This window comes from Micromys minutus (assembly GCF_963924665.1).
Source record: "Micromys minutus genome assembly, chromosome: 24".
Classification (NCBI taxonomy): Eukaryota; Metazoa; Chordata; class Mammalia; order Rodentia; family Muridae; genus Micromys; species Micromys minutus.
In genome coordinates this window covers 11,657,262-11,801,440 of record NC_137959.1, presented here as the reverse complement: position 1 = coordinate 11,801,440, position 144,179 = coordinate 11,657,262, and the positions used below count along the sequence as shown (strand labels likewise).

The 144,179-nt window shown below is 43.4% G+C and overlaps 1 pseudogene across 1 annotated transcript; it reads left to right on the top strand.

The window, feature by feature from the left end:
• Window positions 1-32,068: 32,068 nt before the first annotated feature.
• On the top strand, window positions 32,069-138,126 carry LOC308435909 (dehydrodolichyl diphosphate synthase complex subunit Nus1-like; annotated as a pseudogene). Its single transcript has 3 exons — window positions 32,069-32,403; window positions 32,950-33,043; window positions 137,268-138,126. The product of its transcript is annotated as a dehydrodolichyl diphosphate synthase complex subunit Nus1-like (transcript).
• Window positions 138,127-144,179: the final 6,053 nt, after the last annotated feature.

Sequence of the window (144,179 nt, the reverse complement as noted above, 5' to 3'; positions counted from 1 at the left end):
GAAGTAGAAGCCGGCCATGAACAAAATAGAGAGAAGGCAAGAGCAAGAGAGCAAGAGCAAAAAGTCTTTATAAACCCGAGTCTGTCACCTCACATAATGTTTGGGAAGCTCAGCCTTACAACTTTGTAGCATCCATGAGTTTATTAATCAAACCTTAACTGTCTTAGGCATTAGTATTGAGCTGACAACATTGACCTATTTTTTAAAAATCCATTGTATCTAAGCAATGGAAGATACCAAGACCAATGGAAATAAAATTAGTTGTTAAATTGAAGGAAAGTGTTAATAAAGTTTAGAGGCTTATATGTCTGAAAGCTTAGTCCCCAACTAATGGCATTGCTTTGAGGGGTTGTAGAATCTTTGAAAAATGGAGTTTACCTAGAAAAAAATGGATTGCTAGGAGACATGAGTTAATAGTGCTATTTATTATTTTTGTAATCTATGATAAGATACCATGACTATTTGGAATTTGGGGCTTTATAGTTCCAAAAGGTTAAGGTTCATGGTTATCATGACACTGAGCTGGAAGCAGGCAGCCAGGCATGGTGCTGGAACCGTAGCTGGGAATTTATATCTGATCCACAGACATGAAGCAACAAAAGCTATCTGGAGATGACATAAACTTTTGAAAGCCCAAAACTGGCTTCCAGTGACACACCTCTTCCAACACAGCTCCACCTCCTAATCCTTCCCAAATAGTTCCACCAACTGGGGACCAAGCATTCAAACTATGAGCCTAAGGGGTTCATTCTCATTTAAACCATTTCAAGCCTGACCTTTTCCCCTCTGCCTGTTCTTTGCTTCCTGATCTGCTGAAATATGAGGAGATGAAAAGCCCAAATTACCTTCTCCTCCCACTGCCATGGAACTCTGCCTGCTGCCATGGAACCACTTACCATGAAGGATTCTCTGTCATGATGATTACTTACCCTCAGATTGTGAACTTGGGTAAGCCCTTGCAACAAGAAAAGTTATTAACTCCACAGGTTATTAAGGCCAAATAAGTGAAGGTAGAAAAAGAGGGGTATATCTGTGTTCTATTGTGAAAAAACTCCATGACCATGGCAACTCTTATAAAAGGAAGCATTTAATTGGGGCTGCCGTACAGTTTCAGAGAGTTAGACAGTTATCATCATGACAGGAAGCATAGTGACATGCAGGCAGACATGTGCTGGAGAAGTAGCTGAGAGTTCTGTATCTAGATACACAGGCAGAAGGAAGAAAAAAACACTGAGACTGACCTGGGCTTTTCAAACCTCAAATCCCACCCCAGTGATATACTTCTTCCAACAAGACCACACCTCTTAATCCTTTTCAAGCAGTGCCACTCCCTGATGACTAAGCATTCAAATATACGAGCCTATGAGAACCAATTTTATTCACACCATTACAGGGGAGAAAGTCCAGTGCTTGGATATGACCACCAACAAGGATACTCAAGATGCCAAAATCGTGGCTAGCTTTGTCTAGCAAGGTTAATATTGTGTGCTAAACCACTTGCAATCATTCAGTTTCCCATGAAACGGCATCCCAGAAGCAGATAACCACACAGTGGTGAGACAGATTTATTATGCATGCTAAGGAAGGGGTTTGGGCTGTTTCAGTCTAGTGAATTTGGTGTGAATTCAATTCCTAAACATAAAGACAAACATTTAAGTTACATTACATTGAAGAGGTAAAATGAGCTGCCATCCTGCTGAGCCTGCACACCTGTTGCTTCCCTGATAGTCTGAGCTTCTTCCTGTCTATAAACTGATTGCACATCTGTATCATTCATCAAGTTGCCCATAAGGAGACTGACTTGAACGATAGTTGACTCTTTTCTTCTGAGGTAACATCTTTAAAGTTGTGGCCGGTGTTCTCACTGTGAGTAAAAAACAAGATATTAGTTACTCAAGGCTGTTATAGCAAATTATCCCAGACTGCGTGTTCTGAGTTAGCAGACATTTGTTTTCTTATAGTTCAGAATAAAAGTCCACACTGAGCTCAAATCAAGATACTAGAAGGTCCATACTCCCTTGGGAGTCTTCCCTACCTCTTGCAGCTGTTAGCCTTCCTTGGCTTGTGGCCACATGGCTTCAGTCACTGCCTTTGTAGTCGTGTTATCTTTTCCTCTAGGTACCGAGCCTCTGTCTGTCTCTTTTATAAAGATGTTCATGTTTAGAGTTACGACCCATCTAAAATATGCAAGATAACCTCCCTATGGCAAAAATCTTAATTTCATTTGTAAAACCCCTTTTCTTTTAGATCATATTTACAACTTCTGGGAGAGTCGGGCTCTACTATTTTCTGGTTGGCTGTTTTTCAGGCTTTCACATTTAGAATCAATTTTAAAATGTTGATCAGGATAAAATTAGCATCAGGACCTTATGTGTACTACAATCTTTCTGGGATTATCCTTTCTGGGATAATCACCCTCCAGTCAATATCCTGGGAGAGCTAGTGTTTGTCTATCCCCCAAATGCTGACTAGGAAATCATTATAAGACCATGTCAACTGCTGTTCAGTTACGAATGTTCATGAAAGAGAGACAACCCAGAGCCACATGTGGTAAAAGAACGTGTTTAAGTGGCCCACAAGATGTTGTCATATTTGTTCTGATGTTATATTTTTTATGAGGACTATAAGTTTGGGGTTCTATTGGAATAGGGACAAGCAGGCATGTAGGATGGAGGTGGGAGTCTTCTAGAGGCAGACTCAGAAGTGGGGTTTGGCCTGTGTTTTTTTAAGCCTTTGGGAACCAACACAAGGAGAAGGAAAGGAGGAAGCAGGCAAGACAGAGGAAAGATCTGGATGGTGTCAGTAACTGTTAACAGCAGTGCTGGCCAAGACCAGAGGAGCTCTGGGGCTGGCACTGGCCAAGGTAATCACTAGTGTGGTCCACCCAGAAAAAGGTATGACAATAGGCAGTTCAGTTCTCTGAGGTGAGACAGTTCCTGATGAGGCCAGGAGTACAGTTTAATTAATGATAAACATCCCAGAGCTAGACAAAATAAATTCTTCCCTGAAGAGGAATCCTGGCCATGCATCACAGTCTCCTCCTTTTTCAGAAAATGTGTTCTATGACATGCCTGAATGTCATGGTTTGAAAAAGAATGGCCCCGATGGGCTCCTGTAGTTAAATGCTTAGTCACTAGGAAGCAAATTTCCTTGATAGAATTATAGACTAGAAGGATTAGGAGGTGTGACTCTTTGGAGGAAGAGTATCACTGGGGAGGGGTTTTGAGATTGCAAAAGCCCACACACCAGGCCCAGTGTCTCCCTGTCTGCCTGCTGACCAAGGTGTAGTTCTCAGCTGCTTCTCCAGTGCCAAGTGTGTCTCCATGCTCCACCATAATGATAATGGACTAAACCTCTGAAACTGTAAGCCAACCTCCAGTCTAATTGTTTGTTTTGTTTTGTTTTGTGTTTTTAAATAAGAGCTACCTTGATCACAGTGTATGTTCATAGCAATAGAACAGTGACTAAGGCACTGAATACTCACACACCATAATGGAGAGACCTTGGGACAGAAGCATCTTCCAGATTAGAGTGAACATGTTAGGTTTGGTTATTATTTAATTATTGTTAATTATTGAGTTTTGTTTATTTCTGTATTTAAGATATCTTTAAGAAACCTGTCACCAACAATTTATTTTCCTCAACAAAACATTTGTTACAAGTGAAACAAACAATAGAGCTCTTACAATTTCTATTCAGTGTTATACTAAAGGTTAAAGTCTGAGAAGGTAGGCAATAAAAATGGAATAGAGGCATCTAAATTATAAAGAAAGAAACATAATGACCTCTGTCTGTGCACAATATTGCATAAAGAAAACCTTAAGGAACCCATTAAAACCTATTAGAACCAATGAAGAGGTCACCCAGGTCACAGAACAAATGATCAACACACAAAAGCTGTGTACTTACGATGAGCAATCTGAATAAGTTAAAGCAAGAACTTCACTTATAATAAAACTAAAAAAAAAAAAAACTCTTTGGAATAAATTTAATAAAAAAAGTTTAAAATTTATATTCCATCCACCACAAAATGCTGAGGGTAAATCAAAACCTAAGTAAATAGAAAAAGACCCTAAACTTATGTCTCAGGAAACCACAGTAGTAAAAGAAATATTGTCATTCCCTGTGGGATGAATGCAGTGAAATCCTGTCACAGTTCCAAAGGGCCTTTTTAGAGAATTTAGAAAAATTATTCCTCAGATTTGCAAGGAATTACAAGAGGCTCCAATTAGCTACATTGGTCTTTAAAAATAAAAAGAAACAGAGTTGGAGGACTCATCCTCTCTGACTTTAACTTTACAACAAAATCTGGTAAACCAAACAGCCTTTTTGAACCATATCATTTAAGTGTAAAAAAGATATACATTTTATTATCTAATGGAATACACACAAGTATACATGCACATATATACATAGTAAGAGACAGAATTGAAGCTCCAGAAATAAGCCCACACTGGGTAGCAAAACTATTCAGTGATACAAGCATTGGCTTCAGCAGGGTTGGGATCACTGGATGGTCACACACAAAAGAATGAGATAAATTCCCTATGTCATAGCACATAGAAACATACTCAAAAGCTTAAATATAAAACCTCAAAGTGCAAAATACCTAGAAATGAGTTGGTGGCCTTGGATGAGCCAGTCAGTTTTTAGATGTGAGAACAGAAGCATAGACAACTTGGGCTCCATCAAAATTAAAAAGGTACATAGCTGATAAAATATCCCAGTTTATATATCTGATAAAGAGCTTATATCTACAGTATCTATAGAACTGCTATAGGGCTGGAGTGTAGCTCATGGCAGAACACATGCTTAGAATATGCAAGACCCTGAGTTGAGTACCTGCTCATGGGGAACTGCACATGAGCTAATTAAATATTAGAATTGTAGATTTCAACACCCTACTCTCATCAATGGACAGATCATGGGAGCAGAAACTAAAAAAGAGACACAGTAAAACTAACAGAAGTTATGAACCAAATGGATTTAACAGACATCTATAGAATATTTCACCCTAAAACAAAAGAATACACCTTTTCTCAGCACCTCCTGGTACCTTCTCCAAAACTGACCATGAGCCACATGGTTAAAATTGACCATGAGTCCCAAAACAGGTCTCAACAGACATAAGAAGATTGAAATACTCCCATGCATCCTATCAGATCACCATGAACTAAGGCTGGTCTTCAATAACAATAAAAGGCCCACATACACATGGAAGCTGAACAATGCTCTACTCAATGATAACATGGTCAAGAAAAAAAAAAGGAATTTTAAGAATTTAACGAAAATGAAGGCACAACATACCCAAACTTGTGGGATACAATAAAAGCAGTATTAAGAGGAAAACTCATTGCTCTGAGTGCCTCCAAAAAGAAACTGGAGAGAGCATACACTAACAGCTTGACAGCATGGCTGAAAGCTCTAGAACAAAAAGAAGCAGATACACCAAAGAGAATTAGACGGCAGGAAATAATCAAACTCAGAGCTGAAATTAACCAAGTAGAAACAAAAAGAACTATACAAAGAATAAAAAAAAAAAAAAGGAGCTGGTTCTTTGAGAAAATCAACAAGATTGATAAACCCTTAGCCAGACTAACTAGAGAGCACAGAGAGAGTATCCAAATTGGCAAGATCTAAAGTGAAAGGGGAGCCGACAATAGTAGAATCGTATATTGTATAGAAATGATACTCAAGTAAATCTAGGTTGTTGTTTCTCTAAGAACTGGTAATCCATGAAACTAATTATTACACAGACAAGAGAGCTTTTGAAGTTTTTGGTCCCGTGGTGGGTTGGAACATCTACATACAAATCTAAAGTCCATCTTGACCCCTCTCCCTCCTATGTTATAGACAGTCAAGCAAATACTTGTCCATTTTGACCACCTTTCTCCACAACCAAACCTCACTCCTTATACCTGCTTCCCTCTCAACTCTAAGAATGGCTTCCTAAGCACTCCTGCTAGTGCCCCACTAATGGTGCCATTTCCTAATTTTTTTAAGAACTTCCTGCTGCCCCTAAGACAAGCCCTATGTCCCCCTGGACCTACTTGATGATGTCATCTCACTCCCTTCTTCCTGCTTCTCTCTATCTTCTCCCTTCTCTCTCCCTCCAGCCAGGCTGCCCTTTTCAGTTTCCCCCTTTACAGGCCCTTCTCAATGGTTGGTCCTCACTCCTCTAGGCACGTGGTGTACTCTATCCTCTGCTGCTGACCCCAGCTTTTTTATGTTATTTTTATTTTTATTCTCAACTGGAAAATTGCACCAGAAGAAAGTGACTTCTGCAAAAGTAGTCAAGCCACCCGTGCCTGGTGTGTAAGTCTCCTCCCAATGCATTTGTCCCTAGATTGTTACCTCAGTAAACCCATGAAAAAGGTGTTATACCCATCAAATTCACCTTTTTGTTTACTTGCTTGCAGTTTTGAAGCTGGGTATTGCTGTGTGGACTAAGCAAATCTCCATCAGCCCCCACCTCCTAAGTTGATCTGGGATCTGGTATCACACAGGTGAACCACCATGACCGACTCTTGTCTTTTTATGCACAAAATCTAACATTGTACATCACAGAGAATGTACTGGATAAATATTTTCCAAGCAGAAATAAATAAATCAAGTAAACGCATGCTGAATACGCAAGGAAGGCACATGGGAGATCCCTCAGGCAGACAGATGAGAAGCCTGTCTTTGCAGCTCTGCCAATGGAAAAGCTCTTCCACTCGTTCCGGGGACTCTGAAAACAATCTGGGAACCTGAGGAAGCATGGGACCTTCCACATCATCTCGCTGGGAGCTGTGCAATCAATATTCAAATGGAAGCTAAAGCCAAATAACCCAAAGTAGAATGAGGATTACTAGAAACTTGGGAGTGTTGAGAAAGGTGTGTGCTGCACTCACACATGAACACACAATGGTCTATCACACCAAAACTAACAACACGTGCATTTGATGGGCAAGTAAAGAAACTCTAATTAAAATCATCTTGTCCACATTTCTTGAGCTGAACTTATATAGCTCGTACTTTGCTCCAGAATAAGATTTGTGAGATAAAGCTCAGTCTCCTGGGTAGAGCGTATGATAGTAGGTAATCACGACACATCACTGCAGCCCACAGAAAATGGCATGGCATTTCCCAGATAACGCCAGGTTATTGTTATCTCACGCTATGCTGTGCAGTGTTCCCACTGCCTGGGATGACTCTACCCTGTATTAAAATTACTAATAACTACTACTAATTATAAAACCTCATAGTAAATCTGAGCAAAGGTCTCAAGAATCAGGTAGCACCTAGCACCAGGACAGCCCCACCCAGCCTTAGTACTCACAGATGGGAAAATAAATGGCCTATAAGCATGGTGGTGAGTTAGCATCTGTGACTGCCCAAACTCTGCTGTGTGAGAGTGAAAAACACTCTCGTCAGGCTCCAGTTTGTTCATGCACGATTAGGTTGTGGTTCACTGTGTAAGGTCCGGCTGTGTGAAAACAGCTTAGGTCAAACTTCAGTTGATTTCACCCCTCCATAATCAGCTCCTTCCTTGGCTTCTCAGAAGCTTCTACTGACTGTCTTAGAAGGGTCTCTGCAAACCAGAAACCACGGGATGTAAGAAGGAAATCCAGTTCAGCACAACTTAGCATCTGATGTTGGTTCAAACTGCTAGAGTCTGACACCAGTTTATTTTAGATGTATTTGAGTACAGTACCACTTGGAAAAAAAGTTTCCTGGTAACAGTCAACTCAATCCTGTGTTCACAATGAAGTTTAAGGCATAGTTACATTGAAACTCTTCTATAAGCACATGTAACCTCTTCTATGAAGCACTCTATAGGTTAGGAGCAAAGAGGAGGATCTGGTATGGTCTGGTACAGTCTTGCTCAGGTCACCAAGATATAAACCACATGGGACATCTCCTATAAAGACTGGTTCTTTTCACTGAGAAACTGTGCTCAAAATAAAGGTCTTAGAGCTGAGAAGTATGGAATAAATACAATAGTCTGGAAGATTCCAGTGTGGGCTTGCCCTCCAGACAACACAGATCACCAGGCTGTCAACTCCATCCATTCCCATCCTTCTGGGAGAAAAATGGGTTATACATATCTTCTGTTGATGATACAGCACTGCATGTTTAACATTCCTGGTTTCTGTGAGCACAAGAGCCTTGTGCCCTCTACAGTGTCTCTAGGAGATCAGTTTCTCTTGAGTCTTCCTCAACTCTATAGAGCTCAGTACTCCCTCAATCCTGTCCCACCATTTTTCTTAGCATTTTCTAGCATCGCACAGCACAACATGGGTTAACAGCAATGCTAGCATCAAAGCAAAACTTTCCCAGGGTAAAAGTCACCCTTGAAAAGTGCCTCAGAAGGTACTATGGAGAAGGCTTGGTTGGGAAAATGTCTACTGTGCAGACATGAGGACCGGACTTCTGCTTCCAGCACCTGCATAAGAGGCCAGGAACTGCAGAACATGTCTGTAATCCCACCACTAAGAAAGTAGAGATTGGAGGATCCCTGGGGTGCTGCTCAGCCAGGTCAAGCCAATGAGTGAGCTCTGAGTTCAGTAAAAGATTCTGCTTCAATACCATAAAGTAGAAAACAACCTCATCCATCAACCTCTGGCCTCCTGCCTCCCCCCTCCCACCTAAACCTATACCCTTGTACCTTTCACTCATATGAACAGGCATGCATGCATGTGGTGCCTCAGAAGGGTATAGTTATAGTGTGTTTCTTATTTCATTCAATAATTATGTTTTCCTCAAGTTTTAGAGCAGATCACTTTTTATTTGGGTGCTAGATAAAAACAGCTGGCCCATGTTCAGGATCTCTATCACATAATCTACAGTCTATCTGAAACTGCATCCACTGCAGAGAGGCATCAGAGAGCTGAGACAGACAACTGGGCAAAAATTCAGCCCCTTATCTTATGTTCCCCTAGAGCTACAGGGTAGAAAGGCTAGCAAAATCATCCTTACCAACTAAATCAATCTCCAAGGCCCACCAACTTCATCAAGCATGAGAGTGAATCTGTAGAAATAACTCCTGATACATCATGCATGTTACTTCAACCTAAATATAAACTAGGATTCTTTGTAACCTAAGCTTGTCAGAATTTACATTAAAGCAAAACCAAACAGGCTGGATAGACAGCTCACAGGTAAAGGTGCTTGATTCCAAGCCTGATGACCTAATGTTAGTCCCGAGGACCCACACATTAGAAAGAAATAACTTCACAGGTTGACCTCACCATGGCGGCCACACCCACACCATGGCGGCCACACCCACACATACATACACTAACTTGATAAATATTATTTAAAATCTTAAAACAACCAAAGGCTGTAGCCAAATAGAAATTCCCTCAGAATAATGACATTTCCTGGTATATCATCTTAGTTAGCTTTCTATTGCTATATGTCTTAGTTAGGGTTTTACTGCTGTGAACAGACGCCATGACCAAGATAACTCTTATAAGAACAGCATTTAATTGGGGCTGGCTCACAGGTTCAGAGGTTCAGTCCAGTGTCATCAAGGTGGGAGCATGGCAGCGTCTAGACAGGCATGGTGCAGGAGCTGAGAGTTCTACGTCTTGTTCCAAAAGCAAATAGGAGAAAACTGCCATCCTCAGGCATCTAGGAGGAAGCTCTCAAAGCCCACTTTCACAGTGACACACTTTCTCCAACAAGGCTACACCTCTTCCAACAAGACCACACCTCCAAATATTGCCACTCCCTGATCCAAGACACCATGACTAAGACAACTTATAAGAGTTTTTTTTTTTTTTTTTTTTTTTTTTGCCCAGGGGCTTCTGGGAAGATGGTGGCTTGGGTTCCTTGTTTGAGGTGGAGCTGGGAAGCTGTGCCCCCCAGCCAACATTAAGACCTAAGCACAACAGTAGCAAAAAAGCCCCCATGAGCATGGCAGCTCCTAGCTTGGAGACAAAAGATAACTCTTCTTTCCTTAGCTGACCAGACCTTCCAAGCCTGGCTTCTAAAAGACTGAAAAGCAAAAGCCCAAGAATTATCTTCATCCCTGGCTATCTTTCTAATATAAATGATAAAGAAGGGAGGGGACTCTGACAGTTGAGGAGTTTTGCAAATCTCTAAGTCATAAGGTTTAGCTACTCAGTTAGAAATGCAGACAGTAAGTTAGCAGAATGACCAGTGAGGAAATGGAGAAAGGATGTACTTTCCAGACTTGAGGACCAGAGATACTGGTTGGATCAGGCCTTGGTGGATAGCTCATATGCATGTTGTAACTGCATGACCATAAATGGCCATATTCTTATTGATATGCCTACTGTTGCAGAGGGCGTGGTGACAGTTTCATTTACTTCTTGTGAAGCACAAAGGAAAATAGAAATGAAAGATGGGTGGTCCTTGCCATGTAAATGCAGCAAGGAAGGATTTTACCACACTCTGTAGAGTTTCATTAAAGAAACAGAGTCTCACTGCTTATTACACAACCCCATTCCTTTGAACAACCCCTCTGTGGTTGCTTTATGGCATGAAGGGCAATATAGTTCCTGGGCATATGTCCCTGCAGGCTGTAGACTGAGTGGTCAGCCCAGATGTAGGCACTTTTCTCCAGAAACCCCAGCAACTACAGGATGAAGGACAAAGCAGATACTCAGCTGCTTGTTTGCACTATTGGTGGCTTGGCTGACAAGCCTTCCATCTATGGTTACTTAGAATGCACTGTAATGCATCCAGAAGTTTGAAAGAGTGGTAAGAAAAACAAGGAACCAGTATTTTAGCATTTCGCTTATTACTTTTATTTTGTAAATATCTAATAAGTGTTTATTTAATGATGTCTTCACACAAATATGCAAATTGTAATGAAGAAGAGGAAGGAGAAGAGGAGGAGAAATAACAGGAAGAAGAAGAAGAAGAAGAAGAAGAAGAAGAAGAAGAAGAAGAAGAAGAAGAAGAAGAAGAAGAAGAAGAAGAAGAAGAAGAAGAAGAAAAGAGGAGAAAGGAAGGAAGGAAGAGGAGGAGGAGAAAGAGGAAGAAGGAAGAGGAGGAGGAAGAGATCATCTTTTGGGCTAACAGTTTCAGAGGGCTAGAGTCATGACCATCATCATGGAGAGCATGGTACAAAGCAGGTAGGCATGGCTCTAGAGTAGTAGCTGAGAGCTTATATCTTAAACCATAATCATAAGGCAGAGAACTAACTATGAATGCTGTAAATGTTTGAAATCTCCAATTCTACTCCTAGTGATACACCTCTCCTAAGCCTTCCCAAACAGTTTCACCAGCTGAAAAGTGAGCACATCCATTCCCTGGACTCCACAGACCCCTGACCATATCATAATATAAAATGCATTGAGTTAAGCTTCAACAGACTCTATGGTCTTTTACTACCTCAAAAATTTTAAAAGTTCTGCAGCAGACTATCAGAGTGAACATGAGGACCCCAATGAAGGAGATAGAGAAAGGACTGGAGGAGCTGAAAGGGTCTGCAACCCAATGGGAAGAACAACATTATCAACTAACCAAGCCCACCACAGCTCCCAGGAACTAAAACACCAACCAGCCAATGAGTTTGCATGGAAAGACCAATGGCCCAAGGTACATATGCAGCAGAGAATAGCATTTTCTGACACCAACGAGAGGAGAGGCCCTTGGTCCAGTGAAGGCTCATTTTCCCAGGGTAGGGGAATTCCAGGGTGCTAAGGTGGGGTGGGTGGATGGGAGAGGGAGCCCCTTCATGGAGGCAATGGGGGGTGTGATTGTAGGAAAGGGATAACATCTGAAATGTAAATACAGAGAATTTTCAATAAAAAATTGGGGGGCAGTTTAAAATTTCAATGTCTCTCTAAGACTGAAGGCAATGCCTTAATTGTAACCTCCTATAAAATAAAAATGCATATTATATACTTCCAACATTCAATGGCACAGAATATACTATTCTAAAAGAGTGGGGAAAGAGCATTATAGAAAATACTAGGCAAAAGCAAGACCAAATCACAGCAGAGCAAACTCTAAATCCTTTAGCTCCCCTTCTGATGTCAAAGAGCTAAGACAGTGTCACCCTTCTGGCTTTGCTGCTACAACACATTTCTGTCTCTTGGGCTGGTTCCACACCCTGTTAGCATCTCTCCTTGGCAGGCATCCCATGACTCTGACACCTCCAGGCTTCACATTCAGAGCCTCTTGCAATGGCCTCTCAGGACCTCTGTGCAGGACTCTCCTGCCACAAGCCTAGCCTCAGAAGTGTACTTTCCTGCAGAGGAAGAGTCTACAACCCCCTTTCTTGTTTATCCTTCATGACTCTAAAGCCAGAACTACATAGCTAATGCTGCCAAGTTCAGCTGCCCACTTGGGATGCCTTTGCCTCTTCTTAAATCACATTTGCCACAACTTTGATTTGATGTTGCTTTTTAGGAGCAGAAAATTTCTTAGGCCTTTTCCTTTTACAAGTTGCAAGATTTGCCTGATGGTGCCTTGCCCTGAGGGCACCCCTCCATTTTTCTGTTTCTCCTTATCGTTTTTTAGCACAAGCCTTGGCTCCGACATTAAATTTTCTGGTGCCCCTTTTCTCCCCAAACTGTACATTTTTTATTTCTTTTTGCCATGGTTGTCCTTTTGCCTTTCAGAATTGTATAAGAGTGATTACTAATAACCATATGACAAAGTCAATATTAGATCATCTTGAAATCTCTTCTGCCAACAAAATTAGTCCAAAACTTTCAATTTAGCCTCAGGCAGACTTTTAGGACAAGGGCAGAAAGCAGTCACATTTTTTGCCAAAATATCACATTGTCTTGCCTCTAGCCTCTTTGCTAAAATTGTTTCCCCCTTGAAACTACTTGAGCTAGGCCTGAGTAGTCAAGACCACTCTCAGCACTAGTACCATGCATATATTAGAAGTAATGGAGTTTATAACATCAAGCTAAGATTGACCAGAATCCCTTTGCCTCCTGTAATAGTTTGTATGAGAACAGCCCCATAGGCTCATATGCTGAAAACCTAGTTCTTAGTTGGTAGAACTGTTTGGGAAGGATTAGGAGGTATGGTAATCTTGGGAAAGGCATGTTACTGGGGGTATATTTTGAGGTTTCAGAAGCCATGACATTCCTAGTCATCACTCTGCCCCTTGTTTGTGGATCAGTATGTAAGTTCCCAACTGCTCCGACAATCTCATGCTTGTCTGCCTGCCTACCACCTCACTCCCCACCATGATGTCATGGATTCTGAAACTATGAGCCCCCATGAACTCTTTTACAACTTGCTTCATTCATGGTGTTTTCTGACAGCAATAGGAAAGTAACTAAGACACCTCCATTTCAAACATCGATTGTGCCTAACTCTTGTTGCAAGATGTCTTCTTATAAGCCACCATGTCTTCCTCTGCAGAGCTGACAGGCTGTTTCCTCTCTACAGCTCTGGCATTGTTGGACCTTTGCTTTGTTGACCAAGCTGCATTTCTAAACCCTCTCTTTTGCACCAAATCTCCCCTACTCAAGAGACGGCCAGGCTACTTCAGTGCAAATGTCACCTGTATGTCTCCCTTCCCTGTGCTTCTCAAATACTCATTTGAATCAACTGTGGACTGCTTAAGAGATTTATGTGTTTTGAAAATCCAGGTTTCTAGCTTTCCCTGAAAAATCAAAAGATCTGTCAATCTGAGGTCTCTTCCTCCATGATATCAGGTAAGAGCTAAGCATTGGCGTCCTCTTTGGGATGGATTTCGTTTGCTGCTCTCCACAGTTCTGCTTGGCATGCCTCACCACACAGCTTCCCTGCTTGAACTTTGTGAACATCTGTGCTGGTGTGTCTTCTGCCCATGGCTCCTGTTTTGTGTCTGAGATCTTAAACCCAGGTTTCAGCAAGCCAATAATAATAATAATAATAATAATAATAATAATCAGCTCAGTCAAGGTTACACCCCAGACGTGGCTTCTTCTTTCACTCTGAATCCCTGAACTGCGCAATGTGCATGAGCCATTCCGGTAACCACGATGCTGGGGAAAACAAAACAAAACCAAAAAGAACACCAGGAATTTCTCTCATGTGACTGAAAACTTGTTTTCAGTTCTTTTTATCTGTGCAGTGTTACCCCCAGCAACGTGTTCCACCCTGCTCCCTTCTATAGATAGATTCACTGACTCTTTTCAGGCCTGGCCGTGGCTCAGGCCTAAACTGGAAAGTGAGTCAGGTAGCTATTAAACAGATGTGGCAAGGGCTAGCAAGAATGCTCTGCAGGTTAAAGCTTATTGCGCTCCCATCTAAAGGTGGAAAGAAGTAATCAACCCTGCAAAGTTATCCTCTGACCTCCACACAATGTGCACATGTGTCCCCTTGACACACGCCATGTACATACACAACAGCAAAATAAATAAATGAATAGACAAATAAAGGACAATGACTTCAGAAATGGTTCAACAATATGCCCTGCCCTTGCAGAGGACCAAGATGAATTCCCAGTACCCATGTTGAGGAGCTCATAAGCCCCTGTAATTCTAGCTCCAGGGATATCCAAATTCTGGCTTCCAAGGGCACCTGCACTCACATGAACATAAGCACACGTGAAAATATGCACACATGCACACATACACATGCACACATGAGCAGTTAAAGATCTCTCTAAAGTCTGTAAAATAAATAAAAGGAAGTGGTGAGTGGGTGGACAAACCCAGGCACAAGTCGTAGCCTGAGCCCCACTGTCAAGGACCCCAGCCAAGTGCTGTGTCCTCCCCCACCAGCGTGGCTCAGCAGCCAGATGGCAAAGATTCTTCCTTCCCCACAGCCCAGGCAGGCTGTGAACAGGAAGCGTCAAGTGTGGTCCTCATCGGCCAAGCCCTAGGGCCCAAAGCTGCCTTGTTCCGGCAAATGATGACTTTTTAATTTTGAGCCTTTGGTCCCTGATGAGAGAGGTGGAGAGAATTAAAGATGGCATCTGGATCCTGGAAATCAGAGAGACCTTGGGCAGAGAATGACCTTGAGAGGTCCTGTGTCCCTCCCTGCCTTTTCTCTTCTTTGTCCAAGGCCCATTCTGGGTATCTCCTTCAAAATTTTCTAAACTGCCTGTACCACTGCTCTCTCTGTCCCTATGTCTCTGTGTCTCTGTCTTAACCTCTCTCAATATCCCTCCTTGCCTCCCCTCTCCCTCCCTCTCCCTCCCTCTCTCTTCCTCTCCCTTCCTCTCCCTCCCTCCTTCCATACATCCCTCTCTTTCTCCTTCCAGCACTTCTAGAATACTCCAATGCAAAAATTGATTCTTAGAGTCAGGCCCTGGGCGAACTTGGAAATCGACAAATACATTCAAACACATTAAAGTGGCTGTCACCTTGCAGAAGTCACCTGGTCTTGCCAGGCTGCTGTAACCTAAAATGGGGAGAAATTTCATCCCTGTTTGCTCACAGTGTTGTTAGGAGGGTTTAATGCAGGAATGGAATCAAATGCATTGTGTAAAGCTGACAGAGGAAAGATAGAGGATGCTATCCTGGTTGCTGCCGTTGGTCTTTTATGTTGCAAAATTAGTGAAGGAGAGACAACACCGCACTCCTGATGTCCCAAGAGCTATTGCAGAACCTCAGCACACATCCTCATATAATTTGGTCTGCACACAAGGCAATAAGAACGTCAGGACCCATTACACAGATTCAGGAACTGAGGCCCAAAGAGTCTCCCATCCTAGCATATGTCCCAAGCTTTGGGAAGAAGCCAGATCTCATTATAACTGCTAGCAGAATGCCTCATATAACTAACGTAACAAACATAGTCAAATGGTGTTAGGTTCAAATCCCAGCTCAGCCACTTACTAAACTACAGACCCTGAGACAAATCACAGACCATTTCTGACCCTCATGTGAAAGTGAAGACCATAGACGCCACCTAACAGGGCTGTCTGTGGGCTGTGACTCTGGCCATTATGGCTGTGGCTCGGTGGTAGGACCTGGCTGGCATCTGCAAGGCCTGGCAAGAATAGTTATGAGATTATCTAGCACATTTTTATAGGTGTGTAGAATCTGGGGGTGTTCGGTGACCCATTTTCCCCCCAAAGCAAATGTGAGGCAGACTGTGGAGATTAGCAGCATATCCCAAGTCCCCAAAAGACAAGGACAGAAGTGAGTGGAAGAAGGTGCCACTGATTCTGTTCCCTCTGCTCTGGTCTTATTAAATTGTCATAATTTAAAGCAAAGAAGAAAAAAACCACACAAAATGAAAAGCAGTGTGCACAAGCAATTAAAGAGGCCAGGGGAAAGGCAGGACTGGCAGCCGTGAGACAGAAAGCATGTTTGAAGGTAGAAGCCAGCTTGAAGTCCTCCCTGGCAAGTGGAAGAGTTCTCACTGTCCAGTAACAAGCAACAAGGCCTCCTGCTCACAGTGTCTGCAGGCTACAAGCTGCAAGGACCCTTACATAAGCCAGGTCACAGAGTGAACTGTGAGTTAGCAAAATGCAGAAACATTGTCCAGGAAGTTTTCTCATTACAAGGGTCACTCAGGGCTTTCACTGCGTGTCCCCAGGGCACAATGACCAACAGAGTGAGCCCTGATCTACCCAGGAGCACAGACCAATGACAGCTCACACCAGTACCCCTGACAGACCACTCCCTTTGCCATCATGGGGTCTGTAGAGTCCCTGTGGGTTTTGGAGCCTCCGGGAGAGTTGAGCCCCTTTACAACCCTCTTCTCTACTGTCCCTTCCTTAGCATATCTTCTTCACTAATGATGACATTTTTACCAAGTGGCAATGACAAGAGAAATTAGTTCACAGCCCTTGGCAACCGAGCATTGAGCATTTCGATTAAACTTTCAAGGGGAAAATGCAATCCATGCATGCAGGAAATAACTTGGTATTTGGAAAAGACTTCAGGGGAGAAGACCCATCCAGGGGGCAAACGGAGGATGCAGGGACCAGAAACAGGCAGTCCTATACGCTTAGAGGCACAAGGCTATCCACACATGGAAAGCAAAGAGAGCTTGTCAGAGATCACGGAGGCTTAAGGAGCTCCTCAATCTGGGGCACTGACTACCATGTTTCTGCTGACTGACTGAGCACAGCTCCTCCACAGCCCCTTCCGGCTCCTCCCCACACCACCCTTTTCCACTGACTGGAAATCATTAAGAAAGCTTGGCATTAAACAGAACAAGCAAAGCTCACTTCGTGTGCCCCTGGCTCTACCCTTGGCACCTTTAAAGGCAGGAAACTCAGCCTTCTGACGGTAGCACCTGCAAATGGACCACAGAGGCATGGACATGAGACAGAGAAAACTTCCCTGGGGGGCTCAGGCAGTCTCTGTGTCTGTCTTCTGCACTACTAAGCAAGCATATAGCCAGATTTCGGGGTCAGAAGAAACTTGGCCTGAGCCCTTGGATCCGTGTACTGTCCTATGCTGAATAACTGGGGTGCCATTCACACCAGTGTCTGTGGATCCTCCCTGAGTTGAGCAGTAAGCAGCCTTAACAGCTTTCAGTTTTCAGCAGCCTGTGATCCCTTAAATATGAGTCTATTTTATCTTATTACTGCACTCACATTGCTAGGGCACAGCCCATACTTGGCCTTTAACATATGGCTGTCACGTGTGTATAAAAGAAGAGGCGTATGAAGGGGGTGTCCCAGCTCTTCTAGAGGCTCCAAAAGCCACAGGGACTCCAGACCCTAGTACAACAAGGAAGTGGTCTGTCAGGGGTACCAATGTGGGTATCACTGAAGAAGTACAGCTGGGGAACTGTCATTGGTCTGTGCTCCTGGGTGGAGCAGGGCTTACTCCATCAGTGTAATGGGAAAAAAACGTTTGATGAATTTAATGTAATTAATATCTGAATATCAGGTATCATGCCAGTCAGCCTGAGACTCAGAGCAGCTCTGGCTGTTTCTAAAGTTCCTGGTCTCTGGGCCTTTGACTTCTTCATCAATAAAATGAGGCTGCCGTACTTTGACCTCTAAAATCTCTGCCAGCCAAGTCATTCAAGCTAAGTAGACAAGCCCCTCAGACTGAGACCCATGCAGTACTCAGAGAAAGATGCCAGAGACTGCTTCCTCTCTGTCTCCTTTGCTGCTGGACCCATTCTCAGCCAGAGTGTTCACTTCCAGGTGGCAGGATGCTTCCTAGAGCTTGACAGAAAGTCAAGCACTGGATGCAGTCTCCACGTGCATATTTAGTCATGTGCTTAGGGAATCAGTGTTCTGATTGGCCAGCAAGAGAAAGACCCGTAACACAACTCCATAGGCTGAAAGTTGGAAAGCAGTGGTTCTCCAAGGTAGGTTTGAGCAAATGTTGTAGCAGTATGTTATTGTGAAAATACCTTACATTCTGAAAGACTGGAACTTTTGCTGGGCCTTACCGCCAGAGTTAATAGTACTCGAGATCATCTTAATTAAGACTGCTGTCCTACTGTATACCCAGCCTGTTTCTTTAACCTGCCTTTAAGAGAACAACATAACAGTCAACTTTACTAGCATTGGATTTCCCATGTAATCAGCTTTTACAGCCTACGCTAATACATAGCTGTAATCTTGAGGTATGGGTTCTTTCCTTCCTCTGACCCATGAGTAACAGTAATGCATGCATGCGTATAGTTTTGTGTGTGTGGTTGTGTGTGTGAGTGTATATGCACATTCACGTGCATTGTGGTAATAGGTTGAAAATAAACCTTACAAAACAAATACCCACTGTAAGTGTTGGAGGTGACATCATGGATCAGATTGCTAAGTCTGTGTGCTGGAATGCTTGCAGTAACTGTTATTGTTGAGGTCAGTTGGAGTCGGGAAAATTCAATACTTTGTAAAACAATAACTAAACCTGTTAAACATTTCTATCCCTTATCCCTTCCCCAAATGATAGCCCTTTGTTAGGTACAGACAGAGGAGACAGACAGTATTTAGCAAGACAAAGGACCACAGAATCAGACTCATACAACAGACAAATTATGGACAGACCAGAAGCCTTAAGCTACAGAGAAGGAGAGAATTCACATCTGGATTTACTCCTGGTCAAGAGGAAATGCACTGTTTTCTTTCCTTAATGTGGCACCAACACATTTTGGGTGTGCTGGCCTTATCACTGATACATTTGAATCAACACATTTTGAGAGAAAATGTAGTCACATGCTAAGTGAAAATCAACATTCAGATTGTCCAGTCACTTCAAGACCCACCCATACCACAGCCTCATAGGCTGAAAGTTGGACAGCAAATGGTTCTCCAGGGTAGGTGTGATGGTTCATGTCTGTAACCCTGGCACTCGGGGGGGCTAAGACAAGAAAATTGCCAGAAGTCTGAGACTAGCCTTGGCTATATCTCAAGACTCCATATCAAGCAGGAATGAAAACATAAAAACACATATAATTCCAGTGTTCAAAGGCTGGGGCAAGAGTATTTTCAGTTTAAGGCAAGCCTTGGCTACAGAGTACAACTTTGTCTCAACCACACAGCCCCAAAAGAAAGACAATATGAAGGGGAGAAAGGAAGTTCTCTGGTACAGATCTGGAATGGATGGATCCTGGAGCTCCTGAGACTAAGCAATAAATCCCAGGATCTGAGAGTTAGAGGTATCAGGTAAAGTGGTGCTGTGGAGTTCCATTGCATTAAACACATAGACAATGCCAGAAGATAGCTACACGAGGTATGAGGGCCTGTTGTTGCTTTCTTTCACATTTGGCTTTTTGGCATAGTCTCACTCTGTCACCAGGGAGGTCTCTAGGCTAGCCTCAGACTTAAGCAGTTCTATCTCAGCCTTCTGAGTACTGCGACTGTAGGCACAGACCACTATAGCGATAACATATCTCTTTTCCATTTATAAATTACTCTAAATTTGTCTTCACTGGGTACGTTCATTGTACCTACTATTGTGGGAAAACGTTTTCATACAGGTATATATTTTATATTGAGTACCCTCATATTCCTCCAGCTTCCCCTCCCCCATCCCATTTGTTTCCTTCTTTTTCTCCTGACAGTTTAGCTATTGTGTTCGTGTCAAATGTACACACATGATTTTGTGTAACTATAAAACTAGGATCCACAAATGAATAGAAGCACATGTTTCTCAGAGGCGAGTTTACTTTACATGATTATCTCCAGCTATAGCCATTTTCCTGCAAACAATATAGCTCCATTCTTCTTCCTAGCAAAAACCCTGTGTGTGTATGTGTTTATGTATGTATGTATGCATGTGTAAATGTGTGTATGTGAATATGGTTATGTGTGTGAATGCATTTGTATGTATGTACATATATGTGTGTATACATAAATGTGTATATGTGTATGTGTGTATGTATGTATGTGTGTGAATGTGTGTGTATGTGCATATGTGTGTATATATATGTGTGTGTGAATGTGTGTATGTGTATATGTGTATTATGTGTTTGTATGTGTGTGTATGTGTCTGTGTGGTGTGTGTTCTTTTTCCCTCTGTCATTAGACTCTTCAGTTGACCTTACAAATAAAAAATTATTCAGTAAATACTGAGGTATTCTTGATGGAAACTCTCAATGAAGTGATGATTTCCAACCCAGTGTAATGTTGCTAACCACACAGTAGGTGAAGAATTGGCCAGAAACATGAATTCACACAGTTCTACAAACCACATTTACACTTGAGGGAGGAGCATATTTCCTCAAGGTGTGGATAAATCCCTCCCTGCAGCCAAGCTGAGGGGCAATGTTATCCAAAGCTTTTGTGGGGACATCTGGGTGACAATTTTCTTCCTTTGTTTTTAAAACAGGGTCTCACACGGTAGCCTTGGTTAGCCTGGCTAACCTATGCTACCATGGCTAGCTATGTAACCTAGGCTAGCACTGAAGTTGCTGCTACCCTCCTGGCTTAGCCTCTTGAGTGTGTTGGGATTACAAACAGGAACCACACCACACACTGACAACTTTCCAACTGTTGGATGTAAACTGTCGTGCGAAAGAGAAGACATTGATCCATCCTCAGCACCCATTTGGTGGCTCACAATCATAAGTAAGTCTACTCCTAGAGGATCCTGTGCCCTCTTCTGGCCTCCAAAGGCTCTGCACATACTTGGCACACAGACATACACTACTGCAAAACACCAATATACCAATAAAATAACCTTTAAAAAATTAGGTACGATGTCAGAGTAGTACTACCTGTAATCTAAGCACTTTGGGGGTGAAGGCAGAAGGTTCAAGAGGTCCAGGCTAGTGTCTCAAAAGATGGATGGGGGTAGGGCACAGAATCCCTTTCCCCTCTCCCTACTATGTGTAATTTTGTCTTCTTCTTTCTTTTGCTTAAAAACAAAACAAAATAAAAAGGCAAACAAAAACAAAAACCAGGATTTCACTATGTAATCCACATTGGTCAGGAAGCTGTGGTCCTGCCTCAGCCCTCAGAATATGGAGGATACAGATAAACACCACCATACACAGATTTGAGGCTCTCTTGTAAAAGACACAGAGATGGCAGAAACCTCAGCTGGTAATTGTTGTGCTGGTACTCAGTGGTCTTATTGGTCAAGTGTTATCTTAGCCACTAATGATGTGGTCTTTTGTTTTTCTTGTACTTCTTTTCTTTAAATCAAGGTCAGAAATAAGCTAGGGCAAGATGAGATGAGGAAGAAGCTGGTAATGTCTGGCAGAACACAGTGGTGACCCTGAGGGTTCACAGAGCCAGCCTTCCTAGCTAGTGAAGCCACAAGGTTTGCAGATAATGAAACAGATTGATCTAACACTGGGAGAGCTCAAGGCTGCTCCAACTCCAAGAAGAAGAGACAGCAACTTCAAGGATGTGCTTTAAGGTTCCTAATGGGGACCCATTAGGAAGTGGAGAACTGAGCCTCCTGCATTAATTGCCAGGAGAAACACTTGGTAACAGACCTCTTTCCCCTGAAGAGATTAGATAAAGACTTTGAGCTCTGGGCTCTAAGGGTGGGGTCCTGGGAAGAAGGGGGTTCTCAGGTGGAGTCTGCCAGGAGCTGGCTGTTCTGAACAGCCCTGTGTTTTGCACAAGAATATAAAGGGGGGGATTTAGGGGTGGGGTGGGATTTGCTGAAGGATTTTGGAATCTAAACAATATAAGGACTCCTCACCCATGTCCTTTGAATTCTCTGTGACAGACCTATTGAGCATACATGGAATGGAAACATGAATTGCGGGTTTGGGGGAGTGCCGGAGTGGACTGCGGGAGGGGCGTGTTCTGACAGTCTCAAGCTGCTGCCTTACTCTGGTTCTCTGAGAAAAGGATGGGGAGGTTTGCCATCTTCCAACAAACCCCCAACCTGGCAGCGGCAGGTCTCAGAACCAGGCCCCTGGGAAGGAAAGGGTCTTCGGAGCACACGGGAGTCTTGAAATCTAAGCGGTTTGGAGAATGGCTGTCAGTGAGGGAAGAGGAACCTGGAGAGGTGAGGATGGGAAGGAAGGCCGCGAAAGAGCCGTGGAAGAAGAGGAAGATAACCGACTCCCGAGGGAAGAAAAATAAGCAACTGGGGGGACCGAGTTCAGGTTACCCATCTCCAGGGTCATCCGATCATCCCATCATTCAGGTCATCCAGGGTCCCGGGAGTGTGACGACCTGACAGACATGTGTCCCTTGGCTCCCGGAGCCTGGAGACGCATCGACCGCGTCCCGTGGGGCTGCGGTCTCCGCGGTCTCTTCGATCCCTGGCGTCAGATCGATGGCCTGCGCCGCTGTGTGCTTCCCCACAGGGCCGGCGAAGCCCGATAAGTGAGAACAATTGGGCCTGGCGACAGCGAGGCACATCCTCTCGGCGCGGGTGCCGGGGCTCAGCTCGGCGCAATTAGAGCTGAGTGTCTAAATCGGCCGGGCCCGCGGCGGAGCATGTCCCGGCTTCATGCCCGCCAGCCCCACAGCCACCCGCCGGCCCCGGGAGGCCACGCACCGCGCCTGGCTTCGGCCTCTCCCTGCCTAGGCTGTCGCACCCCCATCCTGTTCCCTGCTTCCGCCCTTTCCCTTCCTAGGCCAAAGGATCCCGCCTCTGTGCCACTGGCTGGACACTGTGCCTTCTGAGTTTATTCGGTCCCAGAAATTTCAGGGCAGTAAATTCTGCCGGTTCCTAAAAGCACGGGGACCTCTGTCTGTTGTAGCAGGGAGTATTGTGCTCTAGCCAAGACCCCTGAAGTCCAATGCTGTCCTCCGTCCTCACACAAGTGAATAGGAGCCAATAGCGATGCTAACTCGTTTTTGTTTGTGGACATGCGCAGAGCCCACCTCACGCTGGTGGTGTTAGGCTTATTCTGCAGTGGGGGAAGCACTTTTGCACACTAATAGTGAGAAGCCAGGGCTTGCGCCTGACCTCTGACATCAGCATTTCCACCTCCTGACACCAGTTTCTCACCAGACCGAGAGGAGAGCGAGGTCTTCTGTCTATTGAGTACCTAAGCTACAGAATGGCCTCCGCAGGGAAACTCAGACTTCCGGCTGCACAAATCTTTCCTCGACTATCTCTATGATCCTTTGAGGGAAGCCTGTAAATTTGCCCCCCCGCCCCCCCCACCGTGAACATCCTCAGTTGATGGAACTCTTCCTACTGTGCCAAGCAGATAGCGGGAGGTGAGCACAGCAGGGGGCGGGACCTTGATAAGAGCAGAGGAGACAGACAAAAAGCCACCAGCTTTGAACAGCTTGGGTGCCAAATCTGGGATAGGTTAACAGGGAGACAAAAAGCAGATTGTAGCTGCAATGGAGTTAGTTACCTGGCTATAGCCGTGGTAAATTGAAAACACAATCTTAACCTACACCCAAGCAAAGTCAAGCAAGGCAAAGCAGGCTAACAGCTTTGGTCTCATTTGCACTCAGATGGGTGTTTCACAGACAGGCGATACAAGAAGGAAACCGCATCCGAAACCCACTGACAGACTGCAGAGCGCACTGTGGAGTATTGGGTATTTACTTCCACGATCTCATTCTCTCTGCCTTGGCCTAAAAAAGGCCAGACTTGGAATTTCCGGGGAATTTCTTCTGAATGTGAATCACTGCTCTGACATCATAAATCTGGGCAAGTTTTAAGTCGCATCACAGTAGGTCAAGGGTTGTCTCTAAACTAATCATCTCATTTCTCAGATGGGAAAACTGAGGCCTGGAAAGCTGTGGTTGTATGACGGGAACAGAATGGCAGGTTAGCCATACTTGTTTTGTATGCATGGCCACTGAATGCTGTCCTCTGAAGAAAGAGAAGACTAGGACACTGGAGCCTCCTTTTTTCTTTCCTTCTCACCATGTTCTCCTGGAGAGAGACATCGACTAAGAGGAAATATTTTTTTTATTATCTTCTGGAATTGCTTAATTCAGTTACAGATTCAATATAAATTCACTTCCTAGCTTAAGGACATAGACATTTTCAAGTATTCTGGTTTGGCCTCTCTTTTTCCCCTTCCTTTATCTTTTTCCTCTGAAGTGGGTTTTCTTGTTTTTAGAGCAGTTTTTAATTTGAGATATTGAGCAAAACACACAGATTTCTCCCATATCCTCTGCTTGCGAATCCTCATAGCCGCCCCCATCCCCCAATACCTACCACAGTAGTTTATGTCTACGGTTTCCATGGTCTTAATGTTTGAGCCCCCCTCTTAGATTCATATGCTGGAAACTAATCTATAATATAATAGAATTAAGCAGAGACCTTGAAAGATCAAGGTCATGAGGGCTCTGCACCATGGCTTTGGTGGTGCTCTCATAAAAGAGATACGAGGGATCTGTGTTTGCCTCCTCTGCCGCACGGCTGTACACAGAAGATGCCAGTCGTGAGGAATGTGCACTTGTAGACAATGGATCTTCTGGGGCGTCGGTCTTGGACTTTCCAGGCTGCGGAACAATATATTTCTATCGCCGGCTCAGCAAGCAGTAGCCCGGATACTCTCAGGAGCAGAAGCTGCGTTGGAACTGCACTTGTCACTCAGAGTCTGTCGACAGCGGATGTCGGCTTTACTCTGCATTTCCTGGGCCTGGATCAATGTACAGTGTGTACCCATCACAGCCGTGTCTCGAAGAGTAGATTCTCTGCCCTCCACATCCTCCATGTCCCTCTAAATCACACGTACCACCACTATTTGCACTGTTAGCTTTGCCTTGCCTTTTCTAGAATGTCTTTTAATGGCTGTAATATGGTGATACACTCTCAGATTGCCTTCTTTTATTCTGGGATATGTGGAAATTCCTTTATAACCTCTCATTGCTCAGTAGCTCACTTCTCTCTTTTGCTAAGAAATATTCCAGCATCTGGGTGCACCACAGTTGATTCGCCCATCCACCTACTGGAGGGCACACTGATTCCATCTGAATATTGGCAATTACAAATAAACTTTTTTTGGAGGAACACCAACACTGATTACTGAGTTATATTATATACCTTAGTTGGTGTGCAAAGAACAAAAAATAAATAAAAATTAAAAAATGCTGTATCAAGGGCAACATAAGGAAAGAAGGCTTTGTTTGGCTCACAGCCCATCACAGGGAGGAAGCTGGGACAGTAGGAGCTTAAAACAGCTAATCACGTTTCCTCTGTACTCAGAAAGAACAAGCCAGTGAGCCCTAGTGATCAGCCCACTTTCTCCACTCTAAGCAGTCCTGAGTCCTGCACAAGGAATGGTCCGGACCTCAGTTAAGATGGGCTCTCAGGGGCTGGAAAGGTGGTTCCATTGTTAAGAGGACTCATTGCTCCTCTCAGAAGACTTAAGTTCAGTTCTAAGTACCATTTAGGTGGCTCACACCTAGTTCCCAGAGTTCAGGCACTGTATGTACATAGATACACCAAGATGCACACATGCACACAAAATAGTCTTTCCACATCAACTAACCTGATCAACATAACCCCTTCACTGACTTTAACCTATATATATATATGTATATATATACATATATGTGTGTGTATGTATATATATATATATATATATATATATATATATATATACATATATACATACATACAGTAAACACATGCTTGCTCCTCACAGAAGCTATTCAATGAACAAGCTAGAATTCCTGTTGGCTGTGTTCTCATCAACATCTGATATGGTCTCCGTTCTAGACCTGGTGCTCCAATGGTTGTCTATTAGTGTCTCACTAATTCACATTGCCCCAGGGACATGTGACATTGGATATCTCTTTGTATTTATTGCTATCTGTGTATCTCCTTAACTGGCCTTAACAGAGTTGTTTCTATTCTAGTTGATTAGCTTTTTAAGAATTATTTCTATATTTTGGATAACAATCCTTCATTAGATACATCTCATGAATATTCTTTCTTCCAGATTGTGACTTCTCTTTTCCTTCTCTTCTGTCCATGGAGCCGAAATTTTTAACTGTAATGAAGACCTGTTCATCAGTTCTTCGATTCATAAATCATGCCTTTGGTATTACCTTTCAAAAGTCTTTGCTAGCCATGGCTGAGCATGGTGACACATGCTTTTTATCCCAGTACTTGAGAGTCTGAGGTAAGAGGATCAGGGGTTCAAGGCCAGTCTTGGTTAATAGTAACTCTAAGGCCAGCTGGAGCTATATGAGAGTGTGCATTTTATAAAAGGCTATTGCCAAACTACTCAACATCATGTGAATAATCTCCTAAATCATATCCTACAAATCTTGTGGTTTTACATTTATGTTCATGACCCACTGGATTTAACTTAGACGACAGATGTAAGATCTGTGTCCAGATGTGTATTTCACATATGGATACTCAATTGTTGGGTGCTATTAGTTGAAAATAAGAATATTTTTCCACAGACAAAAACCTTTGCTCTTTGACAAAAATGAAGCTTCTATCTCCGTGTAGCTATTAAAAGCTCTCCGCTCTGTTCTATTTGTCTGTCTCTTTATTCGCCAATGCCTTGCTGTCTTATGACCAGCGTTGTTTAATAATTCATTTTGAAATCACATAATGCCAGTCCTCTGACCTTTTTTTGCCTTTGATATTGAGTTGATTTTGCTAAGCCTTTTTCCAGTTCATATAATATTTTTGAGATGGGGTCTCATGATAACCAAGACATGCCTGAAATTCACTATGTAGACCAGTCTGGGCTCAAATCCACAGAGGTCTGAAAGCTCAATTTTTTTTTTGCCAGATTTATGCATACGGATTTCATTTCTGTATTAATGTTTTTAAACATTCATTTAAAATGCATTTGTTTGTTGGTAATGCATAGTATTTAATAATTGATTTAACACATTAAGTTTATACCCCAAAGCCTTGTTGTAGGTCATTGCTGCTTTCTTGGAAGACTTTGCTCTATTCTTTTAAACTTTTGATAAATAATCTAGTAATCTGCGAATGATGACAGTTTAATTTCTTCTCAACAAGTATATATTTGATTTTACCTTCTTGTTATATTGAGTTAAGTCTATCAGGATAATTTTGAGAAGGAGTTAGCCAAGACTAGAAATTCTTGTTTTGTCCTGTTGTCAACAGGAGAGTTAGTTTGTTGGCATTACTGGGGCTAGCTAGAGGCATTGTCACTATTCCTTGTGAGTGGGTGACATGCTCAGCTCTATAGTTCATAAAATCACAAATGAGTGTTGGATCTGGTCAAGTAACTTTTCTTGATATACACTAATATGTTGTTTCTACTTAGCTTGCACGTGGTGTCAATTACATTGGCTAATATTAAAATGTTAGATCAATCTTGCATGTCTGGAATAAATTCCTCTTGTTTTCGATGTAGAGATCTTTGTAAACAACATTGTATTCAATTTGTCAGTATTTTGCTGCCGGTTTTTGTATGGACTTCATGAGAAACATTTCTTGCTCATTGTATCTGTCTGTCTTTGGCATTGGGTAATGCTGGTCTCAGGATGAATTAGAGAATATTTCTTCTGTTTATGTCTTCTGAAAAATTTTGTAGAGAATTTATTTCTTTTTCCCAATTATGCTTTGTGTCTTTTCATTTAGCTCAAAATATTTTTAAATTTCTTTTGATATATGCTTTCTAACTCGCATGTTATTTAAATGTGTGTTATTAAATCTCCAACCACATGGGAAATCCCCAGCTATCTTTCTGTAACTGATATCATTCTAGGTAACTAACTCAGTTATGACATCACATGACTTCTGTCTTTTAGATGTGTGAATATGGCTGGGATTGTGTATGATCTGTGTGAGTCGGACAAGAATAGCTGTTCTGCTTTTTGTGAATTAATTGCTCTATGGGTTGACCATTGTGTCCACTTGGCTGATGCTGATGTCAACTCCAGGATGTCCTTATTGGTCTTTGCCCGCTAGGTTGGTGCATTCCTGACAGAGATGAGGAAGTTGCCAATTGCCTGAGCATATTTCTTCCTTTCTCCTTGAAACTCACCCAGTGTTTGCCTCATATACTTTGATGCTCTTCGGTTATGTGCGTATACATGCAGAATTACATTTTGTTGGGAAAGTGTCCCTTTAATGTTACATCATAACCTTCTTTGTCCTTGTAACTTTCTTTGTTCTGAAATTCTGAATTAAATTGACCTATTTGGGCATATTTTTTTAAATGGGGTCTCATGTAGCCCAGGCTACTTCAAACTATGTAGCTGAGGATTACTTTTATTGTTGGTCCTCCGGTATCTGCCTCTGAGTTCTGGGTTACAAAGTGTGCACCCTCACATGTGGTTCTATGAAATACTGAGGACTGAGCCCAAGGGCTCTGGCTACACGGTAGGCAAGCACTCCACCAACTACATCCCTAGCTCCACTGTCTGCTGATTAGTGTTAGTGTCACTTCGTTAATTCATTTACTTTGGATCTATGGTCAAATGCTTGTACAGATGTTAGGCACATTTAGGTTTTCTTGTGTTCAACTCATAGCTGAGTCTTAGATTCTGGTTTGATTACTAAGTCTGTCTGTCAGTGGCCATATTTGCATCAATCTTGAGAGTGATTTAAGCATAGCTGGCTCTATCCAGCATGTGTGTCCTGTTTTCTACTACAGCCCTACCTGTCTCTTATTTCTGGCTTCTGCTACTTTTCTGCATCCGTGTAGTTTAATTTTCTCCTTTCCTAGCAAATACATACTATGCTTATGTGTGTATTATTTTATACTTTTGGTTTGTTGCACGGTTGTTCTACAGTTTTCAGGGTGCACAGCAGCTTTGAGACAACCCTACACCACCTCCTGGGTCGTGTAAGGACATGGGGTAGTGACAAAGTAACTGTAACTCCTTCTCTCACCCCTAAATCCGCTGATCACTTATGTGACGTGAAGAGCAGTATAAATAATTACATATGCACACACAAACAGGAAGACATGCCAAAACACACATAACTGTGAGTCACTGTCAGTGATTCAAAAAAATTACTACATCAATTAAGAGTAAGAAAATCAAGTGAGGACTGACAAGACAGTAATCTCTGTCGATGAAGACACTCGCCACCAAGTCTGATGACCTGAGCTGGATCCCTAGAACCACATGGTAGAAAACTTTCAACTTCCACCCTCCTCCACACACACACACACACACACACACACACACACACACACACACACAAGCGAGCAAATGTAATACAAACTTTTAAAAGAAAATGAAATTGTCTAATTTACTTTCCTCTGTCCTCCCCCGACCTAACCTTTGCTTACCTGCCTTTCCTCATGGGAGCTCGGTTCATGACCTATGTCATATCTCTTCCCTTTTCTCTGAAGAACTTTTTCTGACATTTCTTGCAAGGAAGATCTACAGGCCACACAGTTCCTGAAACGTTTTTTTTTTTTTTTTTTTTTTTTTTTTCTGGAAATAAAAATACTGTTCATTTCCACTCTGCGTCTAAAAGGTAATTGTACCAAGTGCAGATTTTTTTTTTTTTTTTTTTTTTGCACCCATGGTTTCTGAGAAGGAGGATATGACTTTCTTTGTTTTTAACAGAAAATGTAACATTTTTCATATGTCTTTTTTGGAAATGTTTTTAACACAATATATATACACACACACATATATAACATGATGCCTTGATATGCACACATGAAGAGAAATGATAAGTACACCAATTATCCCTACACACATGTCACCTTACAACTACCTTTTGGGGTTGTGGAGTCAGAATACATATCTGTCCTCAGTGTGTTTCAAGTGCAAAGTATGCAATGCATTGTTCCTAACTTCTTTGTTTTAGTCAGTTTTTCACTGCTGTGATGATACATGGAATAGATCATTATAAAGATGTTTTATCACATGAACCTTCCACCTCTTACTTTTAGGCCTGTGATAAATCTAAGCACGGCAGGGAGTACAGACCAGAAATATGCTCACTTCATGTCATTGAGAAAGCCAAGAAAGAGACAGGGCTGGGGTCCCAGGACACATCTAACTAGATACCACCCCTTAAAGACCTCCCCGGGGCCACTGTGAACCTTCAGAAGTCCTTCAGGTCAACAGCATCTAGGCCCCATGCCATACAGGAAAATGTCAGAGTTTCCTCATCCTACAAAGCAGAGCCTGCACAGTCTGACCGTAAGATCCCACCTCTCCCCATGCCCAGCGCTAGCAGCTGCCACCCCACTCTCTGCTTATATTCTGTTGACTGCTTCAGATACTACACATCAGTAAGTGAAATCATGTGATGTTTGTCCTCTGGTTCTAGTGCTGTCTACTTAGCATAGTGTTCTCCATGATCGTATCTGTCTCTGCATTCTCTGTCATTCTCTGAGCCTCATGACAGACTGAAAGACAAGAGGCAGGAGACCAAGAACAGGAACTTCTGGGGCCATGAGCTTCTCTCTTTATAACTCATTCTTGGTGTTTCCACAGAGTTGGAAAGCTGACTAGAATAGAATGCTATCCTTGGTTTTAAGGGCTGGATAATATTCTACTGAACACATGACACACTTCTTACCTGTTAGTGGGAATTTAGGTTATTCCTATTTGACTACTGTCACCAATGCTGAGCTGCACACGGGCATTCTATCCCTCTTTGGAATACTGATTACATTTCTTTGGGGAACATATGCAGTGTGAGATTTGCTGATCATATAGTAATTTTTTTATAATCTTTGTGTGTATGAATAGTGTGCATATAGTGTGTGTGTGTGTGTGTGTGTGTGTGTGTGTGTGTGTGTGTGTGTGTGTAGAGGTGCATTCACGTGTGTGAAGGAGGGCAGGCATAAGCCACAGCATATATACATGTGGAAGTCAAAGGATATACTCAGGTTTCTTTCTCCTTTGTGTGAGATAAAGTCTCTTAATGTTGTCCAGTGTCTGTGCCAGGCTGACTTACAGGAATTCTCCTGTCTCCACTACTCCTCATAGAAGTGCAAGAATATTAAACATATGGAGATTCAAACTCAGGTCTTAACACTTGCATGGCAAGTACTTTATCTACTGTGTGGTCTCCCTTGTCTTCGTCTGGTGTGATACTATTTATAACTTTCTGTAGAAATTCCATAGTGTTTGCCTTAATGGCTGTACCAATTTATACTTTCAATGGTAATGTTGAAAATTAGCTTTTGTCTGCACTCACACAAACACTTGTTAAGTTGGTCTTTATGTGACTACCTGCCACGTTGAGTGTCACACTGCTGTGAGGCAGCGATACTCTGACCTTTGCCCATGTGATCTCCACATGCCTTCATGTTGCAGTTCTCAGAAAGTTCCCTGAAGCGTTTCTCAGAAGGCGGGTCTCATGGTGGACAACCTCAGCTGTTCTCTGGGACAGAAGTCTTTTTTAGAAAGCAGATCTTTGCCCATCACAAAATGCCTATTTGGCTGAATTTGGTGGTGGAGGGGGGAGCATTGATTGTGAGACAAGGTCTCTTTCCGTGGTCCACAGTGGCCTCCAACTCACTCTCCTCCTGCCTCAGACTCCTGGGTGCTGTATTACAGGTGTGTACCACCATATCCAGTTCCTTTCAGCACTTTAAATATACCATCTACCATGTCTGGGCATGAGTGAGCCACTGATAGTCTCGTGTAGGCTGCCCCTTCCATGTCACTTTCTCTTGCTGCTTTCAGATTGTCTTGTGTTCTTGACTTCTGTCAGTTTAATGGCAACATGGTTTTCTATGGTGATCCTACTGGTCCTACTGTGGTCTTGCTGGTCCTATGGTAGTTCTACTGTTCCTCTGGTGGTTCTACTGGTTTTATACTTGTCATGCTGACCCTATGGTGGTCATGCTGATCCTATGGTGTTCATGATGGCCCTATGGTGGTCATACTGTTCTATGGTGGTCATGTTGGTCCTATAGTGGTCATGCTGACCCTATGGTGGTCATGTTGTCCTATGGTGGTAATGCTGACCCTATGGTGGTCATGCTGTCCTGTGGTGGTCATGCTGACCCTATGGTGGTCATGCTGTCCTATGGTGGTCATGCGGGCCCTATGGTGGTCATGCTGTCCTGTGGTGGTCATGCGGGCCCTATGGTGGTCATGCTGTCCTGTGGTGGTCATGCGGGCCCTATGGTGGTCATGCTGTCCTGTGGTGGTCATGCAGGCCCTATGGTGGTCATGCTGTCCTGTGGTGGTCATGCGGGCCCTATGGTGGTCATGCTGTCCTGTGGTGGTCATGCGGGCCCTATGGTGGTTATGCTGGTTCAATGGTGGTCTTACTTTATATTGTGTTCCTACTAGAGATATTGAGCTTTGTGGTTCTGGGTGCTGAGTTCCAACCAAAACTGAAGGCTTCTCAGTCATCGTTTCTGTCCTTTGCCCTCTTCTTAAATTCCTACAATGCATACCGTATCACTCTATCTTCGTTACTTTTCTGTTTCTTTTTTATCTGTATTATTTGACCCATTTGGTCCTTGAATTCGTGTTCTTCTGCCATATTGACTCTGTTGACATTCTCTGGGCTTTTTCTTGTCTGTTTGCTGTTTTAAATTTCAATCATTATGGTATGCAGTTCCAGAATTTCTGCTTGTTGGGTATTTTGTCTTATTTCTTTGTTAGTAGTTCAGTTTTACTGTCACATTTTTCTATGTAGTTAGCTTGCCTGTCTGTGTTCTCTCCTACCTCATTGAGCTTCTCTGAAACAATCATGTTTAGTTTATTGTTTGTAGTCTGTAAACCCTTGTTTCTCTCTGCTCAGTTACTGCAGAACCTATGTTCCCTGGTACTGTGTTTCTCTGGTTTTCTGTTTCTCGCAGCTATGCCTTGTTTTCTTCAGTATCTGCCTCCAAACTTCACAGGCTTGCCAAGGCAGAAAAGGCCCTTTTCTCAGGACTCAAAAGTACCATCAGAGTGAGAAACATGGGCCTTCAAATCCAAACCCAAGTTAGTACATGCAGCGTTGTTTATGCCAGATAGCATGGGGGCCATTTTAGAAGTGCATATAAAGGTCATGTCTCCTGACACACAGACACACACAGGACAAAAGGTTCCTGGTCAGGAGCTAGCTATGGTAAATCTGTCAGGCATGGCTGTAGTGGGTATTCTGTCCCATGGGCAAGCATATGACACTGCAGTGGGCACCAATCCCACAGGCTTACACACAGCAGTGACCAGAGCATCCCTGTGGCACACATACAGTGGCATCTGCACATATTAGGTGGGACACCTGAGTGCTCTTCTGGAGCATAGATGTTCAAACCAGCTGGAGTTGATGGGAGAGCAGTGATTCCTACACCAGTTTGGGAAGGTATGCATAGTAGCTGCAAGAGCCGTGGTTCCAGCCCCAGACAAGCCTGGGTTAGTGAAGACTAGAAAGTCTCCTCTGGTGGTTACTAGAGCTGCAAAGGTCTTCTGAGTGAAGGCTGCTGAGGTCTGCACTTTCCTCTGGCACCTCAGGGAATGTGCAAATGAGGGACCTCAGTCCTAGGCTGCCCTGGACAGGAAACTGGGCAACAACACGGGCATATTGCTTTGTGTATTTCCTGCAGGAGACAGAGCTAATTTCATCCCTGGACACTGACTTCACTGTGATGTGTATGAGAATGAGGGTTGGGACTTAAACTTGTTAACACTCAAATCAAAGATTTTTAAAGTTATGTTCCTTCTACGGTTTGAAAGCGATATGCCACAAAGTAGCATTTGTGAAAGTTCATCTGGCTTGATGTTCTCTGGGCATCCTGGAGTCATTAACAGAGACGTTAATTTGCGAAAATTACATCAGCATGTTTCTTTTGTTCATTTCTGTCCCCTCCTGCATTCCTGTTGGGCATGTTTACACCTTTTGTAACCATCCCCCAAGTTGCCCCCTCTAGTTTAGAACATGTTCTGATGAGAGCAGCAGCAGTTAAATATTTGGGACCTACTGATTGGTGGCCCTGTATCTATCACTGCTGCATGCTCCCCTATTACTTCTATTTAACAGAAGACAGAAGTGAGGCTCTAACAGACGTCATGTTGCCCATGGTCACAGAAGTATTAGTTGGCTAATGAGAAGTCAAACCAGGGTGGGTCTGACTTCTGACCATAATCTTCACCACTAACCTGTTTGCAGAGCTCCTGACAGCAAGCTCAGCAGGGATGACAGAGAAGAAGTGTAGACGTGTGAATACCTAGGCCTCTTAGTCCATACAGATTCATTGCAGGCTTCATTACTGTGTCCACCAGTGACAAGTCAGGATGGCTCACTCAGCCACTCATGCCTACTTCTGGCAAAGGCAGACCAATAGTAGGTCAGCAGCCGGAGTCACATTCATCTGTGTGCTGAAGCCCACATAACCTTGATACACAGTGAAATCTCGTCCTTCCATTACTGTATACTGTAGGTCATATCCATCTGCATTGCTTTGCTACTGGTGGCTTCCAGGTACAAAATCCAGGCAGCCTTGACATTGCCAGAGGAGGGAACTTAAAATAGACTTGGATTCTAACTCCCAAAGGCACGTGGCTTTCATCTCCAAAGAGGTCAAGTGGACCAGGCATCAACTATAGGGAAGAAGAGAAATGAAGTCTCTTCTCGTCTTTGGGGGCTTCAGGTCCAGTGATGATACCAGAATCCCTAAAATCCTCATGCTGCCTGTTTATCCTTCAAGCTGGAGTTGAGAACATGGGAGCAAAGGCCAGTTTCCTTTTCTCTCCCTCTGTGACTTCCGAGTCTCTTGTGGACTCCGACTCATTTTCTTCAGTCTCAGGATAATCAAGCAGGTACTTCGGATGGCTTATATTTTCCAGTCACATAATAAAAGCCACAACCCAGCACACCTTTCATATTTGCTAGATAATATTTCTAGTTCTTCTGAAGCTATGTCAAAAAGTAGAGAAAATAAAGGAAAATGAGTATTGTTTATGTGTGGTCACATAACTGATACACTCCAAATAGACCAACAACCAAGTGCTTTCTAACCAATCTGCTGCCCACTTTTTGGAGGAATGGTACATATTTCTTTCCTTTGGTCTAAACAGTACCTCCACATAGTCTTACACTCCAGATTTAGTCTGGCCTCCAGCAGTCCCCCTGTAGTCCACTATAAATATGTTTCCCTCCCAACATCCTACACCATCAGTGTGTTTTCGTACAGTGCAAGAGGAACTCAGTTGATATGATGAAGGATACAGAGATGATGAACCTGGATTGTCTTGTGGGGCCCAAAGTTGCCAGTAGAGGCAAAGAGAAAATATTATTCTTGAAGAAAAGTTGGGAAATGCTGAATACCTGGCTTGGAAGGAGGTCAAAACCCTGTGCCCAAAAGGCAGGGAGCTTTTAGGACCCAAAAGAAAGAAAGGCATGAATTCTCCTTTAAAACTTCCAGAAGTCACCCAGCCCTAGGGACCCATTTCAGATAAAATCCATGCCACAAAGCAACTTGGAGAGAAAAGGTTTATTTGGCTTGGACATCTCAGTCCCAGCCCACTATTGAGGGAAGTCAAGGCAGCAACTCCAGCAGAAGCCACAGAGGAACGCTGCTTACTGACCTGTTCCTCATGATGTATACAGCCCAGGAGTGGCACCACCCATAATGTTCTGGGCTCTCCCATATCAGTCATCAGTCAAGAAATGCACCACAGACCTGTCTACAAGCCAATCTGACAGACATTTTCTCAACTAAAGTTACCTATTCCCAGATGTCCCAGGCCAAAAACAAACAAACAAACAAACAAAACCTAACCAGCACTCTCTCCGTGGTGGTGCTATTTGTGACAGCAGCTATTGAACATGACTATCTATCCCTGAGTTTTAGAACGGTATCAGGCTACCTGTCTAAGTCACATTTGGTTCCCAGAAAATCCACCTACTGGGCACATCCTTCTGAAAATGCAGCTCATCAAGTACAGCCTACTCTCAACTCTTGAGGAAGGGCCGCACCTTGTCCCCTTTACCAATCAGACACAACGATAACACCAGAGCCTCCCTTCCTGTCTCTGGAAGACCAGCCTCCCTGCTACCTCAGGGTCTTTGAGGTTCATTCTAGCTGGCTTGGAGTGATGAGAAGAAAGCACACCTGTCTACTGAGGTACCTTTTCCAAGCATCCCCTCCTCCACCTTCCTTGTCACAGCTCTTGCTGGTGACTGTAGGTGTCTGTGACACTATGGTGGCACCAACAAGTCCCCAGTCATTCCATCTAAAACAAGGAGTTACCCCCTCGCTTTAGATCATACATGCCCAGATACCGGCCTTGCCATTCTCAGCCTGTGAAGGCTGCAGAGGCAGAGAGAACTGGGGGGTCTTAAGGCAATGACAAAGCCCTGTGAGGGCTGATGTCTTTGAGGGTTTTTTTTTTTTAATGAGAAAAGCACTGTTCTCATCACCTTACAGGAACAGCTGGCTTTAATCTTCAAACAAGGTGCTGCCTTCCTCAGGAGGAGACCAAGAGAGGGTGATTTGTTCATGGTCACATAGCAAATAGGGTTAGAATTCAAATGAGCAGCACACTCGGCAGTCAGTCCCTGAGGATGGGGTTGTGACCCCAGGCTGAGTGACTGACAAAGACAGAGACATCTGAAAAGTGTAGTGGGATTGAGCTGGAGACTGGGAAAGTGACCAAGGACCTTTGCATCACTACAGTCAAAATCTTTTGACAGGGTTAGTTCAAGGGAGGAGGAGTTATTGTGGCCATGGTTCCCTTAATATTCGGTCCATGACTGCTCTGCCTCAGTACCCTAATACCATCGTGGTAGAGCATGTGCTGGGGAGAGCCATTCACTTTATAGCTGACTAGGAAGATGTGAAAAAGAATTCAGTAAGGAACCAGAGCAAGAAATACCCTCTAGGACAGACTCGTTACCTACTTTCTTCAATGAGGCCTGTGGTGGTTTGAATATGCTTGACCCTGGGAATGGCACTGTTTGAAGGTGTGGCCTTGTTGGAGTAGGTGTGACCTTGTTGGAGGAGGAGTATCACTGTGGGTGTGGGCTTTAAGACCTTTGACCTAGCTACCTGGAAGTCAGTCTTCTCCTGGTGGCCTTCAGATGAAGGTGTAGAACTCTCAGAACCTCCTGCCTGGACACTGTCATGCTCCAACCTTGATGATACTGGACCCAACCTCTGGATCTGTAAGCCAGCCCCAATAAATGTTGTCCTTATAAGAGTTGCCTTGGTCATAGTGTCTGTTCACAGCAGTAAAACCCTAAGACAAGGTCCCACCTTTAACTTTCACCAACTCAATTACTGACATCTAAGGATTAGTTCAGATGCAATAACCTCATTGTCTCTGGTCATACCCTCAGAGACAGCCTGGAAATATGTTCCACTAAGCCCCTAACCATTTCTTAATGAAACCAAATGTAGAGTCAAGCTTACCTATCATGACAGGCTTCTGAGAAGGCTGTTTTAGCTTGTTTTCCAAATCACAGCTTAATCTACTCCTCCTTAGATGACACTGTGACTGGTGGTCAGGATCTGGGATAGGAATTTTTGACCTCTTAACCTTTTAGTCAATAATTGGAATAAAGGTTCATACTTATTTCTAAGGAAAATTTATTCAAAGCAAAGTGATAGAACCAGTCAAATATACTGTTGAGAGTAATAGTAATCCAATGAATGAGGGTACTCAAGGACCCGGGTGTTTGAGGGGGGCTTCCTTTATGAAGTTCAAGGGAAAGAAGGATTTTGATTTCTAAGAGACATACCATGTAGTTCTTTATTTTGATTGATAAGCTTTGATTATGAAGGTCTTTGCTCACTGTGCATGTCCCTTCCCATAATGCATCTGATTTAAATCGTGTGCATACCCAATTATATATAGGCATAAGATGATAGAGAGGGATTTTTCCCTAAAATTTTACTCAGAAGACATGCTTTGCCTTACTCGCTCCCAAACTCCCAAAAGTTTAGGCTGGGATGGCCCTCCTCGCCTTCTATGCAGATGTATTAGGAATAGAATCTGCCTTAGTTTGATAGTCTTTAAGGAGAAAAAAATATTTTGCAATTCCGAGAGGGCTGTGAATGCACCTTAATACAGATGGGGTCCTAATTTGCTAACAGGCCACTGTTGTTCAGAGAGAGGTGCATGCATACAGTGTGCACAGATAAAAATCCTAATAATACACCTCCAAATGTATTATTAGAAGAGAGATGTCAATGCAGCCCAAAGTACATTCCCTATGAGTGCCTACCACGATATCAACCTAGAAACTTAAAATGTGGGAGTGTTTGAAAGTAGGCTTTCCATGGGTATAATTAGTTAAAATAGGGTCATGGTAGATTGAGTGGACCATAGGTTCAATTAATTGTATCATTATAAAAAAAAAAAAAAAAAAAAAAAAACATGAAAGAGACAGGTATGGTGGCTGCATACTTGCTAATCCCAGCACTCAACGATCTGGTGATTTTAGGCTAACCTTTTCTACATTGAAAGTTCAATAATAACCTTATAACAAGGGTGACCCTGGAGGGCAAGAGAGCTGTGGAAAGTCACAGAAGCATAGTGGGAAGGCTATGTGACAAAGGAGAGATTGTAGGGGAGCATCTACAAGCCCAGGGATACCAATAACTATGGTATAGAGGAGAGCCAGGGGCTGGGTTATTCTCTAGGGCCTTCAAAAGGAAAAGCACTGCCCATGCACTGGACTTTAGCCTCAAAAAGTCCAGAAAGAAGAGAATCTGTTGTCTATATAGCTCAGTTTATGATTTTTATGGAAGCTTTAGGAAACAAATACAAATGTTAATAAATTTTGGTTCCTAAACAAGATTTGAAAAAAAAAAAATGGAACGGGAATGGCCTCTATATGTTTCTACTGAGTGACTTTTTAAACAAATAAGGCACGATAATCAAATAAGTCTATAAACAAATAGGCAAGACCAGGTGAGGTGAAGGGAGTCTTCCACCTTGGTGGAAGGCTGGACTGCAGAGAGACTGTCCACTTCCCCCACTTCAACAGAAAGGGAACAGCTGCAACTGCAATCTTCTTTATGCTCTGTCCAGTCTGTGTGTAAAGACAGTGCTCAAGATCTTCCCCACCTCTTGTCTTTCCCCTAAATAAGTACCTCTGGAAGGATCTAGCTCAACCAGACCATAGGCCAGAAAAAGTCAATGATACTGCAAACATCTCCATATGAACCCAGATGTGAGGGCACACCCTACCATCCCAGAACTCGGGAGGCAGAGACAGAAGGGTCATAAATTTTAGAGAAGCCTGAAGTACTTACTGAGATTCTCTAACCTCCCCCCAAACAATGCCAAACCCACTCCCAGGAATAACATCTAAATGTCAAGGGGGTTGAAGAGATGGCTCAGTGGTTAAGAGCACTTGCTGCTCTTCTGAAGCTGGGAGTTCAATTCTCAGCATCCACATTCAGCTCACACCTGTCTGATGCCACCTTTTGGTATACAGATGTACATTCAGGCAAAGTACTCACATACATAAACTGCATAAATAATTTTTTAAAGAACATGCACATTCTGTCTCTTTAGGGACAGAAGAAGGATGTGGTGGTTTGAATGGAAATGACTCCCACAGCCTAATGTTTTATTACTTGGTCCCAGGGGTGTGTGTGGAACTGTTTGGAAAGGATTAGGAGGTGTGGCTTTATTGCAAGAGATGTGTCACTAAGGGCAGGACTTGAGGTTTCAAACGCCCATGACATTCCAGTTAGTTCTCTGAGTCATGGTTATACCTCAAGATGTAACCTCACAGCTCCTTCTCCAGTGTCATGTCCACCTGCCTGATGGCTGCCATGCTTCATGCCCTGAGTGTCATGGATTCTAATCCTCCCAAACTTTAAATCTCAAAGAAAACCTCTTTTTCTGTATGTTACTTTAGCCATAGTGTCTTATCATAGCAATATAAAGGTAATTAAGAAAAGAAGATTGTATACATCCATGAGAAACTGACTGAATTGTGTCACTTTATACTCTGTGACATTAGATAAATTACTGAACATTGTTGTGCCTCAGTTTACTGGTCTGTGTCCTGTGATCAATGCCATTTCCTGTTGCTGTAAATTCTAATAAAAATATGTGCAGCACTAAGTGTGAGGTCTGCCATAAACATAAAAATGGTGGCTATTGTGTGCAGAGCACCTTCTATACCCAGTAAGTAGGTCTCTCCTTCCTCCTGAATTCTGTGTTGAATGCCTGCTAGTCTGTGAATGCACTGGGAGAGCTGAGCTGAGCGCACCAACCGTACCCTGCTCATCCAGGTACTTATGAGGAACACAGTGCTACAAAAGGACTCACACAGATATAAGAGGAAAAGTGGATAACAAGGAACAAATACAAACACTGTCACTAAGAGCTCTTCTTATGATGGAAATGCATGTGAAGAGAGAACAGAATTTAAAACCCATCTGAATTAGGACAAACCTGTGAAGAGCACAGAGTAGGCAGGGATGACAGTGCCCTGCCAGCACAGAACAGGAGGAAGGCAGGCAGGTGTGGGAGCCTGGTCTAGTCTAACCTCTCTCCTTAGAGCACAGAGAACAAGCACTATTGGAGGGAAGTGAGACCTAAATGGTCATAGGAAAGATGAGTGAGTACCAGTCCCACAGACATCTGGAATAACAAAAAAAATTAGTCCTGGCTGCCAAACCAACCAATAAATGGAGGATTCATAAAGGTTTGGAGAGCCAAGACAGAAGCACAGAAGTATCTTAACCACTAACAAAAGGTAAGTGTGAGAAAAGGCTCTCAAGTTGGGGCAACTGAATGGCAAGGACTTGAGCATTGTAGAGTATACACAGTCCATCCTCCAGCCAGCATAAGTGGACTTTGAATCAACTGTGCCTTCAACACTGGAATCCCTTTGGTTAAACCCACATTAACCTCCATATCTCTGTAACTCTGCAATCTGGGAGATATTAACACAGGCTATCTCATTATCCACTGGCAGGAAAGATCGAATAATGATCCCATGATGGCCACAGCATTATCCCTGGGATTTGAAAAATGTGTTACACATTGAGGAGAGATGAAAGGGATGGAAGTTAGATTATTAATCAACCATGAGATGACTTTGGTGCAGAAAGACGGTCAGATATCATTTGAGTAGCAATCACAAGGGGGGGGGGAGGGACTTCAGAGTGATGGAATGAAAGAAGCAAACTTGGAATGATATAGCTTGAAAATCGAAAGGGTCACAGGCCAGGGAATGTACCCATCCTATAGAAGCCAGAAAAGATAGGGAGGCAGATTTCTTCCAAATGATACAGGCTATCACCTTCATTGTTAGTTGCTTACCAGAACTCGACGGTGAGACCCTTTATTGCTAAAGATGTCACCTTGGTGACAGTACATGAAGACATAAAAATGGTACTGACCAGGAAGCTTCTTTCCTGGAGGTTCTCGTAGTACCAGGTGCGGTTTAAGTGGGGAAAGTCGTCAACAGTCTCACACAGCTGCAAGCCCTGTAAACTTTAGCAACGACTGGAATGGCCAAACATGCTTATGAGTGCTCTAGTGTGGCACCGCTATTGTGGGAGTAAGCAGCTGATTTCTGATTGAGTTTAAAGTAAAACCCCAGAAGTTGTCCTCTGATTGCCTTAACACATGACAAGATGCTCCCTTGCAAAAAATTACTGGAAGGGCTTTTTTTTTTTTTTATTCTCACCCTCTCTTGTTTGGCATATGCTCTTATATATACATACATATACATACATATACCATAATAAATAAATAAAACAAACAAAACTCATTATGGCAAATTCAATGATCGGGCTGAACAGAATCAAAGGATGGCCTTAACTAATCCATTGATTTCAGAATGCTGACGACATGAGGAAGTGCTCTTGTGGACACCCCACTGCTCCATAGACAGAGGTTATCCTCTGTGTGAAAGTTTACCTGGCCCAGGAGGAAACTCAAGCATGGTGCAGAGTTATGTATCAATGAGGTGCTCACCTACAAATGAGACATATGTATCTCCACCCTTCCTCAAAGGTCAAAGATCATCCAGGAAGGAGGTAGAAAGATTGTAAAATCCAAAGATGGGAAAGCAAGAGAAAAGACAGTGCTCTTAAATCACTACTTCCTCTTAATTTGTCATGACAACAATAGGCAAGTAATACAACTGTCCTCTGCATCTCCTCACATCTATTCCATCAGTGAACTGGACTGTCACTGCTCATGATCCACCAGCCTGTTTGCCTAGCTTAACCTCTGCATGGCTTTCTCTAACCGCCAGCAACGAAAGCATGGAACTCTCATCTCCCCAGCTTTGCAGTCAAGGAAAGAGGAGTTTGTGACGTGAAAATTTCTAGTTTCTTTAGAAATTCAGTTATGTCGTGTGATGTTTTATGAGAGGAGTTTTGCTGAAGCAGATATGCGAGAGGATGTTTTGTTCAATTCATGATGTTTAATAAGAGTATACATGTAACCCAAGAGACAGTGAACAATGCTCTTATATTGGTTCGCCTTGCAACACTTTGCTGGTCTTCACTGATCTTCACTTGTTGTGACTTCATAGAGAGAAAAGCACCAAAAAATTTCGCATGGTATTCCAGCTGCTTCTTGCCACATCCACAGACTCATGCTGTTTTGGGGGAGCTTCACTGTTTCTTCTGGATCGACCCACTGCTGCTGATTCATGTTTGGTGTTTGCCAATTGGACTGAACCACTACTACTGAATCTTGTTTGGTTGTGAGCCTATCCTTTAATGGCTGAGCCATCTCTCCAGCCCCCGATTCTTGTTTGGAATTGGCTTTAAAAACTACTTCTAAACAGATCTATATCCCCCATTTCTTAATAACTTTTCTTCTCCCCTACCTTTGGTTGGTGGCCTAAAAAGGAAGGAAATGTTTAAGAACCCTAATTAAAGTAGCTTTTGAAAAAAATCTAAGTCTACAAGTTTATCTCACTTCCATTTAAGCTTTCCCATCAAAGCATCTTAGCTGGGCTGCTTATGTGGAAACATCTGCAAAGCATGGCCCTATTGTGATGACTTGGCTAAAAATTAGGGACAAAAAAGAGAAGCAGATGCCCAATAAATTGGAAATCTTAGTAAATATTACTTCCACAAACAGAGAGGTTTATTAATAGACATTTTCAGGAGGAGGTGGGTTTCATGCTCCCTTACACACAGTTATTTGAAAAACCTTTCTTTTGAGACAGTGTCTCACTCTATAGTCCTGGCTGGCCTGGAGCTCACTGTGTAGAGCAGGTTGGCCTCAAAATCACAGAGATCCACATACTTCTATTGACAAGTGCTAGGATCAAAGGTGTGCACAACCACATCTGGGTGAAATACCTTCTTGTCCACCTGGTTCAGGACCCAGTGGTAGAGCCACTTCTCAGTGAATGTTCAGCTAAAGTTCTTCAGCAGCAGGCTCATGTCTTCTGTGGTTTTGCCAGTGGAGAAAGTAAGCATTTGTGTGGACAAAAAAACACTGCCTATGAACAATAGCACCTCACTGGTACAGCAAAGTACAAATTTATTCCTAGATATCACATCATTCAACACTTAAACATCAAAAAAATAGTGAGGGTCATCCTTTGACTCTGTTCAGCCTGGTTGTTGAATTTTCCATATTGGGTTTTATGACTAAGACAATGTGCAACTTCCTCAAACAAATAAATGATAAAAATCTACTACAAAACTGTGCCTCAGCTGTCCATAGTGGCCTACTCCCAGCTGTGGAGCTCAGTGCAGTCCGATGGGTTTACTAGGCAGCAACACTTACACAGGAAGAAATGAGCCTAGAGCAGAAACTGGGCCTCCTGGCCAAGCAATTGTGAACCAGTCATAAAACCCAAGGCTCTGCCTCACAGTAGTCACAAGCATGGAGTCCAAGTCAGTAAAGGTCCAGATGGGCCACTAGCAACAAAAGACCATGGTAGGAACCCAAACCAATGGTGCACCCTTTCAAAAAAAGATGCGGTATACACATCTGTCAGGAGGAAGGACTAGGCCAGTTAGAGGGAACATTCTCAGGCCCCCAGGCTTTTGCCATTTTGTTGTGGCTTTTCTGTAAAACAACCAGATACTGTAAACAGCTTCTACTGTGTTAGCCCTTTTTCTCTCTTCTCCTTTCTCACATGTCTCTGTGTCTCCTTTACCTCTCATTTCTCCTTCCCTCTCTCCCCCCTCCCTCCATCCATCCTTTTCTACTCTTACCTGTGTTTCAAGAAAGAGATCATAGTGCCAAGAACTGAGATTTCTCCTTGAGCAGATGCCCAGAAGTGCCAGTTGCTTAGCATTCAATACCTGCACACAGCTTGTGAGCACACCATATTTTAGTGTCTGTGTGTGTTTTGCCAAATACTGAGAACATATGTCTCTTCATAAACCTCCTTGGAGGACTGCTAAGAGTAATTCAGAAAACAGTCTTAAATGTTCCAGAGTCCACCTTTGCCCTCTAGTGGAAAGGATTCATTCCAAAGAGCACTAATTCTCCCTGGACCTGCCCTAACTTAATGCTCCCTATCAGTAGCCCCTGACCTCTAAGAAATTTCTAAGCAAAGTGCACAGATGTGGTACGCCAGATGCTAGTGCCCAACACTATTCATCTTCAGCATTTAATGACGATGCTTCCAAGAATGAAGTAAAACGTGCCACCCGGCACTGTAGAAAACCAAAGACACTAAAATTTAAGAGTGGTGTAAAACTTGTTTATGGACCTTACTGAAAAAAAGTCGCTGACTGCTGCACCTAGAGACCCATCCCGATGTTCCTCAGGAGTTGTCGGCAGGATCGGGAGGCCACCAAGGCTCTTTGTCTAGGTTGAGCAGTTACTTGTTGCTATCAGGTGCATGAGACTGTTTTAGTCAGGGTTTATTTTCGGGTGGGGAGCAGATCATTTAACAACCCAAAAAAGCCTAAGAGTGCAAAACTAATTCGGTAAAACATTCTGAAAGTTTTGGGCATGGTTTTCACAGAATTCCACAGGCAGACTTCTGGAACAGATTTCTGCTTATCAATACTGCTCAAATGTCAGTACAGAGTGGCTGCTGTCTTTAAGAAGTTTTCATATCTTGTTTCGTTTATGACTTCTAACAATCCTCACAGTAGCTATCAATTTCTCCTGCTTTCCAGATAAAGAAGTTGGGATTTGGAAATAAGAAATTACTTCTTCCAGAGACTCAAGATGGCTCAGTGGTTAAAGGTGCTTGCTGTCAAGCCCAAATACCTAAGTTCAATTCCCAGGTTCTATACGATGGAAAGAGAGGCCACTTCTCTAAGTTGTCCTCCAATTTCCTCCTGTGCACTGTGATATGTGATAGATAAATAAATAAATAAATGTAATTTTTAAAAGTAATTTCTCAATGGTACTATCATGACAAGTGGTGAGCGGGGACTCGGATGCAAGTCTATGTAACTCAAAACCTGCATTCTTTCTCTGAGCTTTCTGCTTTCTTAGCTGCATTAGCAGAGCTTTCTGCAATGTTTCAGAGGTCAATGAGGGAGGACCCAAATACTCTGAGGCAGAATAGCATAGAGAATGGCTTATACAAAGAATCTGGACCAACTTCAAGGGTTTTTTTTTTCACATCAGATACACAGAATTGCCAACTGTTGACCATAGAGATACTGGTTCCTCTCTGCAATTTTCCCAGTCTCCTCATACAACAAGGAATCAGCTACAGATAGCCAACTTAGGCAATTTGGAACAAAGTATTTTCTAATTCAGTTTCAGGATTCACCTAACTCACACCTTTTAGTCTCTCTGGAAAACTAATTAATAGTTATTGGATAAGATATGCTTCAAGTTTTGAAAAGTATTTCTTTTATTGCTCATTTCTCTCATCCAACTATCATGGAGTGCATATTTGTATATTCACAGGATAATGAGTAAGTTTTGTCTGTGCACCGATTCATTCTTCAAAGAGTATTTATTCACAGATCAACTACACATGAGAAAGTGCTTAGGGCTCTGTCCTAACCTCTGGGTATGAAATAGTAGACAAAGCAGATATGTGTCTTTATTGCCTTTTAGTATCATTATGGCTTCTGAAAAACAATTCTTTCCTCTCTCTAAAATTTATCAGCTTGATGGATAATATTTAAATAGTATTTGGAAGTAGAAATGTGTTCAAAGATTGGGAAACTCAAATTCATTACTAAGTCAGTTTCCTGGAAGATTGTGTATCCCAGTCAAGGACAACCCCAGTTGATCTTCCTCTAGACAGTGGTGGACCGGGTCTAAAATTTGCACAGAAAAGCAAGAGCAATGTTGCAGGATTCACATGACCTGATGGTCAGACTGAATGTGGAGCTGCAAAGATGGCTCAATGGTTAGAAACATCAGCTATTCTTAACAAGGACCCAGGTTGCGTTTCCAGTACCCAAGTGTGGGCTCACAGTCATCTGTAACTCCAGGTTCAGACAGTGCAATAACCTCTTCCAGCCTCCAAGGACACGAGGCATGCACATACATGGAGTGTGCTGGCAGAACAACCACATACCTAAAATGTCTTAAAAAATAAAAAGACTGAATTACAGCTGCCAGTTCTGGGTTGCTAGTGTGAGGATGGACACACATACACATCATCTGGTGGAACAGAGCTCCATGGAGATCTTTATATGGTTAATTGACAAAGATGTTAAATTAAGTCATCGGAGAACGAGTTGTCTTAACAAGGGATACCTAACACCAGGAGATATAAATGAACCTCACCAATCCACATCTTTCACTGTATTTGAAATTTTCAAAATCGATCACAGATAAAAACATAACACCTAAACTTCCAAAAGAAAATACTAGCATCTCTAGGTTGTTGGGCTAGGTAGATATTTTATAGTATAGCACCATGATTTGTGAATAATATGACAAACTGGTCTACAATGAAGTATAAATCTCTGATCCTCAAAAGACGCTGATTAAGAAAAAAACGCAGTTCCATGTCACATGCGTAGAGAAAAAAAATTGGGTGTATCAGGTGAAGGGCATTTATTCAGAATACAGAAGGAAACTTGCAACTCAATAAAAATAAAGATTTTAAATCTTTTGAGAAGCATAAAAAAAAAAAAGGAGGAGGAGGAGACGGTGGTAATTTGAATCCTGGCTTCAGAAACTTCTGGTGAGGATGTAGAGAAATGTAGGTGTTCATCAACTCAATCCTCGGACAACTGCTATAAGATGGACGTGTTAGGGCACAGCCTTAATCCAGCAGACTCAGGAGGCAGAGACAGGCAGTCTCTGTGAGTTCAAGACCAACCTGGTCCACATAGTGAATTCCAGAGTAGATCAGCTGTATGATTCCAAGCCGTCCCACCTTTGTGTGTCTAACCAAGGACATCAAAACAATGTAAGCTGAGGAGCTGGTGTATGCCCAAAGTTACTGTGAGGCCTCTCCTCACAATATAATAGAATATGGAAAAGACGAGATGCCTGACAACAGATGACTGTCTAAATAAAGTGTGATATAAACACACAATCAAGCTCTATTCAGGCATAAAGGAGAATGAAGCCCTGTCATTTGCCTCCAAATAAATAAAAAAAAAGATTGCATATGTTAAGTGGAAGACACAAAAGACAAGTACCTCGTGTTCCCCAGTGCATAAGCTGGAAAATGTGGAGCTGAAAGTGACAACTATTCAGGGCAGGGGTGGGGGAAAGATGTCAACAGAACACACTGCGTGCATGTGTGTCAATGCCACACTAAATCCCACTTAATCAATGATGACTACACGCTCATAAGACTTAATAAAAGAGAGCACATATGTAACAAGTAAGTAAACAAAAAGATACACAGAGGAAGCAAGATTAAAATCACAGTGAAGTAAGCTATACATTCACCAGAACAGCTTAATGTGTGAATAGGTGCAGGAATGTGTGCACCAAGTGTCATACACTGCTTTGCCCAAAAGCAGCAGAATATCCATTAATCTCAACTTCATATGGTGTCTCAGCAAGACACATGGCATCTTAAGCCAGGAAGTTCACCTTAACAAATTTAAAGTAACAGATCATATGGTGTCTAGTTTCAGACTACTTTAGAATTTAAGCAGAAATTTGTAAGGAGAGAATTCCTGGAGAATCTTAAAATGATAGAAAATTAAACAACACACTCCCCAGTAATAAGTCTAATAATCTCAAAATAAAATTTAAAATACTGTAACTAGATAGAAGTTACTATGTGTCCAAAATCATGTTATACAAGTGTTGTTGAGGGAGGACCTGGAGCAGAGGATGCTAGAGCAGAGGATGCTGCCAGAAAGAGAGGTTTCTAAAAAGCAAAAGCAACGCTGTAAATCCCAACTCAGCAAACAAAGCCACAAATTAAACCCCAAATAAGTATAAAACCCATAAAAAATAAAACCAGTACAAAAATCAATTAAGTCAAACACTGAAAATCAAGATACAAAAAAAAAAAAACCACCAAACAAACAAGCAAAAAATATCAGTGGCTGGGGAGTGAAAGCTCGGTGGTTAAGAGCATTGGCTGCTATTGCAGAGGACCACATTTGATTCCCAGCACCCACGTGGTGGTTCAGAACCATCTCTATGCCCAATTCCAGAGGATCTGTTGTCTTCTTCTGCACCTGCAGGCATCAGAACTGCACACAGTATACACGCATTCCTTCAAGCACAACCACCCTAAGCATATGATAAAATAATTTTACTTTTTTTCAAATCAATTAAATCCAGAACTGTGAGGTAAAGAAAGCTGGAGTCCTTTGGCTATCCTAAGGAAAAGAAGGTAAGTAAGGCAAAAATTATGAATATCAGAAATGAGAAAGAGGTGCCCATTAATCCCACAGGCATGAAAGGGAAAGGAGACAGGTGTGGTGTACCCACCTGTAATATCGACATGGTTACACTGGGCATCACGTCACACCTCAAGTTTGAGGCTAGCCTGGGCTCTATAGCAACCTCCAGGCTAGCTTGGTCTACATAGGCAGACCCTTTGTTAAAAAATTGAAAAGGAATATTAATAAGGTAAATGAAGCAGATCAAATACTTAAAATATCTAACATGCCAAAACCCACACAAGAAGAAATAAAGAATGTAACCATATCTATTGCAATGCAGGAAGGCTCATGAGGTTGGCCTCAGTGAAGAACTGTAGGCAGTTAGTGGTTGCTGGGAAATGGTGATGTAGTCACTGTTCTTTCCAAAGTGAACAACCCTTCAACCATGCTCACACATGCAATATTAATTAAACATAGTTAGATACATTAGTCACCTCTCACTAAAGCGGGGGTTCAAAATAATAGCCACAAACAAAAACACTACAAATGTCGGAGGACAGCATATTGGGATGAAGAATGGGTTTAGTGAGAAAATGAGAGGAAAAAATAAGATGATGAGACCAATGAGATCAAAGTGTGTGTGTGTGTGTGTGTGTGTGTGTGCTCATGCATGTGTGTGCATATGTGTGATTGTGTATATGTGTGCTTTTGTGCATGTGTATCTTTTATGTTTGCATGCACTTGTGTATACATGTATGTGAGTGTACATGTATATGTAAACTGTAAAAGAATAAAAAATTATAACATGTTATTAAAATCAATTAATGAACAGATGAAGAAGGAAAACCAGGTCAATCTGTGTTATAGTCCTCAAAGCTTTCTTTTGAAATTCAAAAAGGAGGCAAGAAGGCCCCTCTCCCTACTTTTTGTCAACCTTGTTAACACTTAGATAGATTAAAAGAAATAACTGGGCCAAGTAGTACAGGTCTATAATCTCAGTTTTGGGGATTGGGGTGCATAGAATATTGAAAGTTCAAGGCCTGCCTGAAATACAACATGAGTTTAAGGGAGGCCTGGGTAACTCCATGGTGTCAAAGTGAAAAGTAAGATGAGATCTATGGCTAGAGCCCAGTGGCAGAGCGCGTGCCAGTGTGAGAGATTTCAACCCTTAGTGCATAGAAAAGAAGGAACAAAGTACCAATGACAGCAAAGGGCACTCTCCTATATGTTAGAAATGCAAAGGAGGCAGTTCTTTAGCCCCAGAACTAATAAATGATTATAACAAGGAATGAGAGACAAAATTAATATGCAAAAGTGAATTGCTTTCATATAAACCAGCAATGAATAAGTGTGGACTTTAAAGTGAAAACTACGTCATTACGAAAAAAAATAATATGTAAGTATAAATATCAAAATATACACAGGGCTCTGCCAAAAGGAATCAAGGAAGAATTAAATTAATGGAGGGTTACCTGGTGCCCATAGCTAGGAAGATGCCACATTTTTAAGACGTCACTTCTTCCCATCTTGATGTATATACTCAGTGTGATCCAAGACAGGCCCCAGGCAACTGTTTTGCTGACATCAACAAACTAATTTTAAAGTTTATATACTTTAAAAGAGCCAAAGAACCCAGAATGGAAAACAGGATATTGAAGACAGAGCAATGAGTGGGGTAGGGGTGGAATGGGGCTGACAGGACTAAGTTTCACAACTTGCAACAAAACCACACTACTCCGATGGCATGGCATTGGAAAAGGAATTTGGTGAGTGTGTACCAGAATACAGAGATCCCGGGGACAGAGCCCCATAAATACAGACAACTGAACTTTTATGGAGAGCAGAGTGAAGGAAACCAGTTTTGTCAGCAGATGATAGTGGAACAGACATCCACATGTGTAACTGTTGGCCTTTCTATGTCTACTCCAGTTCCCAAATAATGACATGAAGACAATATTCATCATGAGCTTTTGGCCTTCTGGCAGGTATTGTTTCCCACTAACTCACAACTCGATTATCCCATTTATACTAATTAATTCTGGCACATAGCTGGTTAATTACGTTTCCTTCCTTCCTAGCCTGCTTCTTTTGTGTCTGACTGGCTGAATCTCCCACATCTGACTCCTTCCCAGAGTTCTTCTCTCCTCCCAGAAGTTCCACCTTCTACTTCCTTACTTTTCAATATGCCATCAGCTCTTTATTTTAACCAATCAGAAGGTACCTTAGGTAGGCAAGGAAGGACAGTGACACATCTTCACACAGTATACATAAGTGTCACTCCAGCACACATACAAGAGTAAATGAGTAAGTCTAGACACCAATTTTATACCTTCACACAAGTTAGCCAAATGGGCCACAGAATAACACAAATTCAAACTGCCACCATCATCACTGATGACATCTACATATGAGAGAAAAACATTCCTGAAAGAATGAATTGATGGGGCTTATTAGGTTAGAGCATTGGCTGCTCTTTCAGAGGACCCAGGTTCAATTCCCAGACCACATAGCAGCTCACAACGGACTGTAACTTCAGTTCCAGGTGTTCTGGAATCTTCTGGCCTCTGAGGGCTCTAGGTATATATGTGGTACCTGGATATATACAAGGAAAATACCCATACATATAAAAAATAAGAATTGATAAGCTGAGAACTTTTTAGCAGTTTTTCAAAAGGCTGTCTCTGAAGAGTTAAAACCAACCCAGACTGGGAGGAAACATTTGCAAAAGGCTCATTTTTGTATCGGACTATCATATAGAATAAATACCTCCTAACTTGTGACAGAGTTGTATTCTCATATATTGAAGACAGTGTACATTTTTTAAAAAATCTGCTGGTTATATGGCTCACATGTGTAATGCCAGGGAAGGACAATGATGTAAAGTCAGTAATACATAACAAGAAAAAGCAAAAACATTGAGCACACCTAACCTGCTGACTATTACAGCTCAGCAACCAAGTACACTCTAGCACTGACCATTAACACTTGTGACTGTGACTGACAAAGTTTCAGTTACAGTTGCCAAGTAGCACAATATGTCGTGAGCTCAGGAGAAACAAAGCCACACATCACAGTTTTCATTTGACCTAGATAGTTTTCTCATCAGTATAAAATAAAGAACAAAGCCAGAGCTAACCTGGTGCCAGAGCTTTCTGTACTCAGATCCCACTTAGAGAGAGCTAGTCTCTCAGGAGTACTGACACATCTAAGAGCACAAGTGAGACCACCACTTCTGCTCAAATTCCTGGCCCAAGAGGAACCTGCCTGGAGCCCTCAAGACACAAGAACTGAGAAGAAGTCTAGAACAGGATCCTTCTGGTTTCTGTGCCCAGAGCTAATCTTGTTTCAAAATTCCCCGTACCTAGAACCTACTGGGAGCAAGCTGGTAGTGCAGACACACACAGGTTAACAGGATGGCCAAGCCACTGTCAGAATCAGTAAGACACCAGAGTTAAGCAGATGGTAAGAGGCAAGTCCAAGAACCTAAACACAAAAGCCAAGGCCACTTGTCATTATCAGAACCCAGTTCCCCCACCACTGCAAGTCCTGAATACCCCCAACACACCAGAAAATCAAGATTCTGGTTTAAAATCATAACTCATGATGATGTTAGAGGACTTTAAGAAGAGCATAAATAACACCCTTAAAGAAATACAGGACAATGCAGGCAAACAGGTAGAAAACAGGTACACAGGTTGTTTTCTCTTTAAGAGAAACAACCAAACAGGTGAAGAAATTGAACAAAACCATCCATGATATAAAAATGGAAATAGAAACAATAAAAAATCACAAAGGTAGGTAACCTGAAGATAGAAAACCTAGAAAAGAGATCAGGAGACATAGGCGCAAGCATTACTAACAAAATATGGGAGATATAAGAGAGAATCTCAATAGCAGATGATACCATAGAAAACATTGACACAACAGGCAAAGAAAATGCAAAAAGCTCCTAACCCTAAACATTCAGAAAATACAAGACACAATGAGAAGAGCAAAACCAAGGATAATAGGTATAGAGTAGAGCAAAGATTCCCAACTTAAAGGGCCAATAAATAACTTCAACAAAATTATAGAAGAAAACTTCAGTAACACCCCCAAAAAAAGAGAGAGATTCCCATAACCATACAAGAAGCCTACAGAACTCCAAATAGATTGAAACAGAAAAGAAACTCTTCCAAACACATAATAGTCAAAACACCAAATGCACAAAACAAAGAAAGAATATTAAAAGCAGTGAGGTGAAAAGGTCAAGTGACATATAAAGGCAGACTTATCAAAATCATACCAGACTTCCCAACAGAGACTATGAAAACTAGAAAATCCTGAGCAGATGTTATGAAAATTCTAAGATAACACAAATGCCAGCCCAGGCTACTATATTCAGCAAAACTCTCAATTAACATAGATGAAGAAAATGAGATATTTCATGAAAAAACCAAATTTACACAATATCTATCTATAAATCCAGCCCTTCAAAGGATAAGAAATGAAAAACTCTAACACAAGGAGAGAAACTACACCCTAGAAAAAGCAAGAAATTAATCTTACAACTGACCCAAAAGAAGATAGCCACACAATCATAATCCCAACTCTAACAACAAAAATAACAGAAAACAACAATTATTGGTCCCTAATATCTTTTAATATTAATGGACTTAATTCCCCAATAAAAAGAAATTGATTAACAGATTGAATAAGAAAAGAGGACCCAACATTTTGCTACATACAGGAAACACATCTCAGTGACAAAGACAGACACTACTTCAGAGTAAAAGGCTAGAAAGCAACTTTCCAAGCATGTGGTCCCAAGAAAGAAGTTGGAGTATCTATTCTAATATTGAAAAAAATTGACTTTCAACCAAAAGTTATCAAAAAAGATTTTAAAAGGACATGTCATACTCCTCAAAGAAAAAAACTACCAAGATGAAATATCAGTTCTGAATATCTATGCTACGAATGCAAAGGCACCTACACTCATAAAAGAAACCTTACTAAATTTCAAAGAACACATCAACACCTTACTCTCATCAATGGACAAATCATGGAAACAGAAACTAAACAGAGACACAATGAAACTAACAGAAGTTATGAACCAAATGGATTTAACAGCTATCTATAGAGCATTCCATCCTAAAACAAAAAAATATACCTTCTTCTCAGCACTTCGTGGTACTTTCTTAAAAACTGACTATATAATCAGTCACAAAACAGGCCTCAACAGATAGAAGAAGATCAAAATAATCCTATGCATCCTATCAGATCACCATGAACTAAGGCTGGTCTTCAATAACAACAAAAACAACAGAAAGCCTACATACACATGGAAGCTCTATGCAATGATAACTTGGTCAAGAAAGAAATTTAAAACTTTTTAGAATTTACTGAAAATGAAGGCACAACATACCCAAACTTATGGGACACAATGAAAGCACTGATAAGGAAAAACTCATAGCTCTGAGTGCCTCCAAAAAGAAACTGGAGAGAGCATACATAAGCAGCTATATTCAACAAAACTGGAAAAATCTGGATAAAATGGACAATTTTCTACACAGATACCAGGTACCAAAGTTAAATCAGTATCAGATAAATCTAAACAATTCCATAACTCCTAAAAAAAATAGAAGCAGTCATCAAAAGTCTCCCAACCAAAAACCAGAACCAGATTGATTTAGTGCAGAATTCTATCAAACCTTCATAGAAGACATAATACCAATACTCTCCAAACTATTTCACAAAATAGAAACAGAAGGAACACTGCCCAATTCATTCTATGAAGCCACAATTATGCTTATACCTAAACCACACAAACACCCAACAAAGAAAGAAAACTTCAGACCAATTTCTCTTATGAATATTGATGCAAAAATACTCATTAAATTCTCACAAACCAAATCCAAGAGTGCAACAAAATGATCATCCATCATGATCAAGTAGGCCTCATACCAGGGATGCAGGGGTGGTTCAATATATGGAAATCTATCAATATAATCTACTATATAAACAAACTCAAAGAAAGAAAAATACATGGTCCTTTCATTAGATGCTGAGAAAGCATTTGACAAAATTCAACACCCCTTTATGTTAAAAGCCGTGGGAAGATCAAGAATTCAAGGCCCATACCTAAACATAGAAAAAGCAATATATAGCAAACCAGTAGCCAACATTAAACTAAATAGAGAAATACTTGGAACAGTCCCACTAAAGTGAGGGACTATACAAAGATGTCCACTCTCCCACTACCTATTCAATATAGTAATGAAACTCCTGGTTAGAGCAATTAGACAACAAAAGAAGGTCACTGGGATACAAATAGGAAAGGAAGAAGTCAAAATATCTTTATTTGCAGAAGGTGTGATAGTATACTTAAATGACCCTAAAAATTCCACCAGAGAACTCATAAAAAACTTCAGCAAAGTGGCTGTATATAAAATTAACTTAAACAAATCAGTAGCTTTCCTCACTCTACTCAAAAATAAACAGACTGAGAAAGAAACTAGGGAAAGACACCCTTCACAATAATCAAAAATAATATAAAATACCTTGGTGAGACTCTAACCAAGTCTCCAAAGAAAGAAATTGAAGAGAATCTCAGAAGATGAAAAGATCACCCATGCTCATGGATTGGAAGGATCAATATAGTAAAAATGGCCATCTTGCCAAAAGCAATCTACAGATTCAATGCAATCCTCATCAAAATTCCAACTTAATTCTTTATAGAGTTAGAAAGAGCAATTTGCAAATTCATTTGGAATAACAAACAACTCAGGATAGCAAAAACTATCCTCAACAGTAAAAGAATTTCTTGGGGAATCATCATCCTTGACCTCAAGCTGTATTACAGAGCAGTAGTGAAAAACAAAAAAACAAAAAACAAAAACCTGTATGGTATTTGTACAGAGACAGAAAGTTAGATCAATGGAATATAATTGAAGACCATATACAGCCAACAAACCCAGACTCTATTGCTGATGTCAAGAAGTACATGCTGATAGGAACCTGATATAGCTGTCTTCTGAGAGGCTCTGTCAGCTCACAACAAATACAGAGGCTCACAGCCAACCATTGAACTGAGAATGGGGTCCTTAATGGAGGAGTTAGAGAAATGATTGAAGCAGCTAAAGGGTGCTTCATAAACACCATAAGAACAACAATACCAATCAACCAGAGCTCCCAGGGACTAAACCACTATCCAACTTATTCACATGGACGGAACCATGGCTTCAGCTGCACATGTAGCAGAGGATGGCATTTTTTGCATCAGTGGGAAGAGAAACCTTTGGTCCTGCCAAGTTCCAATGCCCCAGGGTAGGGGATTGTCAAGGCAGGAAGGTGGGAGGAAATATGTGGGTGGGGGGCACCCTCATGGAAGCAAGGGCAGGGGGAGTCAGAGCATTTATGGAGGGGAAACAAGGAAAGGAGTTAACATTTGAAATGTAAATAAAATATACCCAATAATAATAACTTAGAAACCTTTGTAATTTCAACTGTTCTAAACTGAGAGCTGTTTGCAAAACAAAAACAAAACAAAAAAACAAAACAAAACAAAAAAAACTTCTAAAACTCAGCTTTAAGAAAACAGAGCAGAGACCTGAAAAGACACATCAGCCTAGAGTGTAGAGAGATGTTAGATAAGCCTCTGAAATACTTCACACTAGGGATCATGATGAAAATGGAAACCATAACAATTAGGCAGGCATGGAATGGTACAGTAACCCCAGCATGGAGGCTTGGGGAGGTCTCTTAGCTAATTGTGTAGTAAGACTCTTTCTCACACAAATAAAAGGAGAAAAAAATGATGACATACCAATGCACATCTATTCAAAGATCCAAAGTCCCCTGAATAAAATAACCCCAACAAAAGTGCTAAGGGAGTGTGGATACTCACTCACTGAAAACCCAAAGGTCACAGCCACTTCCTTTCCTAAAGCTTCAGTGTGAAAGTCATGTCCCACTCAAAATTTAGACATTGGAAGAAGTCTTAACCCCCAACGTGGCAATGTTGGAGACAGTTGTGGCCTTTGGGAATGGAGTTCTCATGAATTAGATTAGCTGCCTTATTAATAAAGGCCCAAGAGAGGCCTCTCGGCAATTCTTCTTTGTATTTATCACAACAAAAGGAAAGAGTTGGATCAGGAGGCAGAGACCATGCTCACTGAGTCTGCTTAACTTTACTGTGAACTCACTTGCCTAGAATTGTGAGGGGTAGGTTTGCCTTTAAACTCCCACATGCCTCCCATATGATCCAGCACTCCCACTCCTAGACATTTCTTCCATATGATCCACGCTCATGCTCCTGGATTTTCTTCAAAACAGGTTGAAAATTTATATCATCCGTGGCAAATCCTGTACAAAAAAAATGTTTTAAGTAGATCTACTCAAAATTATCACAAGTAAACATGTAAATAAACTAAGATCTCAAGGTGGAATATTATTCAGCACCAAAAAATAAAAATAAGTGATCAAGAAAGACAAAGGAAAACCTCAAATGTGTAGTGGTGAATTAAATGTACTTGTGTATTAATATGAATGTTCCATTCAGATTCCTGTGTTGAACTTCATTAGGTAATTTGTAGTAGGTGAGGGAAACCTTAGGAGGCAGAGAATGAAGACTACTGCGGAGGGTCCACTGGTATATCCATTCTCCTTTGTCTACAATGGGGTGATTAGCCTGTGTTACATTCCTAAAACCATGATATTATGTCTCAGAGTACCAGCCAAACACTAAGGACTGAGTCCTCTGAAACCTTGAGCCCAAATAAATCTGCCCCTTCACCTGTTGGAGTCAGGTATCTGGCATAGTAATGGGAAGTCTGACTGATACAGAAGCTGATGGAGGACATGGGCTTGTAACTTTGTAACTGAAAGGGTCCTGCTGCTTCTTAACAATCATACAGACATCCCAGGAAGCTAAGACTGGTAACAAAGAAACGTTAAAAGTTGCCAGGGCTTGGGGGGGGGGGCAGTAAACAGGCAAGCTAGGAGACATGAATTCTACTGAACTCTCCAGACAGACGCCTGTCATTTGAAATGGGTTCAAAACCACAGAATGTACACACCAAGAAATTCTCTAACACATGGCTTAAATCTTGGACGGTAACAATCTGTTGATGTATGTCTACCAGCTGTAGCAAATATACCACTCTGGTGGAGAATATGTATAATGTATAAGGCAGCACATAAGCAGGGGGCAGTGTATTTGGGGAATCTCTGTGTTCACTGCTCAATTTGACTCCAAACCCAAAACTGCTCTAAAATTATTTAAAACTACATTGACAGCACAGCTCAGCAAGGATGAGAAGCAACCAGATTTCTCACACGGCATCGGTAGGGATGCAAGATGGTAGAATCATTCTAGAACGCAGCTTGACGGTTTCTTGTGAAACTAAATATTATAACACCATATGATCCCACATATGCAATGTGCCCCATAGGAACAAATTAATATAAATACCTTCACATAAAGGTTTAGAGCAGCTATTCTAAATACTCTAAATAACCACAAATGCAGTTTCATTGCTGATCCTCTGACAGAATAGACTAGAAAATCAACACGGGAAGAAAGGGTTTATCTCAGCTCACAGTTCCATGTTACAGTCCATCATTGCAGGGAAGTAGGAGCAGCAGGAGCTCAAGACAGATGGTCACTTGCATCCATAGTGAGCAGGCAGGCAGGGCAGATCGACGCATGAATGTTTGTGCTCTGCTCTTTCTCCCACTTACATGGCTCAGGATTCCCTGCCTAGAAAGTGGTACCACCCACAGCAGGTGGGTCATGCCACTTCTGTTAACAATCAAAACAATCCACCATGGACATGCATGAGGCTAGCCTTCCCCAGACAACTCCTCACTGAGGCTGTGACTTTAGATTCTGTCAAGCTGACCATTAGTGTGGTTCAGTAACCTACAGTTTGAGGAGAAAAAAAAAAAAAAAAACCTTCACTAACCCCATATCTGATAAAGGGCCAATATACGAAATATATGAAGAACTGGAGAAGCTAACCTCCAAAAATTCCAAACAACCTAATTTTTAAAAAATATATAGAACTAAACAGAGAATTCACAACAGAGCAATCTCCAATGGCTGAGAAGCACTTAAAAAATGTTCAAAGTCTTTAGTCATCAGGGAAATGTAAATCAAAATGACCCTGAGATTCCACCCTACGCCAATCCAAATGGCTAAGATCAAAATCTCAGGTGACAACACATGTTGCTGTGGATGTGGAGAAAAAGGAGGAACACCCCTCCATTGTTGGTAGAATGGCAAACTAGTACAACTACTCTGAAAATCAATCTGGAAGTCCCTCAGAAAATTGGAATAGGTCTATCTGAAGACCCAACTATACCACTCTTGGGCATATACCCAAAAGATGCCCCACCATACCACAGGGGCAGGTGTTCCACTATGTTCATTGTGGCCTTGTTTATGACAGCCAGAGGCTGGAAACAACCCAGATGTTGCACAACAGAAGAATGGATACAGAAAATGTGGTTCATTTACACAATGGATACTACTCAGCTATTAAGAATTAGTCAGACTGCAGACTGGCGGGGGGGGGGGGTGGGGAGTAATAATGACTGGACTGTAAAAGAATAAAGAATAATAATAATTTTTTAAAAAGACAAAAACCATGACACAAAAATAGTGTGTGTATATGTGTGTAGTACTAAAAGAATTCAAACGATATACTCAAAATTAAATAAAACAGCAAAACCTGAAAGCTCTATTATTCTACCTGAGTTGGCATGGAAAAGTAGAGAGGCACATACCAGGACTGTGAGAGGTTGGGCACTAGGGCAGAGAACTGAGTGTAGAGGGTTAGAAGCGAAATCAGTACAGACACAGGGTTGACCAGATGGAGCTATCAAAATTCTGTACACACAAAGAAGTGCCTGTGGTCTCAAGTGTGAGGCCAGCCTGGACGAATATATAATGAGTGTCTTAGTTAGGGTTTACTGCTGTGAAGAGACACCATGACCAAGGTAACTCTTATAAAAGACAACATTTAATTGTGGCTGGTTTACAGGCTTACAGGTTCAGAGGTTCTGCCATCAAGGTACAAAGCATGGCAGCATCCAGGTAGACGTGGTGCTGAAGGGGCCGAGATTTCTACATCTTGATCCAAAGGCATCCAGAAGGAGAGTCTCATTCTGTAGGCATCAAGGAGGAAGCTCTCTTCTGCACTGGGTAGAGCCTGAGCATGGGAAGGAACCTCCAAAGCCCAACCATAGAGATACACTTCCTCCAACAAGGCCATACCTCCCCACTGTGCCACTCCCTATGGGCCAAGCATATTTAAACCTCTACATGAGGAACAAAAGGAGAGAATGCCACTATGTGGTACAGGTTGCTCCTAAATTTGATCCCCCTGCCTCGGGCTTCCAAATGATAGGATTGTAGGCACACACCACATCCAGCTAGTGGCTCATTTTAAACATCTACATTGCCTAATTAATTATATATTGGACCTATATAGTAGATAATATATATTATTAATATATATTATTAGAAATATAATGAATGCTTGCATGTTTGTCTTAGGGATACCAATATTTGTGAAATTTGCCTATTACTGTAATAATTTTAAACTCAGTATGGTTGGTTTTTCATATAGTAAATGATGGAATTTCTGAGTTCTGAGAGTATTGCTACTTAATGTTTCTAGAGCTTTGTCTGTCAATTCTAGCTATAGGAGTCTCTTAGCAGATGTTATCATTTTGCTTTCCTAATTTAATACTATTTTTTTTCCTGAGAATAGACTTTACTCCTTTGCCCAGTCTGTCCTGGAACTCACTATGTAGTCCAGGCTAACATCAAATTTACAGTAATACTTTTGCCTCAGACTCCAACCAAGTAAAAGCATTTTTTGCTGTAAGACACCACATGCTGCCTAATTACAACTTTTATTATAAATGAGTGTATTTGTCATGTTTGGGTTGCCAACAACAAAAGATGATACAATAGACATCTTAAATAATAAAAATTAATTTTCTCAAAGTTTTGGATCTGGAAGCCCCAGATCAAGACATCAAATGATTTAATTCCTGATGATAGCTCTCCTCCAGGCTTATAGGTGGTAAGTTCTTCACATTCATTCATATGGGGGGAGGGGGACTCTTAAAATCACTAATCCTAATGCAAGGACATACTTTTATGATCTCTTCCAACTCTAGTTACCTCCTCAAAGCTCCATGAATAAATACCATCACTTTGGGTTCAGGACTCAGAAGATTCATTATAATTCTGTAGCAGTAGCTACTTAATTTTTATTAAATGCTTTTTCTATACCTTTTGAGATCTTCATAAAAATTTTCCTATTTACTCTGCCAATGTGCTAGATTAAGTTAAAGATTTCCTAATTTTAAATTTTCATTAAATTCTTAAAATAGGATCTACTTGGCTATAATTTGCTTTATTATATATTTTTTAATTCCAAGTGCATTGCCAACAATTTGCTTATAATTTCTTAAAAAAACATAAAAAATGTAGTTCATGGTAAAGTTTCCACTCATTTTCGGCCTGTAAAGTTTGGCTTTGTTCTGGGAGGTAACAAAATAAAACAAGGGTAGATTTTCACCTTATTACATTAGACAAAACAATGGAGCCAGATATTCCTTAAAACTGTAAAACAATAACCTGTAAATACAATGAGACTACAGAAAATTTTAAGTGAGTAGGTCTTCTACAACGTATTCTGATCTCTAGTGGTCATATCTACTCAACTTTCTCCACTTGACTCTGAGTCTATTTCTGTAATATCTGTTCTGTGTACGTTTTCAAAGGTATAAATACTGCTCATTCTTGTGTTTTGTTTAGTGTTTTCCCCCCTTGGCCCGTAGTTATCCCTTTCCCTGGAACAAAACTTTTCTCTTGCTGTATTTTTACTTAATCAAATCTCCCACAGCCTCTAAAGTTCCTGGTATTTAGTTGTTTTGTTTGGTTTGTTTGGTGTTTTCATTCTTTCTCTGATTTTGCTCTTGTCTCTACCAAGGTTCTCCTACTTGCTTTGTATACTTCTGTGTTTTCTTTTCCTGATGAATACATTTTATTTGATGAGGTCCTTCTGCAAATGTGATCAACTACTTGATGCTGGTTAAATGAGTAAAGACAATTTAACAAGACTCTGTATATACAACATGGCTGAAAGACAAAATCCTACTCTCCTTTCCCACTTAGAAGTAAATGCTACCTGGCTTCAGAGGCTATTTGTAAATGTGTATTTCTATGCTTTTACTATGCATCTACATGACCAATATAGATGACCAATATGCCTGGCCAGGGCAGTGCAGCATAGGAGGAAATAACCCTCCATATGAAGATGAGGCAAATCAAGTACTCAGCTTAGCCACAAACCTCAACACCAGACCCACCCAAGTTTAGGCTAGAACCTATACAGTCTTAGACTCCAGACCAATCCCTCAGATCACAGCATCAACCATATCCCCATCCACAGCCCTAGACTCTAAGCTCAGCCCCACACACACAAGCTCCAGACTTGCCCTGATGGTCCCAAATACCAGGTTATCCCCCTTGTAGACCCAAGAATCAAGTTTACCATCTATTTATTCATACTCCAGACAACCACCAGAAAGACTCCAGGCATCAGCTCTCTATGAGTGCATCTGGCAGTCTCTGTGTGAGTCTACTACTGAAGGAATTTTTCCCATCTAGAGACATCCAGCCTACACATGCTGGAAGTGTTTGTATTTCTTCAAATATGCAGACAAGAGCATGGAGCCATGAGGATCGAATGCATGCTCACACATGTTCATGCACAGGCACATTGGGATGTGTACACACATGTCAAGAAGACATCACTACTGAATGGGAAAAATAAACACAAAATGCTAGTAACTGACACCAGAAAGAAATCTATGACCTTCCTACAATCGATACAAAATAATTGTCTTTTTAAAATCTCAAAGGAGTACTGGAAGCAACAGACAACTATGAAATCAGAGAACAGCATATGAATATAAGAGAAGCTCAACAAAGGAATATAAACCATTAAAAAGAAGCAAATTCTAGAAGTAAGGAATAAAATAGCTCAAATTTAAAATTCCACATTTAGCTTTAGGAACATACTTTATCAAGCACAGAGATGGCTTTGAAGATGGATTGTTCTGAAATTACTCAGAGCAACACGGAGAAAACGTGAAAACAAATTTAAAAGAACTTAGATATGTTACAGGAAGCCAACCAAGTGAACCACAAATTATATCATGGCATCCAAAGAAAGTAGAAAATACATAGGTTATTTAGACAAGTAATGAGGGGGGAAATAAACATAAAAAATCCATGGAAAGAGAATTTCAAATATTATATATAAAGAGATCCTCACCAAGACATGACATTCATATTCTCAAAAAAGAATCTTGAAAACAAAAGAAAAGTGACTCATTACGTGCAAGAGGACTGTGATGAGAACATCTAGGTCTTTATGTGCAAACGGACTGTGATGGAGACATCTAGGTCATTACATGCAAGAGGACTATGATTAGGACATCTAGGTCATTACATGCAAGAGGACTGTGATTAGGACATCTAGGTCTTTCTCAGCAGAAAACTCATAGGCCAAGAGTAAGGGATGATACGTTCAAAGTTCTGCCAAGAAAAATGCCAACCAAAAATAATGCTGTCTGATAAAACTAAATGAGAACATTACCTAAGCAAGGTGTTGTACATCTTTAATAACAGAATTCAAGAGGCAGAGGCAGACAAATCTCTGTGAGTTCAAGACCAGCCTGGTCTACATAGAGAATTCCAAGATAGCCAAAGACACATAGACTCTATCTCAAAAAAATTATATAAGTACATATATATATATATATATATATATATATATGTGTGTGTGTGTGTGTGTGTGTGTGTGTGTGTGTGTGTGTGTATGTGTGTGTATGTGTGTGTGTGTGTGTGTGTGTGTGTGCATTTTCCTGGTGTTGATTAAGTGCTTATCAGCCATTTGAGATTCCTCTGTTGAGAATTCTCTGTTGAGCTCTGTACACATTTTTATTTGAATTACTGGTTTTCTGGAGTCTAACTTCTTGAGTCTTTAAATATTTTAGATATTAGCCCTCTATCAGATGTAGGGTTAGTGAAGATATTTTTCTAATCTTTTAGGTTGATGTTTTGTCCTATTGACAGTGTCCTTTGCCTTACAGAAGATTTACAGTTTCAAGAGGTCCCATTTATCAAGTGTTGATCTAGAACCTGAGCCATTGGTGGTCTGTTCAGAAAATTTTCTTCTGTGCCAATGTGTTTGAGGCTATTTCCCACTATCTCGTATATTAGATTCAGTGTATCGGGTTTTATTTTGAAGTTCTTGATCCACTTCAAGTTGAGTTTTTGCATTCTTCTACATACAGACTGCCAGTCAGACCAGCATCATTGCTGAAGATGCTTTCATTTTTCCACTGTATGGTTCTGGCTTCTTTCTCAAAGATCAAGCATCTATAGATGTGTGGATTTATTCCTGAGTATTTGATTCTATTTCATTGATTGGTTTGTCTGTTTCTGTACCAATATCCTGTGGTTTTATCAGTATTGCTCTATAGTACAGCTTGAGGAAAGGGATAGTGATTCTTCCAGAAGTTCTTTTATTGTCCAAAATTGTTTTGGCTATCCAGGAGTTTTTTTTTCCATATGAAGTTGAGAACTGCTCTTTCCATATCTGTGAAGAATTGTGTTGTAATTTTGAGGATAATTGCATTGAGTCTGTAGATTACTTTTGGTAAGATGTCCATTTTCACTATGTTAATCCTATTGATCCATCAGCATGAGAGATCTTCCCATTTTCTGAGTTCTTCTTCGATTTCTTTCTTCAGAGGTTTGAAGTTCTTGTCATACAGATCTCTCACTTGCTCAGTTAGAGTTACAAGATATTTTATATTATTTGTGGCTATTGTGAAGAGTGTTGATTTTCTGATTTCTTTCTCAGCCCATTTATCATTTGTATAAAGGAAGGCTACTGATTTTTTTTTTAGTTAATTTTATATACAGCCACTTTGCTGATGTTGTTTATCATCTGTAGAAGTTCTCTGGTAGAATTTTGGGGGTCACATATTTATGCTATTATGTCATCTGAGAATAGTGATGCCTTGGCTTCTTCCTTTCCAATCTGTACCCCCTTGATTTTTTATTGTCTACTTGCTCTGGCTGGAACATCAAGTACTATATTGAATAGATAGGAGGAGAGTGAAAAGCCTGTCTTGTCCATGATTTTAATGGGATTGCTTCAAGTTTCTCTCCATTAACTTTTATGTTGGCTGTTAGTTTGCTGTAAATTGTTTTTATTATGTTTAGGTGTGTACTATGAAGTCCTGATCTCTCCAAGACTTTTAACATGAAGGGATGTTAGATTTTATCAAAGGCCTTTTCAGACTCTAATAAGATGATCACATTTTCCCTTTGAGTTTGTTTATATAGTGAATTACATTGATGGATTTTTGTATATTGAATCATCAGGGAAATGCAAATCAAAATGGCCCTGAGATACCACCTTGCACCAATCAGAATGACTATGATAAAAAAACTCAAGCAACAGCACATGCTACCAAGGATGTGGAGAAAAGGAAACACTTCTGTACTACTGGTGGGATTGCAAACTTGTACAACCACTCTGGAAACCAATCTGGCAGTTCCTTTGAAAACTGGAAGTTGTTCTTCCTGAAGACTCAGATGTACTTCTCCTGGGCATATACCCAAAAAATGCTCCATCATACTACAAGGATATGTGTTCCACTGTGTTCATAGCAGCCTTATTTGTAATAGCCAGAAACTGGAAGCAACCCAGATGTTCCTCAACCAAAGAATAGATACAAAAATGTGCTTCATTTACACAATGGAATACTGTTTAGCTATTAAAAATGAGGACTTCATTCATTTTGCAGGAAAATAAATAGATCTATAAAATATCATCCTGAGTGAGGTAACCCAGATCCAAAAGAAGTACATAAATGGATATTAACTAAAAAGCCCAGAATACCTATGATACACCCTACAGACCCAAAGAAGTTAAACAGGAAGGAAGGCCCAAGTAAGGATGCTTCAATCCCACTTAGAAGGGGAAACAAAATAATCATGAGAGGCCAAGGGAGGGGGGGAGGGATCTGAGTGGGTGAGGGAAAGGCTAAGGGAATAGACAGTCAGAATCAGGCATGGGGAGGGACAGAAAAGAGTCCCAGAGGGCCAGGAGAATGAATAGAAATATGCAGCTTCTGGGTATGGTGTTGGGGGAACAACTAGAAAGTCCCAGAGACCTGGGATGGGGAACACTCAACAGTGGAGAGATGGGATCTGAAGAGACCACCTCCAGTAGCTAGACAGGACCCCAGTGGAAGAATGTGGACACAACCTACCTTCAAAAATTTTGACCCCAAACTGTTCCTGTCTAAAATAAAAAATTCATGGACAAAAATGGAGCAGAGACGAAATGAATGGCCAGCCAGTGACCAGCCCAACTTGGGATTCCTCCCCTGGATGGGCCTCAAACCCTGATGCTATTGTTGATGCTCTGTTGTGCTTGCAGACGGGAGCCTTGCATGGCTGTCCTCTGAGACGCTCTACCAGCAGCTGACTGAGACAGATGCAGATACTCACAGCCAAGTATAAGCACTGTCTCAGAGGTGATGGAGAGGGGTCATGGGGAGAATAACTCTGTGAGGGGGGATCAGGAGGGCTCAACATTTGAGATATAAATAAATAAAATAATTAACAATAAAAACTTAAAACACACACACACACACACTATATATATATATATATATATATATATATATATATATATATATATATGAAAATATAAAACATAGTAAAGAAAACTCCTTTGAACAAAGGGGTCTTACAGTACCTTGTGAGAAGAAAAGTTATATGTCTAAAACATGGTGCTATTTTGAAAACCTCTGTTCTAAAAGTAGCCTTGAAATCATGTACTAAATTAAACTATTTGACAAACTACTCTATATTCTACAATTAAGCTCATCTCTGCATAAATTACCAGGATTATTAACATTTCTTATTTTTGATATCTTAGGTAATACATGCAATTTGAAATTACAGCATCTGTGGTTGCGGTGCTGGTTTGAGCCTGACTGCTGCAAAGAGATTTTTCGGGAGGAAAGGGTTTGGCAGGGCCGAAGGTTGAAAGTAATGAGAACGTATCACATATACACATGAAATTGTCAGAGAACAATTTTAACTAGTAATAACTTTCGAAATACAAAGTCTATATATTTGAAAGAGTAAAAATAAAAATTGGAGTTGTGACTAATAGACTCGCACTACACATTTTCTGAAACATGCCTTTATTTTCCTCAACACTGAATGGCTAAAAATCAACTGAAGAAATGTGTGGACAGTGTGCTCACTTAACTGCTGGATAGTATTGGCTCCGTGACTCATTTATCACTCCTTTGGTTGATCTTGTGGGTTTTTTTTTTAATTAGGATACAAAGTAGCAGGCTTTCTTCCCACACTCACTTACTGTATTGGTGATCTTCTCCCCCAGCTGTTTCCTCTTTCTGTTTGCTCTCCTCTGTCTCAGCCAATAGCTCAGTTTCTATTTTTATGTCACATATTTTCTGACACCTGCCCCCTTAACCCTTTCTTAAAACCTTTTTTCTCCTCCTGTGGTCCTCTTTCTGGTTTTGTAGTCTATATCTACACTCACACTCACATACGGAAAAATTAAAAGCTGGGATTCTCTTGTGAAGAATTTGTCTTTCTGTGCCAAGGTTAATTCACAATATAATATTTTCAAATTCCATTCATTTTTATACTTAGTTTTTTTAGTTGTTACTTGGTTCTGTTCCATTCTGTTTTAAGGTAGGTTCTATAGCCCCTTGAACTCATGGAGAGCTACCAGCCTCTGCCTTCCAAATACTGGGATTAAAGATATGTGCCACCATGCGCACCTCTCTGCTAAGTTCTTAATTTTATTTTTCTTTATGGCTGAATAAAATTCAGTTATGTGCATGTACCACACTTTCATTATCCATTCATCTGTTGATGGGTGGTATTGATGCAAGTTTTGTTTCCTTGCTACTGTATAGATGTTCTTCAAAAAGTCTCTCTCAAGTCTATTCGATTCCAACTTCCTGTCTCATTCAGTCCCAAGAGGGTCCCCACTCTTTCATGTGACCAAATCCTTAAGGGACAAACTGCTGCTGCCCAGCACCCTTGAATGCCCACCTTCTCTGGGGAACAGAGCAGCTCTCCCGTGCTTTTCCACTTGTGCTCTGGCAATGGGCACCTTCCTCCTCCTCCTTCCTATGCTCCCCAATTGCCCTTGCTGGGCACAGCTCCCATTCGTAAGGACAAACAACCAAAGTTCTTCGAGTGATCTCATGCTACCATGAGACTGGAAACAAAGTACGTCGGAGGGTTTTGAGCAAATCGTGGCATTGCCAATTTACATTTTTAAAAATCCTTCCAGTGGATCAGTGAGATCTGACTCAAATAAATGAAGAAACCTAAACCCATGTATGGCCCAGCTAGAGAAAACTATCTCTCCCCATTAGAAATGTCAACCAGAGTGGTGACCCACTTAAACCTTACTGAATTCAGCTCTCATTTTTCACTTGGAGAAACCAAGGCAAGGGATGAATTTTGTGACTCACCCCCAGATACTCAGCTTCGTGTTGGATGCCAAAAGCATCCTGTTTCCCTGCACAGCTGGCTTTTCTTCACTACAGTAGTGTCATGGAGAATGTCATGGTACAGCCTACCATGGAGAATAATTGATGCTGTGTTTTGGGGCATAGGGAGATCCCAGGCGCTGGCAACAGAAAGATTAATAAGAAGTGCCTCTTGCCCTTGAGAAGCCCACATTCTAGCAAGCTAGGCATCAATAAAACCAAGGATAAAGGCTACCATGGCTGAGTGCCTGGGGTGGTCTGGAAAGACAAAGGAGCTGGTGCCTAACTTGACTGGTGAGGTCAGAAGGGTGACATTCAGTCTCTGCAAATCCATTCCCCTTTGTCTGTGGATCTGGTCCAAGAGGAGAATAAGAAAATGTTCTATTTTTAACTTTATTTATTCATATCATCCCATAAATATTTACTTGAATATTTGCTGAGTTCTGGCCTCATATTAGATTCCTTGTGGCAAAAGCCAATGGAGAATGACTAGGGGAAACTTCACCTTAGTGGGAATGGGGGCACTCTAGGGCAACCTCAAAAGATGATAGGTACTATGCAAAGCAAAGCCAACAACGAAGAAACCTAAGGGCTAGAAAATGTGATTTCCCAGTTGCATTAGACTCTGACAATTGCACACATCTCTCCTCTGCTTTTGAAACCTGTTTTGGGGGTGGCGTAAATACATCTCTCGTTCCTATCTTGGTGCAAATTTAAATTTCAACACATAACTCTCAGAGGTCATCCTGGTTTAATTTTTATGAAAACAATGTTTTAATAAAGACATGCTGCTGTCAGGGCCTGGGACGCAGCCCAGAGACTGACCTAGCACACCAAAGTTGATGGGTTCACCACAAGAAGGGGGTGGAGGAGCAGGTGATGCTCTCACAGTGTATTATAGGAAGTGTAACACCAGTGGAGGGAAAGAGCCTGGCTGCACCGTGCACTGCTGTTGCATCTGCCATCCCTGGACCCCACACCCACAACACCGTTCACAACACTGTTCCTCTTTCTATCACACTCATGTCCAAATCAATACTGCAAAGTGTAGCTTCTGTGTTAGCCCCTCGGTTCAGGAGCAGTCCGATCATGAGTCTCACCTTGATCATCGTGGTTTATTCTCAGTTCCTGCCCAGGGTCTCTCTGATGCAGCGCCCTGGGGCAGCCACTCAAAGCTATGCTCTCTGCAATACACATATCCTGGAAATAAAATAGTTAATTCCCCAGAGACCATCTTGATCCAGGGGGAGTCAGGGAGCTATTAGATTTTGTCTTTGGTCTCTCAGGCAGACACTCCTGCATGCCATGAAATCCCAAGCAGAGGAAAGGAGCTATACCAGCCGGTAGCTCACTAACCCACCTTGAGTTGACTGCCCTAGTGAAGCCCTGCTCTCTAGGCGTGAATTCCAGAAATCTTCCATGGTCTTTTTGTCTTGGGCCTTGACTTCTGAGTGACTCAAGCTTAGACTACCAGCATCTACCATTTTAGTTTTTCCTTTAAAAATCTTTCTGGCGAGCTTTGAAGAAAAAGGTCCTACTGCTTTCCAATAGTCCAAAAGTTCTGAAATTTGACGGGAAACCATAGATGTGACTGCCACTCCTTCTGGGAGGCAGCCCATCTGAGTTAGTGACTCAGAGAATTGATAATAAATTTGTACTTCCTCTTCAGAAACATTCTCTTTCAACATCTCACACTGCCTCTCATTTCTCAGATTTTCTGGTTGCACATCTGCCTGCCAGCAAGAATTCCTGGGTCCCAGATGCTGTTTTCATCTTTGTGTTTTGTTTCTCTTATATCTAAAACACAGAAAGCTTTGCTCCAGGACTGCCACAGGCTGATGACTTACACTGCTTGTAAATGGGCCATGCACCACTGAATATCAGAAACCTGTGTAGGTCCATGTTGGTGGGAGCAGAGAGAAGGCACGTGGAGGTTCCTGTCTAACTCTTCCATGGAGATGCCTGCCCTGTCCAGGTTACGGTGATGGCCACCCAGTGAGGTAAAGATGCGTCATATTTTTTTGTTGTTGTTGTTTGTGCCTTCCTTACTTAAAAGAGTCAACCCCTGCATGTTGCTGGTACGGAAAGTCTATCTCGGACATCTAAGGAAGATTCAGCATGTGAACCATCTCAATTCTCTTTGGGGGGTTTCAGTTGTAGATGTTTGTTTGGTTAGCTGGTAGGTTAGTTAGTTGGTTAGCTGATAGGTTGATTGGTCGGTTGGATGGATGGATGGATGGATGGATGGATGGATGGATGGATGGATGGATGATGGGTGGATGGATGGATGGATGATGGATGGATGGATGGATGGATGGATGGATGGATGGATAGATGGATGGAAGGTTTGTTGGTTGGTTGGTTGGTTGGTTGGTTGGTTGGTTGGTTGGTTGGTTGGTTAGTTGGTTGGTTAGCTAGTAAATTGGTTGGTTTTAATGTAGGATCTCACCATGTACCCCTGGTTGGCCTATAACTGCTACATAGACCAGGCTGGCCTCAAATTCACGGAGATCCTCCTACCTTTGCCTCTTGGATGCTGATATGTAGCTTTTCAAAGTATGGTTAGGTTTTCAGACCCAAGCTTGGCTGACATTATCTCAAAGTCTTCAAGGGTCAGTTTCCTGTGCAGTTCACCTATGAACTGCTATAAACCTGGGAAAAGGTGACCAACCCAGTTAGTGACAGAGGGAGTTGGAGAATGAATAATCACCTTGGCCCTGATACCTGATTGACCCTGATGTCTGAGTGTAAATCCAGACATCACCCAGATACATAAGAATTTTGATTGGTGTCTTATCTGTGACCTCCAGGAGGCCTGCGTTCTTCCACTGAGAGGCTTACTTCCTTACAGTCTCTCACAAAAACTGCTTACACTACAAAGTCTTACAGATTTTTATTAGATAAATTAATTATATAAAATTATGGAAAAACGATGCTAATTAAAGTTGAAGTCTACCATTGACCGGATAGCCTTCTTGGGTTCTGTGTTATATGTAGGACTCCTTTCATCAGCAGGGCTTTGCCTCCTCTGACTTTGTCTAGGGTGTTCAAAAAACCCCACATCTCTACCTGAAGAATGTCATGTAGCATAACACCTGGAATATTGTCCACGCTAATGAGGTATTTTGGTTCCCTAAGCCTTCAGCCAATGACCTTCGGTTCCTAAGTGTTCCTTCCCCCAAGAGGTATAAAATCCCTGGTTCACCCTGAATAAAGTGTATGTGGCCATACCCACCCTCAATAAAACAATATGAACAAACAAGGATCATCTCGGAGAACCGGTTCATTAAAGATCACTTGGGAAAGACCTTTGACTAAAAGAGCCATGCCTAAGACTCCAGAAGGTTTTCTTTCCTCCAGCCCTTCCAGAATTCAGCACCTGCTTCCACCCCATCCAGATCCTGCCTCAGGCTCTGCCTTCCCCTTCCTGACTTCCTCTCCAAGTTGGGGCGGGGGTTGTAATATTGGCTATCCTGCCATCACCTTGGTACCCAGATTTGCCCCACTCCCTGCCTGTTGTTTCTGCTTCCTATTCTGTTTGTAATGGTTTTTGACACCCAGGTGGGAAAAATGGGCTGTGGACTTCCTGTTCCGGATTTTGCCCTGCCTCCTCCCAGTGGTGTGCCAGTGTCACCCAGACCACCATGGCAGAAAGGCAGAATGCTGTATAACACAAAATAACATTTTCATATATGTATGCAATGGCTTGATCAGACCCCTTCTCATGCTCCTCTCCACACAACTGCTGGCTATGGCTTTTTTTATTTCTTCTTTTTGTTTAAGTTAAAATATAATTACAGAATTTTTTCCACTGCCCTTCTCCCTCCATCCCCTTCCCACAAACACTCCCTCTCAAATTCATGGCCTTTTTTAATTATCATAATTGTTGTTATGTATGTGAATAAGTAAATGCATAAATACAACCTGCTGAGTGTGTTTAGTGTTGCCTATGTGTATATGTTCTTAGGGCTGACCACTTGGTACTAGAGAACCATTTAGGAGGTTCATCCCTGGGAGATACTAATTCTATCTGTATCTGTATCTGTATCTGTATCTGTATCTGTATCTGTATCTGTATCTGTATCTGTACCTGTATCCTTATCTGTATCTGTATCGTTATCTGTATCTGTATCTTTATCTCTACCTCTATCTCTATTGCTACTGCTATCTGTATCTCTGCAGCCATTAATTGTCTGTATTTCTTCATCTAGGACCCTGTGAGATTTCTCCAATCTGTGTTGGCATGTCAACTTGTTTTGTCATCGTTCAGGTCTTCTTTAGGCAGCCATATTGTTGGGATTTTATGGGTGTAATTTCCCTGTCATATCTAGAAGCTGCAATCTTGCAGCAGATTTTCTAGTCCTCTATTACTTGTCTTTCTAGATCATCACGTGATCTCCAGCTCCATTTCCTGCAAATGGAACTTTCAGAATGTTATCCTTTGGGGGGCTGAATAAAAACACTATTAGGTATGAATGTTTGTGTGCTTGTGTGTTGTGTGTTCACATGTTCTTTATTTGGCTTGTTGGTGTCATCTAAACTGGTTACATTTCTTAGCCATTGTGAGTGGGGCAGAAATAAATGTGAGTGGGCAGTTCTCGCTGGTGTGTTAACTTTGATTCCTCTCAATGTACACTCAGGGGCATTACAAGAGGCACAGCAGTACTCACAGCAGCAAAAGTGACATCACTATAGTCCCTAAAACACACAAGGCCAGGACTCCACAGTCACCTTCAAAGTCCCACCCCTAGTTGCCTACTTCCACCAGTCAGGTCCTTCCTGCTAAAGGGACCATAACCTAATAAAACAGTGCCCCCAGCTGGTGAACAAGAGTTCAAACTTAAATCTGTGGAGGACATTTCAGATCCAAGCCCCAACAGCTGGTTAGGGTCTTTCCCCCAATTCTGGGTGCTGCAATCCCTCTCTACTTCATACACTTCTCCAGAGGCCCCCGAACACTGGCTTTCTTTCTGGTTTTATGAAGTAATATGTGGAGACACTAGATGTTCTTTGACATGGCAGAGCTCTGCAACAAATATGTTCAATACCCCCTAGACTTTCTACCTTGTCCCCCACTCCTGCACAGACTCTTGCTACCAATGCCTCTCAGCTGCTAGGACATCTGTATGGGTGAACAGAACTGTGAAACTCCAGGTTCACTTGGTTTTTATGACATCCCTTGAGTCCTTATCGAGCACTATCTTGCCACACGAGATGATTACGTGTTTCCCAACCTTCCTGACACCTCTTGCAGCTAGCACAGGCTGATCCCATTTTCCACTCTAGACAAGAATTGATTCTATCCCCCCCCCTTTGCTGTATGCCCCAAAGTTCTGTAGCTGCTTCCTGGGCTAAGAACTCTCCTTCCAGCAGTGGCCCCCAGAGGAGCCCACAGTTTCAACAGCTCAGGAGCGTCCATACTAGTATGAGGTGTCTATTCTACTCTGAGCACCAAGGTTTCAGATTCCCCATTACAAGCACCAAGAAGGGACAGCCTCGATAAAATGGCATATCACCATCTCTATCTAGACTTCTGACTTGGAGTCCCCACATATTCCTTTACACCAGGGAGAAAAAGTGAGTAGGAATGTGTCAAGTCCTCCTAAGCCATCATGGAAAACGAATCTGTGGCTCACTTGGTTCTTTCTTTTGGGTTGTGGAAGCCCTTAGAAAGTTTTTTCTGAGTAGGAGCTTCCATTAGAGTGTTGAGAGGGTAGGATAATGTCTTCTCAGAGGAACCGTGTCTTAGTTTACTTTCACTGTTTGGTTGGAACCCCTGCTTGCCTCAGCACAAGCTGGGAAACACTCTCTGCTTTCCTTCCCTCAACCTCAGCTTCTGGCTGGAACATCACTGCTTGCCTCTGCATTTTCAGCAATCCACCTAAGAGTGCCCACCTAAGGGGTAAGATTTTTACAGTATATAGGTACCCCAGCTCCTAGCTAACACATCATCTCTCCCCTAAGATCTCTACCCCCTTGCCTTAGCCAGGGCTCAAGACTTCCCTGCCCCCGTTCCTTGGGACCAATGAACCTGCCTGGGAGCAACCCCTAGTAAACCTACATTTATCTGCTTTTAATCTGATCTCATCTGGCCTATATTTTATCACTGAGAGAGAAAAGGCCTATTTATCGCTAATTCAGAAAATGTCCTACTGATGGAGCTATCTTCTCAGTTGAGGTTCGATTTCTTAAACATGTTTAGGTATTCGCTAAGTTAGCAAAAAAACCAACCATCACAAGCACGTATTACAACTGCCCCTGTGACTTTACTCTCTTCGGTAGATGCTATTGGGCTTTATTGTCTAAGTGGGAACCCTATTTCAATTTTTACCTTGGTCTTGTATTATATCTTAGAAAAGTGGTAGGGAGGTGGGTGGGTGGGTGGTGAATGAATGGATGGGTAGATGGATATAGATGGTTAAGTGTACAGATGAACAGATAAAGGGACAAACAGATGGGTGAACAAACAAATTTCAGCTTGTCAAATCAAACTAATTCTCATTCCCAGGATAAACCCTCTGTCTTAAAGTTACCATCTCAGTGTAGCCCAAGAACTTTCAGAAGACCCATGAAGAGGAAGCAAAAGTCCAGAGACCACATTGGCTGTGGCTCTGCTCACCTACGAATAAATCCAGACCCAAGAGACTCAGTGCTGCCTGACCAGCTTCTGGTATCATTGTAAACATTATTATCTCCCGCTCAGTAAGTCAGTAACACCCTGACAAACTGCTCAGGGATGAGACCTGTGAGACCACCTGCAAATGTCTAAAAAGAGACAAAACCATCGTACGAGGCATCTATGGGCAATCACAGAAGCCATGGTAGGTAGTAGGAGGCAGCTGACTTCAGCTTCAAGTTGGTTACCTAGAGAACAAGGGAGTCATTTCTGTGCTGGGTAGACACCACTGGGTCATAGCAGACAAATTCAAGTCTTTAAAGTTCTGTACAGTCTCAAAGGTTCTGGGCATGGCGGTACATGATTTGTTATTCCAAGCATCTTCAGCAGGAAGTTCTAAGATGGATGGCTTTTAATGGGCTGGCTCATGTCATGTGCCAACTGTAGTGGTTTAAAAAAGAAATGTCCCCATAGAACAATTTGTTTGAATGCTTGGTCTCCACTTTGTGGTACTATTTGAGAAGGTTACAAAACTATCTATAGAGGTCTAGCATCACTGAAAGAAGTGCATCACTAGGGACAGGCTTTGAGGATGTATAGCCTTTCCCATTTCCTGTTTTTGCTCTTTGCTTCCTGTGTGCTGCTAAAATATAATCTCTCGGCTTTGTGTTCCTACCACCATATCCTTCCCAGTATTGTGGGTGTTTCTCCTTCTGGAACCCTAAGGCAAACAGACTTTTTTAAAGTTGCTTTTGATCATTGGTATTTTATCACAGCATAGAAAAAAGTAACCAATACAGAATCTCTTGAGCTGATCCTCAAATGCAACAGAAATATATGTAATTATTCTTCATATTATCACATACCCAGCATAGAGCTCAGGAAGAGTGACTCTCACCCAAATCATAAAGGCCAAAGGGAGGGAACATGTTTCCAGGGCCCCTTATGGTAGACAGCTGAAACAGGAGTCCAAAGTAGCTTTCTTTTTTATTGGATATATTTTATTTACATTTCATATGTTATCCCCTTTCCCGGTTTCCCCTCCATAAATCCCTATGCCATTCCCCTTCCCCCTGCTTCTATGAGGGTGCTCCCCACCCACACACTCCCTCCTACCTCCCCATCCTGATAATCCTCTACACTGGGGCATCAAGCCTTGGAAAAACCAAGGGCTTCTCTTCCCATTGAATCCCAACAAGGTCATCCTCTGCTACATATGCATCTGGAGCCATGAGTCCGTCCATGTGTACTCTTTGGATAGCAGTTTGGTCCCTGGGAGCTCTGGATGGTTGGAATTGTTGTTCTTATGGGGTTGCAAACCCCTCAGCTCCTTCCATCTTTAACTCCTCGATTGGGAACCCCATTCTCAGTTCAATGGTTGGCTGTGAGCATCCACCTCTCTATTTGTCATGATCTGGCAAAACCTCTCAGGAGAAAACTATATCAGGTTTCTGTCAGCATGTACTTCTTGGAATGAGCAATATTGTCTGAGTTTGGTGACTGTATGGGCTGGATCTCCAGGTGGGGCAGTCTCTGGATGGCCTTTGCTTCTGTCTCTGCTTCAAACTTTGTCTCTGTATTTCCTCCTGTGGATATTTTTGTTCCCCCTTCTAAGAAGCTTCTGCACTTTGGCCTTCCTTCTTCTTGAGCTTCATGTGGTCTGCCAATTGTATCTTGGGTAATCCAAGTTTTGGTGCAAATATCCACTTATCAGTGAGTGCATACCGTGGGTGGTTTGTTTTTTGTTTATTATTTCTTTGTTTGTTTGTTTGTTGTGATTGGGTTACCTCACTCAGGATGATAGCTTCTAGTTCCATTTATTTGCCTAAAAATTTCATAAAGTTGTTTTCAATAGCTGAGTAGTAAGTACTCCATTGTGTAAATGTACCACATTTTCTGTATCCATTTCTATATTGAAGAACATCTGGGTTCTTTCCAGCTCCTGGCTATTATAAATTAGGCTGCTATGAATAGTGGAACATGTGTTCTTGTTATATGTTGGAGCATCTTTTGGATATATGCCTGGGAGTGGTATAGCTGGGTCTTCAGGTAGTACTATGTTCAATTTTCTGAGGAACCTCCAGATTGATTTTCAGAGTGGTTGTACCAGCTTGCAATTCCACCAACAATGGAGGAGTGTTCCTCTTTCTCCACATCCTCACCAGCATCTGCTGTCACCTGGGTTTTTTATCTTAGTCATTCTGACTGGTATGAGGTGAAATCTCAGGGTTGTTTTGATTTGCATTTCACTGATGACTAGGGATGCTGAATTTTTCTTTAGGTGTTTCTCAGCCATTCAATATTCCTCAGTTGAGAATTTTTTGTTTATCTCTGTTCCCTGTCTTTTCAAAGGGTTATTTGATTCTCTGGAGTCTAACTTCTTGAGTTCTTTGTATATATTGGATCCTAGCCCTCTATCTGATGTAGGTAGGATTGACAAAGATATTTTCCCATGATGTTGGTTGGCATTTTGTCCTAATGACAATATTCTTTACCTTACAGAAACTTTGCAGTTTTATGAAGTCCTATTTGTCTATTCTTGATCTTAAAGCATAAGTCATTGGTGTTCAGTTCAGGAAATTTTCCCCAGTGCCCATGTGTTCAAGGCTCTTTCCCACTTTCTCTTCTATTAGTTTGAGTGTATCTGGTTTTAGGTGGAGGTCCTTCATCCAAAGTAGCCTTTAACTCTGGTTCTCAAGTCCCCAAGGAGGATATAATTTATCTAGTTAAAAGATCAGAGTAGATCAGCCTCAGGGGCTGTCATGAGGTACATGTAAAACTGAAAAAAATGCCCAGAGGAAAAAGAAACAGAGATCTTCTCATCCCAACCCTCACTGCTGAGGGAGCTGAGCCCTGAAGCCACCCAGGGAGTCAGACCCCCCTTAGTCTTCTGACTCTGGCAAGAATGGTACTGGCAGTGCCCAACAGTGGGGTGTGGCCCCTGTCCTCTAGCCCAGTCAAGAGCAGATTTTTCTTAATTCTCTTTCAAAACATCAGAGAGGGTTTGTTGTCATTATGATGCTGGGCTGTAGTCTGTACAGTGGTGTCCTTGGAGGAGCAGGCCACCCACTCTTGGGTCCCACGTGTGCAGGTGAATCCACATGTGTCCCAGCAAAGACATAGGATATTGGGAGGTTTGTGGAACTGGCTGGGAGAAAATCCATTCAGGAAAGATGATGCTGAGGCTGATTCTCAAACCATTTTCTGGGGCAGATGGAGAAATGCACCACAGTGACAGGAAGATGACTAAAGATGATTAAACTCTACCCTTAAACTACGTGGAAGGATGAAGGTAACCAGGAGGAGGGATGTGGGTGGAAACAGAGGTGATGCAGAGGGGTGCAGATAAGCAAAGCACAGTGACGGATGTGGAGGGAATTTTCTAGAAAAGCCCATCATCCTGAGTGCTAACTAAAAAATAACAAATAAATCTCCCATAACAAGTTCAGAAGAAACTGAAAGCTCGGCTCCAAGGGGAGAGCCCAATGCTGTCCTCAGCCTTGTGCCTTCTGCCTTTGGAGTCTGAGGTAGGAAGTAGGTGACAGATGTGGCCATCCATCACAGTGGGGACAAGAGTGTTCCCAGGCAGGATGGCATGGACACTCTCAGAAACAAGGAGTGAGTCAGCTTCCCATCCACTGTAGGCCAGAATTCAACTCACACAGAGCCAGGGAACACAAAAGGCTGACCAGTAGCTCAAGCAGCGAGGACAGGCCCCACTCATGGATCAGAAGAATATCGGGGGCTCCAGATAGGGCAAAAGCCTAAAGCCACCAGTCAAGCTGAGAGCTGGTCTTCACCACCCGACTTGACGTAGACCCTGGTGGATAAACAGAAAGAGGGAAGGCGCTCAGTAAGGCCCCTCCTTCCTGCCCTGCATGTCCTTGCTTCTCCGTCCTGCATGCCTGTCCTTGGCGTTCTTTTCTGCTCTTCACTAGGCAGGCAACCACTCTGCCAGCAGCTCTGCCCCAAGGTTAAAGGCAGTGCAGGCGCCTAAGACACCTCTGTGCCTCATCCTCCAAGAAATCCATTAGAGGGAGTACGTGACAAGGTCCTTGCCACCTGCAAACAGCCATTTTTCTCTAGAAGCTAATCAGAGTAGACCTCTGCCCTGTGTTCTCAGAAGCCCCTGGATATTTATTGTAGAGGGAAAGAAAGACTCAAGAGGTTCCTATCCCGGCCTCTAGGATCCATAATTTCTTAAGGGTTTTGCCTCCAGGGATTTGCTTCAATTGTATTCTGCATTCCCATTTCATTTGACCATATGGCACACACGTAAGGACCCAAGCCAAGGAATTGTCCTCACCTGAAAAAAAAAAAAAAAAAAAAAAAAACAAGCAAGAACAGAGAGGACAACTCCTAAAATCAATCAATAGCCAGCCAAAGTTTGTCTCTCCATCCTTTAGCCAACATGTTCTCCTCTACACCTCAAAGCTTTCTTTTGAATAGAAAATAACAAGGTGAAAGTTACAACTCTATTTCTTCACAACTGAGCTACAATCAAGGAAATACTGGCGTTACGTAACAATGTATCCTCCATTTATCAGCTAGGAAACAAGTTTAGTGAGAAGTCAGCAGCGGGCCCTGGAACTCACGGCTGTAGCAGATGAGCTGATGGGGCGCTCCACCCATAGGCCAAGTGCAGCCCTCAGCAGGAACAGCCATCACCTCCAAGTGGCACACAGTAGGGACCCTCATTTCATCCTGGCTTGTAGCTGCTGGCAACAGCTATGCTTATTTCTTCAAATTGGGAGTTTGGGAGTTAAACACAGACCATATATGCTCACTCAGGGGAGCAAAGGATGGGAGGTTGTAGTAATCTTTTGGAGCGTTTGGCTGAGCCCAGAGTTACTGCAGTCCTGGCCACCATTTTCACGGGACCCATAAGTGCCCGCCTAAGATTTGCCCCACTTAACCTATCATGTGTGCCTTCCCGTTGGCTGCTCACTGGCTTCTGCATTTAGAAGTTACTTTTAGTTGTCTTTAAACAGAAACATGTCCAACCCATCAGGCAACCAAAGCAAAATTGTTTGCAGTGGGCGGAACAAAAGAGCTGTTTTTATTTATGTGCCAGCCATGGAGAACAACATGGGAGCGAAAGCGTTTTGCAAGCTTTCTCAACTTTGAGTTTTTATTTTGATTTTTCAAAAGTGCAAATCAGCACCTGGGCCCAAAGCTTGGGGCAGCAGAAACTTAATTAGAACGCAGAGCGCTTTCCATAAATATATTTCTTTCTGCTGTTGTCTTAACACTGACAGGATCACTCATCTGCTTAAATATAATTGAGTGCAGAAGTGAGAAAGGAAAGAATATCTAGGCTGAAAACAGAATTCCAATGTAGCTAGCCTGGGGCTAGCTACCGCCACTGACTTTGAACTGGGGCTTCCCTGCCCTGTGCTAAAGAACCACTGAGTTGGTACCAGAGTCAACCTGGTGCTCTGGCCTTTGATGAACTGAAGTCTCAACTACCCACACTAAACACGTAGGAGGAACAATAAATATATTTTTAAAATTTTAAACCACTGAGATTTGATAGGTAAGGAAGTATTTGTTACACAGTATAACCATGTTTACCTGACTGATAGATTTGAAACTACTCCTGCACTCTAACTGTAACAAGCATCTTACAGGTGACATCTAGGATAGTGCTTGGCACCAAATGTAATAAGTAGCTGTTGGATAATTATAGCAGTAATATTGCCAGCATAATCTCTAAAACACAGTAAGTGCTCGATAATTTAAATGGGTGTTTGCCTCAGTAAGCCTGGGTATCGATACTATCCCTACGTCCATCCTTACAGACAAGAAACATAATCTTTAAAGAGATGGAGGCATTCATTGTTTGTAACATAGAAAGCTATGTGTGTATGTATTGTAACAAGTTACTCTGAACTCTGTTTGTGTCTTAACCATAATACTACCTCTAAACAAGTAAATAAATTGGAATGAAAGTCTTTCCTTGAAGATGTTATATAATAGGAGATGGCTGAACTATGTAAACAGTTACAAATTCTAAGTAATCTGAGCCTGGCGGAACTGGGAAGGTGATGCTGAGGAGTGATATTTGAGCTGGGTATTGAAGAGAAGTTCAGATACACTAACAGACAATGTGAAGACATTCCTGGCTTGAACAGCGGTGTGTTCAAGGGCATGACAGGAAATAACACCACATTGCAGGAATAATAAATCTTTGTCATTTCTACACTGGTAACTTGACAAAGAAAGACCTTGATTGTGACAAAACTAGCACAAATGGGAAAAAGAAAGCGGGTACCTTGCTGACCACCTGCCCTGCCATGCTGAAGCCTATTAAGGTGAGGTACCTCAGTAGTGGAGCACTTACCTGGGATGTACAGGGCCCTGAGTTCTTTCTCTAGCATCACAGAAAAAAATCCAAACCAGCATCCCCTCCCAAAGGCTTGTTTTATTAACATATAGCTAACAAACCTGGTGTGGCACTCATGCCTGAGCTATCAAAAGGAATAGCTGCCGAGCATTACAGATCAACACAACGAGCTTCTCGGGCCAGTCTTCTGCACTGATAAGCTGTACAGAGTCTGCCAAGCTTCAGGAAGAAATCCAAGCCTGGTGACTGACCTTTGGGAGGATTTTGAACAAGCAGCCAAAAATCCCTAGGGCAAAAGTTCATCTCTCTCAGCCGTTGTCTGCCCTGGGGGGTAGCCAGCATATGCATCAAGTTACTTAACTGAGCACTGGAGTTTGACCAAGAGCAGCTGAGGCAGTAGAGTAGTCCACAGGCAGCTTTGCCCCTTGACCCTTGCTGGTCTCTGGGTACTGCTGCTGTTATTGCACTTGCATGGAGAGCCATCTAAATCACCTAAGAGCCTGCTGTAAAAGGCTTCTGAGACTTGCAGGAGGATCAAGTTTTCAGAAGCTTGGATCTGATTCAAAGGCCACAAATTCCCCCTGGAATTAAGGAGCACGGTTCTTCAGAAGCCTCTTCACTTGAGGTATGGAGGAGGGGTTAGGTTGACGATCCACCAGCCCCCTTCACTCTTTCCCTTACTAGAGTTTAGAGGAATAATCTAAGGTGACTTGTTCAACTACAGAGGGACAATTAGGCCCCTTGGTCTGCAGAAACCAAATGGTCAAAGTTTTCAGATCTGAACTGGCCTTAGAAAACAGACCAGTCTGCTAAATTTCACTTCATCAAATTGCAGCCTGCAAAATAGCCAATTTGCCAAAAATCCTATAAGCAGGCCCAAATTAATACTTTTCCCCCCTAGATGATTCTAACATTTAACCTTGCCTCTGCCTTTGGATATTTATCTTAATTTTTATTTGCTTGGCTTTTACTTTATGTACATGGGTGTTTTACCTACATGTGTGTCTGTGTAACATTTTAATGTTTGGTGTCTTTGAAGTTCAGGAGACAGCATAGGATCCCCCAGAATTGTCACAGATGGCTGTTAGCCACCATGTGGGTGATAAGAATTGAACATAGGTCCTCTGGAAGAGCAGCCATTACTACTAACTGCAGAGCCATCTCTCCAGCCTGTTTGTTAAATGAAACAGAATCTCACCCCCTAGCCAAGCTGGCCTCAAACTCACAATTCTCCTTCCAAGTACTGGGATAACCAGCATGAACCACCATCCACAGCCCTGACTCAAGGTTTTCGTCAAAAGGATCAAACACAGTGAACTGGCAATTTCTCAAATTGATCCTCAGCTAAGTTATTCCACAAATTGATCAAAATTCTCCACCATTCCCTGGGGTGTATGGCTCTCTTGTCTGCAGACATGGGCTATCTTCAGAGTTTATAATCCCAATCCACCCATCCAGAAGGTTCTGTGAGGATGCAGCAGCCTCCTGCAAAGAGAAGGATACCTGGTATTGGAAACGTGCCAGCTGTTTATTTCTCTCTTTTATTCCTGTTTATTGGACACTTTCTCTGACCTCACTACAAAGTCATTCTGAGAGACCAGGCTCTTGGCAGGTGTGTGCATTGTAAGTGACACACTTTAAAAACACCTCGTGTAAATCAGATATTGCCATAAAATGAAAATCACAGCTACAAATTACATACTTATTACCATTGTGTCTGATAGATGAGGCAAGGTTGACACTATATAATAGGTAGCCTGAGAGATGGAAAGTTACATGTGAGGCATAAAAGATCATTATTTTTCAATTCACAATGATACAATCTCTCTTACTCTGGTATCACAGACTCCTACATCAAAGCTGGGGCAATTCCTAGGCCATTATCCAAACCCTTCATTTTTACAGAGGTGAAGGCGAAGGAAAACTATCCAAGGTCACTCAGAGAGAGCCAGCTTGTGACTGACACGACACAGCCTAGGACTCTCAGCTCTCTGAGGTGACACTGAGAAAGATTACTTCTGCACCACCTGGGTCCTGGAGCGCTCTGGAGAGTCACTGAGCTGACCATGGTCCCCGAAAAGCCAGCTTTGGGGTCAGTTCAAATACCATGTGTGGGGGTTGCCCCATCCTTTGCTTTCTGTGTGACTCAAGCAAGACACTTGATCCCACTGAGTTTCGGTTCCTTAGTCCACAGGGTGAGGCTGGTTTTGCCTACCTATCTTACAAAGGTATCATGAAGAGCTGGACATTTTATGTAGTTCAATTAAAGAGGACGTTGGATGTAACAAGAGGAATGTTCCTGGCAGCCTCTGCCAAAGGCCAGCATTGCGACATTGAACGCCATCACAACTCAGGGCCAGAGATGTGGCAAAGGGACTGTGGAACTATAGCCACATCTGATGATCCTCTACCCTCCCTTCATTGCCCGTCTGTGTTCCTAGAACTTGGACAAGTCTGCCATGAGGCAGAATCACTCTGTCTTCCCTCTGAGAATTACCTCCAGCCTTGCGGGTTTTCTGACTCCAGAAGTGGGTTTTGAGGGTGTGTGGCCATCCATGCAGACGGCGCCGCAACTGCCTGAGGGCTGGCATGTCTTCGCTCTTCGTTCAACAGATACTTTTAAAGAGATCCTACTTGGTGCCAGACTCAACAGTAGGCAGTGCCAGTGTCACCGTCCACTAGGGACAACCCTCCTGTGTAGAAGAGATGTGGTAAACAGGCTGACCATGGTGGCTCATGACTTTAACCTCAGCACTTGAGAAGTAGAGGCAAACAGATCTCTGAAAGTTCAATGGCAGCTTGTCAGCAGTTGAGTTCCAAGCCAGACGAGCCTACAGAATGAGACCCTATTTTTAAAAAAAGAAAAGAAAAAATAAAGTGGGAAACAAAGGAGAAATAAAATATACCAAGACAATGCCCACAGTTGTAGGTAAGGCTATTGTGTCTCACTGTGTCACTGTGGGGGGTGTAGAGGGGAGAGGCTATGTCTACACTCAGTGATCTGACGTATGAACATATGAATGATTAATAGTCTAACATTTCCTGAGAAAAAAAATAAGCCTGAGACCACAGCCAGGGAGGAGGTGGGGGAGATACGCCCAAGATAACCCCTTTTCTGTGCCATAATTTACAAGTGAAGCAAAGCCCACCTGAGACCATTCCTGAGTCACCCTTAAACACTCAGGGACCCCAGGTACCACTAAGAGAAGCAAGTAGGTGGTAGAGAAATGGAAGAGGAACAGAAGGATTGGGCACAATAAACAGAGGAAGAACTGGAGACTGGAGGGTAGTGAGAAAAGCCTGACATGAGTAGCCAGTGACGGTAACTGGGACCATGATAGGGTCCTGGCCTGTGCTGCCACCAGAGCCCGTGTCTGGGTCTATGGCCCTGAAGTAGCAGGGGTCTCTTACCACCAAAGACCAGGCCCACATCCCTGGTCTAGGCTGTAGCCCAGGACTTGATATCTGAGGACTATGTAGAACAGGCTCCACCCCTCACCTGGGCATCATTCCTCAGCCTCCTCAGTTCTTAGATTACAGGTGTGACACCTGTCAAGGAAGGTGTCACTAATGGCTCCATTTGGAGCAAGATCTAAATAGGAAGTCATGTAGTGAGAGTTTTGGTTTTGTTAAAAAACCCAGTCATGTTATATGAGTATGTTTTTGTTTTAATGCCAGGTGTGGGATAAGAGGCTGCTTCATAGCAGGTGATTGTGATTCGCCTTGTGCCCTAGCAGGGGTGTGATCTTTGCCAGCTGCAGAGAGTTGAATTCTGAACTCTGGAGAAGGTATACATGGGAGAGCCAGAGAAGGCCAGTGGATGCTGCTGCTCCCCCTGCTGCTTGAGCAAAGAGATGAGAAGAAATTGGATCTTGATGATGAAGATTGGACTTGCACCAAGGATCATGAAGTCTCTAATCAGCAGGAAGTAGTCTGAAGATGTCAACACCCCCCTTTCTCCTCTAACCTTTTTTTCTCTTCTACATACTGTTGGGGGTTGAAAGGGATTAGGATGGAGTAAGGGTTGAATGGGAATAGGTATAAGCAGCCCCTAGAAATAGCACCAACAAAGTCAGGCTCAAGAAGCTCTGAGCCAGAGAAGAACTCTCTGGGAAACTGTAGCATGTGCCAAAGACCTGTGGCAGAAACAATCTCAAAGTAGAGAAAGGGCTGCTATGGGAACTCAAGTACGGGAATGGCTGTGGCCAGCCTCTAAGCAGGAAGGATGGCATAGTGAGTGTGCCAAAGCCATCTCTAGAATACACGGGACTGCTCAGTATGCAGTCCAAGCAGGTCTAGAACTCAGTGATCCTGCTTCTGCCCCCTGAGTGCCAGGCAGGCTGTGACTTTCTAAAAGCTGCTTTTATAGAGCAAGTGTGTGTCCCTGGTGGCTAGAATCACAGTGCAAGTGCTAGACCAGTGTTTTTCAACCCTTCCAGTGCTGTGACCCTTTAATACAGTTTACTAGTCATGCTGACCCACAACCATAAAATGATTTCATTACTACTCCATAACTATAATTTTGCTACTGTTATGAATCCCAATGTAAACATCTGATATGCAGAATATCTGTGTGACCAACCCCCCAAAGGGATCACTACCCACAGGTTGAGAATGCTGTGCTAGATAATGTTATAAATCCTAATATAAGTATCTAATGTGCAGAATATCTGTGTGACCAACCCCCCAAAGGGATCACTACCTACAGGTGATCAATCAAGCCAATGCATGGATATCCCAGCCTGGAGTCCCAGCACCCACTGTGTAGGTGAGAGCATCTGGAGTACAGGAATAGCCTGGGGTGCACACATGTAGTTTGGTAGCAGCCTGTGCTACATGAGATCCTGTCTTAAAAATCCAAAAATATGGAGGAAAAAAATGTGCTCACTTGAGAGTCCGCAGGTGATTTTTCACATCTCTCTCTCTCTCTCTCTCTCTCTCTCTCTCTCTCTCTCTCTCTCTCTCTGTGTGTGTGTGTGTGTGTGTGTGTGTGTGTGTGTGTGTGTGTGTGTGTGTGTTTGTGTCTGTCTGTCTGTCTGTCTAAGTATGTACATACTATAAAGACATGCTCATACCCCATATTTGCCAAATGGAATCTGCACATACATGTTATTAATGACTTGGCTGTAACCACTATTTATGCTTTATCTGTTCTGAATTCAACCCTTTCCTCCCAAGCCGGATGTTCCTGGACAGGTACCAGGTTGTTAGAAACCGATACTAACTAGAATCAGCATCTCAACAAGCATCTGAGCCCAGACATTCAGAGAACAAGGGGCAGGTGTTTGGCATGGCAATGAGAGGGCCACTGGCATCACAAGTCCCAGACATGTGACTCAGCACCTGACCAGGGGGGCAAGATTGAGCTCTTGAGTGATTGGCTGACTTGCTTCCTAGTGCCTCCTGTGTAGTCTGATGGCTGGAAGGGAGCTATGAGACAGTCGTGTTAGATGTTGGTGTGCTACCTTCTCAGATCACTGACTCTCTGACTTAAGCTCAGACAAAAGAAGCAATGCCAGTCTCTGCTCACTTGCCTTCACGGTGACAGGCAGCTTCAAGCTCTGGCATTCTAGTTTGTGGGTCGATAGACACCTTACTGTTAACCCAGGGAACCCTGAGTTTTCTGCTTCTAGTTGATTCATTAGCATCCCCATGTGTCGGGGACATCATCTCCACCCTCTGTCTGCTGTGACTCTCTAGGTCTGCTTTTTAAAATTGTGGGAAAAGTCTTAGCTCGGAAAACGACATCGCGTACTTTCTGAGGTCCTCACTTACTTTCCATAGGGTCCTCGGTCCGTGGCATCTTCAGACTGTTGGAATGATTACCTCTTTCTGTGTGTTTGTCCATAGGCTCGATTGGCATTTAACCCCTCACTGGGCCTTGCTGCATGGACAGGACCAACCCTACCCTCAAGCAATCAACACGTACAAAGAAGAGGTCTTTGAATTATGTGATATTAGGCTAAGTTGTTCAAAATGGATTTACCTAAGCCAGGCAGGGTGGCACATACCTTTAGTCCCAACACTCAGGAGGCTGAGGCAGGACAATCAGTCACTCAAAGTCAGTCTGGGCTACACAGGGCACCTAGAGACATCCTGTCTCAAAAATGGGATGGGAGGGGTGGGAATGTGGCTCCGCAGTAGAACACTCACCTATGTACACGAAAGCCCCAGCACTGCAAAGAGGAATAAAGAGAGCAGAGTCTGTTCAGTGCGGCCACATAATAGCCAGTGCCTGCCTGGCCCCACTAGCGTCAGTGAGACCCAGCACTAAAATGCTTCTCCTGCTCTGAGAATTTGAAGTCTGTGGTGGATGGGCATGTTTCCTTTGTTTGTTACTATAGCTTTGATGTTCTTGTTCCTCCAAAACTCATGTTGAAATGCAGTCCACAGCACAATGGGGCTAAGAAGCGAAGGGTTGCCATGAACCCAGCGCTGAAACATGTGTGTCTTGTATAAAGCTGTGACTTTGATCCCAAGAACCACCAAGAACAAGTCAGAGCCTTTATGGGGTTGAGATGGTGCCAGTTGAAGTGGTATGGGTGACTTTCCTTTCTTATACTTGCCCCATGGGGGACAGAGCAATGAGACATCATCGTGGAAACAAAGAATGACCCTTGGTGAAGTACTGGATGTAATGGTGTGTTAGTTTTGGACGTCTTAGCTTCCAGAACTGTGACTAATTAACACACATGCTTTTCTTAATGTTGTTTCTTTTCCAAGCATGTATGTGTGTGTATGTGAGTATGAGCAAATGAGTAAGATTCCTACAGAAGTCTGTCCCAAAATATAATGCACAGGATGCCCTCAAGCCTCAGTTAGTGTAAAGCAAATCAGAAAAGCAAAACCATGTTTTGAAAGAAAAGGGCAAGAGAGAAAGTCTGGTCCTGTGCCCTGTGTTTTAATCCTCTGAAAGATAGGTACCAGCTCCAGGAGGCAGCAAGGGAGACCGGAGATCAAAGCAGGCAGGAGTGGACTTTCTTCTGTTTCTCCCTTCATAGCACTTAAACTCAGTGTGGCTGTTACTTTTCCAAGAAAGTTGATGAGGAATAACTGAGGCAGGTCTCTATGTTGTATAGCCCAGGCTGCCTCAGCCTCCTGGATGCTGAGATTACAAGTGAGCACCACATGCTCATCTTACTAAGATGGACACAAAGGAAAATGCCAGTAACCCCACAGACCCTCTCTGCTCATTGTGACCCCTCCATAGACTCTTGTGCAGAGACCCTGGCGCACAAGAAGGGATAATCCTTCTCTGTCACCACCACCACTATTATAACCTTTTTAAGAGTTTATTATGTGCCACATACAGAAAGTATCCCATGCCCCATGTGACACATGCATTTCCTCTTTGAATCTTTATAGCAACTCTTGGCTGTATCTAGTACCATTATAAATTATGCGCCTAAAGCCACACACTTGGTGGGAAAATAATGAAGATTAGAATGTCATCAGTCCAATTACAGAACCATCGTTCTCAACCGTGGCATCCCACTGTCTCTAAATAAGGAAGTAACTCATGGCTGAAGAGCCCACACCACACAAAGTTGTGTGTCTGCTTTCCCTGGGAAGGGGCTCACCGGAAGCCATTCATCTGAGCCCCTTTTTGAATTTCAACAGAAATTTCTGACTACTTGGACTCACTGCATATGACCGATGCCTGTTGGAGGTGAGAGTCCTGTCAGTGCTGGCTAAGCAGGCTTATCTGTTTATCTTGATGAATGTAAATGAATTCTATGACTTGTCAAAATGTTATCAAGACCCTGTGAAACGAAAATACACCCCCACCTTCAGGGTAAAGAAAGAGAGAAAAGGGAGCAGGAGTAATGTTCAAGATAGGTTGTTTTGATGTGAAATGAAAACACACAACTGGGGGGGGGGGGCTTTCATTATTTTTAGAAACCTTGGCATCCTTACATATACATTCATGAATTAATCATTAAAATCCTGAACTGTGAAATAAACCATGTGGGTTTTTCAATGCCAGCCCACAATAAAGGGGACCTCAAACAGTTATAAAGACACAGTGTTTAAGTGAACACTGCCTGGAAAGACTTTTCTCTAGAAATAAAGTGAATGATGTGAGTGAGAACATGTGTGTGTGTGTGTGTGTGTGTGTGTGTGTGTGTGTGTGTGTATGTGTGTACACGGCAGCCCCAGGTCCCAGGCCAGAGATGTGCATAAGCTCCAACCGCGTCACCACAGATTAGTGCTATTTAATATCTGCTAATGGAATGGCTCTGCCTGCCTTCGACAGCGGGATCAAAAGAGGACCGTGCGCTTTTAAATTATTAGCACTAATTAGGCAAATCAAAGAGGAGGAGGGCAGGGAGACCAGAGAACACATTAGCAGAAATGCAAGGGGATCACTGCCTACCTCATACTGTCAAGACCAAGCCGCCAAACAGCCAATTAGTGATGAAGACCCTTCCAGTGTGAGGAAAGAACCATCAGACCCGCTCAGGGTCGAAGCAGGATGGCTTCATTACAGTGACTCGCTAATTAAAATGTAAAGGTTGCTGATCATTGCATAATTAAATAAGGTAGCGGGCTACAGCCCAAATATCCAGAGTTTGTGGACTGAAGCCACCTCCAGGGCCTCCTCTCTGACATTCCCAGTCTGTCTGGAGCTGTCCATTGTCCTGAGGAGTATGCCACGTTCTAAATAGTCTAATGGCAAGAGTGTTCTAAGGGCTTGTTCCTCCCGACCACTGCCACCACCCATCACCAAATTCAAGATCTATTTCCTTCAGAGCCCTTTTTCAAGCTAATTAGCCAAGGCAAAGGAGGCAAGTGGTGTTCAGTGGGAAGACGACCAGGCCTAATTAGCTCCCAGTCACCGGAATCTAAATATAAAATCACGGAAGCCGAGGCTGTCCCTGTTGATGTAACCTTTATCTCTTTTCTCTTTTACCTGCCAAGCGGAAATACTATTTTCCTAAGAGTTTGGCTGCAGATGATTCCCATGTTTTACATGAAAGCTCAGGCTACTGGACCACACGTATCACCAGGGCTTGCAGATGAGAGACGGTAACAGGGTGGGTGTGCCGAAGAGTTCAGCCCCTGACTAGGAGATGGGTATCTTTCAATACCAAGTTGAATGTGAGGAAGTTGTGCTAGGAGAACCAGAGGACCAGGTGTTCTCCTAATTGTAAGGATGATTCTGTTTGAATTTTACCCTTTCAAACACAGTGCTTTCTTTCATATTCCCTCTTCTTCCCTGTTTTCTCTCACACATGGAAATTCTCTCTCTGTCTCTCTCTCTGTCTCTCTCTCTCTCTCTCTCTCTCTGTCTCTCTCTCTCTCTCTCTCTCTCTCTCTCTCTCTCTCTCTCTCTCCTCTCTCAAGATTCCACATAGTTCAGGCTGGCAACAATCTAGTGATGTATCTGAGGGTGTCCTCCAACCCTGTTCCTCCATTTCCCAAGTGGTGGAATTATGTGTGTCACACCACTAAGCTGTTGTCATCTCTTACCTCTCTGTGTGTCTGTTTCTGTGATTCTCCTTTTTAGAAAAAAAACTATAGTTTTCAAGTTGCTGTCTTACCACTAAATGAGAACAAAAATAAAGTTTTATTCACTCATTCCTTAACTTTTATTTAGATATCTGTTGAGTGAGACATTTTATGAGGAGATATAAACAAATGTCTATGCACCCCAGCTAGGGCATGAATGACAAACCAAAGTAACGATTCCACCTAAGTCTAACTTGGTAACCACAGTGTTTATCAGGCTTACTTATAAGTGTATGTGTGAGGAATTCTTTACAGGAACAACTCAAAGACAGATGAATAGCTAGAAAGGCCACACTACCATGGCTGATGGCTCATAAGGTACACTCTTGGAGTTCTCTCTACAATACAACATGCAGGAAGTTCATCCGGTCTGAGAGTCTCCTCTCCTCAGCTTTTCATACTACTATAACCTTGAGGAGGGAGTGATTTGTAAATCTGGTAAGTTTCAGGAACTAAGATTTGTGTGTTGTTTTCTTCCTGTATTTTAACAAACCTTCTTGGGATGAAATGTTTTAATTTGAATAAAAATTACTGCACAACAGTTCCCTAACTTGGATAACTTTTATTGGAATGGCCTAAGTTATCACTTGTTCTGACAATGATCTTTAATCATGAAAAATAAATATACAAGTTAATGTGGACTAGGCTAGAGTAACAAGTGGGCCCAATCATATAATAGTTTAACAACATTTATTTTATCTCTTATTAACAAATTATCTCAAGATAAGTCTAAGTTGGAGAATAAACTCATCCCTTCACATTATTCAGAAGTTAGGATTGACTCTGTCATCTTCTGGTAGCTTCTGAGACAGTAAAGGAGGAAAATAAATATATTAGAGATTTATAAGGACCAAATGAAAATGCCATTGTCCTAGTTTTCTTTCTGTTGCTGTGACAAAACATTCTGAGAAAAGGATTTATTTGTCTTACACTTCCAGGTCACAATTCATCACTAGAAGAACTCAGCAAAGAGTCTCAAAGCAAAACCTGGGGGCAGAAATCACAAGTCTCTGAATCATGCTTAAATAGCTTTCTTATGCAGCTCTGGAGCACCTTCCTAGGAATACCGGGGCTGGCCACTCCTACATTCATTAATAATTGTGATAATCACACACACACACACACACACACACACACACACACACACACACATCATGGGAGACTGGGTCATAAAGACTTCAAGTTCAAGAGCAACCATGGCAACTGCACCCTAGGACCAGTTCTGAGAAGAGCCTCTCTGCAAGGAGGGTCCAAATGTCTTCCTTTGGCACCAGCACCTGTGGGAAGCAAAGAAAGGAGAAATCTGAGTGAGTTTCATGCCAGCTTGGGCTGCATTTTGAAGAAGGGTAAAGGGGGAGAAGAAAAGGAGGAAGGGAAGAGTAAAGAAGAGAAGATGGAGGAGAGGGAGGCAGAGGGCAGGAAAGATCATAGGCAGGAAAGCGAGGGATGAATCCAGAGCTGTTGTGTACACCACAGCTGACACCAAAACAAAGTCTTGCTGCAGAACTCATCCTGGGAACGGGTCGGAATCTGAGCTAAGTAGTGAAGAATCACTCTGACCCATCGGCTACCATAGCATGCAAGTTAAAGTCTGTGGGAAGCAATTCCTCAACTGAGGTTTCCCCTCCCAAGTAGCTCTAGTTTTTTCCAAGATAACAGAAACTAACTGCCATGCTCTGGTTGCCACACTTTTGTGACCTTGCACCCCATACCAAATAAGAACTTTACAGTGAGCAGAAACGTGTTTGGCTTACAGCTCTGGAATCTGAGAAGCCCAAGATGGAGGCGCCTCATGTGGTGGAGCTCTTGTTCTGCCATGGCCTGGTAGGAGACATCACATGGAGGCAGAAAAAGGAGAGACACCAAACTTCTTTTCTCAAAAACCAACAGCCAAAATAAACTGCTGGTCTCAGAGGCCCCAGGCCTGTACCTTTCAACACTGTACTTTGCAATTTTCTCTTTCTTAAACAAATTTTCTTTATTTTTAAAAATTATTAGTGCATTTTTTATACAGATGTTTTACCTACAGAGTGCCCACAGAGGCCAGACATTTTCATCTCAGAGCTTTGGGGTACATGCTTAGACCATAGTAACCGAGCCCCAGGGCCAGCTCTGAAGGAGGCTTGTTTTCAAGATAGGAGCATTCAATGTGCCTTACAATCAACATTTATGGGCAATGAAGGGAGCATGTCTGAGCTGAGGAAAGACTCAGCTAGGAGTCTGTCCTTAGGGGACTTTACCTGGGGTAACCCTGTGAAGGTTCCCACCCTGAGGCAAGGATAGGATAGGCCTTGTGCATTCTCATTCTCTCTCTCTACACACACACACACACACACACACACATACAGAAAGTTGTTGACCATGGAGTCAGGGTAAGACCCTGGTTGGGCATATCTCTTCACACTGAGGGCAGTTTCCAGAGGTTGGCATAGCCTAGCACTGACACCCAGGAACTAGGAAAGTAGGTGTGTGTGTCCTGGTGGCATGTTCAAGGTCAGATTACACACGTGCCAGTCCACCCTGGATCTCTCCAGACCAGATCCCTTTTTGTTCTAGCCCATCAACGACTCTGGAACCGACTGAGCTTTTCCTAGCAAAATTACATGAGGAAAAGGGGTGTGAAGACCTCGTACCCACACTGCACACCCTCTGGACTAGACTGACACCTCAGGTACCTCCTCTACTGCCTTTCCAGAATCCTCTCATCCTTGGTAAGCATCCGAGTCCTTAAGGTGGGTGGCTCACCTGAGAACTCCTAGCTACAGACACCATGCCCTTCTCCAGTCACAACAGCAGCATTTACTGACAACACTGGGCATGAACTGTCACCACAGTGTCCTTGATGACAAACGTACTCTCCCTGTCCTTAGTGTCCAATGGCAGTTCTTTGTCCCAACAGAACAAAGTGAATAGTGACAGCCACAGCCTAAGATGCAGTGAGTCTTGTTCTGTTCCCAACTCTGGGGACCAGAACCTTCAGAGTTCCTGAAAACTGCTCTGCCCTAGAGGGAGAGACAAGGCCAACACACTGACTATACTTGCAGTCACACAAAAGTCTCTACTCCGGAGGAGGTGACTCCAGGCCACAAAAGTGTGAGGACCTGAGTTTAAATTCCCAGAACCCCATATAAAGCCAGATCTTAAAAAGAGTATAATAGTAATCCTGGCACTCCTACAGAAAGATGGGAGGTGGAGGCAGGAGAATCCCCAGGAACTTTTGAGTTAACTATCTGGGAATGTGCAGCAGAAAGAAAATCAAAAGACCCTGTCTCCAACAAGAAATGATGCCTGAGGTTGTCCTCTGGCCTTCATGTGAGCATATCCACAATCACACACACACACACACACACACACAGAGAGAGAGAGAGAGAGAGAGAGAGAGAGAGAGAGAGAGAGAGAGATAGTTAAAAGAAAATACTCTGTTCTGTGTGGTACACATCTCATTTTTCATATCACCTTGTCTCTTTTTCTCATGTGCTGTCTCTGGGCTTCCATGTGCTCTCTTTGTTCCACAGGAGCAGGAATTCATTTTCCTTGTTCACTTCCGCATCCTGGTGCTGGATACAATGCCTGCCTCATAGAAACTGTTCAATCAGTATTTGTTGAATGAATGCATGAGCTACATGAATGACACAGTTGCAAAGTTCTCCAGGGCAGCCTCCATGCCCCGCTGTTCTTGCAGCCAGAGCTGTAACTCTGTGAATACTTTATAACCACTGCCCTCCCCCACTACAGCCCCATGCTGTCTCACCAGCCACCATGACTCTGAATTTAAGAGGCCTCCCCAACACAATCCTGAGCTATTTTTGGTCTGTTTTCCCCCACTCCGCCCTATTATGGTATCGAGAAGAAGCTGGCTACCTGCAGCTTGCTGTCCCTCTACAGAAAACCAATCTTCCTGTCTCTGCAAGCCACTAGGAGGTGTCCTCTATACCAAGCTACAGGGCGACAGCCACCCAGGCTGTGTTTGCAGAGAACCGTGTGATTACATTTTTAGCTTACTGGCTGGAGGTAGCCAGTGAAAATGATCATAGAGACATACATAAAATATAGGAAGATGGACCCCAGCCACCTCCTCAAAGACCCCCTCTCCTCACTTCCCACACACCGGCATGAGTTTCTCCATCTCCTTTGGTGGTATGTCTTTCTCATTTCAGATGAGTTCCCAAACCTCAGCCCTCTTTTCCACAGACTCTGAGGGGCCTCTCTAAGCTAATGAGATTGTAAGCCAGAGGTCTGGCTGTGGCCTGCTCTAATCTTCCGCTCCATGATTAACGTGTTCATCTAATTTGAATGCCAAAGAGGAAAATCTTTTCTTTTTAGGAGACAGGAAGCCAGAGCATGTGAAAGGGGGATTTGCTCTCTGAAACACTAGAAACACAAAAGGCGGGGTAATGGCCGCTTTCCATGTTGAGGAGACAAGGCCTTGGCTGAGGCAGCTCTGTCGCTCACAGACGGCAGTCTCCGGAGGTTGACACAGCCTAATACTGACACACAGGAGCCAGTGCATCCAATGAGATGTGCGGGACGCATGAAGGAGAAGGGTTGTTTCACTGGAACCTTCATGAGTTTCAAGAGGTTCTCACAATTCCCTGAAGCAGAAAAAGTGACAGGAATCATCTCCCCTGCCCCCCCCCCCGCTTTTTTTTTTAGGTAAGGAAAAGCCATGAAGATATGGCCTGGTGTGGTGGCTGAGGAAGCAAAGCAGATATACCACTGGCACTTGTCCAACCTGTCTTGTCGATTTAAAGAAGGAGTTTGAGCATCCTGGATTCCAACCCCAGCTCTACACCCAGCCCTGTGGCTTGGAAAATCAACCCGACTCTACAAAAGCCCGTGCTTTCCTCAGCCAATGATGATGATGATGATGATGATGATGATGATGATGATAATAATAATAATCCCCTATGCATCTAATAGACAAGTAAACATGAAGTGGTAAGCATAGAACAGACAGATGACAGATGTTTACCCATTTAGAAGCCGCCATTTTAGTTCCATATTGTAAATGAAGCTATGGTGATGGTTAGTATTGTGAGCCTCACAGGATCTAGACTCTCCCAGGAGACCAGGCTCCAGGCACATCTGTGAGGGACTATCTAGATTATGTTAGCCTCTGGGAATGCCTATGACACTGTGCAAGTTATCTAGAAGTTACCTGGGTTGAGAAAAACCACTGAACTGTGGATGGCCCCATTCTATTGGTTGAGGTCTTCAGCTGAATAAGAGGAGAAAATGAGCTCTCCTTTCTCTCTCTCAACATTCATCTCTCCCCACTTTCTGATTGCACACATGATGTGACCAGCTGCCTCATTCACCTGCCTTCATGGTTTCACCACCATGATGAATTGTGATGAGCCGTGCCCTCAAACTGTGAACCAAGTAAACCCTTTCTCTCTAAGCTGCTTTGGTCAGATAGTTTGTCCGAGAAATGAAGGAAGCAATTTAGACAGATACGCACAGAGTTGTCCTCTGGGTTGTCAGGTTTAAGTTAGTGGTTATACAATGCCTGGCATAGGTAGTCTTTTAGTCAGCCCATCATAGCAAAGCATGAACAGCTTAAACAACAGTGAGAAGTTTCCAAATCCTTATTTATTTATTTTATATGTATGATTCTTTTGCCTGCATGTACAAACGTGCACCACATGCATGTCTTGGGCCCAGGGAGGTCAGAAAAAGGTATCAGATCCTGTGAAACTCAGACTACTAACTATAATCCATATAGGTAATGAGAACCAAACCAGGGTCCTCTACTTGAACAGTGGTGTTCTTCACCCCTGAACAATCTCTCCAGGCTCTGACTTAAACACAGCTTTGAAGGCTGAAAGGTTCCCAAACCAATGGTCCAAAGAGTTAAGATCCTGATGGTGCCTCTCTTCCTAGCTGGCAGATGCTTCTGTTCTCCCCAGCTCTTCACACAGTAGGGAGAAAGTCAGCTCCCAGGTGTCTCTTACTTTGAGGTCATTAATCCTGTCAGATAAAAACCCCACCTCTGTGGCCTTGTTTAGTTTTAGCTATCTCCTGAAGGCCCTGCATTAGGCAGACATTTGTCACTTCAACAAAATACTTGGCATGGTGTTTAAGAGAAATGACTTATTTGGGCTTATGGTTTCAGAAGGTTCAATCCATGGTCCCTGGCTCTGTTGATTCTGGGCCCAGAGTAAAACAGAAAATTATAGTGGGACAGAAGTGACCCACTGTGTAACATAAAACAAGGGGGTTGGAAGGAACCTGGGACTGGTTATATCTTATAATCTTCCAAAAAATATATATAGTGACATAAGTCTTTAGGACCTCCTACTTCAAGCTAGAGAGTCAAGCCTATGAGGCACACTTTACATTCAAACCATAATAAACCCTCCTCTACATGGTCATACTGATGGCTAAAACCTAACATGTTTGTGGAGGGAAGGATGGGGTGTGGCTAAGCCTGCATGGTGTGTATACAGCAAGCCTCACCCTAGGCTGCAGTGATTGCTACTATAGTTGAAGAATCTCATGTCAGGACTGTGATCAAACTGGAAACTCATCTGACATTTTGATGTTCTTCCCACATCTGAATCACTGCGTTGATTCAGATACCCATCTTGGCTCAGAGTGATACTGGATGCTGACCAGCCAAGGCTAGCACTATGACGGCCCCTTTAAAGTCATCCTTTCTGCATACACACCCCCAGCTTGGGTGGGTTTCAGCTTCTGATGAGCATATCTGCACCCACTCTTAGTTTGGGGTTGCTCTTGGTTTTGGATTCTTAACATAGGATCTTGGACAGGAGAGATGGCTCAGCTACTAAAGGCTGGGCTCGCAATCAAAAGCCAGGATCTTGCCACATGGCCCAGGCTGGCCTCAGACTCACTATATAACTTTGACATCATAATCTTCCCGACTACCGGGATTAGGGTATGCATGCCTGAATCTGCTCCTTCTTTGACCTGCTGGACTGTTCCTGGACCTGAGAAAAAAGCATGTGTGGTAGCTTATTTTTCCTCACAGTCATGACAACTCATGGTACCACAAAATTGCTCACCAGGATCCCAGAATATGCTTCTGGGAAACCCAGTCAGGACGCCAGCTCTACCCCGGCCCCAAATGACACTGTACCTGACTCTCAGGCATTAACCTAATAATTCCTCATGGCAACCCCAAAAAGCAGTGTTTCAGTACTCCCCACTCTGTTGAAGAGGAAAGAAGATTCAGAGAATGTTCTAGTAACTTGTCCAAGATCACACGTCTGTAAAGAGAGGATTTGCGCCCCACCACTCTTTTGCCCCACTTCTGTCTTTTATCTAAACTCTTTCTTATGAGCTTAACAAGAGCAATTGCTTTCTCTCAGGTTCCCTAGCACTTTACTAGGCAGCACCCACAAGGGTAAAAGAATGAAAGAATAAATGAATGTCCTAAGTACTTGTGAATACATGACTGACCTGAGAACTTGTGAATGAATGAATGAATGACCTGAGAATTTGTGAATGAATGAATGACCCAAGAACTTGTGGATGAATGAATGACCTGAGAACTTGTAAGTGAATGAATGACTGGCCTGAAAACTTATAAATGAATGAATGACCTAAGTACTTGTGAATGAATGCATTGCCTGAGTACTTGTGAATGAATAAAAGAATGAATGAATGATTAGAGTATTTATTCAGCAGCTAATTAGATATTTTAGATTAAGGTAGGTAATTTACCCACTTGCTTGGGAACCTCTCTCTGTTTTCCCCTTGGGTCTCAAGAATGATCAATACAGACTTCATTCATTCTCAGCACCGAAACCTTCAGAGGCTTCTGAACCAGTTTGTCCATTTAGCTGCTCTTCCCCAGGGCCACCGACTATCCCTAACCACAAACCCTCAATCTCCAAGCTGCCCATGAGAGGCAAACACAGGAGCAAGGAAAAGCGGGCCCTTGTGCTAAACACAGGGCCCAGCTCCATGCGGTGTGTCCTGTCACGGCCTCCATCTCATGAAAGAGGGGACGCGATCCGAGTGTTCAGGTCACCCTCCTGACAGGAGAAAAAGACTACCCTTGACAACATGGTTGTCTCCTAAAGTTCCACTCCCCACTCCGTCACATCGGGGTTCCTATGCCAGTCTATGGGAGTGACACGGCATTTGGTTCGTACACCAGAGCAGCTAAGATATTTCACAATGTCCTGGATGCGTCCTGACGATGGACAGGACTGTCGGAGGAGGTGGGCAAGTATGCGGCTGGCAGAGCTGCAGCAATGGCATGAAGCCAATGCTCTTCCTTTTGTAGACATGAGCTGCTCTTGGCAGAGCCCCCGGAGCATAGCTGATCTCGTCCCGGCTGCTTTTCCAGCTTCTCCCCCGACCCCTTGCTCACCCCTGCAGCTTCTCTGCCTCCTCTTGGACAGGAGACTTTGCACATGAATTTCCCTTTCCATGGTGTCTTTCCCTTCCCTGTAATTCTTCATGTATCACCCTAGACATCATTTCTTCAGGAGAAGTATCTTCAGTGCTGTAGTCAAGACTCTGTGTGCTCAGGAACTTTCCTCCATTGTGTCGTAGTTCATTATTATGGGACTGTTGCGTTCATTTCTGTCTCCCTCTGTGACAGATTGGAGGATTGGCCCCAATTCCTTCTGCTTGTTTCTATTCCCTTTGCTGGGTGATTCCACGGTCTTCTCCTGACTTTGAGCTCAGAACGTGACTTATGTAGACCATTGAAATACGGTAGAAGCGGCGGTGTACCAATTCTAAATCTAGTGCCTAGACACGTCATCCATCAGCACGAGACCATAACCAGCTGATCTCTGGGTCAAAAAGGACAAAGGTCACATGGACCACACCTAAAATCAACCTGCCACTTAGAACCACAGCTATAGAGCCCAGCTAGTTCATCCAGCCCATAGCCAAAGGCTCAGATACATGAGCAAAATGCTTGCTGCATGCCACTGCGATAGAGAGACAGGGTGTGAGGATGCAGCCTCTGAATGACACACTTCTGCTCAAGCTGAGCCTTGTGAAAGCATGCACCAACTGTTCATACCAAGAGTTCTTACCACCCACAGCTGACTGCCTTCCTAGATATCACTGTTGAAGAACAGGAGTACCGGCTGGGAACAAGCCATGTACGGCCAGAGATGAGCGGGTCTCACCAAGCACAATATCCTCTGGCCAGGGAGAACAATCCAAGCTCCTAAGAGATAAGGAAAGAAGATAAAGAAGGAACAAGTGTGTTGCTTTCTCTGTTTTGTTTTTTGAATTTTTGCTCAGAATCTCAGGGCTTGCAGGAGACACCTGTGCCAAAATGAGCGATTGGACCCTCAGAAATGTCAGCTCCTGACTAGACTAAAAATTTTCTGACATAATCTCATTTTCATTTCAATCAACTGGGCGACCAGAAAAGTTGATGCCATTAATAATGGCCGATGCCTCTAATAAGAGGTTAATAAGACTGTGCTTGGCTAGATCACAGCAGACTGGCTACTTCATGGGAACACAGATAAGAAATCTGAACTTCAGGCATAGCATGTACTACTAAGGATGCAAGGGCATTCAGCCAGGCAGTTTGAATTTAGAGGTGGTGTCTCTAACCACTGAAGTATGTTGTCAAGGCAGTGACTCAGACCCAAGATTCAATCCCAGTTTGAATCCATGTGATCACCATGAGCTCAGGTTAGACCATTTCCCTTGCTGAGTGTGGTAAAGACATTTGAAGACTGCACCAGCTCAGGTGGCGGCTGGCCTGTGGTTTCAGCTCTTCCTGCCCTCACACTCGGCTGTCACCTCTCAGGAGACTCTCCTCAGGAGCAGCAGACACCGGCCTTAGCAGACAGGCACTAATAACCAACACTGCTTTCTGCTACCAATGTATAGCACTATCAGGAGTCCCGGAAATGCTTATAACGTGTATTTGATAGAAAGATCAAAAGTGAGCATCAAACCAAGAATAATAGTAGATGCTACCCAGCATTCAGGATGAGGCAAGAGGATTATCCATTCATGGGAAGTCTAGATTACATAGTATGAGACAAGGCTGGGGTCTATAACAAGACCCCTATCTCGAGAAAAAAATGCAAAGGCCAGCTGATCTCTGTGAGTTTCAGGCTAGCCTGGTCTACACAACCAGCTCCAGGCCAGGCCAGGTTGCACAGTGAGACCTTGTTTAAAAGAGTTAATGTTAAGTAGTGAACACCAGCAGGATTATGGGTGTAGCTCAATAGTAGAGTGCCTATTTGGTGTGTCCATGGCTGTAGATTCCATCCCTAACAAGAAGAAAGAAAGAAAGAAAGAAAGAAAGAAAGAAAGAAAGAAAGAAAGAAAGAAAGGAAGGAAGGAAGGAAGGAAGGAAGGAAGGAAGGAAGGAAGAAAGAAGGAAGGAAGGAAAGAAAAAGAAAGAGAGAGAGGGAGGGAGGGAGGAAGGAAGGAAGGGAGGGAAGGAGGAAGAGGTAAGGAGGGAGGGAGGAAGAGAGGGAGGGAGGGATACCAGAGTTAATAGGCAAGAATGTTCACATAATACACTGTTAGGAAAAAGCACAAGAAACCAAACCCAATTGTCATCAGAGAGGCTTCATCTAGCTACTGTGAGAAACAGATGCAGAGCGCCACAGACACACATTAGGCAAAGCTCAGGGAATCCTTTGAACGAGGTGGAAAGAAGATTATAGGAGCCAGAAGGGTCAAGGAAACTACAAAAAAAAACACAGAATCAACTAACCTGGGCTTATTGGGGCCCACAGAGACTAAACTGACAACCAGAGAGCTTACAGGAGACTGACTAGGCTCTCCCTACATATGTTACAGTTGTGTGGCTTAGTCATCTTGTGGGACTCCCGGCAGCAGGGACAGGGGTGTCTCTGACTCTTTTGCCTGCTTTGGGATCCTTTTCCTCCTACTGGGCTGCCTTGCCCAGCCTTAATACTCGGGAACACGCCTAGTCCCCCTGCAACTTGAAATGCTATCATGGGTTGATACCCATGGGAAGCCTGCTTTTTTCTGAAGAGAGATGAAAGAGACAAGGGGGGTAGAGGGGGAGGTGGGGCAGGTATTGAGAGAGTCAAGGGGAGGGAGAACGCCATCGGAATGTAGTGTATGAGAGAAGAATACATTTAAAATTTTAAACTAAAAAAAAAACACACAAGAAACATAGAAACAGAGACACATGTTTACATTGTCAAAAATTCTATTAAAAACAAAAAATGGAAGCAATTATATATAGATGTAAGATATATATGACCTGTAAGATAAAGAAAGGAGTCAGGGGAGGAGCCCTGACTACCCCAGGTACCCACCCACAGTACCTGCTCTCAAAAGGGAAGCCACACAGTCTCTCAAAACAGTCTGTGCAGAACAGATCTGGCACATTGGCACATACCTTCATCTCAGCGCTCAGGAAGCAGAGGCAGGAGGATAATGCATTTCAGAAAAGCCCAGGCTTCTGAGTGAAAGTCTGTCTCAACTCCACCTCAAAGGTATAAAAAGGTGGAGGTTGTAAAAAGGCCAAAATGGCTCGTTGATGTTTTTATTCCTCACAGCATTATTCAAAATAACAAAATATAAAAGAAAATATCCAAACACCAGTCAAGAGCAAACCGGCTAAACAACCCACGGTTGTTCACATCTGTGATCCCGGTAGTCAGGAAACTGAGTCAGGATTACTGTGAATTCAAGGCCAGCCTGGGCACACAGTGAGTACCAGGCTAGCCCAGGTTACCTCAGGAGAGCACAGTGAAACAGACCTCCACCACATCACAGTCATTAAATGATTGCTGTCTGGTGGAGACAGGACATGACGAAATCCTCGGTGTCCTTGCCAGGAGAAATGTTCCCCAACACACTGAAGCTGCCACCTCACCTGTGACCCTCGTGGCATGAAGTCAGCAGCAGCTGTCTGGGTGACTGGGCTGGTCTCACACTTCATTTTTTTAGCCTGTTAAATTTGATGTCCCTCTTCTTGGTGGTACAAATAGAACACTCTCCTTGCACCTATGACAGGGGTTTTCATCTTTTCTCAGAGACCCTCCTCTCACACGCACTATTCATGCCTGCTCACTGCCGCTGGTGTGCTCTGGGATCTGTCCACACAGCTTTCATGTGGGAGCTATCAAAGCAAAGGGACTTTCCCTAATCCTTCACTTTGCTTTGTTTTGTTTTTGTTTTTGTTTGTTTGTTTGTTTGTTTGTTTGAGACAGGATCTCACTGTATAGCAGACTGGCCTCAAACTCTTAATCCTCCTGCCTCAGCCTTCCATTTGCTAGTAGAGATGTATACCACCAGTGGTTCACAGTCTTTAACTCAGGGACCAACAAGCTCTGAAACATGGTGTACATTGGTTTCTTTATATACAAAACCAATATGATGGTGACCAGCTCATACTTACTCAAGAATATTATATAAAGTAATATATGCACAGGGCTAGTAGAATACCTCCCACCTATCAGTACTTTTAATTACAGAAAGCTATCTTTGCTGAACCTACTGGCTCATGCTTGCCTGACACCCTGGAAGCTGAAGAAGAACACCAAGTTCAAGACCAGTCTGGCCCACATAGGGAAACAGGAAGTAAAAATAAATAAAAACAAATAAAGACCTGGATGGGGGAATCCTTCCTTTGTCCTACCTTCTGTCTCTGGAGCCTCTGCAGCCCACAGCATTCAGAACATCATCTTGGAAAGCAGAGATCTTGTCAGATTTGGTCCTCCTGGCTCCTTGAGCTCAGATCCCTCATCCTCCAGAACTATAGAAATCAAGTTCTTGTATGTTTTCAGGGAATGGCCACTAGTATCGAATAACCAGTTAGGGGGCTACCCCCAGGGAGTGATGTCATCACTGGACAGATCTTGTTGAGACAGCCATATTTTTGAGATCTGGTGGCTACAACTTCATGGAAGTGCTAGATGGACTCAATTGTGTTTGTTTATCCATTTTTACATATATGTATGTGTGCATTGGTTGCTTTTCTGCTGCTGTGATAAAACACCATAACCAGGCAATTTCTAGGACAAAAATATTTGATACACAGGTCCACTATGGCAAAACAAAAGTGTGGTGGCTTTGCAGAAGTTTTTCAGTTTCGTGACATCCCATGTATTAATTGTTGGTCTTAGTGCCTGAGCTAGTGGTGCTCTGTTCAGGAATGTGTCTCCTGTGCCAATGAGTTCAAGGAAGTTCACCACTTTCTCTTCTATTAGATTTAGTGTGTCCAGTTTTATGTTGAGGTCTTTGATCCATTTGAACTTGAGTTTTTGCAGGGTAGTAAATATAGTTCTATCTGCATTCTTCTACATGCAGACATTCTAGCTAGAGCAATAAGACAACTGAAGAAGACCAAGGAGATACAAATTGAAAAGGAAGAAATTGAAGTATCATTATTCACAGATGATATGTATAGCTAAGTGACCCAAAAATTCTACCAGAGAGCTCCTACAGTTGATAAACACCTTCAGCAAAGTGACTAGATACCAAATCAATTTTAAAAAATCAGTAACCTTCCATTATGCAAATGATTAATGACTGAGAAAGAAATTAGAGAAACAACACCTTTTACAATAGCCACAAATAATATAAAATATCTTAATGTAATTCTAACCAAGCAAGTAAAAGACCCATATGACAAGAACTTCAAGTCTCTGAAGAAAAAAAATTGAAGAAGACCTCAGAAGATGGGAAGATCCCTCGCACTTATGGATCAATAGAATTAACATAGTTAAAATGGTCATCTTACCAAAAGTAATCTATAGATCCAATAAAATTATCATCAAAATTCCAACACAATTCTTTATATATCTTAAAAGAGCAATTCTCAACTTCATGGAAAAACAAAAAAGCCAGGATAGCCAAAACAATTCTGAACAATAAAAGGACTTCTGGGGGTATTATCATCCCTGATTTCAAGTCATACCACAGAGCAATAGTAATAAAAACTGCATGGTATTGGTATAAAAGCAAACAGGTTGGTCAATGGAATAGAATTGAAGACCCAGAAATAAATCCACACACCTTCAGACACTTGATCTTTGACAAAGAAGCCAAAACCATACAACAGGGAAAAAAAGCATCTTCAACAAATGGTTCTGGTCTAACTGGATGTACTCACTTATAAGTAAAATTAGCCATAAAGTACAGGATACCCATGCTACAATCCACAGACCCAAAGAATCTAAGTAATGAGGAGGACCCAAGAGAGGAAGCATGAATCTCACTCAGAAGGGGAAGTAAAATAGACATTGGAGTTGAATAGAGGGAAGAAACTGGGTAGGAGAAGAAATGAAGGAAGGAATGGGAATGGGGATCAGGTATAGGGAGAAGTGAGGCAGGAGAGGGGGTAGAAATTGGTGGGGAGCATCTCTGGGACTAACCTGAGACCCGGGATTGAGGATACTCACGGGAGTCTATGAGATTGACCATAGCATCAAAGGTTATAGAGGTTGAAGTGGCCACATCCTATAGCCAGCAGTCGGGGGGGGGGGGGGCTTCCAGTGAAGAGAGGACACCAGCCCACTTACCAAAACCTTCAATCCAAAATTTTCCCTGCCTATAAGATACACGGGGATAAAGATGGAGCAGAAATTGAGAAAATGGCCAACCAATGATTGACCCAACTTAAGACCCATCCCATGAGAGTTAACCCCTGACACTATTAATGATACTCTGCTATGCTTCCAGGCAAGAGCCCAGCATAACTGTGTCCAGAGAGGCTGCGTGCAGCATAGACAGAAACAGAGGCAGAAATACACAGCCAAACATCAGCTAGAGCTTGGCGAGACAGAAGAAAAGCTGGATGTTCCCATCTCAGCAGGTTCCCCTTGTTCTAGGCTCTCACTATCCTCTCCCCAGCCATCCTTCTTCTCCTTCACACTCAGTGCTTGGCCAAGAGCACTGCTCTCAGATCCCAGCCTGCTCTGTCACCAACAGTCCCTCTAGTAGGCTTTGATTTGTCCCACCATTGGTAAGCCCAGCTGTAGACACAAAGAGAAGACACGCTCCTCCTGTGTCGGGTTGCAGTGTGTCCTGTGGCGGGGCCGAATCTGGAGTCTCCAAGGTTCATGGGAAGCCAGGCCAACCATCGTCAGTTTTCCCTCGAGCTTAAACAGTCTAATAAATTAATAAACAATGGAGACCTCATTGTTTACTGCTGATGTATGTGACAAAGAGTTCATATACGCACTTTTACTTTACTTGGTAAAGTCCTCCCTACGCTTATTACAAGTGTTTCCTAAACCAATAAAGAAACTTAGCTGTTCCCCTTCTTTCTGGAGCCCAAGGTTCAAAATACAGCATAAGACACAACAGCCTCCACAATCCCACTGTGACATTTATTATAGCCATAGTGTTTCTGTCTCTGTCACCATCCTCTACCATCCGCAAGTAGCGAGGTCATGCTTGTTCACTGTGTCCAACAGCCTGCATTATAGGGTAACAACTTGGAGCAATGTTTCCTGACCATCTGGCTCACCAGGCATGCTCAGGCACCTTCCTCAAATCATTATCTCTGAGACACGCTGCTGTACATCCATTTCACAGATAAAGAAACTGAGTCTCAGCCACTTGAATTCACAAAAACAGACCCAGAACTCAATCTCACACTGACTAACTACAAACTCTAGTTCTCATCCATCTAGTTCTGCCAGGTAGAACCTTATAACTTGTGGGTGGGGACCATGGGAGAACTGGCTGAGTCCCTAAATCCAAGTTTTAAGACTTGTAAATGAATCGTGGCAGAATAAATCACCCGCATCCCTGTCCCCAGGGCTGTAGGGATGATATGAAAGATGGTGGTCTGGAGGCACTTACAGTCTAGATGCGAGCAAGAGTGGAAGACATTACAGAGCCATCACAAATCATCCCTTAAGGAGCGGCCTAGAAGGTTCAGAATACTTGCCTCAGTGGGCTTAACAACCTCACTGGAAGGCTCTACTTACCAGTAGGGGTGTGATGTCAGCCCCAAATCAGAGCCCCTGCTTAACGAGTCAGTAAGGTGCCTATCAATGAAACTATTCTGGTAGGAACAGGGTTGGAGGTACTACAGTATGGGAAGCAGGATGTGTAACTAACTCCAACTATTTCTAGGCTTCCTTAAATTACCTGGGTGGAAAATTCCCTTATGTGCAGTGTAAATAGACACATTGACCAAGACAGATAAGCATCCCTGTACTTGTAGAGCTTGTATTCCATTGGGAAGGTGGGCAGGTTAGTTTTTAATGTCAGCCTAACACTACCCAGAATTGTCTGGGAAGAGAGAGACTGAACTCTTTAGTTTTTAATGTCAAGTCGATACAATCCAGTCACCTGGAAAGAAAAAATATCAGTTGAGGAACTGCCCAAATAAGATTAGCCTGTAGAATGTTTATAAGTCTTAATTACCAATTGGTATAAGAAGGTCCAGCCCACCATGGGTGGTACCATCCCCAGACAAGTGGGCCTAGGCTGTGTAAGAAAGCTAGTTGAGAAAGCCAGGGCGGGAAACAGTGTTTCTCTATTGGTTTCTACTTTAAGGACCCTTCTTGGGCACATGTCCTAGCTTTCTTTGATGATAAGATGTAGCCTGTAACATGAAATAAATCCTTTCCTTTCCATGTTACTTTTGGTCACAGTGTTTATCACAGCAAAAGCAAACTAGAAGAGGGAAAACCAACAATGATACTTCAGACTGTGAGAGAAGAGATAGGTAAGGTTTAGACTATAGAAGAATGAGGAATGATATAAAAAGGAAGTGATTGAAACAGTGTGTGTAGACTCTGAAGAACCCCAATCCCCAAGGCTGATGCAAAAGAAAGTCACCTTCCACCTGGTAGATTTTGCAAAACAGACTTGTCTGGGAGAAAGAAACCCTGAAAAGAACATCCACTAAGTACATAAGGCCTGGCTGTTATTAGACAATAGTCTCCTCTGTGGTTTTGGTATTAAGAGTTAGGGGTGGGAGAGAGAAGAAACCAAGGAATCTCCAGATGATCCTCACACCTGGATGAGTCTGGATGGCTGACGATACAGTTGACAGTGATTGGCACTGATGATCAAAGTGCTGGAGAGTCCAGGCTGTCGGGAGTGGCACTGCCCTGGCCAGCATATTCCACAGTAGACACGTGGGGAGGGTACAGCTCTCCCTTAGCTCCCTCCAGACTGACTGAGAATTCTAGGGATCCACATCACTTCCCACAGGATTCCTATGGCATGCCAAGCACAGTGAAACACATAGGCTTCCAGGCTGTGGAATCCTATGCTGCTGCTGAGTCTTAGTAAATAACATGCCTGGCTCTGTCCTCAGCTGTGATCATCTTGGGAGAGGACCAGGTCTTGGTCCTACCAGCATCCTTGGTTGGTGCATGGGAGATGCTCAACAAATATCTGCTTGCTGTACAGAAAGAAGGAGTGATAGACAGATGGACAGACAAATACATCAAATACCTATCTCCAGTTAAGGCTAGGCATTTAACAGTTGTTCAATAAAGAACGGATTGACTTTGGCAAGTGAATTGCAGGTTATGGGGAAATATACATGCATTGTTGCTGCTGGCTGTGAGGACAGACTGAAAACAGTCTCTATAAGGAAATGATTAAAAACATCTTTCAGGGGTGGGGGCTAGAGATGGTTCAGCAGCATGAGCACCCTTTGCTCTTGCAGAGGACCTTGGTTTGATTCCTAGCACCCACACCATGCCTCGCAACCATCCATAACTCAAGTTCCAGGAGATCCAGCGCCCTCTTCTGACCACCTCAAGCACCAGGCACGCACATGGTACATAAACATAGGTGGAAGGAAAACACTAAAACACATCAAATAAAAAATAATAAGCCAAAAGAATGAAAAATAAATAAATACTAATGATCTTAAAACAAGGATACCTTAGTGGAAGCCTGTCTTAGGGGAGGTGGCTTTTGGACATCTCTTTTGGAAGAGATGCCTACCCCAGAGACATGTGGTGAAGGAAGATGGGATTCTGTTACATAATACCACATACATTTACTGAGGCTCTGATGCTTATCCCTAAGTAAGAAATAAAACAGTTCACCATCTGAGGGTCCCACAGGGTAACAGCAAGCCAGACCCAAGGATGGGAACAGCACAGTTAATTTCATATTAATTTGGCCACCCCATAGTCTATTATAGTCACTGAAACAGTATGCTGAACAGCCTTATGAAGGAGGGGTTGATTTGGGTGGTTTTGGTTTTGGTTGTTTGTTTTTTGAGATTAGCATTTCTATCAGCAGACTTTGAGGGAAGCTGATGGCCCTCCCTAATGTGGGTGGACATCAGTCAACTGAAGACCTGACTAGGACACAGAATAACCTCCGCATGCCAGAGATAAAGCTCCGCGGGTAGATGACATCTGGACTCAAGCAGCACCTCCTGCCCATTACCTCCCAAAATCTTGAACCCAGCCTCCATAGTGCTAGGAAACATTTCCCTTGAAATCATGGTTGGGTCTGTCTCTGGAACCCCAGCTAATCTAGGAATGACAGCACCAGAAGGAATTGGATCCTTCCACGTGGTCCATATGAACCTAGACTTGGAGAGCATGGAAGAACAGCAGTTAGCTGCATCTGGCAGAGAGTGAAAAGGGGCTTCAGATGCGGGAGCTGCACCCTGTACACCAAGTTCTTTCAGAAGATCTCCCAAACATCACTGGCAAGACCACCCATGCTGCCTATTACTTGTGTGGATTTGGATCTGGCTCTCTCTGGAAGATTCTTTGGCCATTCTGAGTATTATTTGTACTCAGCCACGTGACTGAAACATATCCTTTAGTTTCTCTGAGCTTCATCTCACTTCTTACTAACTGATACTTCAAGGAGCCCAGGAAGGCGCTTGGTCCTTGTATCACTTCCTCTTGCTGTGATAAAACATCATGACCAAGAGCAACTGATAGCAAAGAGGATTTACTTTGGCTTATGGTTCTGGGTGGAGTCCATAATAGCAAAAGCAAGCAGACAAGTCAAAGCCACGGCAGCAGAAACAGGAAGCTGAGTGTTCACATCTTGAATCATTCAAACCCTTCCCCTAGTGACATACTTCCTGCACCAGGGCTGTACCTCCATAACCTCCTGAAACACTGCCACCAAGGAGACACCAGAGCCTGTGGGGACATTCTTATCCAAATCTTCTCACAGAACCGTACAATTCTCTGCTGTTATTAAAATGTTTCTGAGACTCGTGCCCTGAGGAGTATGGGTGACTCTCTGAAGTCCTTCATCTTAGGAAGGAACGGGAAGTGGGTCTCAATTACAGCACACACTCTTTAAATTGCTGTAAATAAAGATGAACATTAAACAACTTTAAGTAATCAACCAGAACTGTAAAAATTACAAAACTGCATGCCCTGGAGTTCCTTAAAGACATGGTATCTTGCATTCTCCCAAAGGCACAGATACCATGCCTAGAGAGCAGACTGCAGAGAGATATTTGGGAGGACAGCCAGGTAGCTACTCTCAGTGGTTAGAAGCTGCTGGCCTAGAGCACTGGGAAGTCCTCGGGCCCTTTTCGATATAATACAGTGATGCAGGGGATTAGTAGACAGAAGGCATCAGCCTGACAGAGATCAGGACAATACACATAGCTAGTGACCCTGCAACAAGTCACATGCTGTCATTAGATTTGTGGAGCCTGATACAGACTTCTGAAAACCAGGGTGGCCTGGCCAAAACCATCCTTCTCCAGGGCTCTTCACTAACCCCAGGCTTTGCCAGACCAAAGTTTGCTTTCAATGGGCAGCTTTATTGTTTACAGATAAGGAAGAATGCCCCATAGTTAGAAGAAACTAAACCCCTGAAGATTTGGCTGCTACATCCATTTAGGAGATTAAAAATATACTCAGTAAATATTGTTTCCCTCTGCTAACTAGACCTCTCCTGTGCTGCTCTCTGAGTCTCAGGCCAAATTAAAGTCCACAGTCTCACTGGGGAATCAGAAAGTTCATATATCTAGTCTCAAATTGAAAAAAAAAAATAGAAATAGGAAAGGCAAGATGTCATGGGCTGGAGAGATGGCTCAGCAGATAAAGTCCTTGCTCTATAGCGTGAGGGCCAGAGTTTGGACCCCAAGAACAAAGAAGAAGCCTGGCAAATGTGGAGGCTTTCTGTAATCCTAGAACTCAGGCGGCAAGAAAGAAGGGATCTCTGGAGCAAGCTGGCTAGCCGGACAAGCGAGAATCACTTTGCTCTGCGCTCAGCAACAGGCCCTGCCTCAATACACAAAGCAGAGACTGAGTGAGAGAAACACGTGTGTCAACTTCAGGCCTTGACATGCACCCACACGCGTGTGTACACACACAAAAGCTAATGAACATATCCTTCAGTAGTCAGAGGTCAAAGAAGCCTTTTGTATCTCAGAACCTGGCTAGCCTCTGATCCGCCCTTAGGTCAGTTCTCTGCCCTTGCCTTCCCTAATCTGATGGATTTTGCTTATCAAATCTAGCGTTTTGGGGGTAGACTAGAAAGATTACCAAACAGAAGGTCTCACATGATGGTACAGTATGTGACACGTAGTAGGATCTCAGTAAACAATTGTAGCCCGTGTCATCTTCACAGGAAGACGTGGCTCTTCCGTTTGCACTAAGCCGAGTTGGGTAATCGTTTTGTAATGCAAGCAAGCAGAGGCACAGCGCAGTGTGTGTGCGGTAAAGATCCTCTCATCCTGGTGCTATCTTTTGGTTTCAAATTCAGCATTTTCATCTTTATTTCATGCCCAATGAAGAAATACCTCAAGTTTATTTACCAACTCGACAGTAATGTGCAGTCTAAGGAAAATTATCCTCACCAGGATCCGATTTGGTTGGAAAACATTAAGCAATAAATCACTTTATGGGGAAAATTTTTTTTTCTGCTTTTAAATAAAGATGAGAAAGATAGTAGAGTTCATAAAACACACCAGTCAGATCTGTGCTTTGCCCTCAGCAGATCACTAGACGCAAGGGTCAGCCCATCTCCATTTATCTCATACTGATGGAGGCTCCCTGGCCTTTGGAAGTGATCGATTACCTGTTGGTGCACAGAGTCAAAGGTTAAATGTATTATTGCATGCCACAGGCCAACCCTAACCTCAGGATGAACGTCATAAACAAAAAAAGAGAAGGTAGAGTGAGGTCTGAGCTTCAGTCTCCAAAGAATTACAAAAGGGAGCTGATGCCCCCTACCGTCAGGAGCCCAGACGTGCAGCCGGACTCTGGAATCGAATCGGGAATCAGCCTTACTGGGTAACATGTACTTTGAGGTTTACAGGTCCCTTCCGTCAGACTTCAGGCAAACAGAGCAACACAGTGTGGCTTCCTTCCCAATGAGCTCTGAGCACTGAAGACCGCTATGTAGAGTCGGAGGTACATTTTGCTTGGAATAAGGGGAGGGGGGAGCTTGAAACCAACGGCAGAATCCTAGGGCACAGCTAAACCTGTCAGATCCCTTCAGGGATCTATTCTAACACATCCATCCTCATCTCTTAAAGATTGGTCCACCCTGGTCTTAAACCTCGTCTGGAAACCCAGGATCCACTGGCAATTCTACGGCAATACAGTTAAAAGATACACTTTACCCCTTAAAGAGAAATGAACCTGCTTGGCCCACCCTTAGGGTCCCAGCACTCAGGAAGCAGACACACAAAAATCACTGAATCAGAAAGGTAGTTAGCGATACCAGTTTGGGCCATAGAGCAAAGACTTCTGCCTTAAAAAAAATGCATGACCCAAGCACACCTTCTAGACAACTGTCAATGTGGCCATCTGAAACAGAATCGGCAAAGCTGAAAGCAGCCATCACCAGAATTAACTAGATTTAAGGCTGCTAGATGTAAGGCTGCCTGTTTGCCAAGTAACTCTGGCTGGCTGGCTGGCTGGCTGCTGCCCAGATACACTGAGATTGTGTATTCTGACTTCCACCCTGTGGTTGGGTTGGAACTCTTCAATAGCTACTTTTTGAGCAGGAGTCAGAGTTTCAAATCACAGTTAGTGTGAGACCTTCCACAATAATCAGTTGCCAATCCCAAACCCACAGCACTATGAAAGTATCAGTGAAGATAAAACTTGAGACTTGAAGAATGTTGCGATGTGATCTAACCTAATCCCTTGTGAATAACTTTTCTTTTTTTAATTGAACAACTTTATTTTAAAAAGCAAAGATAAATGTACAGATTTTAAACATTTTTGCATAAAAGTATACAAATACATTTTTATCAGTACTTGGTTTTTTTTAAAGGTTTGATAGTGTGCATTAAGATCTTACTAGTTACAGTGAGCATAAAGTACATGTAAAACAAGATGTAACCTGGAATTAGTCAAAGTTTTCTTGGTGTGTAAAGATTAAGCATAATGGTTTTTTCATTTTCTTTTTTTTTTTTTTCTTGAACTTCATATAGTCTGTGAGTTGTTTCTGAGGTGTTCAGAGCTTTCTGGGGTTAGTATCCAATTATCAGTGACTGCATGGTGAATAACTTTTCATTCAAGGCACAGAGTTCAGAAACCTTGTACTTTGGAGTACACTGAAACCCAAGGAAGCCTTGTTAGGCCTTATTGGGTAAGCCAGACCTGAGTGCTGTCTGTCTGTCTGTCTGTCTGTTTGTTGGGATAGGGCTTTGCTATATAGCACAGACTGGCCTAGAACTCCCAATTGTCCTGTCTTGGTCTCTGGAGTGCTCTGGTAGGCTTGTGTCTCTATAAGTGGCTCGTTATTCATACTGACCTTGGTCCAGGTGTAAGAGGGCATTTTCCCACTCTTTCTTTCGCCGCACAGTACTTGGAGGAAATATCAAGTCACATAGCCTACTATGGGTCTGCATCCCGGAGTGTCCATATAGGAACTGGAACAGATTCCCCTTCGGTATTTGGCAGCATACAGAGTGCGATGTAAAGCTGCTGTGGGCATGTTAGTCTCCGAATGTGATCCTTCTCCATGGACTCTGAGGTGGTTTGAATGCTCCCAACCCGGGAGCAGCACTATTAGGAAGTGTGTCACTGTAGGGATGGGCTTTGACCTCCTCCTACCTGCCTGGAAGCCAGTATTCTCCTGTTGCCTTCAGAACAAGGTGTAGGACTCTCAACCCCCTCCAGTGCCATGTCTGCTTGCATGCTGCCATGCTCCCTGCCTTGATGATAATGGACTGAGCCTCTGAACCTGTGAGCCAGCCCCAAGTCAATATTGTTCTTTATAAGACTTGCCTTGGTCATGGTGTCTTTTCACAGCAATGGAAATCCTAAGACAGAGTTCATCTCCAATAGTATAATATCTGAGAACATGTTATACAGGAAAGAAAATTATCTAGGCTTTCAATTCTAGAGGCTAGGGAGTCCAAGAGGATGCTATCAGCAGTTGCCCAACCCCTGGGGAAGATCTTGTTCTATATCCCATGTATCCCATGTGACATGACAGAAAACTGGAAAGGAGAAAATTAGCTGAGTACAGTACCATGCCCTCAGGAAGCTGAGGCAGGAGATTTATGAGTTGCAGACCAGCCTGGGCCATATGGAGAGATTCTAAGGGAGTGGAAAGTTCTGGTTTCTTTGGAAATTCAGTTGTCATCTGATGTTTTGCTGGGGCAGGCAGATGAAAGGATGTTTTGCTAAAGCAGACACATAAAAGGACACATGATTTATACTCTTTATAAAGAGTACAAATGACTCCACAGACAGTGTGAGGAAGCTATCACATTGGTCTCCTTTGTTCCACTGATGACACACATGTATTGGCTCACCCTGCATCAAGTTGCTGACCTTCACTTGTCTTCACTTTGTCGAGAGTAACTCACCATAGAACTTCTTGTAATATTCCGGTGGCTTCCTGCTGTCTCTACAGACTCTGGCAGACTGGCAGAGCCTTGCGGTTTCTTCTGGATTGAACTGCTGTTGCTGATTCACGAGCTGCCGATTAGTGTTGGTGTTTGCTAGAGGACTGGACTGCTGTCAATGACGATTCATATCCCCAACAAACTATGACTAAACAGGTCCACAACCCCTGTTTCCTATTAACCTTTCCTTTCTACTACCTCTTGTGGGTGGTAGGCTAGAAGAAAGGTTGAAGCATTTAAGAACTCCTAATTAAAGTAGATTTTGAAAAAAATCTAAGCCTACATTCTATCTGTAAAACCCCAAAGAAAAGCAAGTGGGTGCATACAAGAGAGAAAATTAGAAGTCTTGCTTTGCAACACCAACTCTCATGACAAACATGCACCTATTAGTGTGAGCCACACTACGGCCACAATTAACCTTCTCAAAGTGAGAAAGATAGTAACCCTTCTTAGTGAACTAACCACTTCATGAAAGACCCACCTTCAACTCTGCTGTCTGATGTCACACTCCAACGAGGGCTTCAGAGGACAAGCCCTATGCAGTGGTGGCACTTCATTTAAGCTCCCTTTTGAAAAATGTTTGCATGTGCACCATGTACATTTGCCCACAGAGGCTAGAAGAGGACATTGGATCCCTTAGGTCTGGAGTTGCTGGTGGCTGTGGGCTGCCATGTGGGTGCCAGTAACACAAGCCAGGTTTTCAGCAAGTGCTCTCAATCTCTGAGACATCTTTTCAGTCCCGTTTCTTGATTTTCAAATTGAGTAATGGGAGTTCACTCTAACAAATACTTCATATTATCTTATACACTTGAAATGGTCAAAATGACCTATTCAGACCTGGTTACCATCCTCAGGGGAAAAAAATCTTATATATACAAGCAGTGATGAATTTTTTTAATATTTTTACTTTAGTCCCCAAATTGCTGGAATTATAGTTAATCCAAAAGGCTAACAGGGCAGCCTAGTGACAGATTGCCAAGGGTTGTGGTTGGTTTTAATGTCAGCTCACTACAAATTAAAATCACCTAAGGGGAGCCCCCACTGAAGAATTGTCCCAGTTGCTTCCGTTGATATGGGAAGACCCACATCAGTTGTGAGGCTCTCTCTCTGGAAACAGTCTAGATAAAAGGCTGTGTCAGACAGAAGAGTACAGGCCTTGTGTTTGCTAGACCTCCCCTCCTGACATGGAAAGGACATATGCTGCTGCTGTTATTAATTTCTTCAGTGATTTCAGTACCAGCATTTCCAGGCTGCCATCATGGATTAGGGACTAGCGGCTCTCCAGGAAACATTCAGGTTTTTGACACCAGGTTGAGAGTTACTGAGCAACTACTGGTTGTCTGTCACAGCCACTGTGGAACAGCTCCAACCACTGAGGCACCAGCCACCAAGACGGAACAATTAATGAGTAAGACTCTTGGGTAAGACTCAGCTGTTGTTGCTATTTTAACATAATCTGACTTGATGGATTCATATAACTCATGCCACTGGCTCTGTTTCTATAGAGAGCCCTGATAAACACACCCAGGATATGCCAGTACTCAGCCGTGTTCCTAGCACCAGAGAAAAGGACAAAGCATATGGGAGAGAGAGCCAAGTTATGGAATCTGAGTGTAGTAGCATATACCTGCTATTCAGCCCCTGAAAGGGACGATTAGAGGCTAGCCTGGGCTAAATACCAAGTCTAAATAACAATTGGGAAAGAAAAGTATCTAATGTCTGTTTGATTGTTGAAATTACTCATAATTGTGGAAATATTATGTTAGCTTAATGTACATGCTTTTTCATATTAAGAATTTCAAGATAGCAATGATGCTCTGATTTATAAATCCCAGAAAGCTGAGGGTTACCTTGTGACCAGCTGGGGGACATCATGGAAAACATGATCAGGCACAAAGATATCCAAAACCTTATGTCATTTTGTTGGGGTTTTCTTTCACCTAGAGCTGTGCCTTCACAGACACGCTTACTGCCACTGCTCTCTTCCTGAAGTGAACATCTTGCTCTCTCATTGCAGCCTACAAGGCCCTCTAACCCTCACCCCACCATCCACACCTCAGGACACCCGGAACAGGCCAGTCTGAACGGATCTCTACCCACAGCCCTCTGTTTTTCATTCCCTCCTTTGCACTCACGCGTTTGGGATGATGGTGGGAGCTGGTAGTCATCACTCGGATGTCACAACCATGCCTGCTTCTTCTTTGTGGCTTGCATCACACAATTATAAATAGTTCCCTATGCAAATTTACCCCACAGGACTATGGACTCCATGAATCCAGACAGCAGGTCTTGTTTTGTTTGTTTGTCCTGTATAGCTGACGCCTACCACGATCCCTGGGGATACGTACATGTTGAATTTGAGTATGGATTCTCCCTGTGAGAGTGCACAGCAGAGAATCCACATCTAGGTGTTGGAACTTGAATATAAATGAGTATAAAATACTAGTGTGGAAATAGATTTGATCTAGTTCCTTGTAGTGGTTTGATGAAAATGACTCCCATAGGGCCCATAGGAAGTAGTACTGTTAGGAGGTATGGCCTTCTTGGAGTAGGTGTGGCTTTGTTGGAGGAAGTGTGTCACTGGAGGTGGGCTTTTGAGGTCTCAGATGCTCAAGCTTGGCTCAGAGTCTCAGTCCCTTCACACAGTTGTAGAACTCTCAACTACCTCCCCAGCTGGCTGTGTGCCAGCCTGTTCCCCACCATGACAACAATTCACTAAACTCCCGAACTGTAAACCAACCTTACTTAAATGTTTCCCTTTCTAAGATTTGCCATGGTCATCGTGTCTCCGTATAGCAATAAAAACTCCTAACTAAGACAGTCCTCTTGCTGCTCACATCTGTAAACCCACCCTGCCAGCTTGCCATCTCCCCTTTCGCCATCCCTTTCTGCAATGACTCTTCCTCCAGCCCTCTGTGTTTCTCTGGTTACTGTACCAAGAATGTGCAGCATCTGATAAACAATGTGATGGTTAGTTCATCGTGTTGTTACTGCTGCTGCTGTTGTTGTTGTTAGGTTTTTTGGAGAAGGAGCTAGTTTGTTTTATTTGCTTGTTTTTGTTTTCTGAGACAGGATTTCTCTGTATATCCCTGGCTATACTGAAACTCAATCTGTAAACCAGAGTGGCCTCGAACTCATAGAGATCCACCTGCCTCTGCCTCCTGGACACTGGGAATAAAGGGTAACTTTCATTATTAACTTGAGTAGATTTTACATCTCCTAGGAGACTAGTGAAGCATGCATCTGGGCTTGTCTGTGAAGGTGTTTCCAGAAAGAATAAACTGAGAGGAAATACTACCCATGTGAGGGCCCCAGATAAGTAAGAGGAAAAGGAAAAACAGCATAGCAGTGATATCCCTTTCTCTCCTCCTGTCCACCATGACACCATGCTTTGACCTGCTCTGATTTACCACACACAGACCCCAGGATAGACTAACACATCTGAAATCACAGTCCTAATAAATCCTTCCTCCCTTATGTTATTTCTCTCAAGCATTGTGTCAAGATGATAAGAAAGCTAGCTAATACAGTAAGAGCGTAATATAACTTAGTCAATAAATTCTGTGACAGACATATGGATGGGTGGACAGATGGATAGGTATTAGGTGGACAAGGAAACTGATGTGGCACCCCTTCCTTTTCAGGAAGGAATCTTTCCCTGTCATTTCTTGATCACTCCCAAACATCTAACTGGATGTTGCCCTAACCCAGTGAACACAGAAGCAGCTTGTCCCCCTGAAGTTCACTTACAGCCTCCACATGACTTCAGCAAGATGGGCTTGTGACACTGGGCCCCCCGCCCCGGACTAGGCAGTTTCTCCATTACACCCAATATCCAGCTTGAAGTGCAATGACTTCACTCTTCAGAGAGAAGTGCAGGGAGCCGCTCCCTCTCTGAGCAGCAAGCACAGGCTGCCAAGACACCCCACTTCTATAAATATGCCTTTCTAAATGTTAAAGGGTGAGAGCAATTTCCAAAGGTCTCTGCCTCGAAGGAGCCCTCAAATGATATTTAATTGAACTACTTTTACTTTGAGAAGCGAGGGAACCAAAATGTAAAAAAGTGGAAAGGCTTCTCGGTTTTCTGTCAAAATACAGGATACTAGATAAAATAATGGAAAGAGAATTTCCTGTTATTAAACCTTCGAAAATGAACATAAGCAGCTCAGCCAAGCAGAGCCAAGTATAGGATTTTTGTAAGGTGATTGGAAGAAAAAGGATCTTCTTTTAAACTCTATTTTCAAGCCTTTAACAACTGTTGGAGGCGCCTTTGTTGATTAAAAATCACTAGTAATCTCTCTCCATTGGCACTGAACATTGAACGTTAAATAAAAGCATTAAATGAAAGCCTGTCTACTACAGAGCTAGTATTAACTTCTTGCATAAGATCCACACAGTGTTTTGTGAGCAGAGGAAAATGGGTTTTGTAATGGTTTAAAGAAGAAGGAGAGAGGCGCTCCTAAGGGACACAAACTCTAAAACGAGCAAATGATCGGTTCACCGTTTTGCATTTGTACAAACACTCAGATGAAAATTGGTGTCCTTACCATCCAAGTCGCATCAAGAAAGTATCAGTTAAGTCCTTTGATGTGTCCAGATCGCCAGTGTGATTCTAAATGTGGTCCAGTAGTCTCTGAGGGTGGCTGCTAGGGGAGAAAGAGAAAGGGCAGGTGCATGGGAGAAGTTTATTACCCCAGAGGCGGCTGCTGAAACCCAGCACAAGCCTTACAGAGCCCCGTTTGTTTAGACCACATGTGAATAGCGCCCCCTAGAGCTCTGCAGTGAACAGCCTCACACTCCTCTTGGTATACCTGTATTGTGCTGTCTTTCGTTGGGCTACGCAACAGGGAGATAGCTCTTCAGTGTGAGGAGAATCCAAACCATAGAAAGTGAAGACACCAAGCCCCATCACACAGGGACTTTTTGGTTCCTCTTCCCCACTCCACGGACCTCTTCTTGGCCCTCTGGCATGGTGCTGACAGTCATCGGCAGTGAGGTGGAGCACGACCACTATTTACCACTGTTCCAGGGTGCCTCAGTAGAGACGGCAGGATACACTGCGGGTCGCAAGGTCACAACTATACCCCAAGCACAAACGCAAAACAGATGCCTCTGTAAGGCATATAAGAATGGGAGTGGGCGGGGCTGGGGCTCGGGTGGGGCTTTGCAGTAGCCATTAAATATCTACTTCAGAATCAGAATGTTCCCAGTGTCCTTGGGCACAAAGTCTGGTCCCAAATGTCCAGCGCACCTGTCATCAGCTGTGAACTCCCACTGTATTGCCAGCAAGTCTGTCTGCTGTAGTTTAAGGAGGTCCCTGGTCTATGTGCAAAGCTGCCCTGCAAAGCCCCTTTTCCAGCTAAGCCCATCTTGCTATGCCACCTAAAGGCCACCAGCAAAGGAAGACTCAATAGGTTGAGCACAATGGGAAAGGAAGCAACGTTCCAGATGAAACTTTAGTTCTGTCACCGGATAATGGAAATCAGTTCCTACATATTAAATTTTAGGAGCTAAGGATATTAGAAATCATCTTTCCCATCCTAGTGTTGTGATAAATTACCCTTTATGTATAGGGAAAACAATTTATTGAGGCTTACAGTTCTATGAGACACAGTCAACTGTGGTAGAGAAAGAGAGGCTACAGGAGCAGGAATAAGAGAACAGGAAGTGAGAGAAGGCTATAAGTCCCCAAAGCCAACTCCTAGTGACCTACTTCCTTCTGTGACCCACTTCCTTCTGAAAGTTTCCAACACCCAAACGTTCCACCCTTCCAAACAGCAGTACCTGCTGGGAACCAAGTATTCAAATACGTGAGCCTATGGAGAACTTTCTTGTCCAGATAACAGAAACAAAGAGGAGGCAACTGAGTTGTTCAGGTCACCTAGCAATTTGACTGTAATGGTTAATCTCCTCTGTCAACATGGCTGAATTTGGAGTTACCTAGGAGGCTACTGAGCACATCTCTAGTGAGAGAATTCACTGGGGCAGGAGGATCCACCCTGCAGGTGAATGGCACCCTCTCATCCACCAGATCCCGGACTGAATAAAAAGGAAGGGAGGAGAAAGCCAGCTGAGGTCCAGTGTTCCCTTCTTTGTTCCCTAGATAGTGGTGACACATGCAGAGCTCCTAAAGCCTGGATGATCTGCAAGTCCTATGAGCATGGACTCAACAGAAATAAGCCCTGCTTCTTCCTCCAGGGTTGTTTCTGTCGGAGAGCTAACACAGCTTCTCAGTTACATTACTTATGTGGCTACCATGCTGAGGCAGGAAAGAAACAGCTGGCAACATTGTTCTATTGCTGTGAAGAGACACTATGACCCAAGTAACTCTTACAAGAGGAAGCATTTGACTGGGGCTTGCCTCTCCTGGCAGTGTGGATTCCCAGCAGATCCTGCTGCACAGCTGGTTGGAAGGGGAAAGTGAAGTCCAGGACTGGCAGGGTTCCGGTCTAGTTGGGAGTGAGGGAGAAAAGAAAGGCCCTCTTCTGGGGACTTAGTGTTATGGCTCTTCATCAAAGGCCTTCCCCACTGACAATCTCTAATGAAGCAGCTCTCTGAGACTATCTTAGCTTGCTCATATTGCTTTACTGGGGATGGACTTAGATGCATATGCTTTATTCAGGGCAAACCAGAGATTATATAATGTGGGGGAAGAGCATGAGAATGTCCTGAAAGGGAAGGTCATTGGCTGAAGGCTAAGGCTACTGAGATGCCTCATTAGCATGGAGAGGCATCCCAGGTGCTGTGCTACCTGACTAGGTGCCATAGTCACCTCAGTTGGGGTTAAGTTCCAGAGCAGGCATTAGAGGCAGAGAGGGAGCACCCCACTCCTGCTGTCTCAGATCTCTGAGATCCCTGGCATTTGAGCACACTCCACCTCTCCAGTTCTTTATGCTCATCTGGTAGCATGGGCTCCCCACCCATGCACACAAAATAAATAAAATTAAACTTAAAAGAAAATTAAGAAATAAAGATTTATAAATTATTTACAGGATGGAGAGCTTCCTCTTATCCTATAGGCAGAACCAGGGTGTGGTAGAAGCAGGAAGATACAGTAACTTCCCTCTCCAGCTCCTCCCTTCCCCCTCCATCTTTCCAAGCCCCTCCCTCCTCCACCACCCACCCAGCTCCTCCCTCTTCCTCCACCTTTTCGGCCCTCCCTCTGCCCTGCTTCCCCTCTACCCTCCCCAGCCCACCACTCCCATTCTCCAGGAAGAAAGGGCCTCTTTGTCCTGAAGATGACAAAGCAGGTTAGTGCGCAGTGGTAATAGGAAACAGGAAACATCCAAGCTCTGTTCTATTTCAGTGGCTCTACCTTTGCATAGAAAACATCAAGGACTAAATAAAACCTTCTTCCTTTTTCCTGTTACACAGGATGTGCTTTTAGTAGAAACACAAAATTGACTAGTAAAATTTTCTGCCACAATGCCTCATCTAAACACGCAGAAGAGGAAAGTTTTGCTTTAACCCATAGAACTGGAAAGAAGCCTAGAAGGAAGGCAACAGACATCAGAGCTTTGCCCAGTACACCACAGCAAATCAACATTTTATGCAGAACCAGATGCTAACTATAACCATAGCTACCATCATGACAAAGGCAGCCAAAGGCAGCATGTAGGTAAATGGGGGAGATGGCCCGGTGACACCTCACCTTCAAACCAGAGACCCACAGAGCACAGTGTGCCCTCCCCTCAGTCCTCACCCTCTGACGCCCGTACATCCAATTATCACGGACGCTTTCACCTCGGCCTGGAACATCTTTCACGTGGCAACATCAGCACGCAAATCCAGAGGTGGTAATGACTTCAAGAAGAAGCAACATCGCCAATTTTTCATAACCATAACCTGATGCAGAAGGGTTAGTCTTCATGACTCATCCACACTGTCAGGACAATCGCCACTCATTCGTTTCCTGCGGTGTCCCTCTGAATAACAGGTATCAAATGCGACCCAAGCAGCATCCCACCACCTACATCCGCATGTCTTCACCACAAAACAAAACAAAGCCCCAGGCAGCAGGCTCAGGGTGACAATGTGAGAATGACTTGTCATCCTGGGAATGGTCTAACTGCAGATAAGTGTTTGCCATGATGAAAACTGGTCTCTTTCGTTTCGATTTATTTTGTCAACAATCCAAACGAAAGCCTAGGCGTGTCTTCAGACACCACTGCTTGCACACCAAACAGGAACAAGAACTCTAAAAAAACGAGCCTTATCATCAGATGACTAAATATTTACATTAAAGACGTCTCTCCTGGAAGCTGTCCCAGGTCCACTGTGCTCCTGCCAGAACACCTGCAGCTTCTTGTAACTAATTAAGGAACTCCAAAAAAGCACATTCAAAAGGGTCTCCACAAACAGATGCACACTCCATTAATTAAAAGCCAGAGTAATCACCCAGGCTGTAATTGGAAAATGTGCTGTTCTCCGCTTTAAGGCAATCACGGTTGTTTGTGGATGCTTTCTGATGGCTTCTCAAAAGAGCAAGAAGAACTAGCAGCAGGTTCTGGCTGCCTCTGGCCGGTGGGGCAGATGTTTGGGAAAGGTTGGAGATTCGGGGCAAAGTCACCCAGTCTCCGTAATTAGTTCCTCTGCTTCTTCCTCGCTCGCAGGAGGCCTAGTAATGAGAAAGAGGACTTTAAAGGCTGAAAGGGGAAAAGGCCTGGTTTTGCTACTGAAGATGAAAAGATAGACCTATGCAGAACAGTCCAGGTCTCTAAGATGGGAACACACAGGCCCAAGAATACATAGGACTAGGCAGCAACTGAGTCCCCCTGCTGGCCTTTAGCAGAGTAACAGGGTCTGCAGAGCCCTGGTTGAGAGCTTAAAATGGTACAGGTGAGCTGGGGAAGGAAAGTGAAACAGACTGCCAGGCAATCTCCTATACCAAAGGGAACCCCCCAGGTTAGGTAAGGTTCTTTTATGGTGGGTCATCATTATCTCAGGGTTGACTGATGCCTTAAGCTATTGTTTCTCACTGAAAATCTCCCATTCCTCCATCTTCCCTCTGACGAAAGGCTGAGCCTCTGCAAATTACCTTCCCTTTGCCAGATGGCTTCCTACTGCTGACAAGGCATAGCAACGCCTGGAAACTGAAGGGTGGAGAAGGAACTTGGCCTCTTCGTGTGGCAAATGGAGGGAGTGGGCCTTTAAGAGGCGGAGCTCTTACAAGGTCTCTTGCCACAAGCCTTCCAGAAGATTGTGAGTCTCCAGCCCCTCTGGAGCCACTTCCTGTTTTTCAGGATGTGATTTCTTCTTTCCCTCTCCCATAAACCAGAGCTAAGTTATTGATGGCACAATATCTCTGACTCTCTAGAGCTGTGACCTAAATAAACGTCTCTTCTTTATAAAGTTGCCACGACTGGCGGTGGTGAAGGCTTTTAATCTCAGCACTTGGCAGGCCTTGAAGGCAGGAGGATCCCAGTGAGTGTGAAGACAGCGAATCCCAGGACAACCAGGGCTGCACGGTGAGACCCTTTCTCAGATAAAGTGGCTTTGTCCCAGGTATTTCAGTATAGGGACAGAAAGCGCACTGTGTCTCAGAGTTTCCCCTCATGCTCATTAGCGTCACATCTGCACAATACCAACTTCATCGTTGTTGAACCTTGCTCCGCTGTGCACCCCAGTCTCCTGCTCCCCACTAACTCTGCACCCATGGTTGACGTGGAAGTTTCTGGTGGTGTCGTGTGAGGCAGAGAGGTAGGCTCTCCTCTGGTGCACCCCACATAATGACCATGGACTAACTCTCTGAAGTTGTAAGCAAGCCCCCATTTAAATGGTTTCTTTTATAAGCTGCCTTGGTCACGGAATCTCTTCACAGCCATAGAACAGTAACTAAGACACACTGAACTTGATGGTTCCTGTATCAGTCTTGCCGGGGCCATGAGGCTCATGTCCATTTTTTATGCCTAGCCCTTGGCAGTGGCCCAGGAGCAAGATACCCATTGTGAGAAGCCAGGCTAAGCTCTGTCCAGAGGCCTGGATGAGCCAATGCTGGGAAAAGAGGAAGCAGGTGAGGCTAGCAGGTGAGGCTGGCAGGTGAGGCCTGGCAGGTGAGGCCTGGCAGGTGAGGCTGGCAGGTGAGGCCTGGCAGGTGAGGCCTGGCAGGTGAGGCTGGCAGCTGAGGCTGGCAGGTGAGGCCTGGCAGGTGAGGCTGGCAGGTGAGGCTGGCAGGTGAGGCTGGCAGGTGAGGCCTGGCAGGTGAGGCCTGGCAGGTGAGGCTGGCAGCTGAGGCCTGGCAGCTGGTTCTTGCCCTTCTAGAGCTCCCATAACTTTCCTCCTCTTCTCTGAGCCCCTGTGCTGTGTCTCCACGATTCTCATACTTCTGCTTCCTGAGCACTAACTGTTCTCAGATCCTCTGCCGATGCACTGCAGGCCGAGCCATCCCTAGGGATTTAATTCCAGATTTAGTCTTCCAGGTGGTAGGAAATTCCCATGAGGTCCATAATAATGGCAGTAGATGTGGACATAAATAGGCAACAGAGTAAATTTGCCTATTTACACTTTCAACCTGGATGTCAGTCTGGAGGGAAACAAACAAACAAGACAAATAAACAAACAAAAAACCCCCGAGAAACTTCTCACAGGCAAGACTTATCTGAACCAAGTGACCTATCAGCCCAGAGCTTTTGTTTTTTAATTTAGAATTTTTTGGGAGAGACCTTTACTTCACCTAAGGCAAAGAAATAACCTCCAAGGTGCTCCTAGCAGGGACTAGCATCCTGGCTTTGCAGGACTTGGTCCCAGGAAAGAAACAAGAAGCAATAGGTTCAAAGCCCAGCTGAGGAAGAACTCAGCCCAACACAGTTGGGGCTTAGTACTTATGTTTTGAATTCTCCTGTGGGCTCCACTCTGATTTGTTAAGCAGCTCTTGGTAGCATGGTGGAAGGCAAGAATACCCCAAACCATTATAATATCTAAAGAGCTCTCTGACTCCAAGGCTGGGACATCTCCCTTATTACAGAGGCCCTCCGCGTCTTGTCTCCCCTAAAATTATCATGGGAAATTCGCTTTCAAGTCTCTTGTGCTCCTAACTATGATGCATCCTCAAGACCTAGAGTAAGCGAATTTCTCCCGCCTGCCTCGCACCCCATCCAGCCAGACAAGTCTTAGGGACTCCTCTCCCTTTCCTGTGTTAGAGACCTTCCCCTCTCTGTGTCCCCTCCTGAACCATGTCTCACTGCCCGGCTTACCCTGACTCTACGGGTTGATGGTCTTGGAACCTCCACACCCTCGTATGCACTCTGTGTGAGGCTATCCCAGCAGAAGAGGGCTCTGGCTGTCTACACCTGCTGATCTGTGTTCCCACCACACTCTATACACTCCCCAGACAGTCAAGCCAAAAGTCTCAAGACCTTCCTCTCCCCCAGTCACTTCTGCTGCCCGGAACACTCTCCATGGCCAAAGAGGGTACAAGAGTCTGGGACTCCCCTTGTGTACCCCAGGCCCATCCCAGCCAAGCATTTTAGAGGTGCCTGCTGCACAGTTCTTCCACTCTGTCCTTAATTATCTGGTAAAGCCAGAGGTGTGGGATCCCCTCCCAAACCCCAGAGGACACTCCTGCCCCAACTGGGGAAGCCAGAGGGTGTTCAATCCAGCCACATCAGGCATACATGTATAGTCTATCATGAGCACCCTGACTTATGAAGTTAGGGGTCATGGCTCTGACACACACCCCTATAACACTGCTCAACTCAGGATCTCAAGGTCGGAGACCACATGAAACTACCACCTCTAGCACAAACCCCACCATTTGGTACTGACTCTGGTTCATGAGGCCAGAGACCATGCCAGTGCTGTAGCTAAGCCAAAACACCCTCAATTTCTCCATCCATGAACCAACAGAATGTCTCCACTACTAGAATTCAAGCAACATTGAGGAGAACCAATACCAGTACCAAGCAGAGGAAATAACAAACACTGAAGCAAATGCTCACTCAACACAGGCATCCCAAAAAGAAAAGCTAGGTCCAGATAGGCAAGTCTCAGCATAAATAACACAAGACCTGTTTCCTTGAAATCTGCCACCCCAATAGTAATGGTCACCAGTGACAGGGACTTAGGTGAGATGCCAAAGAATTCAAAATGGTCGAAGAACTCAAAGACAGACAGACAGACACACACACACACACACACACACACACAATGTGAATGAGTTCCCAAATAATCTCCTAAATGAAGACACAAATAAACATGTGAATGAGTTCTCAAATAATCTCCTGAATGAAGAGAATACAGATAACTTAATGAAATGAGGGAGTTAATTCAGGATATAAAAATAGAATTCAATAGAAATACTGAGAAAAAGCAAAACTGATCCAACACTGGAAAGAAAGTCAAACAAAACCTCAGCAAAAAGCCTCACCAATGGAATGCACCATGTAGAAGACAGAATATCAGGATTTAAACACAAAGCAGAAATTGGATCATTCAGTCAAAGTCAATGATTAAATTTTTTAAAAAATGAAAGGAGAATGAGAAATGAGACACTATGAAAAGACAAATTTGTAAATTATGGACATAGAAGAAAGAGAATTCTATGCCAAAAAAATACAAAATATTTTCAATAAAATCATCTTTTAAAGATCTTAGATTTAGGCTGGAGAGATGGCTCAGAAATTAAGAGCACTGGCTGCTCTTCCAGAGATCCTGAGTTCAATTCCCAGCAACCACATGGTGGCTCACAACCATCTGTAATGAAATCTGATGCCCTCTTCTGGTGTGTCTGAAGACAGCTACAGTGTACTCATAAATAAATAATTTTTTTAAAAAAAAAGACTTTGTTTTTATAGGTAGAACACCACATTTACAAGACAAAAAAAAAAAAAAACCTCTTCATGAGATTTAATAGTCAAAACACTAAACATTCAGAACAAAAGGAAATGTGCTGAAAGCAAGAAGGTCCAAGTTATCTATAAAGAAATATCCACCAATCAGAACAACTGCTGGCTTTCCTATGGAAACTCTAACGTGAAAGGATGTATTTGAAATTCATCAGACCACAATTTCCAACCCAGACTACTATGTCAAGAAAAACCACTGATTACAGTGGATAGGGGGGAAAGGAAAAATGCTTTCCATGATGAAAGCAGGCTACAGCAATGTATGAACCTGAAGCAAGCTCTACAAATACCGGAAGGAGTACTTGGGGTGGAAAGGAATGATAAACATGTTCAAGAAGCTGAGGAGAAAAAAAATGCTAGCATATTTTTTAAACAAATAAAGACTAAGAAAATGCCAAACACCACAAAAGTCAACAAAATTACAGGAACTAATCCACATCTTCCAGTAGTAATTTTGAATATCAATGGATCCAATTTACCAGACAAAAGGCAAAGAGATTAGATTCTAAAACAGGATCCCATTTACAAGGTGTTTCCAAGAAACACACAATACCACTAATGTAGACATCACCACAGGCTAAAAGGATGGGCAAAGGTTTTCCAAAAAAAAAAAAAAAAACCAGACCTAGAAAGGAGCTCAAATCATTATGTTAATACCTGACCTGCTGGTTGGTTTTTGTCACAACTTAACACAAACTAGAGTCACCAATGAGGAAACCCAGTTCAAAAATTGCCCCCATTAGGTTGGCCTGCAGGCATATTTGTGAAGCAATTTTTTGATTAATGATTGATGTGGGTGGGCTCAGTTACTGAGCAGAAGCAGGAAGCAAGCCAGTGAACATCACTCTTTTGTGTTTCTGCTTCAAGCTGCATCTTGAGATCCTTGATCAAGTTCCCTTGATTACAGGCTACAACCGTAAGCTAAAATAAATTTGTTTCTCCCCAGTACAATTCACTAGCCTTACTATGCTTTTCTCCTTATTTTAATTTTTCTCTCCACTCATAACTAATGTATTACTACACACAATTCTATTAATTTAATAGTTTTTTTGCTCCTCAACGTTGCTAGTACTTAAGAAGTAATTGTTTTGTATTTTATTATTACTTTATTTTCTTAATGGGTCCACCTTTAGGGAGTAATTGTTGTAGACAGTTTTCTTCTCTTAAAGGAGTCTTGGGAATAAAGCCTAGTGTTCTGACCACTGGTCTAACAGAGTAGGGTGCCTCTTCAACCTTTCTACAACCTCTTCAACATTGCAAACACATTCACTGAAAAAAGAAAGGTGACTTCATTTCTTAAAGTAAACAATGGTCTAACACAAAAGCACAGGTAACATAAGAAATCAAACAGTATGTCTCCCCCAAACCTACCAATCGATGAGTAACGTCCCCCACCAATGAGAGAAGCTTAGAAGAAAGGCCAGCAAAGCATTTAGAAAAATGTTAGTATGAGCAAAGAAATCAAAGAGGACAGAAAGTCCTGAAAGAATTGCAAAGGAACACAAACACCTGACTGGAGTAAGGGGACCGACACAGGGGGCAGAAGTAGAATTCAGTAATGAGAAAGATAATATGAAAAATCAAACTGAAATACCCAGAAATAAAATTTCAGTAAATCAAATTAAAATATCACTGGAAAGTATAGTGTGGAGTAGAAGGGGCAGGATATCAGGGCTTGAAGACAAGGTATAAAGATTGGGGGGAAAAAGTCAAAAGCAACAACAAATTATTATAAACATATGAAAAGAACACACAAGATCTTTGGGACATCCTAAAAAGGCCAAAACTACAAACTTTGAGCATAGACAAATTCCATCCCAAAGACATAGGAAGTATTTTTAATACAGTCATATTAAATCAGTCCAACCATAAAAAAAAAAAAACAAATCTAGAACAGAGACAAAGAACAGAGGCAGCGATGCCCTCTGGCGCCTGGGACTACCTTTTCTACACTCCATGTCGTCTCCCCGGCCTGGCCTGTTCCTGGTATAAGTGAAGACCTATGTAAAGGCCTTACACGGTTTGGAATCACTATAATCACATGCTATCAACTCCTTTGAAGACCAAAATTCATCAGGCACCGGAGGAGGAGGACATCATGGCTGGGGAAGGCCAAGAGCAGAGGCCTATCCCTGCTTACACACACATGTGCAGATGGACGCCATCAGCTCCTGCATCTCAGCCCCCTACTGATGTCCAATATGGATGTTTTTTTCTCTACCTATAACATGACTGCTCCACATTTTTCATGGAACAGAGACAACTTTGGACATAGCTGGAGCAACAAAATAAGTGGAATAATGTTTTGGATATGACTAAGCTTATCCCAAAGGTGGGCTGCTATCCCAAGTAAGCTGTGAACATTTCTCTCCTGTAAGAAAATGTTCTAGGAAGAAAAAGATGACTCGCTGGGTAAAAGAACTTATATCACAGCCTGATAACCTTACCTCAGTTAGAATGACTAGAACTCATGACGAATCTGAAGGATGGGTTGAATGTGATTGATAGTCTGCCTGAGGCCTTGAGTTTGGTTCCCAGTACCTATATCAGGCAGTACACAAATGTCTGTAACTCCAGCCCCAAGGTGTATGATACTCTCTTCTGGCCACCAGCATACATAACACACATGCGCGTGTGCACACGCATGCATACACACATGCACTCACGTGTGCACTAAGTAAAGTATAGTATTAAGACTTTAGGTAGTATCTAACTAAAGGTCAGCCAGGGACTGGTGGGATAGCTCAGTAGGTTAAGGTTCTGCCCCTAAACCTGAGTTTAATCCCCAGGACCCACCTGTTGAAAGAACTGGTTTCTGAAAATTGTTCTTTGACCTCTCAGTGGTGCTCACAATAAATAAGTAGAAAAATAGGTAGGTAGGTAGGTAGATAGATAGATAGATAGATAGATAGATAGATAGATAGATAGATAGATAGAGATTTCACCCAAGCCCAGCATGAATTTTTCTTAAGTTCATCCTGGAGGAAGGGCTAAGTTGAATGGAAACTTGGAGCTGATACAGGATCTTTACACTGCAATAAAGAAGGGAATAAGCCAAGACTGTTGAGTCTTGATGTGAGCTTGGTGAACAATCTCTTAAGTTACATTAACTCTTTCAACCTTTCTAACCAGCATAAAGATATACTTAACTTGGAGAGTTTTACTCACTCCCTGGGTGATACTAGAAATGAAAGTGGACCATTATCAGCCTGTAGGGTACCAAAAGAGCCAAGAAAAGAACAATTTGTTCTGTAAGGACAGAATTTACCCCTGAGATGCTTTCTGATTAAATGGGAAATGACTTAATTCAGTGAAGGTATTGAAAGGTACCCAGGGTTACAAGGGAATGCTGAGGTAGATTTTTACCCTTTGTTAAAAGATTTTGTTAGAAGAGTTTTATTAATATGACAAAATAGCTTAGGAGAGTCCAGGCCCCAGTACCACAGACAGGTGATATGGTGTAGGCTGTGAGGAGAAGTCAGACCATGAGATAGTGGCAGAGGGGGAGGCCCCCTTCTTATAAGTGAAGTAAAGCCACTTCAGGGTCAGACTGTGGGGAACCTTATATTTCTGGTTTATGCAGAAGCTTTGTAGAGAGGCCACACAATCAGGATCTGGCAATGAGCTGGGTTGGAGTCTGGCAATGTTTTCTAGTAAGCTCCGGAGGCGGTGTCAGAAGATTCAGGTACTCCTTGGTTCTGCTACCTGAGACCCCATGGGAGACCCTCAAGTCAAGTTTCAGGAACCTGATAGGGCACACAAGACATAAAATCTGCTGCAGGATTAGTTTAGAGACCTCCCTGACTCAAAGAGCCATAGCTACCAGTGACCCCAGGTGAAAGAGGCAGCCCCGTGCCTCCAGCTCTACTGGCTTGAAAGAAGGATAAGTGAGTAGATCCTGAAAAGAGCCAAGTTTGGGTTAAAATTCCCAGTGACTATCTGTTGCTCATTAACATATAGAGAAAGGAGTTTGGTGCCATCAGGGAGAGGGAATGCTGGGACTAAGGTCAGGTGCCTGCTTGTTTTAGGTCTCAACCTGCGTCATTGCAGAGTCTGATCAAAGGACCCTGAAGTGAGCGTTTCTAGATGTCATGTGATGCAGACTCAAGACCCACGGGAGGACACATGATGTTTGGAAAGAGCATAAACTGGACTCAACGGACAGCTTTGCGGTGCTTTGCTGGTCTTGCGTCTCCTCTGCTCTTCGCTTCCTTGAGAGGCACAGCAAAGAACTGGCGTCCCAGCTGGGCCTGGTTGCTGCTGCTGTTTTGCGGGAGTCCTGGCTGTTTCTGGTGATCATGCTGCTCCTGCTGAGTCACGTTTGCTATCCCAACACTCCTGAAGTGGACTGCTGCTATCCTGACAATGGAGACTGGAATCGCCCCCAAAGAACAACTTCTAAACAGGTCCACACCCCCTCCTTGTCCTGTTCACCATCTTTTCTCCCCGACCTTTGAACAGTGAGTTAGAAGGGGGGTCAAAGCATCTGAGAACCCTTATTAAAAGTAGGTTTTTGAAAAATATAAGCCTACAGAGCTCTTCTTCCAATCCCTCTCAATGCAATCATGCTGGGGAAAAAAAATAGAGGTACCCTAAGAAGCTATCTGTGTCCTTCCTTTAAGTCTCTGACTATTGAAACAACCTCTCAAAACTGGGATTTCTCTTCCGGGGTGTTGTGCTGGAGAAGGAAAAAACAAGAATCCTGATGCCAGGCGGAGCAGAAGCGTGTCTTCCGGGAAGAGATATTACATCATTCTGACAAGATCGTAAGTAGCCCAGGAGGTCCTCAAATTTGCTATATTGCTGAAAATGGCCATGAACCTCTGACCTTCCTGACTCCACCATCCCAATGCCAGAATCACAGGCACATGCAGTTTTATGTGGCATTAGGGGTCAGACCCAGAGCCTTGTACATGGAGAAATGTTAGGTTGAAATCGATGGGGCAGCATGAAGTAACAAGAAGCCAGCAGGCATCTCCAGAATCTGAATTCTTTAATCAGAACAACTGGGGGCTGAGGTCTCTCTATGGAACTGGCAACTGTACGCATGTGAGTGGAGAGCATTTGCAAATTTTACGGGTGGAAGATTTCACCGGCAGGTTAGCTCCCCTTCAGTCTCAAAGTGGTAGATCCCAGCAGAGGTTTGTACTCATCAAAACTTCCTAACAGCCCAGGTATCAAGTCGAGTTTCTCAGGCTACCTGAGGCTTTGGGGTCCTTAATCCTTCATTCTAGCAACTAAACTATATCTCCAGCCACCAAAAAGCTAAGCTCTGATGAATCAGAGCAGCATTCAGATCTGAAGGGGACTACAGATGTATGGGCTACAGGTTAATAAATTATCTATGAGCCATGATGGTGGTCCTAGCACTCAGGAAGCAAAGACAGATGGGTCTCTGTGAATTTGAGGCCAGCTTGATCTACACAGCAAGTTCCAGGCTAGTCAAGGCTACATAGTGAGACCCTTTCTCTAATAAAATAAAATAAAAATAAATCATCTATGGGAGCTGGAGAGATGGCTCAGAGGTTAAGAGTACTTGCTGCTAAACCAGGCTGTGGTGTTGGATACCTTTAACCCCAGCACTCGGGAGGTAGAGGCAGGTGGATCTCTGAGCTCAAGGCCAGTCTGGTCTACAGAGTGAGTTCCAAGACAGCCAGGGCTACACAAAGAGAGGATATCTTGAATAAATAAATAAATAAATAAATAAATAAATAAATAAATAAATAAATAAATAAGTAAATAAGTAAGTAAGTAAATAAATAAATAAATAAATAAGTAAGTAAGTAAGTAAATAAATAAATAAATAAATAAATAAATAAATAAATAAGAAAGATCACTTTCTGCTCTTACAGAGGACATTGGTTGGCTCCCAACAGCCACATGGCTGCTTACAGCCATCTGTAACTCCCGTTTAAGGGATCTGACACCCCCTACTGGCCTGCAGGGGCATTGCACACATAGCACAGGATTGACCTGGTAAATAATTCTACACGGAAGAAATGCAGCATCTTGTTTCCCCGACTCCAGCCTGAGAGTCAGATAGCGTGGCTGGAGACTAGCGTGGACCTTCCCCACCTTCCCCACCTTCCCCACCTTCCGCCACATGACTGATTCTCTCCTGATGCCCTACCAACCTGTCTCTCTAGGGAGCTGGGGCCTGAACTCCCTCAGAGCCCTGCCATGCTATTTGTCTGTCTGTCTGTCTGTCTGTCTGTGGTGTTAACAACTGTTCTTACAAACTTCTTAGTGCCCAGCAATGTACCTCAGTGCTCTCCTTAACCATCACCATATCCAAACCTAACAGCTAGGATGATGTAGAAGGTTTTCCAGGTTAGAAAAAAAGCCACAGAGAGCCCCTTGAATCCCTTAAGAATGGTGGAGGTATTCTGGCCATCCCATCTGAGTTTGGATTTTATTTTAAATGTGTTTGATATGGGGAAGTCCCTGTAAGCCACCTTGCAAAGTGGAATGGTGTTCTCTGTGAGAACGGAGGTGGTTTCTCATTATTCCTGCATAAAGCTCTCAATACACGTAAGGGAGACTAGGTTTGTGGGTGCAGTGGGTCGAATGAAAGTGGCCCCCACTGGCTCCTATGCCTGATACTTGTGCGGAGTCGGAGGATCCTCCGTAAGGAACACCCCAGTTATCCAGGTTGTGAATTCCATTGTAGCCCCAGAAAAGGACAATTTCGTTTAAATCAAATCTGGGGCTTTCCAAGCCTTCCTTTTCCTATAAGATCTATAGGGCAGGGAGGCCAAGGCTTAACATCCTGTCACCTGCAAACTGAGGAACATGGCCTGAGTTACTGCGGAGAGGAAGAGGAGCTGACGTCTGAACTCAGCTCTCTGCCTCTCACCTGGGGCACACTGAAGTAAGAAATGCAACTATGTGAGTCTAAGAAGAATCTAAAGCTGGGAGTTGTGCTGCCGCTTGCAACAGAGGTAACATAGAAAATGATTACAATTGTGAACTTCGGAGCAAGGGTTCCGTTGTGTGTCTGGTCTCTTGTTCTTTCCTTGACCAATGAAGAAATTGCTAATCTCTCAAGCCCAAGTCTCTCAAGAGCCCTAAAATGAAGATATGGCAGCGCCTACTTTGTTCTCTACTTAGAGACTTCAGTAAACTAGCCCATGCATGAGGAATGCTCAGCAAGCACCGTCATAAAAGAATTGGTTAATACTAGATCCAGGGCCCAGCCTTTCGAGATGGTAATACTGAGCTCTTGCCACAAGGTGGCACTGTGGCCTCTGTTACTTTTCCGATTCACTTTCCGCTTTTCTTTTTTTTTTTTTTTTTTTTTTTTTTTTTTTTTTTTTTTTTTTTCTCAAAATACAATGTCGGGCAAGGACAAAAAGACTCCGATTTTTTTTTTTTTAAAGAAAAAAGGGGGTAGTGTCCGGGTACTACAGCTCCAAACAAGACCCTCCTCATACACCACCTCAGAAGTACTGAGGCTCAGATGAGTTAGATGGCTCAGGTCATAAAAACACTTGTCTCATAAGCTGACAAACTGATTCAGTCTCTGGAACCCACACAGGAAAAAATCAACTCCACAGAGTTATCCCCTGCCCTACATACCCTAACCCACATCAGCAATCTGCCATTCGGTTGCTGTGTGAGTTCAAGAGCTGTTTAACCATTCTCTTCCTCTCAAAACTAAGAAGATAGGCGTGGCACACAGCTGTAGTCTCAACACGAATGAGTTCAAAGCCACCCTGGACTACAGAGTAAGACACCCCCCCCCCCTTATTCAAATAGCAAGACGAAATCCAGAAAACTAAAATAAGCCCTTTGGGTCCTAATAGTACTCGCTTCGGATGATGAAAACCACAAAGGCACTTAGTGGGGCATCTGGCACATGATAGGTGTCCAGGCACTATTGTGTGTGTTGAGTGTACAGTGAGGCTGTGAGAACCTCAGAGACAAATCTCTACTTTAGGAATCTCCAAATCCAATCAGCAGGGAGGGAGAAAAGACTACTAGGTAGGCCACTAACATGCCCACAGGGGAGATCTCCACCTGCAGCACAGCAAGGCAGACCCCACTGTAGTAACAGTATCTGACACACACACACACACACACACACACACGCACACACACAGAGCCTTATATTTAATACGCCTTAAACAGCTTAGTGGCTGAGCACTTCCAAACCTCCCATGGGTAACACACTCTCCCCTCCGATATTTTTGAATTATTACTTACTAAAACCTGTATTTCATCTTGGCCGCCCCAGCCCCAAGCCTGCAGCCCTCCAGGGCCACAATCCCCAACTCTTAAATGCTGGCTGTCTCTCTGTCCTGAACTTTTCAGACCTGATCTTTCTGCTTTCCTGGCTTGGTGGTTCCTTTTCTTTCTCTCAGTCCCCTTGCCTGAGAACAAAGTCCCTCCTCTGTCTCACTGCCCAGCCACTGGTCACTTTATTTACTAATTGAAACCCACTGGGGGCAGGGGTCCTCAGCCCCTTACATGCAGGAATCTCATGCAATTTGGGGTACCCAGTTAACATAATACAAGAGTTAAGCCAAATGCACAGCATCCCACCGCCTGCCGTTTTACTGAAGCCATCTGTCAGTACGCACCCAAGGATCCCAGAGAGAGCTGGATGAGGACTGGGACCCTGTCTGCCTCCAGTAACATGAGCTGACCACATGACCTCTATCATGTGACATTACATTTGTACGGTAAAGCCAATACAGACATATCTGCTACTTCCTCAACAGGGATCCAGCCCTGGAGGAAACGGCATGAGGTCTTGAGACAGAGTTGCCAGGCTAGGCTGTGAACGTGCCCGTTTTCAAGGATGAATGTATTGCACATTTTGCTTGCACGGGCACATTTTGACCCTAAGCTGCTGAGCCCACTCCTTCCCACTGTGGATAACATCTGTTCCACGGATTGAAGCATCTTTAAGCCCCATCAGGAGGTAAAGACCGATAGAAGTTAGCCTGTTTGTTTTGGGTTTGCATTTATTTCTCTGTTTGGTATGGGAAGCTGTACATGAGCCAGGACACGCCTGTAAAGGTCAGAGGTCAACCTCGTAGGGTTGATTCTCTTTGGTCCCAGGGATGGAACTCATCAGGTTTGGTGGCACTACCCATTGAGCCATCTTGTCAGCCCTTACAACGGTTCTTTTTTTTTTTTTTTTTTTTTTTTAGAATGTAGTTTCTTTTTTTATTTTTAGGATTAGTTATTACTAAATTTTTTAATTTTTTGGTTTTTTATTATTTTATATTGGATATTCTCTTTATTTTTTAAACAACTTTATTTTACAAAACAAAGATAAATGTACAGATTTTAAACTTTTTTTTGCTTAAAATTATACATTTTTGTCAGTACTTTTTTTTCAGATTTTAACATAATTTTTACATAAAACTATATGAATATATTTTTTAGTCAGTACTTGATTTTTTCAAGGTTTGATAGTATGCCTTGAAAACTTAATAGTTACAAAGAGCATAAAGTACATGGAGAGATGGCTCAGCCGTTAAAGGCTAGGCTCACAACCAAAAATGTACCTTACAACGGCTCTTACAAGGAAAGAGCGGTCGGGGTCCTGATGACTCGAGAACAAAAAGCTCCAAGACACACCCCAGAAGACAGACAGGAGGATGACTTTTGTAACTCTGTGTGAAAGGGGGGGGATGCATAATATCTGAAATTTTGTGTGTGCTTTAAGATTTTGAAAAGCCTTGAGAGGGCAGTGGCCAGGGGCTCGGGCGCGGGGACTGGGGGGACGCGGAGCCATGGCCCGCGCCGGCCGCTGGGGCGGATAAGACCCCGTCGCGCCGCGAGTGTGGGCCGGAGCGCCACAGGAGTGTGACGGGGCTGTAGGAGCTGGTGTGGCGGGTGCTGCACGCGCTCCTCCGTCCGCGCCGCACGCTCACCTCCAGCCTCCGCGTTCGCTTCGGCGCCTGGAACTGGATCTGGCGGCGCTGCTGTCCCCTCGCCTCCGCCGCGGTCCTAGCGCCTCTCGGCTTCACGCTCCGCAAGTCCCCGGCCGTCTGCAAGAACCGGCGTCATCACCGGCACCCGCACCGGGGACCCGGACCGGCCGCCACCCACCCCCGGCTGCGCTGGCGCGCGGACGGACGGTCCCTGCAGAAGCTGCCGGTGCACATGGGCCTGCTGGTCACCGAGGAAGTGCAGGAGGCCAGCTTCTCAGACGTCGCCAGCCTCGTGGTGTGGTGTATGGCCACGGGGATCTCCTACATCAGCGTCTACGACCACCAAGGTATATTCAAGAGAAATAATTCCAGATTGATGGATGAAATTTTAAAACAACAGCAGGAACTTTTGGGCCAAGATTGTTCCAAATACTCACCAGAGTTTGCAAATAGTAAGGACAAAGACGATCAGGTTTTAGATTGCCCTTCGGAAGTGAAGGTGCTGACCCCAGAAGATGGAAAAGCAGACACTGTGAGAGCTGCCCAGGACCTTTGCCAGTTAGTAGCTCAGCAGCAGAGTAGGCCCGCAGATCTGGATGTAGATCTGCTGGATTAGTTCACATGGTTTTCCTGATCCTGACTTGGTGTTGAAGCTTGGTCCTGTGGACAGCACGTTAGGCTTTCCTTCCTGACAAATCAGATTGACTGAGATCATCTCTTTGCCTTCTCACCTAAACATCAGCTATGAGGTCTTTTTCTCCGCCCTTCGGCAGTATGCAGCTTGTGAACAGCGTCTGGGAAAGTAATGGTCCCTGGTTGCATAATTTGACTTCAGGCTATTGGAGAAAAGGACCCAAGTGACCCTGATGTTTACAAAGTACCTATAAAACCCTGTACACACCTAAAAAAAAAAAGAAAAGAAAAGCCTTGAGACCAGTCTGGTCTACATGGTGATACCCTGTCTCAAAATAAATAATTTTTAAATGAAAACTATCTATGCACATAAAAAAAGAAAGACTGGAGGGATGGCTCAGTGGTTAGGAACACTAGCTGCTCTTGCAGATGGCCTGGGCTTGGTTCCCAAAACGAACCACCTGAACTCCAGTTCCAGGGAACTCAGTGCCCTTTTCTGACCTCTGAGAGAGAGAACCAGGACTGCACATGGTGGACGTGCCCATTAGAAACTAAATAAATAAAATTTCATTCATTCAGATCCATTCAGAAAAACAAAAGTGGGAGACATGATCACCCGTGTCGGCGTGGAGTCCACAAGTGTCGTGGAGGACCAGAGGATGAGCAAAGCCTGCTAACGGATTCCTCTATTGTAACTAACAGAAGCCACACATACAGAAGCCCCACCCCCACCACTGTCAGATGCACCTACGGTGGTACGCAGCACCACTGAATACACTGTAACCGGCAGAGGGGTTGTGCACTTTTGGCTTGTTTATTCTGCGGGATGTTGTCATTCTAAGGTCTTGTGTTTTCGTCACACGTATGCGTGTGTGGATGGGTATACACACATGTGTAGGCAGGTGCCCATGGATTCCCAACAGGGCACTAGATTCCCCAGAACTGGAGTGACAGGAAGTTGAAAGCCACCAGACATGGGCGCTGGGAACCCAACCTGGGTCCTCTGCAAGAGCAGTGTGCCTCCTTAACTGCTGAGCCATCTCTCCAGACCCATAAATGTTGCTTCCGTTTGGAGACAAGGTCTCTCTGAGTAGCCCAGGCTAGCCTCAAAGTGAAACTCTTTCAGCTGCACTCCAGAGAGCTATTGGTATGCCCAGCTTTATGGAGATTTTTTTCCCATTAATTTGTTTATTCATTTTATACCTTCATTTTACATCTGCACCACAGCCCCCTCCCCTCCTCACATTCTCCCCCTCCTGTAGAAACCTCCCCATCTCCTCTGAGGAAGAGGAGCACCCACTATCACCACCAACAACCCACCGGGGCACAGCAAATCGCTGCAGGACTAGGTACATCCTCTCCCACTGAGGTCAAACAAGGAAGCCCAGTTAGAACAGGATCTACAGGCAGGCAACAGAGTCGAGCACAGCCCTGATCCGGTGGTTGGGGGACACACATGAAGACCAAACTGCACCTCTGCTACATATGCGCAGAGGGCCTAAGGCCAGCCTGTGTGTGTTCCTTGGTTCCGTTTCTGGGACCGCCCGAGGGTCCAGGTTAGTTGATGCTGCTGATGTTCTTGTGGAGTCCCTGTCCCCTCTGGGTCCCTCAATCCTTCCCATGTGTTTTTTCAACCGTGTAAGTATATTGCCATGTGTTGAGTGTGTGTGTGTGTGTGTGTGTGTGTGTGTGTGTGTGATATGTATGTTTGTGTGTGTGATGTGTGTGTTTGTGTATGTGTTTGTATGTATGTGCTTGTGTATGTGTGATGTGTGTGTTTGTGTGTGTGTGTATTGGTATATGTGTGTATGTAATGTGTGTATATTTGTATGTGTGATGTGTATGCTTGTGTGTGTGATGTGTGTGTTTGTATATGTGTGTATGTGATGTGTGTATATTTGTATGTGTGTGTGTGTGTTTGTGTATGTATGCATGTGTCTGTATGTGTGTGTGTGTTTGTATGTATGTATGTGAGAGTGTGTGTTTGTATATGTGTGTATGTGATGTGTGTATATTTGTATGTGTGTGTTTGTGTATGTATACATGTGTCTGTGTGTGTGTGTGTGTTTGTATGTATGTATGTGAGAGTGTGTGTGTTTGTGTGTTACTAGGAAATAAACTCAGAACCTTATACTCAGTGCACTTTGCTGCTAAGCTACAGCCCTAGCCCTTGGCTTTGTGCGACGGCTCCTTTTGTAGCTAAGGCTACCCTTGAACTTATTGGCCTCCAGCCTGAGTATCTAGAGTTCTGGGATTTCAGGCACGTACCACAGTGCCCATGTACACTGATCTTTTTTTTTATCTTAATTGTTTTATTTGTTTACTTATTATTGGAGAGGATCTTGCCATAATATATCATTGGAGCTCAGAGGACAATTTTGTGAAGTGGTTCTCTGTTTGCTTGAAGGAGCTAAATGCGACCTCCCTCTATGGCGGAAGGAAGGAAGGGTGTTTATGTAGGCCAAAGAGTCGAATCCCACGGATCTCAAAGTACAGGTACAATGCCTGGCGTGGGTGCTGGGACTCAAACTCCGCTCCTCTGTAAGGGCCGCAATGCCCTTAGCTACTGAGCCATCTCTCTAGTCAGCAGCTCTCCTCATACCCAGGGGCACCAGCTTGGGTGTAGAGATGCGGGAGTAAAGAAAGGTTGTCCCACAGTGTGCAGCGACTCGACAGATTTTCCCAGGTTTGGCTCAGAAGCTAGACTTAGATTCTCCCCGGATCAGAGCGGCAGTGGCGTGATGCAACCAGCAGGTGGCGCCAAGGGCGTAGACGATCCAAAGCAGAAGCGTCTCCTTCGCTGTTACTCACTAACTGATAAGCTATGATGTGCAAAATCCTGTAAGATGTTCTTTTCAGCCTCTAGCTCCGAGTCTGAGCCCTACATTGGCAGGAGGGGAAAAGAGGAAGAGAACTGAAATATCCTCCTTCAAGAAACTGTCAGATAAACACAGCTCGTGCCTATACCCTGAGCAAGGGAAATTCTGTAAGTTCAATCCAGCCTGAGCTACCTCGCCAGTTCCAGGCCAGCCTGGACTACAGGAGGAAATTTTGTGTAAAACAGAAAAACAAACAAACATCAATGCCACCACCCATCCCACCTCCCTCCACCCTACCCCCCCCCAAAAAAAAAAACAGAAATGAGGGGTTTGGCTTGGTCTGAGCCAATTAACTACAGGATAGGCAAAGCCAAGCCTCTTAGCATGTGAGCCATCCCTTAAACCTGAGTGTGTTTTTTTCCAAAGGTTACACATAATTAGCCCAGTGCTCATAATGCACAAGGTCCAGAATCACCAGCTAGAGAGGAGGTGGGTACACTATTATCCTAGCCACTGCAAAACAGAAGGAATCTTGGTGGTAACCTGGTAGCTCTGAGCTGGGCCTTCCTGCCTCATCTCGTGTGAAGGCTTCAGGAAGCCTCCGTTATTTTTACTAGGAAGCTTAAGGGGAAGGGTGGAGACCCGGCATCCTGTGATCCTGCCTGATCCTGACATCTTAGGCCAAGTGTTCTAGCACCTTAAGGGGGCGTGTTCCTTACCCCAGCCACCCCACACCACATGCTTTCACCTCTTTCCTTGCTGCAGTGGAGGTGACCTGTGTCTGGAGCTGGAGCAGGACAATAGGAAAGACACAAGTGTCCTGGGAAGGGACAAGGAGGTGCTAGTGACCCTTTACTAACCACCTCAGGAGCCCGAGCCATCAAGGTTAGGTCTTGGGAAGCAAAGCACTGGGCTATGGGGAGCACACTTCACTCTTGTCTTGGTTTCTCAGCCGAAGAGGAGTCAGGTGAAATCCCGCAGCAAATGCTCTGCTGCAGGGTCCCCTCTGCCCCAGACTCAGGGCTGCTGCAGGGAGCTCACCTTCAGCACCTCCAGTCTCTTTTAAGAATAGTTGGGATTTGTTGTCTGTCTCTCATGTCCCAGGCATGTAGGACTGTATAGCCCCTTATCCTACAGGTCACAGGTCTCGGTCCTAAGGAACCAACAAACCTCTGCCTCCTCAGTTCTACAGGGAAGTCCTGAATGTTGCAACAACATCCTGTGCCGGTTCCGACTGTCACTTCCTAGTCCTGAGGGTTCCAGGTGAGGTACTTGATTGCTTTGAGCCTCTGTTTCTTTGTCTGTAAAATGGGTATAATCCCACCTTCTAAGAGTTGGTGGGGCCAAACGAGTTCACTCAGATAAAGTTGTAGGTACTAGCAAATGCTCCAGGCCCTCCCCGGGCAGTTCCTCTGATGCAGAAGTATCTAGGGGGGAAAAAAAACAAAACTAAATGTATATCTGTGCTCAGGGAACACAGTTTGCTTTTTATTGATGTGATAAAGGCAATGACTAAAAGAAAATTGGGAAGGAATTATTTATCTAACCCTAAAATTCCCAGGTCCTGCTCCGTCGCAAGGAAAGTCAGAGCGGGAGCTGGAAGTTCTTCCCAAAGGAAGGAACTGAAGCAGAGGCCATAGGGGTCTGCTTTTTATCGAGCTCCTTGCAGTTTCTTTGCTCAGCCTGCTTTCATCTCAGGACCACCTCCCAGTGATGCCATGGCCCACAGGGCTGGGCTCTCTCACACCGATCATCATGGAGTCAAGAAAATAACCCAGAGACTCACCAGTAGGCCAATCTGAAGGAAGATTTCCTCAGTTGAAGTTTCTTCTTCCCACTGGCCTAAGTTGTAAAAACAAACTAATGAACGAACAAAGCTAACGGGTATCTGGGGTGGGGAGACGCATATGTGCTGTCTACCCAGGAAAAGCTCTCCGCACCTTCCCAGGGCATATGGAGTTTTCTACCTTCTACATTACAGACAATGCCTTATTTCTGCTCCCCTTCCAGGCAGATGTGTTCAGCCCGTGTCAGTGCCTATACACCACAGGCTACATGTGAAGTTCGCCATGTGAGACTCGAAGGTGACCAGGATGGCTATTCTTGGCTGTCAACTTGACCACATCTGTAGTTAACTAAAGCCCAAGTGGCTGGGCACACCTGTGAGGGATCTTTTTTCTTAATTAAATCTATTGCCGTGGGAAGACCCACCCTAAATCCAGATATGATTTATGTATTTATTTATCTTTATACTATAGAATAGAGTTTATTCAGGGCATGGGGGGAGGTTGAGAGGGTAGTAGAAACAGAGAAAGGCAGAGAGAGAGAAGAGAAGAGGAGGTTGCTCATGACATGGAAAGAGATGGGGGAGGGGAGGGGGCTGGAGAGGAAGAGACAAGAGCACAGAGCAAGGAGAGCGTCCACAGGAACACAGACTCTTGCAGACACCTTGGAGAACTCCTTGTCACCGTGTCCACCCCAGACGGCATCCAAGGCATACAGCTCTGGTCTCTGCCACCTCTCAGTACCCCTTGATGTCCTTCCTCACCCAACTGCAGGTTCAAACCTCTTGCTGCTCTTCAGGCACATAGAGGCCATCACAGCCCCACCTCCTCTGCCTCACAGTCCTCTCCAATGTCCCTCCTGTCTACCCCGAAGGCCCCTTTCCTGAACCAGGAAAGCCAGAAACAGGCGAGCACATCTGTGTCTTTCCATAAAGTCGGAGTTTACTAAATGACAGTAAATTTACAAGGGACAGCATTTGTTTAAATGGCAGATACTTTCACCTGCTTTAGTAAGCTGTCCTGGTGAATGATTAATTTCTAATATTAGCTTTCACTGTACACAGCACACCGTAAACACATCTATTTGTCTTTCTATGTGTTTATGTGGTTTAGAGAATGAATAAAAATTACACACACACACACACACACACACACACACACACACACACACACACAAGATCCCTACAGAAAGGATCCACCCCAAAGGAAGAAACCGTTGCTATGGATTCAAGGCTGCACGAGAGGTAGGCTTAACAGAAAAGATAGCCGCAGCTGTGGGGACAAAGGGCATACCTAAGCAACAGTGCGAACCCCAGGTCTGTGTCAAGCAGGTACTTGAGTAGGTGACCATTGCAGACCACAGCAACAGCAGGGACCAAGCTGAGGTTAGGCCCCAGTGACGGTGTTTTTGCCTGTCTGTCCCTGACACAACCTCTGTCCGATGACAGATTTGTGAGGCTGCTGTCATCCCAATAATAGAGACTGTACAGGGTTTCGATGGGAGTCACACTGTCCTGTGGCTGGTGTCTGATAAGTTCTCGAGCCTGGTTTTCCTGATGTGACCTGATTTGTGTCTGTGTGGCCCCTGCAATCTTAGCTCACCCTGATAATCGTATAGGTGGG